The sequence below is a fragment of the Euleptes europaea genome, chromosome 8, assembly GCF_029931775.1.
Source record: "Euleptes europaea isolate rEulEur1 chromosome 8, rEulEur1.hap1, whole genome shotgun sequence".
In the NCBI taxonomy this organism is placed as follows: Eukaryota; Metazoa; Chordata; class Lepidosauria; order Squamata; family Sphaerodactylidae; genus Euleptes; species Euleptes europaea.
Window position 1 is genome coordinate 91521481 of NC_079319.1, and position 144179 is coordinate 91665659.

Consider the following 144179-nt stretch of genomic DNA (forward strand, 5'->3'; position numbering starts at 1 on the left):
CTTGGAGTTGATCGACACGGTCGGATAACTCTCGATTCTGGGCTCGTAACAGGTGAACATCCTCTCCTGGGCCGCCGGTACGATGAGGTTTACTTGTCCGGAAACTCGTGGCCCATTGAGAACTGTCCCCATATAGGTCCTCGTCTGCAGACTCTCCGGAGTCTTGGCGTCGGTCTGCAAGGCGGCGTGCGCGTTGGGTCGTGCGCGACGGGACAAACACCGGGGAAAAAGACAGACCTAACGGAGGGCCGCTCTTTACAGTGTCCTTAGGGCGACCGCCGGTCCGCGCACGATCCACAGCCAATTGTAACTCCTTATCCCTTGCGGCTTGGGCTTCGGCCGCCGCCTTAGCCGCTTCAGCAGCTTCTTTATCCTCGAGAACCTTTCGGGCTTCGAGTTTCAGAGCTTCAGTTGCGGTAACGTGCGGTAAAAGTTCTGTTTCCAGGAGTGAGAGTATGGGGTCAGGTTCCCCGCCCAGCAATGGTTGTATCCGAACCGTGATAGCGGGTGCGTCGGCCCCAAACGTCGAGGCCAAACGTTGGGCCAAGGTGGCTACCGTAGTATCCTTTGTACAATCCGCAAAGAGGAGGGCCGTATGGACAGCGACCCGCTTGGCTTCAGCTTGACAACTAGCTGCATTGGGTATCAGGGAAAGACCTGAGGCTCCTGCCATGGTACCTTTTCCCAGGTTAGTAGGGGCCGTGAATGGGAGAGACTCACGGGCAATAAGTTCGTCCAATAATCCGGTTAGTACCTGTAAGTCCTCAGTTGCCAGCCGGGCATCATCCAGCAACTGATCAAAATCCTGGAGATCTAAACGAGTATTAGTATCATCCGAGGTTAACATCCAGAGAACTTTCACTAGAGATTGCCACTATGTCTGTACCAGTCCCTCCAAGCGGCAAGCCTCTAGAGTAGTCCTAAAAAGTTCAGCGACTATGTCCTGTAGAAGGGTAGGATCCCCACATGAGGACTCCAGGGTTCCAGGAAGTAGTAGTCCCGGTTCACTCGGAGAGCGACCTCCTAGCTCCTATCCGAGTGGCAGGCGAACCCTCCAGGGCTCTAGCCTGACTAGGGGGTCGTTGAAGAAGAGTTGTAGAGATAGCTGTCATAATGTCAGCTCTTGACCCAATGAACCAGAAATCACCACAGAGACAGTCAGAATCCAAGCAGATGGCTTTTACTGGTCAAATAGGTAATACAGTGCATATAGGATAAGATGACAGCTATGAGGGTCTGGCTCGTTAGTTGGCAATATAAGGCTTGAAAAAGGCGGGTGATTATAGAACACACAAAGCATAAACAGAGCACACTTTCCCAGGAGTAGCGTTCCCAGGCTTTGGTATGTGAAGCTGTCCTTGAAGTCTGGACAGTTCAGCAAAGGAACAGAGGCAACAGAGAAACCGAGATAACAGCCTGACAAAACCTTCTAAATCCAATAAACGTGTATTCTTTAATTGTATCCAGTCCTTTAGCCATACCAAAGCCGATCCTTCCGCATATAATTTAAAATTAGGAAGAGCAAATCCTCCTCTTTCTTTAGAGTCAACCTAATATTTTTAAGCAATTCTAGATTTTTTCCCTTGCCAAACAAAGTTCAACAGGTCCTTCCTCCACACATCAAAATATTTTGTTTGTATAACTATTGGTAAATTCTGAAACAAAAACAACAGTCTTGGTAAAATATTCATTTGTATTACTGAAATACGACCCAAAAAGGAAATATTTTTATTGGACCACAATATCATGTCTTTTTTAACTAATTCCCATAGTTTAACATAGTTGTTAACTATTAAGTCTTTACTTTTGTTTGTAATCCAAATACCTAAATACTTTACTTTGTTTGTTTTCTCCCATCTTGAAGTATTTATGAAGTCTTTTTGTTCTTCTTTTGAGATATTCTTAAACAATATCTGAGTCTTATCTTGGTTAATCCTAAATCCCAAGACTTCACCATATTGCTTCAATACATCCAACAAATTATTTATAGATTGATTCGGGTCATTCAGAATGAGTAGTAAATCATCTGCAAAAGCTCTCATTTTAAATTCTTGTTTGTTTACTTAAAGCAGTGAATTACGTCTGTATCACGTATCTTACAACATAAAGTTTCCAAAGTCAAAAAAAAAAAAAGCAAAGGAGAAAGCGGACATCCTTGTCTAGTTCCTTTTTGTATTTCAGAATTATCTGATATGGATTCATTCACTAATATTTTAGTTTTTTGCATATTGTAAATAGCATCAATCCCCGTCCGAAATCTTACACCAAAATTCATTTTTCCAAAACTTTATTCATATATTCCCATTAAACCATGGGAACCATGAGAAGGTCAAAAGCCTTCTCAGCATCCAAAAAAATAAAAGCAGCTTTATGTTGATTATTTTGTTTATAATATTCCATTGCATCTAATAAAATCTTCAAGTTGTCTTTTATCCATCTTCCAGGGACAAAGCCCACTTGGTCTTCATGAATCAAGGTTGTGATAAATTGCTTTAGACTATTCAATAATATAGAAGCATATATTTTGTAATCCACGTTTAATAGAGATCTTCGTCTATAATTAGTTACTCTTTCCGGGTCTTTTCCAGCTTTATGGATTAACGATATAAAAGCATGGGACCACGTCTCAGGAGAAAGTCACGTATCTAATATCGTATTACATACCTTCAAAAATGGATTCTTCAAATCATCTTTAAACAACTTAAAAAACAAAGCTGTAATTCCATCTGGGCCAGGTGTTTTATCTATCTTCTGTTTAGATATTGCTTCTTCTATTTCTGTTGTTGTGATTGGAGCATCCATAGCTTTATGTTGTTCGGAGGATAACTTGTTGATGTTTACTGTTCTCAAATATTTATCCATTTTTTTTCAGAGATAAGGTCTTTTTGGTATAATCTGGTATAAAATGATACAAATTCTTTCTGAACATCTGTTGTAGTGTAAGCCGGTCCTTTTTCAGTCTGTATTTTACTGATTATCTTCTTCTGCATAGAGTCTCTCAATTGAGGGTGGCGCCGACGTAGCCGAATGGGCTCATACAATTCAAACGACCTGGCCATGGTTGATCAAAAATCTGGAACGAGCCGAAGTAGATACAAGGCTCAAGCTGACAAACACCGGTCCCCGGGGTGGGATTGCAAGGTGGGAGATCTGGTATATCTATCCACCAAGAACCTACGGTCCACCCGCCTGTGTGGAAAGCTCAGTGCCAAATATGTGGGACCCTTCCCCGTTTCCAGGATTATCAATGTTGTGACAGTGGAACTCTCCTTGCCCAAATCCCTAAGGAGAATTCACCCGGTATTTCACATCAGTCTCCTCAAACGGCATGTTTCCTCCCCTCAATGGCACCCTGAGCCACCTCCTGAAGTGCCTGAACTGGTGGTGGTGGGGAGTACATTTTGAAGTGTCAAAAATCTAAGACTCCCGCATTCACCATGGTGCCCTTCAATAGTTCATTGGAAACATTTCAGTCCTGCTCAAGACGAATGTGTGCATGCCCGCTATGTTTCTGCCCCCCAACTGGTTCGAGAAATCCACACTGCCTATCCACAGAAACCCACTTCTGGGGGGTGAAGGGGGCCTTGGAGGGGGCAGAATGTCAGGCACTAGCCTGAGACTGGTATGCTGCGGCTGAGCCAGATACCAGCCAAGGCCAACGTGTTATTTCTCTTCCTAAGTGTTTTGACTTTCTTCTGTGGGAAGAAAATCAAACCACAGTGCCCAACCAGGTGCCTATTATATTAGGTACTGTGGAACACAGGCAGGACAATGCTGCTGCAGTTGTCTTGTTTGGGGGCTTCCTAGAGGCACCTGGTTGGGCACTGTGTGAACAGACTGCTGGACTTAATGGACCTTGGTCTGATCCAGCAAGGCTTTTCTTATGTTCTTATTTTCTTGTAAGCCCCACTGACTTCAATGGACTTTGAGAGGCATCCAAAGCAATTTTCAAGTATACATCATAGACAGCATTTTTAATCATTTGTGCTGGAAGGATCTTTGGTTTATCCTTTTGGGTTCTGACTGGGAAGGCACAATCTTTTGACCAATCCAAAGGGAAAGTCGGTCACACCAAAACTTCCAACGATGAATCCAAAACCATCAGCCTTTGAATGCGAAGTTGGGTACTAACTGGCTCCAATCCATCTTCTTTCCATTATAAATTGAGCATATAATTGAAAGCAAGTGCTGCAGCTCTGTAATATTTAGATGCCCTTTGGAAAAGGAAGGGTGGGGAGAGAAGCTATCGATCGTTTTTTCCTGGTCAAAAAGCATGTAATAGGAGAGCTTTTAAGAAATGGCTCTATTTCTACCCAGTGTGAAGATCTTTCTAGTGGATACACTCACATTCCTTTTCTGAGAGTGCTTGCTCCGAACAAGATGCATAGCAGGTGCTGCAAATTGGACAGAGCCACCAGAAGTGCAGCCTGATTTGCTGAAAGGTTTGTGAACTCTGATAAACCTGGACTTACTGTGAGAGGAAAGCTGCAAACCAGGCGAGTTCTTGTAGCGCAGACTTTCATTAGACATGTTTCACATACCGCACAAATGGATTTGGGCTGCTGGCATTGAACCTCCATTTTTGCCTCTACGCACCCACCGATGGGTCTCCAAAGTGTGACAGCATTCAGCCGGTATCCTCTAATTTGAGGACAGAAGTCACTTACTTACAGAAAATATTCAGTATCAAATATTTGCTTGGGGAAGCTGGCATTGAGGAATAATGATGGCTTGGCTTTCGAGGAGAAAGAAACAAATAGGGTAAAATATAACCTTTTCACTTGGTAAACAGGGTGAAGTGACATCAGCGCATCAGGAAGACAAAAATATCCTGCAAGTCATCTGGAAGGTGCCCCCCAAAAGCGAAGTGAAAATGTGCTCAGAAGCTTGAGGGTGGGAAATAGACATAGAATAGAGAGAAACTGTAATGGGGTAATTGGGACCAGAGATGTTCAAAGCACCTACAGTTAAAATCACAATAGGGTCTATTTCCATATCCTTCCAGACTACAATCCCCTTTATGTGGTGGAGAAATAGCTGTTTTTGGTCCCCTCTACCAGACACGTAAGGTAATGTGGGATTTAAGCACTCAGTGCATAGGAATAGACATGCATAAGGTTCAACACCTTTGTCTTCTGTGTGTAAGCTTGATGTACATTCAGCTGACCACTGCTGGGAGAGGTGATTGAATGAGATAGAACCTAAATTGTGGAACTCCCTGCCCCAGGATGTGGTGATGGCTGCCAATTTGGAAGGCTTTAAGAAGTGAGTGGACATGTTCATGAACTAGGGTTGCCAGGTCCCTCTTCGCCACTGGTAGGTAGTTATTGGGGCGGTTTTGGGGGCAGAGCCTGATGAGGGTGGGGTTTGGGGAGGGGAGGGACTTCAATGCCACAGACTCCGATTGCCAAAGCGGCCCTTTCCTCCAGGTGAACTGATCTCAGTCACCTGGAGATCAGTTGTAATAGCAGGAGATCTCCAGCTAGTACCTGGTGGTTGGCAACCATTTAAATTGTGGAACTCTGCCCCAGGATGTGGTGATGGTTGCCAGCTTGGAAGGCTTTAAGAGGGGAGTGGACATGTTCATGAACAATAGGGCTATCTAGGCCTACTAGTCAAAATGAATACTAGTCATGATGCATACCTATTGTCTCTAGTATCAGAGGAGCGTGCCTATTCTATTAGGTGCTGTGGAACACAGGCAGGATGCTGCTGCAGTAGTCTTGTTTGTGGGCTTCCTAGAGGCACCTGGTTGGCCACTGTTTGAACAGACTGCTGTACTTGGTGGGCCTTTGTCTGATCCAGCATGGCTTTTCCTATGTTATTATGGTCTAGATCGAGCAGGGATCCTTTCATGTTAACAGTGAAAGGGAACTAGATTCCAAAAATGAGAAATAATGGAATAAGAACAGGACAAGAAGAAGAAGAAGAAGAAGAAGAAGAAGAAGAAGAAGAAGAAGAAGAAGAAGAAGAAGAGTTGTTTTTTATAACCCGCTTTTCTCTACCTTTAAGGTGCTTACAATCACCTTCCAGCGTGGTGTAGTGGTTAAGAGCAGTGGTTTCAGATGCTTCTCTATGGAGGAGAGAGAGGCAACTCCTTCGGGACCCCATAAAATTGGACCCCTTGACCCAATGTTCACCAAACTTCAGAGTTCCTGCAAGGAAAGTCCCTTGAAGCAACCCTTTAAATCTGGGAACTCTACCTCCAAAAAATGCCTCCCCCAGTGTTCATTAAAAAAAAATTCCCATCGGAAAAAGCCTGGGGAAAGCAGAAGCTGAAAAAAGTCAAATACCTATTTGGCTGATACAGCAATTGGCTATCTGGCTTCGGCTTTATTCCCAGTTTTAATATTTGGCTTTAATTAATCCTGAAAGAAGCCAAAAAGGCCTTTTTCGGGTTTATTTTCAGTTCAGGTTTATCGATTTGCACAACCTTAATCTTACATGGCTTTTGTCCATTCAGATCATATGATCCCCAGCATAGCCATTTTAGTGGTCCAAGGAGGATCCCTTACTCCTTTTTTACCAGTGGAAAAGCTGGTGGGATTCAACACAAGATTTACCATCTGGTGGCTTCCATATGATACGTGCAGCAATCAAATTTTGGGATATTCTAAAAGCTGACCTCAAGTAGCCATCAATCTGATACAGTAAAATTTAGTAAATTTGATGATAATTTATGTTCATTTGTTAAGGCGAACAAGATAGAAATGTTTCAAATGCACGTGACAAATTCAGTTCTGAAATTGAAACGCTGGATGTCAGGGTCCAATTATTATGTCCAATCTGACACCAGAATGTGAAAATTCATTTAGATTTTGAAATTTTGCACACACACACACACACAAAATCATTTTATGCCAGCAAGAGCCCAGCTGTTCCTTGCCAGTGGAGTTGTCACCCCCTAATTTCATCTAAGATAAAACTGCAGTCAAACATATGCTGGGGTAAAATCATCCACTTTTTAAGCAAAAAGGCATTTTGATATGAGCAGCAGAATGTCCCCGGGGGGTCCCCTCACATCACCATGAGCTGTCAACCTTCCTAAATTCATCACAATGAACATCAAGACAGAAAGACCCACTTTGGTGCTTAGGGACGAAAAAATGAAAGGTTAAAGCAATGTATTTTGCATTCCAAGACAGGGCATAAGCATAATTATACTAATCCTATTGTGCCCGACATTTATTTGTGTGGCCCCATTTGAAATCCACAATCAGTCATTTCAGTGTGCAAATAAATCATAAATACTATCCTGTCATAAAAACAAAACAAAAAACTGACAGGATCAGAGGCCTCTCAAACATGCAAAAAGGACTTGACCGTAAAATATTCTCCTACGGTATTCTGCAAACACCCTCAAATTTCCAGAGCATATGTGATTGAGTTAAAAATATTGGACAACATAAGAATATAAGATGGGTCCTGCAGGATCAGACCAGTGATCCATCTAGCCCAGTATCCTGTTTCACCCAGTGGCCAGCCAGTTACTCTGGGGGGCCAGCAACAAGGCATAGAGGCCAACATCTCCTCCTGATGTTGCCTCCTGGCACTGATATTCAGAGTTTAACTGCCTGTGAATGTGGGGCTTCCCTTTAATCACCATGGCAAGTAGCCCCTGATGGACCTGTCTTCAATGAATCTAATTCCTGGGGTTCCCAGCTTCAGGATGGGAAATTCTAGGGGTGGAGACTGAGGAGGGTGGGATTTGGGGAGGGAAGGGACTTCCATTAGGGTATAATGCCATAGAGTCCACCTTCCAAATAGGGTTGCCAGGTCCCTCTTCACCACCGACAGGAGGTTTTTGGAGTGGAGCCTTAGGAGGGTGGGGTTTGGGGAGAGAAGAGACTTCAATGCCATAGAGTCCAATTGCCAAAGCAGCCATTTTCTCCAGGTGAACTGATCTTTATCAGCTGGAGATCAGTTGTAATAGATGAGATCTCCAGCTAGTACCTAGAAGTTGGCAACCCTTCTTCTAAAGTGGCCTTTTTCTCCAGGTGAACTGATCTTTGTCACCTGGAGATAGGGTTGCCAACCTCCAGGTGGTGGCTTGAGATCTCCCGCTATTACAACTGTTCTCCAGGTGATAGAAATCAGTTCCCCTGGAGAAAATGGTCGCTTTGGCAATTGGACTCTATGGCATTGAAGTCCCTCCCCTCTGCAAACTCTGCTCTCCTCAAACTCCATCCCCAAAATCTCCAGGCATTTCCAAACCCAGAGCTGGCAGCCCTACCTGGAAATCAGTTGTAATAGCAAGAGATCTCCAGCCACCACCTGGAGGTTGGCAAACCTACTAATCCCCCTTTACAGCTTTCTATGCCTGTAGCTATCACTACGTCCTCTGGCAGTGAATTCCACATTTTATTCACTCATCGTGTAAATAAGTATTTTCTTTTGCTTGTCCTGAATCTCTTGCCCATCAGCTTCACTGGATTCCTTCAAGTTCTAGCATTTGGGGAGAAGGGGGGGGGAGTTCTCTCTTTCCATTCTCTCTCCTCAGTGCATAATTTTATAAACCATAAGTTCTAGCATTTTGGGAGAGGCAGAACATTTCGTATCAGTTTTGGATTAAGAGGACAACTCTGGATAAATCACTTGCTCACAGGTCTGCATTCTCCATCTCTACAAAGGTGTCTGCAAGCCTAGTTATGAGTACAATGGGTATTTAGAATGGAATTATTACAGTACAATTCTATGTGCCTAAAAAGATGTACCTCTTAAGGCTTCACTTTTAGTGTACATTTATCTATGTCCTTTGCTATTTGAATTTTACTAGCATAAAGTCTGGTAGCACTGGGTTGCGGGGAGGTTATATGGCAGAAACTATACTTCCCCCAAGAAGAAATGGCTGGAAAAAGCTTTCAGATTCATTAAGAAAGACCAGATGGCACGAAAGAAGTCTAACTTGGTTATCTGCTGCCAAAATCACATTATGAATGGGTTAAATGTTCAAGGCCTGTCATCATTTTCTGAAATACATGATATGGCAAGCAAAGTTTTTAAAAGGATTAAAAGATTTATTAAACTAAATGCTTTACTCCCTTTTTATAAGAATGTACATGTAGGCATGGCTTCACCCCATATATACCAGCTAAAATACTAAGCTCTTTAAGAGGAACATTCTTTTCATTTTAGGTTAAAAACTACCTGTGGATAATTCATATTTAAAGGAAATTGCCCAGGATGCTCTGAACCCCACACAGACTAATCTTTTCAGTGAATGACCTCTTATTTTCTAATTAGTCAAGGATTGTCTGTACTTTTCCTTCCAAAATGTATGCTAAATGTCTCATGTTTCTCTTTTTGAATACAAGAGTGCTACAAAACTCAGAACAATTCTTTCCACCACAGTGGTTTCTCTCTGTCATGGCACGAAATTATTGGGCAAAGGGGGGTGGGTGGGGAATGAGGAATGCTACATAGCAACCAGGAAAAAGATTCAGCCCCTCCTCCCTCCTGCTCTGACTATGCAATCCCAAAAACATGTTTCTGGGCATAAACCCCACTGAACACACCTGAGTAGACTTCTGAGCAGACCTGTTTAGGATTACTCTTGAAGTCACATCCTTCCACAATAGTTTGAACACATGAACACATGAAGCTGCCTGGTATTGAATCAGACCCTTGGTCCATCACAGTCAGTATTGTCTATGAGACCGGCAGCAGCTCTCCAGGGTCTCAGGCAGGGGTCTTTCACATCACCTACTTGCCTAGTCCCTTTAACTGGAGATGGCGGGGATTGCACCTGGGACCTTCTGCAGGCCAAACTGATGCTCTACCACTGAGCCACGGCTCCTCCCCTTAAAAAAACAAACAAACAAAAAAGAAGGTGTAGGTAGGGTTGCCAGCTCCAGGTTGGGAAATACCTGGAGATTTTGGGGGTGGAGCCTGAGGAAGGCAGGGTTTGAGGAGTGGAGAGACTTCAGTGGGTTATGATGCCATAGAGTCCACCTTCCAAAGCAGCCATTTTCTCCAGGTGAACTGAGCTCTGTCACCTGGAGATCTGTTGTAATAGTGGGAGATCTCCAGCTACCACCTTGAGGTTGGGAAACCTAGGTGTAGGGCAAGAATCCCCAACATGGAGCCTGTGGGTGCTGTGGTGTCTGCCAGCACCTTTCCTGGTGCCCACCAAGCATTTTTAGAAACTGGGTGGGGTCAGCTGGCTATTTTCCCAGCAGATTTTTTTTAATTTTGTCAGCCACTGCCACCATAGCACAAGGATCTTCATTGTGTGACTGAAGATCAGCTGTGTGTGTAAAAAAATGTTTTAATGTGTTCATTTAAAAAGGCATCCTGTTAATTAGAGCTTCTGTCTGAAATGGTGAAGAGTTACTATTCGAGTCAGAGCTTCCTTTGTGGCAGTACTCACCAGTACTGAGTAGCAGCACCTTTGTGTGTGTGTGTGTGTGGGGGGGGGCACTTTCCCAAGTCTTGAGGGTAGAATTGGTGGAAATCAATGCAACTTTATATATGAGTACCATACCCTTTTAAAACAAACAAAAAAACTACTGATTAGACTTATGCATAACCTCGCTCCCTGACGTTATGTTGTTAGCTCTGCCTCCTGTGGCAGCCATTTTGTGATTGAGCACCCCCCCCACCCGTGTCAGAATTCCAAAGGTGCCCACAGGTCAAAACATTTGGGGACCCCAGATGTAGGGCCTTAACACACACAATCAGCCAGTGTGTATTGGTCAGTGATGTAAGCTATGTTAGTGATGCTGATAACAATCACATGTACAAAAATAGAATAGTAGTACCTATAATCATAATATAATCATAAATAGCAGTTGATTTATACAGTCTATAAGTTTCTAATATAAATCCAATTTTATTAGTATACGTGGTTCAAAAATTAGCTTAAAAATTACTATTGATTGTCATAGTTTAATAATCTCCAGTGTGCTACACAGCTTGTGAATGTTTATACATAGAATTTCTTTAAGTCAATTATACAACTTTTTTGTTAGTTACTCAAAAAGATGTAAAATATGGAGTAAAGTCCAATATCATATAAGTTCAACAAGAAATGTTTTCTTTAACTGTGTAAGCTCTAGCCCTGCGCTCCATCCCTCAAACAGAATTCAGCAGACGGCAAATCCACGAAAGCAGCTTTATTGGGTAGAATCGACAAGTTACAGAAGCCATATTCAGAAGAATTCTAGTAAGGTTCAGAGGCAAGGTACACAGCATATATGGAAGAGCGAAAGTAGATAACGGGTTGCCTAGGCAACCCCCCTCCAAGACAGGAAGGAGTACTTGGCAATTCCCACACTACGGACTCCTTGAAGTCTAAACACAGGACATGGCCCGACCTTGGGCAGAATCACACAACAGCACCTGCAAGCAGCACAATTGCATACCATCCCCATGGCCTGCTCCTGACATTCTGCCCCCCTAAAGCCCCCCCTCACCCTCCCACTGTGGGTTTGTGAGGGTAGACAGCATGGAACTCTTGTACCAGGCGGGGGGCGGAGACATCACAGGTGCATACCCATTCATCCTGGGCGGGACTAAAATGTTTCCAGCGGATCAAGTACTGAAGGGCACCATAGCGTATACGAGAATCCAGTATTTTAGATACTTCAAAATGCTCCTCCCCCCCCCCACCATTTCAGGCACTTCGGGTTGTGGCTGGGAGGCACAGATCTCTTTAAAGAGCCCCTGCGTGCCTTCATGGAAGCCCCCCCCCGCGCGTGCTGAAAGGCACAGATCTGTTTAAAGGCCCCCCCGCGCGCCTTCAGGGAAGCCCCGTGAAGGCCCACGGGGGGGCTGAATTTTCCCCCGAACTCCGGATCTCGCGCCAAAGTTCGCGGATCCGAAGCGGGGGAGTTCGGACTTCGGCACGTCCCGAATTTAAATGGGCCGAATTTTGCCGAAGCCAAACTTTTCCGAAAAATTTTTCAACAGAGCTATTTCCCTGCTCCTACACACAAAGCCAGCTGGGTGACCTTGGGCGAGTCACACTCTCTCAGTCCCACCTACCTCACAGGGTGTCTGTGCAAATTGCACTGCTTCAGAAGTTGACTAATTTGATAGTTATTAAATATTTTGGCTTTCTTGTCTTTATGGGTTTATTTAAAAAGAAAATTTGGTGAGCTAAAGGAGATCAAGGAATACTGGCAGCTGAGGTACAATTTCAGAAACACTGTGGGACAACTTCGGACTCTTCCACCCGTAGGGTTGGATCCTGCTAGCTTTTTCACTCAGTCCTGCTCCACTCCTCTCCTTATAACAGTTCCCAATCCTACATGACTTTTGTCCATGCTGGGTCCATGACCACCAACATACCCTTTTTTAAATGATCAAAGGGAACCCCATGTTCCTTTTTCAGCAACTGAGAAAGTTGGCTGGATCCAACCCTTAATAAGCAGTAGTATTCAAGGAGCAGATCCCATGATTGCTGTGGAATAAAAAACAGTTCTTTTAATTTTACTTACTTACATACCGGTACTTTATTTATTTATTGCAGAGGAGCAAAATATCAGAATGATAATTTATTCCAAACATGACACTATGATCAAGGATTGGGGGAAAAAATCACAGGGTAAACACTAGAATATTAAAAACTCATTATCAAAATCACTGAGGAGTTTGATTTCTTGTTCCTCATAATCGATTATTTGACCTGATATTCTTTGGGAAAAGAAAGGAACTTGCTATTCATTACCAGCACAGCTTTCTGTTAGGGCCAGCTGATCATCAAGTGAAACGTGGGGTGGGGAAAGATTTAAATTATTCAAAATCCCCAATAAGCTGTCAGCTATAATTCACTTTAACGTCTTGGTCAGGAACTGGAAAGGAGATGGGAGGGGAAGGCATCCTCTTGCTGAATATTTTACATTACATCTGCATAGATATTGGTAAAATAAAATGAAATAAAGGTACAAAACCCCTTCATCTAGTGACAATAAAATATAGTGCCCTCATTTTTTTATGAACGTGACAGATTTTCCAAAACACTAGCTAGGATCTTATACAACCCAAAGAACAGCTCATTTGTCTTGGTGATTCAGTCTTAAGTACATACAGATCAGGGGGGGAAATATAGTTATTAAGTAATAAATATCCAGTGAAATTTCTCCAGTAGAATTACCAAGAAACAGCTAAGGCAGAGCTGCCAAATGACTGGGGAAAATACCCTGGCTTGCTCTTATGCCTTTACTATCTTAGCCCTCAATCCTTTGGCCTATGCTTTACATCAATAATTTTCGACCTTTAGCAATGTGGAGACTCCCATTAGATTTTCAAAACTTTGCTGACATTCCCTACACCCTCAGCTCTTCGCTCACTTGTAGGGTTGCTAACTCCAGGTTGGGAAATATCTAGAGATTTTGGATGTGGAACCTGAGGAGGGTGGTGTTTGAAGATGGGAGGGACTTCAATGCCATAGAGTCCAATTGCCAAAGTGGCCATTTTCTCCAGGGGAACTGATCTCTGTCACCAGGAGATGAATTTTAATAGCGGGCGATCTCCAGACACCCCCTGGAGGTTGGCAATCCTACTCACCTGCTATGCACTGGTCTGCCCCCTTTCCTTTCCTTTCCTTTCCTTTCCTTTCCTTTCCTTTCCTTTCCTTTCCTTTCCTTTCCTTTCTTTACAATTTCTCATTATAGGCTAATTGAACAGGGTTGGGAAGGGGATTGGAAAAAAACTGCTCATAGAAACCAAAAACAGACCAGCATGGTACAGTTCTTGAACCTGGGTATTCCTTTGAAAACCATGATTGGATGCTATTGGCATATATCCTACTAGGGCACTCAGCAAAATTTGAAATCTTGCTCCAACTCAAAGACCCTTCCTTTTATTTGCTTACTTCATTTATACCCCACCTTTCTCTCCAATGGGGGACTCAAAAGCAGTGTATAGTGTTCTTCTCTCCTCCATTTTATCCTCACAACAACCCTGTTAGGTAGGTCAAGCTGAAGAGTGTACAAGTGGTCCAAGGTCACCCAAAGAGCTTCCATGGCAGTGTGGGATTTGAATCTGGGCCTCTCAGATCCTAGTTCAATATTTTAACCACTACACTACTCTGGCAGAAGGGCCAGTTGAAGGAAGTCTTCTTAGGTGGGATGAAGGCCCTTGGACTTTTCTGTGCAGAGTGGTAGGATGCACGCCATTGTCTATGGATCCAGAGTAGCCCCTTTCTCTATGGGTCACTACACGAGACATCAGATACAAGTTGAGTTGGGATAAACTTTCTGCCCCCATTCTGCTCACCAGTCTGGCATGGCAGTAAGAGAGGGTTCAGCCTTCTCTCCCTTCTACTCTGAGCCCTTTGGGCCACTAAAAAGGCCTGGGGCGGGGTGGCATCCGAGTGTCCTATTGCCAGAAACCCCATGCCTGGGATGCTCGTAAAGACTGTGCTATGTATATACAGAGGTGCCTGCAAAGTCTCATCTTTCAGATTTTGGACAACAATTTTGTGCATGTAAAGTGCCATCAGGGAGGGAAGGCAGCTTGGTATAGCCCGATATCATCAGGGGTGTGTGGAATAATCAGCCAGTGTTGTGTAGTGGTTAAGAGTGGTGGTTTGGGGCGGTGGACTCTGATGTGGAGAACCAGGTTTGATTCCCCTCTCCTCCATGGCGAAAACAATAAGAAATACTTCCCATGATACTTCTCTTATGTGCTCAGGCACCACTTTCATTTGGTCTGTGTGTTTGTTGTATTGAATCTAGCAATGACCAGTGGTTAGAGCGTCCGATTAAGATCTTGGAGACTCAGGTTGGAATTCCCACTCTGCCATGGTAGGTTGCTGGGCAATCTTGGACCAGTCACTGTCTCTCAGCCTAGCCTACTTCATAAGGTACTTATTATGAGGATAAAATGGAAGAGGGAAGAACAACGTTGTAAGGCACTTTGAGTCCCCACAGGGAGAAAAGCAGTGATAAATATCTAAATAAATTAATAATAAAATAACTAAGCTGAATTTGGGACACAAAAAGGGAGAGAGAGAGAGGGTGTGCGTCTGTGTGTAAGAGAGAGATATTCAGAACTGGATGAAAAGAGCAAGAATCAAGTAGCACCTTAAAGACTAACAAAATTTCTGGTATGGTATGAGCTTTCATGAGTCACAGTTCAGTTCTTCAGATACCAGAACCAGATGATCCTCCCTCCTGGTAGCCTTTACATTATAGCACCATTGTAGAAGCCATAGGTTTTATCCTATGGCACTGCTGTAACATTTATGGCTGTTTCGGTTCAGTAGGAAACTCCCAAGAAAACATGTCTGTAGGCCTTTAAATGGTCGAGCCATGCCATGGAATGAGGGCATTGAAAAACAGAAGGCTGTGTGTAAAGGGCAGCTCTGTATAAATAGCCTGGTACAGTGAAATCCTGTAGCCTTGTAACTCATTTTCGCTTAATGAACGATGAGGATGCATTAAAAAAAAGCAGCACTCACATCATAGGGGAAGTCTAGAGTGAGTGACATGATTCCAGAAGATTAACTGTGTGTGTGGATCTTGATGAGATAGGAAGGGATTTGTGTCAAAGTCTAAGATAATGTTCTGTTTCAGTAGATGAGAAGGATCTTTCTCAAGAAACCATGGTTTTAGAGGTTGTTATCTATGGAAAGTCTAGACAGGTAGCACCTGTGCACCTTTTTTCTTTTTTGCTGTCAAGACACAAGGGATTTACGGTAACCCCATAGGGGTCCAAGGCAAAAGATGTCCAGAGGTGTTTTGCCATTGCCTGCCTCTGTGTCATGTCCCTGGTACTCCTTGGTGGTCTCCCATTCAAATACTAACCAGGGCTGACCTTGCTTAGCTTCCAGGATCTGATGAGATAAAGCTAGCCTGAGCTATCTAGGTCAGGGCCTGTACACATTTAGTATACTGAGACATCATTTTTGTTGTCTTCCAGTAAGGACATTGATGCTTAGTGCTAGCTGCTTTTATATGTCTAATATAAAAAAGAACCACCATGGTGTAGTGGTTAAGAGCGGTGGTTTGGAGTGGTAGTCTCTGATCTGGAGAACCGGGTTTGATTCCCCACTCCTCTACATGAGTGGTGGCCATCTTGGCCATCTTCTGGTCATTAGGGGTGTGGGGTGGGGAAGTAGTTGTGAATTTCCTGCATTGTGCAGGGGGTTGGACTAGATGACCCTGGTGGTCCCTTCCAACTCTATGATTCTATGATTCTATCTATTCTTCTGCTTCTGCTTCTTTGCTCGCTGCCTACAAAGAGAAAATTAATAGATGATGCACTGATAAACAGAAGAAACAATAACCTGCTTTAAAACAAATAGTATTCTACAGATTTTGGTAGATGTTCTGTTAAAAACAACCACATTTTTAAACACCCAGGAGCCTCTCGAAAACACATACTAATGAGAACTCCACACTGAGCAATGATATGGATCCCCCCTCTAAAATTTAAGAAAGAATAATTCCATGCATATTTGTATGTAATACTATGCTATATGGGTTCCCTAACAGTGAAACCCTTAATCACAGATGGTGGAAAATTTAATTTTAGAAGTGGTTTGATCCCTATCTGGATAACAGATCAGTCATCCAGGCTTAGAGAAATTGACCCTTTTTCCAAACCATATTTTAGTGCTTCTCTACCCCCAACACGTACACACAGCCCCTCTGTGCATTGACTGATTACACAGGGAGAGACAGTGGGAGAGACTGACCCCACCCCTCACCCCCATAGGGATGCCAGCCTCCAGGTGGAATCTGGGCATCCCCTAGGGTTGCCAGTTCCCCCTTTACCACTGGCAGGAGGATTTTGGGGTGAAGCCTGAGGGGGGCAGGGTTTAGGGAGGGGAGGGACTCCAATGCCATAGAGTCCAATTGACAAAACAGCCATTTCCTCCAGGTGAACTGATCTTTATCGGCAGAGAACAGTTCCCCTGGAGAAAATTGATGCTTTGGAGGGTAGACTCTGTGGCCTTGTGCCCCACTGAAGACCTTGTCCTCCCCAGACCCAATCCCAAAATTGGTTCCCAACCTAGATCTGGCAGCTCTACTCCTCACCCCACCAGCAGCCATGGGGAACCTGGCAACCCCACTGATTGCCTGCTGTCCCTCCCTGTGAATTCAGTAAACACACAGAGGGGTCATGTGTACAGCTCTACAATATCTTTTAATTCTCTAAAAACATCCAGTTGTTCCTAGCTTTCTAGATGTTTATGGCAGGGATTTGGGGAAGTTTCAAAAGGAAGCATCAAACTCAGGCAGTTTTGAACTGGGTAACGATCTGGAGGTATCTGATGTTGGCTAATCAGTACAAGTAATTTTGTAACTAATTTCTTGGGTGGGATGGTTACTGGTCACATACCTCCAGATTTTCCTCCTATTTCCAATGCAGACTTCCAGCTACTTGGATTTTATTTTCTCAAGATGACTAACCTTCTTTGGTTTCCTTGATTTCACTCAAAGAAGTTTTAATAAGCATAAGTTCATTGTTAGTTGTCTGATCGTTTTCTCAAAGTAAGACTTGCTTAATCAATTCACTGGGCTGTTCAAGTCTCCAAATCCAAAGTATAATGTCACTTCTAACAACTCTGACACATCCGTAATCCTTTAAAATGTCAAATGTCTCCTTGAAATACCTCAGGAATACTTCGAATATGGAATGGCTTTTACTTAAATGCTATACCTTAATGCCCTTTCAAGTTACATGACTGATTCATTTCCTTTTTTGTGTCAGAATGCAAATTTTTCATCTTAATTGCAATAATATTTTTTGTTCTGAGCAGCTTGGCTCACATCCTGAGAAGTTTCCTTACATTCTCACCTCTTCCTCAAAGAGGAAAGGGAGGATGGAGTTTATCCTCCATTTTTGGACTGGTGACTCATATGGTGACTCATTTTTTTGGAAAAAAAATGTTTAAGTTATATTGCAAGAATGGGAACATTCTGAATTTGGCAGAGATCCCCTAATTGCCGTGTTCAGTAAAGCAAACCATTCTCAACTTTGAAGATATTAGGATGAAACTAGCCATTAACCTAAAAGTGTGGTTACCACCCAAACCAGCAACTCCATGTCTTGCTTGCCTCTCCCCTCATATTCAGGGAGGGGCTGTGGCTCAGTGGTAGAGCATCTGCTTGGCAAGGCGAAGGTCCCAGGTTCAATCCCCAGCATCTCCAGTTGAAGAGACTAGGCAGGTAGGTGATGTGAAAGACCCCTGCCTGAGACCTTGGAGAACCACTGCCAGTCTGAGTAGACAATACTGACTTTGATGGACCAAGGATCTGATCACGTATAAGGCAGCTTCATATGTTCATCTAGTAGATGTCATAACACTCTCCATTTCTGGTGGGAAAGTAGGGAAATGTGGAATTTTATAATGTGCAAATGTGGGTTAGTTTTACTATATAGTACAGTATCTGGGGGGCATGAGGACACAGACTCAGTTACCATTTTTGCAGTAATAAATTTAAGGTAATGTATACCACTGGCCCATACAAGTGTCATAACAGTAGAATGAGTGATTCTAGTTTTTTTTTTCATGAAAGTGCAATATTTCATAAACTTTCTTGATGTAATAGCATTCATTCAATACAATACCCTTCTCTCTTGATAACATGGAAACACAAGTAAAATTAAAGAACTTGGACTACACAATAACAAGGAAACATCACTTCTGTCATTCAGATTATAGGGTTGCCAGCGAGGGGTGGGGAGGTAGGGTTGCCAGCTCCAGGCTGAGAAACTCCTGGATATGTGGGGATGGAGCCTGGGGAGGACAGAGACCTCAGTGGAGTACAGTGCCACAGAGTCCACCCTCCCAAACATCCATTTTCTCCAGAGAAATAGATCTCTGTAGTCTGGAGATGAGCTGTAATTCCAGGGGATCCCCAGTTCCCACTTGGAAGCTGGCATCCCTAGAGGATAATGATTATGATAGCATAATAGCCAACAAGACTATAACGTATCCCTAAACAGCTAAAAACTAGAAAAGGACAAAACAGTTAGACACTGTCAACTTGAAATAACTGGGGTCTTAACTAGGGTTGCCAGGCATGGCCTGGCAAGAAGCAGGGAACAGAGGTGGTGGGGACATGGGGTAGGACACCATTGGAGATGCTGTGCTGTCACTTTTGGGGAGAAGCCGGAAGTGATGCCATTCCTCTCTGCAAATCACCAGAAGTTATGCCATGCTGTTGGACTGATGGGTTTTTTTCCCTCCAGCCTCTGAGTGGTGACAGGAGACCAAAGTTGTGGGTGGGGCATTCCTACCCTACTGGGGACTTGGAAGCCCTAGCCATAACACTTTTTTTATTTAAAGAGTATAGTAAATAAATATCAGGCCCTGAGCTAGTGGGTCTAGCACCTTGTTAAATTAGAGGAGCTTTTAGGATCTGCATGAACACATGAACTCAATCAGACCACTGGTCTACCAAGATCAGTATTGTCTACTACAGATGCCAGGAACTTTTAATAGAGGTTTGATATATGGAAATAGGCTGTGCAGGTGAAGCCTTTCATGACATGACAAGGAGGTAAATATCATCCCATTAAGACTCTCTTAAAGGGACAGGGCATTTGTCTCCAAGCCAACTGACAATCCTACCATCAATTCAGGCTGCCCCCAGACCCCTCTTGCCTGCTTGCTCACTGTCCTCATTAGCCAGGGGGTGGCAGGCTGCCAGCTACATCAGTCTCATTCTTGTCCTTGTTTAACTCAGTGCTGCAAGCAATAGGGTTGCCATGTCCTCCCTGGCCATCAGAGGTGGGGGGTGGCGGTAAAGTTGCCACATCCAGGTTGGGAAACTCCAGGAGATTTGGGGATGGAGACTGGGGAGGAGAGGGACTTCAGTGGAGTACAATGCCATACAGATAGAGTGGCCAGGTCCCTCTTTACCACCAGTGGGATGTTTTGGGGCAAAGCTTGAGGAGGGTGGGGTTTGGGGAGGGGAGGGACTTCAATGCCATAGAGTCCAATTGCCAAAGCGGCCATTTTCTCCAGGTGAACTGATCTCTATTGGTTGGGGTTCCATTGTAATAGCAGGAGATATCCAGCTAGTACCTGGAGGTTGGCAACCCTACATACAGACCACCCTCCAAAGCATCCATTTTCTCTAGGAGAACTGATCTCTGTAGTCTGAAAATGAGCTGTAATTCCAGAGGACTCCCTAGATACCACCTGGAGGTTGGCATCCTTACATGTCAGTCTTCCATAGGAATTGTGCCCCATCTTTTCTACTTGAAACAAGGTTGTCAACTCTGTCTTAGGAAATTCCTAAAATATTTGGGTGTGGAGCCTGGGAAGGGCAGGCTTCAGGGAAGGAAGGGAGCTCAGCAGGGACGTGAAGCCACAGAGGCTGCCCTTCAAAGCTGCTCTTTCCTCTAGGGCAGCAGTTCCCAAACTGTACTCCACGGAGCACTTGGTGCTCTGCGAAACATCTCCTAGTGCTCCATGAAGAGATTGGAAAGAAAAATACTGCCGTCATTTGGTTTAGTATATAGGTGCTAGGTGAAAATTAGTGCTCCGGGACTAATTTCTCTCCTGCAATTTGCTCCATGACTCAAAATGTTTGAGAACTGCTGCTCTAGGGAAATAGATCTTTGTAGTCTGGACTCCAGACTCTGGAGATCAGTTGTTATTCTGGGAGAACTTCAGGCCCCACCTGGAAGGTGGCAACCCTAGAAGCCGGCAGCTGACCATGGGAAGCGGAAGGCTGGAAAAAGGGCTGAAACCCAAAGGAGCGATCAAGAGGAATGAGGGGGAAGAAGGTGAGTTCAAAAAGAGGACTTGCAGAGGGAAGGGGAAGTGCTGGAGAGAATGGGTGGAAAAGAAAGGGGTGTATATATATATCCACAAGCTACAAAAGAAAAGCTGAAATACACATGTTGATTTGAAAGAATCAGACAGATCTGTGGTTTTGGGTCTGTAGTCTCAGCTCAGGATTTCAGAGCAATGGAAGAGGTGAGTCTCATGGGAAACAAACAGCCACCGTTTCTTCTATTTACAGACAAGGGCCAAAGTTACTGGGGCATTTTGATGAGATGTTTATCCTAGTGGAGCTAATAAAATTTCCTTTTTGTGCCTTTCCTCTCCAGACTTTCTTATCTTCTTTTTTTTCTCTTTTCTTTTCTTGGCACCTGCTCCACTTCTCCCCTATTTCGCCACATTTAATTATCAGTAGGATTGATGGAGTTTTACAAATGGTATCTTTCTTGACAGTCTTCCATATCTTCTGGGGTCAGCCAGGTCACTCCTAATTCATTTCTAGCTTTAAAAAATGATTTACTTGTCTCCAGCTGAAAAGCTTTCTAGAAACCTAATCAAAAGGCCAAAGTCCCAGGAGCTTCAAATGAGGCTGTAACTTTAAAATCCCCAACTCCCTTTCCAATAGGCTAACTAAAGCAAACCACATAAATGCAGCATCACTATGTTTATGCCAACTCTCGTTGTGCTTGGTGACATCATATCTACTAAAGTGTTTATAGTACAGATGGATTGAAAACTCATGCAATTTCTAGTTTTAGGAGCATAGAAAATAGCAAGTTGTAAAATTAAATCTGAAGTGCTCTTTGAAACATAATATTTCTTCATATAATTTTTTCCCACTCGTTTGTGTGGATTCACAGCATAACTAGTGTGCATATGTCAACAGATGTCCATGAGTCCAAAAGTTGTTATCTGTGAATCAGCAAATAGCAACCAGCCTATTCAACTGCACAGTGGGTGGGTGTGGAAAGAAATAGAAGTCCCATTTAAATCAACAGGAAGGACACAATTAAAAGTTCAAGCTTAGGGGGACTTGGGATACGTATTGTATTTCTGTATTTGATGTACAATATGAGCCCATTCCTAAAGGGGGGAAAACTCCTCTGGAGCCGACGTAACCCCGCACAAGTGTAGGTGCCATGATGGAACCTATGACGACACAGGGGCCAACGTGCTGGCATCCGGGTGCCACCATCCCCAGCTGCCAGCACAGTCATGCCACCATGCTAATGTGGGAGGGGTGTTCCCTGGGCACTCCCAGGGGTGGAGCTGCCAGTGTGGCGTAGTGATTAAGAGCGATGGTTTGGAGCAGTGGAGTCTGATCTGGAGAACCAGGTTTGATACCCCACTCCTCCACATGAGTGGCACATGCTAATATGGTGAACTAGATTTGTTTCCCCACCCCTACACATAAAGCCAGCTGGGTGACCTTGGACTAGTCACACTCTCTGCCCCACCTACCTCCCAGAGTGTTTGTTGTGGAGAGGGGAAGGGACATTGATTGTAAGGCAGTTTGATTCTTCCTTAAGTGGTAGAGAAAGTCAGCATATAAAAACCAACTCTTCTTTTTTAAGCAGCTTCCACAGCCCTTTCACCCCAGGAATGCCCCCTTGAGCAGCAGCGGGGCTGTGCTTTAGAACATGCAAGCACATACCCTCAAAAATCCAGACTGCTGTTGGTGTGCAACAAAGCTGGAGAATATATCGGTTGTCCTATTCACACAATATGTCTGTCACACATATCAGGAGGATTTATGGTTGCCAACTCTTGGTTGGGAAATATCTGTAGAGTTGGTGGTGGAGTCCGGGGAAGGCAGGGTTTAGGGTCAGGAAAGACCACTTAGGGGTATAATGCTATAGAGTCTGTCCTCCAGAGCAGCCATTTTCCCCAGGGTAACTGTTTCTGTCATCTGGAGATCAATTGTAATTTTGGGCCCCCACCTACCATGTGTGGGTACTGCACCAAAAAAAAAATCAAACTTCTGAAAAGGGCTTCTCATGTGAAAATATTCTGGGTAGGGGTTGGTATCCAAATTCTGGTTCAAAACCTTAATAGTTCAGGAATACAGTTCTATAGGGCTGGATTAAACTTACCTTTCTGATACCTCATACATATCCCAAGGCAGTCCATTTGTACCACTAGTCATCAGAGCGGGAAAAGAAGCAACATAACCAAAAACTGGTGGGTGTGAATACAGAGTGATTCAAAGACGAAGAAATTGGGAAGAAAAAGCAACTGGGGAAAACCATTGGGGTAAGATTTCATACTCAAGATTTCTCAGGAAACAAAAAGCCCTTATGGCATAACCCACATGGGGACAGGGGAACCTAGAGGAGGGAAAGAAGAATTCCACTCATTCTGGTTTGATGAATAATGGAGATATTCATGGAGACCAAGCTCTATATGGAAAAGCTGAGGGGGTTGGGAATGTTTAGTCTGGAGAAGAGGAGGTCGAGGGAGGCCATGATTGCTCTCTTTAAGTATTTGAAGGGCTCTCACTTAGAGGAGGGCAGGGAGCTCTTCCTGTTAGCAGCAGAAGATAGGACTCGCAAAAATGGGTTTTAATTGTGGGAGGAAAGGTACCAGCTGGATATTAGGGGAACATGTTTTACAGTCAGAGTTGTTTGACAGTGGAATCAGCTCCCTAGGGAGGTGGTGAGCTCCCCCTCACTGGCAGTCTTTCTGCAGAGGCTGGACAAGCAGTTGTCAGGGATGCTGTAGGCTGATCCTGCATTAAGCGGGGAGGGGGGGTTTGGACTAAATGGCCTTTATGGCCCCTTCCAACTCTATGATTCTATGATTCTAGGGTCTTATGAAAGATGTCAATGGGGTTGCCTTACTAGAAACCTTCAGGTAAGCATAGATAAATGTTTACGAAAACAGCTTGTCTAAGATCACATAAACCAGACTGGAGGTGACCAGTAACTTTATTTAAATCTCCTTGTCATAGTCACAATCAAGGGCAGATATCTGGATGTTGTTTCCATTAAATATTCCTTGAGGATATATTTGTATGGCAAGTGTCATGCTTCATGGGTAGAGTTTACATTCTGTGGGGGGCATATTCCATGATTACTGTAACTATACGACTGGAAGTCTCAATCCACACAAGACATTCACAGCATAAAGATATCTCCGGAGACCCTTAGTGCTCACAGGGGAGAAAAACAATGACCCTAACTGCCACCATTTTGTAATTTTCAGTAAGAATCCAAAGGTGTAATTTTCAAGAAGAATCCAAAGGTGGTAGTTATTCAGTTGATACAGAATTTCTTTATCAGCTGAATACTGAATAACTACCACCCTCTGGATCCTTTCTGAGTGAGATACTAGATGTGTGGCATACAAGAACTGTTTTTAAGCAGTATACACTTCCAATTCTCAAGGCATTACTTACAGGAGCTTCTCACTTACCCATGAAATACAGACACCGCTGCTGCCAAATCTGAAATTACCTGCTTCCCCAATCTATCATTTCTACAATGTAGGCTTGGGGGCGGGGGGGGGGGATCAATGACTCCTGGTTTAACAAGAAAAGCAGAAATATTCACTAAGTCAAATTGCTAACAGAGATTACAATAGAAGAAGTGCATAAAAGAAAGGGGATGGTGATGGCAAGTGGCTGGGGAACACTGAGGTGATACCCAATTCACCTCCAATTAGGAGAACACTCCATATAAGAACACAATGAAGAAGGGTTGGTTTTTATACCCTGCTTTTCTCTACCGAAAGGAGTCTCAAAGCAGCTTACAATCACCTTCCCTTCCTCTCCCCGCAAAAAAAACCCACCTTGTGAGGTAGGTGGGGTTGAGAGAGTTTGGAGAGAACTGTGACTGGCCCAAGGCTACCCAGCAGGCTTCATGATGAGGGGCGGGGAATTGAACCCGGTTCCTTCAGATTAGAGTCCGCTGCTCTTAACCACTACACCATGCTGGGTTGCTTCCAATACTATATATGGAGGTCATTATGTTCTCTACAGGCATACTTCATTTTATTGTGCTTTGCTTTATTGCAGTTCACAGACATTGCATTTTCAAGCAAGTCTATTGTGCCGTTTTTCCAAAACCATGTGCTCACTTTGTGTCTCTGTGTCACATTTTGGTAATTCTCGTAATATTTCATGTTTTTCATTATTTAGACATAATTCTATTGCACACTTAATAGAATACAGTATGGTGTAAACATAACTTTTATATGCACTGGGAAACCAAATTTTGTGTGTGTGACTCGCTTTATTGCGATACTTGCTTTACTGTGGTGCTCGGGAACTGAACCCGCAATATCTCAGGGGTATGCTTGTATCCATAAAGTGGAGACCATATACATTGTTTATTTAAGCTTGTTGTTTGTTGCTCTTGGGCAAGTTTCTATATCAGTGGAGACAAAGTTTATGATTATAAAACAATCCAACAGAAGTTGAAGTGGCCAAACTGGAATTCCTCCTTGCATATTGAAGAAGTCAGTAGGTATTGAGAGCACTGCAATTTGTGAGTCTGAAATATAATATTCTTTTCTAATTAAGATATAATTCTGCTCTTTGTTTTTGATTCACCTTTAAGTGAACTATTCCTCTTAAGGATTCTTTTTAAACTTCTGGGGAATTAAACTTGATCACTTCCAAAGCAAAGGTCTCTGGGAAGACCAAAATAGTAATTTGTTCTTTGACATCTCAGGTGGAGGATATTAGCAAACAGAATGAAACAATTATTTCACCATCACAGAGCAATATTGATAGATAAGGCTAGTATTCTTACCTGCATTTTCCAAATTTAAAAAATCTGAGAAATCTAACTAAAAATCTATATATGAATGCCAACACTCAGCATATAATGAAACATGTAAACACTTCAGACATTCTGAGAAAGTGGTGAGACTGGAAGCGAGAGAGATTCTCCATGCAACTTGTGCAAAGGCAAGGTAGATGCATGAGCTGTTCTCATACTAGGAGAAAATATCTCTGTCCTGGTTGGATGAAACCCAGAGACATGGAAAGTAGAAGTGCTGCTCCTTTGGAACATGAACTGTTGTTCTTAGCAACTTTGAGTTGTGTTACTTTCAAACCATTTCTGCCAGCTCTTTGGACCCACTTAGAAATTGCTAAGAACAACAGTTTGGAATCAGTACTTTTGCACGATGGGGGTGGATTCAAGATTTCCAGTCTACAGACAGTGGAGCCTTTCTTCAATACTAGAAAGCCTTCTTTGTTGGAAGAGGTGTGCTCCTCAGGTGGGAGGCTCCTTGTATCAGCAGAAAGATCCTTATGTTGGAGGAAGTCTCCCACCATTAGTGGAATGGAAACTTGGGATCCAATCCAATTTATACACTTTTTATTCATAGCCTCTATAAGACATTAACGGGGCCTTCCAAGCAGAGTTTCACCTTTCTATGTCCACTGAAGTTTGGGAAGAATAAAAAAGGTGATTAACAGTTAATTGCACGGATCATTAAGTAGCTGCTTACTGAGGTGGCATACAAGCAGCTGAACTTCTACCCATCTGCAGTAGGGTTGCCAGGTCCCCCCTGGCCACTGGTAGGGGTAGGGTTGACAGATCCAGGTTGGGAAACTCCTGGAGGTTTGGGGGCAAAGTCTGGGGAGGACAGGAACCTCAGTGGGGTACCATGCCACAGAGTCCACCCTCCCAAGCATCCATTTTCTCTTGGGCAACTGATCTCTCTAGTTTGGAGATGAGCTGTAACTCCACCAGATCCCCAGATCCCATCTCGAGAGTGGCATCCCTAAACTGCAGCTATTCCCTTTACATCAAACTCTATTGCTGTTTGGCATGTGCACAATGCACTATTCTGACTAAGTAATGGTATTTTTTTATCATGTTAATTAGACACCAAAACAGGATACTGGAGAAAAAGAATGTCATCACCACAGACTAAGAACAACTATGAACTGGGGCCCTCATGAATAATTCAGCAAATATAGCTGCGGGGGAGGGGCGTATTCTGGGCTTCTGTTTTCAGAGACAACCCTTCCTGTGAACAATGGATTGTGATGCACCATTCAAAAACGTCATTTAATCATGATTTGCACACCCGCATCTCTGCGTAACACAGTTGAGTGATTTCCCATAACAAATGTTCTTCTGCAGAGGAAATTCAGTTATCAGCTTCAACAGAGACACCTGTAAGACATGTGCTTTGAAAGATACACACAGTTTGATATGAACTGTGTTGAACAACGGCTCTTCTCAGGAAACAAATAGGGTCGGCCTGGAATTCTAATTCTTATCCCTCAAATCTTTTATTTGAAGGTGCTAATAAATGTTGTGGTCCTCATGGACCATGCACCTATGTCTGCAAGCTCCTTATATCAGCTCACCTGTCTCAACTGCAATTGAGTCTTGGCTTCAATTCCTTTTCAAAAGCTTTCCCTAGAGGACTGGCACAGGAACCTGCACATCCCAAAAAGTCGCCAGCCAGACACCAACAGCTTGTCTTTCTGGTCTTTTTTCCCTGTGGTTCATCTCCCAGTGCTGACCAATGCATTGTTGCCCAGATATCTATGGATCCCAACCTCCAGGTGGTGGCTGGAGATCTCCTGAGACTGTGACTGATCTCCAGGTGACAGAGATCAGTTCACCTGGAGAAAATGACCGCTTTGGAAGGAGAACTCTATGGCATTATACCCCACTGAAGTCCCTCCCCAAACCCCATCCTCCTCAGGCTCCACTGTTACCCTGGGTAGACTGTCTCCACTTAAGTTGGGGGAATTAACTGGAGACAGAGCAAGAGGGGGTAATTAGGATACCTGTGTATACCAGGATTGTCCTGGGTGAGAACTGTTAAATGAGCAGGCGGTTGTTGTAATTGAAATGGGTTTTATTAAGGATAAAATAAAGGCAAATTGATTAATTATCAATGAGCAACATACACACATAAAAAACACAAGAGCAAGCTAGAGAAAAGGGAGGAGGTTGGATAGTGTTTAGGGAAGGGTGATAGTTACCAGTCTTGACGGATGTCCACAAAAGCAGCGCTGAGAAGGAAAATGGCCAACATTTCCAGAAGTAAGAAAAGACCCACACATAATTGGGAGTGAGTGCATGGGGAGGGAGAGAGGGGGAGGGAGAGGGAGAGAGGGGGAGGGAGAGGGAGAGAGGGGGAGGGAGAGGGAGAGGGGGGGAGGGAGAGGGAGAGGGGGGAGAGAGAGAGAGAGAGAGAGAGAGAGAGAGAGAGAGAGAGAGAGAGAGAGAGAGAGAGAGAGAGAGAGAGAGAGAGAGAGAGGTAGGTTGGTTGGTTCTGGACAAAGGGTAGGGGAGGCTTGATAGGTCATGAGGACCCAAGAGAATGTCTGGGTTATTCCCTTGAATACTGATTGGTTGGAGGGATGGGTGCAGATAGGGTGAGTTATGGTCTTCTCAGAGTGCTGATTAAATCACCTTAGGGTGACACAATGGGATTTAGCCAGCCCCATTGTTAAGCATACCTTCAGGATGGGGAAAAAGGTCAGTTGCCCAGGCTTTCTGCCCAGGCTTGAACATAACAAGATGGATCCCAAAAACTGAGGGGCATCCATTTTGTGGCAGCGTGCCCTACGCTGGTGCCAGTTTTGGAGACCCCCTGGCTTCCATGAGGCCCTTTAACAGGAGGAGGGGTCTGACTGCTCACACCACCCTGAAAATCTCCAGGTATTACCCAACCTGGAGGTGGCAGCCCTATAGATACCACACCAAAATGTGCATGATGGTATACTATGCCCAACCATTCCTACATACCACAGATTACCCACACTGAATCAGAAAGAAGTAGGACTGAGATCCAGGCTGAAGAAACTGCTCATCAGATGCCGCACAAACAACTATTTGTTTCAGATATTTATTCTCCCCAAATGGGTGCCCTAAGCAGCTGAAAACATTTTTCTCCTCTTTGTTTTCTCCTCACAACAACAACCCTGTGATGTTGGTTAGGTTGAGAGGCACTCTAACTACTACACCACACAGGCTATTCCATGTAAAGTGCCAGCATGTCCAGTTTCCACAAACTCTGTGGTTTTATCTAGAGTGTTGCCCCAACACTGCGACATCACTTCCAGGTTTGCACCAGAAGTGATACCACAACGTTAATCATGGCAACCCTACCTAGATACACAAGTGGCAGTTGTGACCGGCAGCACTCTTTACTCATTTACTTTGTTTTTGCGGGAACCATTCCTTTTAGAGCACAGCTGCCTATAGTGAGTCAGGCCACCAGTCTATCAAGGTCAGTATTGTGACTGGCCGTGACTGTCCATGTACTCAGATACTACTACTACCTAGTCCATTTAAATGGAGATGTGAGGGATTGAACCTGGGACCTTATGCATACAAAGAAGATGCTCTATTGCTGACCCATGGCCTCTCCCACAAGCAGGGAGACATCACCACACTGGTTCCATGCTTCTGTACCCTGCCATGCAGTAGAGATGACTCAGCGATTGTTGCTAGTGCAGAATTCTCCCAGTGAAACCATCAGCAACTAGGAGCAGGGTATTTTTTCTTCCCCAGAGCTACCCTGATTGTATTTTTTGTGGCCTTTGGCAGCCAAGATGAGTGATAGTCATACGACATAGCTTTTATTGGTAAACTGTGGACTTTTAAAATGGACTTTGTTGAACTGGAATTGCTACTATTTTCAGAAATATATTTTACATGCTTTTAAATATTGTTTTCGCTTGAGTTAGGAAAAGCAGTACACAATTTCTTTAATAAGATGATAGTGCCATAAACATCAGGAGGGAAGGCGGCAGGGTATAGCCCAATATCGTCAGAACTCAGACGCTAAGCAGGGTCAGTACTTGGATGGGAGACCACCAAGGAAGGTTCTGCAGAGGAAGGCAATGGCCAACCACTTCTGCTTCTCACTTGCCTGAAAAGCCTCTTGCTGGGGCCGGCATAAGTCAGCTGCGATTTGATGGCACTATATACACACACACACACACCATAAGCATCAGGAATTTATTTTTTAAAAAAATCTTGCACTTCATCTGAACCGCTCCGTACTTATTAAACATTAAAATTGTCACAGACCACAATACGTTATCAAGCAATTCAAATGAAAGCCATTTTTAAATCACCGTGGCAATTAGAGTATGGCAGAGTCCAGTATCACTGTCTGAAGTGGAGGGTCATTCAGTATTCCATTATGAGTCTCGGGTTTTGTGGTTTAATCATTCAATTGTTAAAGGGGGAGATGTATCAGTGAAATCTGACACCACGAGGTCATAGTCCTCTTCCTCAATTATTATTTTTTAATGAGGTATAAAGAATCCTGATCCTGATTGCACAGGAAGATATTATGTGCAGGGTTCACCCCCCTTCACAGAATTAATCAGCAGAATTTGTATTATTGCAATGATAAGACTACTGACGATGGACGATATGAACGTGGTCCTATTGCCGTGCTATTCTAATCACTTTTCTAATCCCACTATCTTCAGTGGATTTAAAAGGGGGTAACTCTGCGTAGGGTAGCACTGTTAATTGTTCTTGAGATGTACAATGAAAGATGTAGCAATATAAAGTGAACATTGAAAGAAATATAATCAAGGCAAGAAATCCTTATACATAAGGGTCATAGAGAGAGCCAGCGTGGTGTAGTGGATAAGGGTGGTGGATTCTGATCTGGAGAACGGGGTTTGATTTCCCAACTCATCCACATGAGCAGCAGACTCTAATCTGGTGAACTGGGTTGGTTTCCCCACTCCTCCACATGAAGCCTGCTGGGTGACTTGGGCTAGTCACAGTTCTTTCTGAACTCTCTCAGCCCCACTTACCTCACAAGGTGTCTGTTGTGGGGAGGGGAAGGGAAGGCAATTGTACGCCACTTTGAGATTCCTTAAAGGTAGAGAAAATTGGGGTATAAAAGCCAACTCCTCCTCCTCCTCCTCCTCTTCCTCTTCTTCTTCTTCTTCTTGAATGTGCATATGGAGATGTCCCAAATCTACCTCTGATAACCATAGCAAGGGGACAAGAAATACAAGAAAAATATACCTATTATGTCTTCCTTTCTGGCTTCCAAAAGCAGCCCTTTTCACTCCTGTTTGCAAGACTCACAGTGTGTGAGGGTCTCTGTCTTTGTGTCTCTGCTTTCCATCACCTGCGGTGTTATCAGTGAACTCGTAAAAGCAGTTCACACCTTCTGGTCTCAGGCGCCAGGCCTGATGGCCCATGTATCTTCCCCCCCGCTGTTCTTCCTGCCAGTACTCCCTCAGGCCGGTGCGGCCTTGGAAGTGTGATAGCCGCAACAGACTTCCTGGGATCCGTCTGATGTTTTGTATTATGCCAAGCTTGTAACTTCCCATAACAATAAGTGTGAACCCCAGTGCCCCAGTGCCCTGGAGTCAATATATTCTGTAAACCCGTATAGCCCCTCACTTGCAACTTTCTACCTGTGCCTGTCTCATCTCCTGAAGGCTTCAATAAATCTATTGTTTCTGTATCAACGTCTGAGCAACTGATTTGGAGAAGCAAACTCAGAGAGGGGGATCTCTCACATTAAGTTGCAAGTCCCTTGCCTCTCGGACTGCAGCTGTACCGCTTTGGACAGAATGTCAGCCGACGAGGACACCACCCCTAACCCCGATGCCCCCAAGGAACCGGACGAGCCGGAGAAGCCGGACCCGAAGGAGGAGGGAGCCAAGCCAAAGAAACCGAAGGATCGCGCCCCCGACCAAGATCGGGACGGACGTCCCCGGGGGCTTACTTATTGGCTGGACTCTCCCAAGGGCTGGTCGCTCTCGCGGACTGCGGCGAAGGATCGCCGGTTGGCCTTCCCCAGCACGGGACTCGAAGGGGACCCGGCCCGCAAAGAGGCCCTCATGGAGGAAGAACGAAAGCAGTGGCAGGAAGACCGCCGGGCTATGCAGGAGCAGATGGAGATCATGCAACGCGTAATGGGTGAGATGGCCACGACCCTAGATGCGCTGAAGTTGCAACCTCCAGCCGGTGCTCCCCCGGACGGGGCGCCGGTAGTTCCGCCCGCAACCCCTGCCCCCCCGGCCCGTCGGGACCTGAAAGTCACGTATGACGGGTCGGGAGACCAGTTGACCTTTTTTATGGTCCAAGTAGACATTTTTATGCGGGAACAAGGCCGAACCTTCGTTTCTGAGGAGTCCCGGGTGCAGTACGTGGCTTCCTTACTGCAAGGGGAGGCGGCTGCCTGGATGGTGTTGCAGTATGAACTCCGCTCGCCGGTGCTGCGAACCCTGGACGAGTTCATGGTAGCACTCCGAAACCGTTTTGAGGACCCGACTCTGGGTGAGCGGGCTAAAGCCTCCCTGATGCAACTGCGCCAAGGGACTAAGTCGGTGGCGCAGTATGCAAGTGAGTTCCAGTCACTGGCTAGCCGAATTCTGGACTGGAGTGAAGCTACCTTGGTACAATGTTTCAGGGAGGGTCTCGACCCAGACCTCCAACATTGGGCCTTCATGCAAGGGAACCCCCCGGATGTGGAAGGTTGGGTTCGCCATGCTGCTGACATCGAGAATCGCAAACAACTCCTGAACTTGTCCAAGCAACGGCTTGGGCGAGACCCCAGGCCCCGAGGTGACCGTGGCCGGGAACTCCGGCAAGGGGGTGGCGGGGGTCTCTCGGCCGCGGAACGCCGCAAGCGGTTCGAGGCCAGCGTCTGCCTGATCTGCGGGGGAAAGGGTCACTTTGCATCGCAATGCCCCTCTCGCTCAGGCCGTCCGACCCCCCCCCCCGCCAAACCCAGGCCGAGCCGACGAAACCGGCCGCCGACAGCCAGCCTCGCCGCAGAAGTGGACCACTGAGCCGGCGCTCCGGCGCACCCTCCGCTCTCCACGCGCGCCCCCAGGATGGGGCATCCGACTCTACGGTCCCATCGGGGTCCCGGATTACAAATACCGTCTTTGATTCGGACGGCTCCCCGGAAGCCACCACCCCGTCCCCCTCTTCCAGCGAGGAGGAAGAGTGGGAACAGCCGGCAAAAAACGCCGTCGGTCTGCTGTAGAGGGGGCTCCGCAGCAGACCGTCCCTATCGTTGTGCAAGGAGCTCCACCGATGGTAAGCGCCCAAGAGGACAATGTATTTGTGCGTGTTCATCTGTCCCTACCCAAAGGGGGTCCCCCGTTAGAGGTCCCCGCGTTGGTCGACTCGGGGTGTGCCCGCACCATGATAAATGAGGAAACTGCCAAGAAGTTGGGTGTCCGGCGCAAGCGGCTTCCGGGACCCCTCCGTTTTTCCCAAATGGACGGGAGTGACTTTAAACGGGGCCCTGTGACCCACAGAACTGCAGCCGTGATTATGTCCGTGGGGGAACATTGGGAACGGTTGTATTTCACCATCGCCCCTATTGTAACCCCTGTGGTGTTAGGGATGAACTGGTTAAGGGGACACAATCCCTCCATTGATTGGGTTAAACGGGTGCTTTCCTTCCCCGAAAACCCCTGTGGATTGCATGACAAGGAACGGGTACTCAGAACTCCAGCCGCCGCACTGGTAGGGTCCCCCGCCCCAGTCTCTCCTCAATTACCCTCTGAGTACTCGCAGTTTACTGATGTTTTCGATGTTAGAGAGTGCGACGAACTGCCTCCCCACAGAGAAACGGACTGTGCCATCGAGATTGTAGGGGAAGGCAAACTGTCTAAGGGAAAGGTTTACCCCATGAGCCCTAGTGAAAAGACTGTATTGCGAGACTATCTGGATGTCAATCTGGCGAGGGGTTTCATACGCCCCTCCAAGGCTCCTTATTCAGCCCCAGCTTTCTTTGTAAAGAAAAAGACGGGAGATTTAAGACTGTGTATTGACTTTCGCAGACTGAACGCAGTCACCCAGTCTAATGCTTACCCCCTCCCTCTTATTCCTGACCTTCTAGCACAATTAAAGGAGGGCCGAATCTTCACCAAACTGGACTTGGTAGAAGCCTACCACCGCATTCGCATCAAAGAAGGAGACGAACCCAAAACGGCCTTTTCCAGTTGTTTTGGGATGTTTGAGTACCTGGTCATGCCGTTCGGACTTTCGGGGGCTCCGAGTGTCTTTATGCAATTAATTAATGAAGTTTTGCATGATTTACTGTTTCGGGGGGTGGTGGTATTTCTCGATGACATTCTTATTTACTCTGAAACCATGGAAGAACACGTGCGCCTAGTGCGAGAAGTGCTCCAGCGGCTGCGGGAGCACAAACTGTATGCTAAGGTGTCCAAGTGTGAATTCCACCAACCTTCTATTACATTTCTGGGGTATGTGATTTCCCACCAAGGGTTGGAAATGGACCCCGCCAAGGTCCAGGCGGTGCGGGACTGGGAAACCCCCACTACCCGCCGCCAACTTCAACAGTTTTTGGGGTTTGCCAACTTTTACCGGAATTTCATTCCCAACTTTGCCCAAGTTGCGCTTCCCCTCACTGCCCTGTTGCGTACCAAGGACAGGGGGGCTAGCGCCGCACTCCCCTCAGCCCGTCTGCAATGGTCTCCCCAGTGCCAGCAAGCTTTTGAACGTTTAAAGCTACTTTTTTCATCCGAACCCGTTTTGGCTCACCCGGATTGCACCAAGCCCTTCGTGGTGCAGGTGGATGCCTCGGATGTAGCCATGGGCGGGGCCCTATTGCAGAGGGATGAGGGGGGACGGTTGAGGCCATGCGCCTACTTCTCCAAGAAGTTTTCCCAGTCCGAAATCAACTGGGCCATTTGGGAGAAGGAGGCAGCAGCGGTCAAACATGCCCTTACCATATGGAGACACTTCTTGGAGGGGGCCGAGCTGCCGTTCGAAGTGTGCACAGATCACAAGAATCTTGAGGCTCTCAAGGGAGCTAGAAAACTCAATGCCAAACAAATTCGGTGGGCCCAATTTTTTGCAAAATTCCGGTTCACCCTCAAACATGTCCCTGGCAAAGAAAATGCCCTAGCTGATGCTTTGTCACGACTTCCCCAGTATCGCAACGATTTCGATCGCCCCGTCGACTCCCTGTTCACTCCCGAACAGCGAGGGGAAGTCCCTGGCTTGGCCGTCACCACCCGATCCCAAGCCCGCCAACCGGAGACCCCCCCTACGCTCAAAGGTATCCCGGAAGCATTCCAACAGCGACTCCGAGACGCCTCCTTACAGGAGGAGGAGCACCATCTCCTCCCCACTGGCTTGGAACGAACCAACACTTGGTGGGTGCAAGGGGGGAAACTATATGTCCCATCTTCCCTTCGCAAAGAAGTATTGGGACTTGTACATGGGGCCAGGCTAGCGGGTCATTTTGGTTTCATAAAAACGCTTCACCTGGTTCGAAGGCAATTCTGGTGGCCCGGTATGAGATCTGATGTAGAGTTGTATGTGCGCAGCTGCCCCACCTGCGCCACAGCCAAGAAACGGATGGGAAAACCCCCGGGGCTTCTCAAACCGCTTGAGAACCCCTCCCGTCCCTGGGAAGTCATCGCCATGGATTTTATCACCGACCTACCTCCAAGTCGGGGGAAAACGGTTCTCTGGGTTATCACAGACCTCTTTTCCAAACAGGTTCATTTCGTTCCATGTGCAGGTCTTCCTTCAGCCCAGGGCTTAGCTAAACTGTTCATCACGCACGTCCTCAGGCTACACTCGATCCCGAGGAAGGTCCTCTCCGACCGGGGGGTCCAGTTTGTTGCCAAATTCTGGCGGGCTTTCCTAAAGTTAATGGGAGTGGAGGAACAGGGCCTTTCTTCCGCCTATCACCCCCAAACGGATGGTCAAACGGAACGAGTAAATGCGGTAGTAGAATGTTATTTGCGTTGCTATGTAAATTTCCACCAGGACGACTGGGTCGACCTGCTGCCATTTGCCGAATATGCGTACAACAATGCGCCTCATTCCTCTACCGGCTTTAGTCCCTTCCAAGTTATATACGGGACGGATTTTGGCCCTTTCGGTTCTGCCCCCGTCTCGCCAGAGCTCCAGTCTACCCCTGATCTTCAGGAGTGGATTCAGGTGGTTAAATCCACCTGGCCATGGTTGCTCAAAAATCTGGAAAGGGCAAAAAGCAAGTACAAGGAACAAGCAGACAAACACCGGTCTCCGGGGTGGGAACTCAAGGTGGGGGAGCAAGTCTATCTGTCCACCAAAAACCTCCGCTCTCTTCGCCCCTGCAAAAAACTGAGCGACCGTTATGTAGGACCTTTCCCCATTACCAGAGTAATCAACGAGGTTACCGTGGAACTGAGTCTCCCTAAGACTCTCAAGGGAGTTCATCCAGTCTTCCATATAAGCCTCCTCAAACCTTATGTAGCAGCTCCCCAGTTCCACCCCCCTCCCGCTCATGAGATTCCTACCGTAGTAGGAGGGGATACCCATTTGGAAATATCCAAGGTTTTAGATTCCAAATGGAAGAAAGGGAAACTGTTTTACTTTGTTCGCTGGAAAAACCTTGGCTCCGCTCATGACGAATGGGTGGCCGCACCCCACATGGCAGCTCCTCGCTTGGTCCGAGAATTCCACCTCGCTTATCCCGATAAGCCTCGTCCTCTCGGAGGGGGGCCTTAAGGGGGGCAGAATGTGAGGGTCTCTGTCTTTGTGTCTCTGCTTTCCATCACCTGCGGTGTTATCAGTGAACTCGTAAAAGCAGTTCACACCTTCTGGTCTCAGGCGCCAGGCCTGATGGCCCATGTATCTTCCCCCCCGCTGTTCTTCCTGCCAGTACTCCCTCAGGCCGGTGCGGCCTTGGAAGTGTGATAGCCGCAACAGACTTCCTGGGATCCGTCTGATGTTTTGTATTATGCCAAGCTTGTAACTTCCCATAACAATAAGTGTGAACCCCAGTGCCCCAGTGCCCTGGAGTCAATATATTCTGTAAACCCGTATAGCCCCTCACTTGCAACTTTCTACCTGTGCCTGTCTCATCTCCTGAAGGCTTCAATAAATCTATTGTTTCTGTATCAACGTCTGAGCAACTGATTTGGAGAAGCAAACTCAGAGAGGGGGATCTCTCACACAGTGCGAATCTAAGAAAACTTTCCTGGGAGTAAGGCCCACTGAGTAGGCTTGAACAGGATGCTGAGTAGGTTTTCTTAGGATTGCTCACAATTCCAGGTTACTGTAACCATGTAAAAGTGTACATAACATTGGACTGTATCTCATAATAGAGCCTTTGAAGCTATTTGAAGCTCACAGAAGGCACAATCCATATACAAGCTATATGGTTACCAAACATCTTGTATTATTGGGATTCAGCCCAAATAAATACATTACACACACACACACACACACACACACACACACACAAAGGTGACTTCAGTGGAGACACACAGTCTGCAAAGCTACAAATGGACATTAACTCTCAGGAAAATCAATAAACCTCTTTTCTCCATAGACACCACAAACTACACTGAGCTATATTTGAGTTCATTAAAAGCCCTGGTCTGCCAGGGAGGATATTCTCTAATAGATGATCTCATGTCCATTGTGTTTCACTTTAAAAGAGATTCAGTTCCCTACAGTTTATTTGATTCACCTCCAAGGTTTTCCTTGGTCCAGCCATTCTGGAGCATGTTTTTGCTTCAGTGGTCGCACTAACGCCATCTACCACAATGTTTGTACAGAGATCAAAATTGTAACGCCAACCACATGAAGAGGTCATGCCCCTCTTGGCAGGAAGTCTCCCACACAGTTAAGAGCCCAGCATCTCAAATTAGAGCTGATTTCTCCAAGTGACCAAAGTAATACAGGGTCATAAGTTCAGTGGATTTGATGAGCGACCTGTCCAGCAAATGAGCAGGGTACTGGGAAACCGGGAGAGTCTTATGCCCAGGACTAATAATAATAATTTTATTTATATCCCGCCCTCCCCCGGCAGCACCAGCCTCAGGGCGGCTAACAACATAATAATATACATACCGATACAATAAAATACAAAAAAATAAAAAATAAAAACATTACAATGCACTGACTCAGCACATCGATGCCACCAATATAAATCCCTAGAGGGAGAGCAGGTATTTTGGCATCCTTTATTCAAATTCCCAGTCTCACGGGAGGGAGAAGAATGGAACACAAGGGAGAGAGACTGCTTTGACTGTATTTTTCACAACAGGTGTTTAAAGCCCAACCACTTCTATTGGACTTTGCCAGCTATAATATCATTCCAGGCAAATGGGTACTGATTAGGGTTTGCTAAAAAGAAATTATCAGTAAATTTCAGGTTCGGGTTTACTGGATCCATTTTTTTTCCGGTAAACCAGAAATAAGCCGAATACCCATACGAGTAAATATGGATAATTGGCTTATTTCCGGCTTTACCGAAAAAAATCGGGACCACTGTTGTCTATGGAAAATTCTTTTTGAAGCACCTGGGGGGGCATTTTTGGAGGTAGAGTCCCCAAACTTAAATGTACTTATTTTTTTAGACTTGTCAGTAATGGCCGCCCTTCTGCTTCCTTCCTCGTGGTTGACTGCAAGGTTGAAGTTAATCATGGGAAATTGAGTTCTTAAGGGAGAGAGGAAGCAGTCATTACAAGTGTGGTCTCACCATAGATTTATACAATGTCAGTATGATAGCAGTTTATTCTCTATTCCTTGTCTAATTATGGCCAGCATGGAATTTGCCTTTTTCACAGCAGCTGCACACTGGGTTGACATCTTCATCGAGCTATCCGCTACCACCTCAAGATCCCTTTCTTGGTCTGTCACTGCCAGCTCAGATCCCTTCAGTGTATATGTGAATTTGGGATCTCCCCCAATACGCATCACTTTACATTTGCTCACATTGACTCTCATTTGCCATTTTAATGCCCATTCTTTCAGTTTGTAGAGATCCTTTTGGAGCTCTTCACAGCCCGATTTTGTTTTAACTGTGAGCTCTAGTCCCGTGATAATCCCATAAACAGACTCAGCAGGCAGGGAGTCCTACGAAAGCTGATTTATTAGGAAAATTCAACAGGTAACAGAAGCCAGGAAACAAGAGGATACTAGTGAGGTTCAATTGTACATTGCATGGCATATATAGATAATCAAAAGACAGATAGCTCAGGGTACCATGGCAACCCCCCTCCCTGGAGAGGGCTGGAGGTTCCCACCGAAGAAAGTCAAAAAACCTAGGAAGAGGAACAATACATTGGCCTTGGCTGGCGTCTGGCTCAACCACAGCATACCATTCTCCCCCCGAAGGCCCCCTTCACCCCCCAGAGGCGGGTTTCAGTGGATAAGTGGCGTGGAATTTTCAAACCAGTTGGGGGGCGGAAACATTGCGGGCATGCACCCATTCGTCTTGAGCAGGACTGAAATGTTTCCAATGAACTATTGAAGGGCATCACGGTGAATGCGGGAGTCTAAGATTTTTGACACTTCAAAATGCTCTTCCCCCCCCCACTACCACCATTTCAGGCACTTCAGGAGGTGGCTCGGGATGCCATTGAGGGGAGAAAACGTGCCATTTGAGGAGACTGATGTGGAATACCGGGTGAAATCTCCACAGGGATTTGGGCAAGGAGAGTTCCACTGTCACATTATTGATAATCCTGGAAATGGAAAAGGGTCCCACATATTTGGCACTGAGTTTTCCATATGGGCGGGTGGACTGTAGGTTTTTGGTGGATAGGTATACCAGATCTCCCACCTTGTAATCCCACCCCGGGGACCGGCGTTTGTCAGCCTGAGCCTTGTATTTACGTTTGGCTCGTTCCAGATTTTTAATCAATTATGGCCAGGTCGTTTGAAATGTAATGAGTCCATTTGGCTACACCGAGACACTGTCCTTCAGTGTTACTCCTCTGAAGATGCCTGCCACAGCTGCTGGGGAAACGTCAGGAAAGAAAATACCAAGACCACGGTCACACAGCCCAGATAACCTACAAGAACCATGTTGGATTTTGCTCAGCAGGGCTTGCAGTTCTATATGCTTGACAATTCTGTCTTTAATAATGCTTTCCATCAATTTACCTGGAACAGACATTAAGCCAACTGGCCTGTAATTTCCTGGGTCCCCCAAAACCCCTTTTTATAAATGGGTGTTACACTGGCCATTCTCCAGTCCTCTAGTACAGAGGCTAATCTAAGGAACATGTTACATATCTTTGTTAGGAGTTAATCAATTTCCCATTTGAGTTCTTGAAGTACTCTAGGATGAATACCACCTGGTCCCTGTGACTTGTTAGTCTGCAGTTTGTCTAGAAGTTCTAGGACTTCCTGCCTTATTACCAAAAATAAGAATAAGAGTTGAAAGTCTGAGCATAGCTGCAATTGCTTAGCTGCAACAGGCTGCATCTAGCATTCATGGCTCTGGCAGGGAATTATAAGATAAGGAGAACATCTGGGGTATCACAGAAATTGCTGAAAAATCACAACAATATCCAGTTGACCTTCTGAAGAAGTAAACGATAGTCACCTAATGATGTGTAAACTAGTAAAATGCACCTCCTTGAAGAAAGCTACCCACCTTCAAGGTTAATTACACAGGTGTAGTGAAAGTTTGCTCATGACCTGAGTTCAATCCGACGGAAGTCGATTTCAGGTAGACGGCTCAAGGTTGACTCAGCCTTCCATCCTTCTGAGGTCGGTAAAATGAGTACCCAGCTTGCTAGTGGTAGAGTGTAGATGACTGAGGAAGGCAATGGCAAACCATCCCATAAACACAGTCTGCCTAGTAAACATCGGGATGGGACGTCACCACATGGGTCAGTAATGACCTGGTGCTCACACTACCTTTACCTTTAGCGAGAGTTTATTTATATAATCAAGTAAGCTTTGCGCATGTTCAAGGACTTATGGTCAAGTGTGCCAGTCAGTAGGCTAGAAGCAGTGAATTTTCAAATATGTATAACGGAAGGAGGAAATGTGATGCCTTATGTTGTGTGCATCTTAGAATGACAGTGTGCTTGGCTTTTGGATGCTTGGGCACCTATTTGTGATCACAAATAAAATCTTTTCCTTTCACCCTCTTGGTGTGGTTATTGGCTCATGGGCACCAGGGCTGAATCCTGCAATTTTGCTTGCAGATGTGAAACTAACAAGAATGGTACTTATCTATCCACATTAGAGCTTTATGGATTTTCTGAATATTATACACTTGAAATATTGTCAAAGGCTTTCACGGTCAGAGTTCATCAGTTCTTGTAGGTTATCCGGGCTGTGTGACCGTGGTCTTGGTATTTTCTTTCCTGACGTTTCACCAGCAGCTGTGGCTGGCATCTTCAGAGGTATAACACTGAAGGACAGTGTCTCTCACTGTCAAAGTGTGTTGGAAGAGTAATATATATAGTCGGAAGGGGATTAGGTTTGAGCTGAGTCATTGTCCTGCAAAAGTATCAAAGGTAATGTGCTAATCATTGTCCCGTAAGTATCCAGATAATGTGCTAATGAGGGTGTGGTATGTTAATGTGGAACCATTGTATCCTGAAGTGATCTGTTAACATGTGGAATCCAAAGCTAATCTGCATGGCTATTGTGGACTGTAGTCTTTGTTAGTCTGGAGGTTTTCAGGATAGGAAGCCAAGCTTTATTCATTCTTAAACTCTCTTCTTTTCTGTTAAAGTTGTGCTGATGTTTATGAATGTCAATGGCTTCTCTGTGCAATCTGACAAAATAGTTGGTAGAATTGTTCAGTCTTTCAGTGTCTTAGAATAAGACCCTGTGTCCTTTTTGGGTCAGTCCATGTTCAGCAACTGTTGATTTCTCAGGTTGGCCAAGTCTGCAGTATCTTTCATGTTCTTTTATTCTTGTTTGTATGCTGCGTTGTGTGGTCGATGTAAACTTGTCCACAACTGCAAATTATACGATATACTCCTGCAGAGGTGAGGGGGTCTCTTTTGTGTTTTGCTGATCGTAGCATCTGTTGTATTTTCTTGGTGGGTTTAAACACTGTTTGTAGCTTATGTTTTTTCAAAAGTTTCTCCATCCTATCAGTGACTCCTTTAATAAATGGCAAGAATACCTTTCCTATGGGAGACTGTTTTTCCTGAGTTTTCTGAGTTTTGTTTGGTTTAATGGCCCTTCTGATTTCATTCTTGGAGTAGCCGTTTGCTAGCAGTGCGTGATTTAGATGATTAATTTCTTCCTTGAGAAACTGTGGTTCACAGATCCGTCTGGCACGGTCCATTAATGTTTTGATTATTCCTCTTTTCTGTCGGTGGTGGTAGTTGGAGTTTTTGTGTAAGCAGCAATCTGTGTGAGTTGGTTTCTGGTAGACCTTGTTTTATGGATGACAAGGGTATCAAGAAATGGGAGCTCCGAAGGGGCAGCTGTGGGCGTGGCTGGCCCCACCAGCAAGGGGGAAGGCACCAGAACTTACCCCCAGCAACAGACATGTCCCGACAAAGGAGCTGATGGGGGAAGATGCGCAACAGCTGGGGATGCCGCCCACACCACCAGCAGCAATGGCAGAGTACTGAGCTGGCTGTGGGGAAACATGCCAAAGAAGGAAGCAGGTGCAGCAGCCAGGTTGGTTGTGGCGGGGAAGGGCGAAGGTGGCCTGCAGCAACCAGGCACCACCAGTCAGCTGACGCCCAATGTCTGGGCCCCACTGGTGGGAACCAGGCCGCTGGAAACAGCAGGTGGGGCTGGTCTGTGAGAAGGGCAGCCCGGCCACCTGAAGGAGGCTCATGACCAGGTGGGGAAGGCAGGCGGAGCCAGAACATCCAGCCGAGCAAGGAGGTGGCCCAGGGTGAGGCGAACAGTGCAGGGGAAAATAACCTCAGGAAGGGAGGGGGTGGAAGGAGAAGGGTGGGGCTTGGAACAAGGAGGTGGGTCCTGCTCCAAAGATTAGGGCAAGAGCCAAAGCCGAGGAGGAGTTGGCCACCAGAGATACTTGAGGCAAGGTAGACTCTGTGGCAAGGGAAGAAGCCAAGGGCTACTGAGAAGGGCCCCTCCTTCTCCCATTGAAGGCTGGAGTGGCTCAAGCCCAGGAGACTCTATGAGGAATGCACTTGGGACAGGGAAACACTCTCACCTGGGATTGTTATGCTTAGGGCCAAGCACCGTGGACCCGTTGTCCACAGGGGGCGGCCTGGAGGAATGCTGCGTTGCCCAAGTGGGCTAAGAAGAACAATGCCATAAGTTTAGCTTAGAAAGAAGGTTTCTTCTCAAAACAACCATGCAAGGTAAATTAGGCTGTGACTGGCCCAAGGTAGGGATGCCAGCCTCCAGGTGGGACCAGGGGATGTTCTGGAATTACAGCTCATCTCCAGACTACAGAGATCACCTTTGGAGTATGGACTCTATGGCATTGTACCCCACTGAGGTCCCTGTCCTCCCCAGGTTCAATCCCCAAATTTCCAGGAGTTTCCCAACCTGGATCTGGCAACCCTAGCCCTAGGTCACCTAGTGAGCTTCCATGGTAGAGTGGGGATTAGAATCTTGGTCTCCCAGATCCTAGCCCGACAACTTAACCACCACACCACAGTAGCTGCATTTTTGCCTCCCTAATGATATCCTGCCTGGGGGCACAGAAACTGAAGCTGATGCCTATAGGTGTGGCACATGATCAGCATGGATATGTAATTCTGTTATTCTCCAAAGCTGTTTTATGTATCGCCATCAGCAGGCTGAATCTGAGCTTCTCGAGAATAATCGGCATTCATTGCTTTAGGGCATACAATCTACAAAATGGAGATAGAAAGGACTGCGCTCCACAATATCTGAGCGTCAAAAAAATTGTACACTAAGTGTTCTTCAAGTTTTAATTTGTCCCCTCAGTTCCAAAGGGAAGCGATCTCGATGTTCACAACCCATATTCAGCATCCACTCAAAGCAATTATTGCCAAGATACTTACAATTTTAACACTCATTTGTAGTAGTGTTTCTAATTATTCTATTTTGCTGGCTTCAGCTTCTTCAGAAAATCTGTCCCATCATCCTATTTACTAAATTCTTCATGCCCATAATGATTTCTTCCCCATTCTTATTCACTTTACAGTTGGGCTTAATCACACTGGGTTCTCTGGTGCTGTTTTAATGGTTGCATTATCCTGATCGGAAAGCCTTATTCTTCATGCATCATATCCTTGGTAACTCATTTCTTTCTTTCTTTTGCAGGAATTCACCATTTATATAATGGACTCAAAATCCATAGATGTCTGATAGGCTGAAGATGCAAAATTCCTTACTGTCTGAAAATATGCTGCACCAGCAAAATGAGATCTTCCCTCTTTTTGTACAGATGGCTACAAACTGCGATCCTATAGCAGCACTGCAGGCATGGGCAAAGGGTCAGGATTAGGGCACCACTACTCTATAAAGGCTTCAAACAAAACTTCACATTTGTTTTTCTTTATTTGAAACTTTAAACTAAAGCCTATTTTAGAAGGTATTGTCAATGGGGAAGCATCTTTATTCTCTAATGGAGGGGTCCCTAACGTGGTACCCATGGGCACCAAGGTACCCACTGACATCTTTTCTGGTGCCCGCCAAGTGTTTTTAGGAAGTGGGTGGGGCCAGGTAAGGCATTTGCCCAGCAAGGATTCTGATTCACTATAAGAGATTTGATTGGTTGTGCAGATTTTGTTTTTTTAAAAAAATGTTTTTTGGGCAGCAGCTGCCACCACAGCACAAGGATCTGCACTGTGTTCCTGAAGTTAAGCCATGGCAATCATTTTGTGGCTGGCTCAACCTCCTGCGGCAACCATTTTATTGCTGCACCTGCCATAAGTCGGCTGCAACTTGACGGCACTTTACACACACACACACACACCATGTCATGTCAAAATTCCAAATGTGCCTGCAGGCCCAAAAAGGTTGGAGACCCCTCCTCTAATGGCATGCCCATATGGCATAGTCCTGTCCTCTTGGTTTGCTGCTGTGAAAAAGAGGTCCTTCCAATCCCGACATCAATAAAGATCTCACTGGGAGTCCAATAAGATCATCAGGTTATTGCCCAGAGAAAATGCCTGTATCTATAATTTTTTCCATGAGGTTAGGATTCCACATCATTCTCCGCTCACTGGTTTCCCTATCACTGTTGCTGTTCCCCTCATGGCCACACCCATGCCCTTAGGCTACCCAAATCTTTCAATATGTTCTTTCCAATCTGAGTCATGATGGGGCTTCATATATAGAAGCCACGGTGATCTTAGAATCATAGAGTTGGAAGGGACCACCAGAGTCAGTGCCGGATTTACGTATAAGCTAAACAAACTATAGCTTAGGGCCCCACTCTTTTGGGGCCCCCAAAAAAATTTTAAGGAAAAAAAACCTGGATGTACATTTCCAAAATATAAGATAAAATACAAATAAAATAAAACCTACATACGGCAACAGTGTTTTGTGTTGTGTAGGCTCCTATGATGTAAGTAATGGCCCCCGCCTGTCAGGCCTGTATCTCAGTTGCTTTCGTTTCCTGGTGTTTTCCCACTGAACAGACCCAAGACCCCAAGGACTGTTTATGCATACCTAACTGCCCTTGAAGCTGTGTGAACCACAGCGCTGTTTGTGTTCTGTAATCTCTTGCATTTTTCTATGCTTTTATATTACCAAGTTCAAGCCAGCAAAAGCCATTGCTGTCACCTTTTCCTTATGCTCTGTTAACCTATTTTGACCAGTAAAAACCAGCTTCTTTGAACCTGACTGTCTCTGATGTGGTTTATGGTTCTAGTAGGCCAAGAGCTTACATTGTGACAGCAATCCCTTTTCTTCCTGTCAGGCAGGAGCCCCGGAGGGTTCGCCTGCCACTCGGATGGGAGCGCGGAAAGCGCTCTCAGAGTGATTCGTGGCTGGAGCCCCGTGTGGTTCGCCCCAGACCCGTCGGATTAGGTCCCCGGGTAGCGGGTTCCGTCTGAGAACCCTGGACGACGATCCCGACCTCGTACAGGATGTGGTAGCAGAGCTACGTAGGACTGGCACAGAAGTTAGTCGCCTACATGGATTAATACAGATTCAGTGGCGTTCTCTAACGGCAACCCCCTGGATGTCTGACGTTGAGGATGGCAACGCCCGTTTAGACCTCCCTGTCCTGGATCGGTTGGTGAAGGATGCTCAGTCGGCGGCTGAGGATTTACAACTGCTAACTGACTTGTTAGACGAACTTATTGCTCGTGGAACCTTTCCTGATCTGTCCGCAGGCCCAATCCGTCCTACTAACATGGCGACCCCGGTCGCACCAGCCCCCGAACTGTGTCTGGTTGAAGCGAGAGTGGTGGCCGCACGGGTGAATGCCCTTCTCCGGGGCCACACTGCGGCAACTATCTCGGTGGCGGAACTTACTAGACATCTCACCCCCGATTTCGGCTCCAATGCTGCGGCCTTGACGGTACTGATCCAGCCGATGCTGGACCTGAACGATGACCGTGTGGAGCTACTCTACACTTTGGAAAAGGAGGCACTTCCTCTCATTACCGCGAAACTGAACGCCCAACTGGCAGCCGAACTGGAGCTAGCTGAACGTAAAAAGGCGGAAGACCAAGCACGAGCAGCGGCTGAAGCTGCAGCAAGGGCCCGGGCAGAGCAGGAGGAGAGGGAACGCCTCGCCCGGGAACAGGCGCACTGCGGTACGCGCCCCCGACAGCCCAGGGGTTTTGACTTACCTCCTTCGTTTATCCCATCCTACGTTCCGTCATGTAGTGTTCAACGCACCCGCAGACTGATGGGAACTTTACCCGAGGACACTTCCGATGAAGAGGACTTATATACCGAGGAACCTCACTGGGCCAGCGGGTTGCGGTCCAGCCAATCCCGCCGGAGTGGCACGGACAACGAGATATTTTTGCTACGCAACCAGAATATGGACCTTTTGGAACAGGTAGCACGTTTGCAAGACCAACTGACTTTACTACTCCAAAACAACAACCGGTTACAGCAGGCTCCCATTGTGCCTGTTGCTCCCGCTCCCGGGATACTGCCGCAGCTATCGCAACAACCAGCTGCTCTGGTTGGAGGTGGGGGTCCAGCCGGAGGGGTTCCTGCCGCACCTGATGGAGGCGGGGGTCCAGCCGGAGGGGGTCCGGTCAAGCCTGTAATACCGGGCGGAGGTCCGGCGGCGCCTGGAGGGATTCCCGCTGCCCCGGGGGGAGGACCTATCGCTCCCCTGTTTCCAGGAGTCCCAGCACCTGGATACCCCCAAATGCATCCATGGAGACCGCCAAAACTGAACGTTACCGATGATGGCTCTGTGGAAACCTTACCCCGCTTTTTACATCATGTGGATAATTATATGTGGGAGCACAGGCAATTTTTCCCAACCGAAGAGCGCCGCGTTCGCTTCGTGGCCTCCTTGTTAACAGAAAGGTGGCCGACTGGATGATTCTCCAATTTGATACACGGTCTCGTTCCATTCGTTCCCTCAACAACTTCATGACCGCCTTACGACGATGCTTTGAAGATCCCTTCATGGGAGAGAGAGCCAAATCGGAAGTTTTACAACTCAAACAAGGCTCCTCTCCAGTTCAGGAATTCGCAGATGAATTCCAACGACTCGCTAGTAAAAATGTAGACTAGCCAGAAGCGACTCTTATCTATCACTTTCGAGAAGCCTTGCACCCCGATATTTTGAATTGGTCATATATGCGAGGTGACCCTGACACTCTGGAAGATTGGATCTTACTGGCTGAGGAAATTGAAAGCCGCCGACAGTTTGTCTCGCTCGTCCAGAATAGAGCGAAAGAAAAGGGGGGACAAAAACCGCCCACCAAACCTGCAGCTCCTACCCCGCGAAGACCGACCCAACCACCTTTGGATCGTGAGTCTCGTTTCCAAAGAGGAGCTTGTCTAATCTGCGGGGGAATGGGTCACTTTGCAGTGACTTGTCCTCAATGCCCGGAAACCACTCACCCCAGCATGCCACCCCGAGCTCGAGGGAGACCTCAATGCAGAGGCACTGCGACCACCCGCAGCGCAGCGCCGGGATGACCCACACCCTCTGCACTTCATGTTAGTCAATCAGCTAACCTCTCTGCACCAACCGACCCCGCAGGGTCTCGGATTACAAGTGCCCCATTGGGGGACAACTCTCCTTCTTCTGACGAGGACAATCAATGGACTTCTCCAGCTCTAAACCTGGAAACCCCTCTTGATCTGTCAAAAAACGGATTCTGTCTGTGGTGAGTGGAGCGTCTCCACAGACCCCTGCAGAATCTCCTGCTAAACCCAAAGCTCCCATCAAGGTGAGTGAAGTGGAAACCACTGTTTATGTAGACACAGTGTTACAATACTATAAAGGGGGTCCCCAACTGCCTGTCAAGGTACTTATAGACTCTGGCTGTGGCCGCACCTTAATTAGTACCACCACATTTGCAGCCCTCAAAGTCAAGTCCGAAGCTTTACCAGCTCCCGTCCAATTCGCCCAAATGGACAGGAGTCATTTTAAAGGGGGGCCAGTCGACTATCGCACACGAGGAGTAGCGGTGGGTATTGGTTCTCATTGGGAACAAATAGACTTTACCATAGCCCCCATCCGATTCGAAGTTGTCCTAGGAATTAATTGGCTTAAAGGCCATAGTCCCAATATAGACTGGGAAACTGACACTATTAGCTTTGCCAATTCCAAGTGCGACCAGCACCGATGGGAAGCCGTGGTGGTGCCTCCACCCGCTCCGGCATTAACCTCCGATGCCGCATCGCCAATGCCTTTGCCCGAAGCATACAACTCAGCCCCTGCGTTCTTTGTCCGGAAAAAGGAGGGTGACCTGCGTTTATGCATTGACTTCCGAAAGCTCAATGGACAGCTCTTTGGTCTTGGTCATGGTGGCTAATTTGGAATCTGATGGATTGATTGCTTCTGTTGACAGCAGAACCCTAACCCTAACCCTAATCTGGCTGGTTGATAGGGGATCAAATACTTATTTCACTCATTATAATGCACATCCATCTCTGACTTTTGTCTTCTGGGTTTCTGAGGGTTTTCCTGTTGTTATCCTGTCTCTCACAGCTACAATAAACCTACCTTTAAAATTATGGACTGGTCATTTCTTCGTCAGAGGGCAAACGGGCAAATTTAGCAGGGGATCAATACTTTCCCCCCCTCACTGTAGGCCAAGCTGTTGTACCTGTTATCTAATATTAAAGAGTGCTTGTAGACTGATGATCAGGCAGCATAGACTAAGGGTATGAGTCTTATGCCTACTGATTGATTTAACGTAATACAGAATTTATTTATTTTGATCCCATTATAAAATTACTTTAGAAAAATATTCATCTTTATTATGTAGTAGTAGGCTTATATTATTATTTACTAGTACAGTTCCCAATAACACCACTTGCTGCTATAATACTATATATAAATATTATAATTATATTAAATATTTTTCTTGTGTGTGTGTGTATAAAGGGCCGTCAAGTCACAGCCGACTTATGGCGACCCCTTTTGGGGTTTTCATGGCAAGAGACTAACAGAGGTGGTTTGCCAGTGCCTTCCTCTGCACAGCAACCCTGATATTCCTTGGTGGTCTCCCATCCAAATACTAACCAGGGCTGACCCTACTTAGCTTCTGAGATCTGATGAGATCAGGCTAGCCTGGGCCATCCAGGTCAGGGCAAATATTTTTCTTACAGTTTCTAAAATGTCAACCAGAAGTTACAAAAGTGGAGCTCAAAAGAGGAAGGAGAAGCAGAAAGCTGAAGAAGAGCTTAGCAAATTTGCAAAATTAGATAGCTTCTTTACAAAGACAGATAAGGGGCCTGATGAACCCAAAGCCTATACCACATTTTAAGTTAGAGCTTAATAATTATTTCACTATTAATATACTTCTTAATTGTATTTCAGTTCAACAATTATTTTGATAAAATACATATTTTGTTATGTGCAAATGGCTTTAGATACCTATTAGGTCCATAAATTACCATATAGCATATATTCAACACAAAAAACAGCGACAATTATTGTTGACAAAGGACAGCTGGACATATAAAGGGCCCCATTACCTTCAATAGCTTAGGGCCTCATCAAACCTAAATCCTGCCCTGACCAGTCTTCTAGTCCAGTGGTCGGCAAACTCCTTAGTCAACAGAGCCAAATATCAACAGTACAACGATTGAGATTTCTTTTGATAACCAAAACGCCTTTTAACAACCATTCATGCACGGGAGGTTTGCCTTGGATTTGCCACTCTCTAGATCACTGGTTCCCAACCGGGGGTCCGTGGACCCCCAGGGGTCTGTGAGAACTAAATTAAGGTCCGCGAAACAAAGTTATAAACCCATAATAAATTAATATTTTCAATTAAAAGTTCTCTATTATAAAATATATATATTCAAATATTATTCTAAGTTTAATGTTTAACTAACAGTTATGATTAAAGTTTATTTTCAAATTCTCAGAATTTTTATTTTGAACCTTGGGGTCCCTGCACCGAACAAAAAAATCCTAGTGGTCCCTGGTCAAAAAAAGGTTGGGAACCACTGCTCTAGATGCACATTTTCCCCATCTGCATTCTCAAAACTCTCCAGGGGGGCTTATTGTTGAGTTTTGAGAATCTGGATGGGGAAAATGTGCATCTGAGTGGCAAATCCAAGGCAAAACCTCCCATTCATAAATGGCCAATAACCCCCCACGCAGAGTTTTGGGAATCTGGATGGGGAAAATGTGCATCTGAGTGGCAAACCCAAGGCAAAACCTCCCATTCATAAATGGCCATGCACAAACAAGAAGGAGAAAAGCTATCGTCACCTGCACATGCACCCCCCCACCACACACACACACGGTGCCCCACAGCCACACCCTGCCAAAAGTTCTCAGACTCCATGAAGCCAGGCCAGCTGCGGCAAGGGAGACTCCAAAACGGGGAAGGCAGGGCAGAAGGCAGCACCCCCAGTCCACTCTTCCCCGTGTCCCCGCCCTGCCTCGCACCTACCTCGGCTGCAGCCGACTCCCTGCGGCTCCTTGTCCTCCAGCTCCAGAGGGCGTGCTTCCCCAGCCCTTCCTCCGGCCAGCCAGCCTGGCCTGCCCGGGCTGCGACCCCGCACCTCTGCCCAGCGGAGGGACGCAAGCCAGGGGGGAGCAGAGGTGAGGCGACAGCTGCCCACCCGCTCGCCGCCTCCACCTGCAGGGAGGAGCCGCAGCACGCCACCGCCTCCTCCTCCTCGAGAGCCGCACTCAATGGCCCAAAGAGCCTCATGCGGCTCACGAGCCATGGTTTGCCGACCACTGTTCTAGTCCAACCTCTTGCACAATGCAGGAAATTCACAACTACTCCCCCACATCCCAAGTGACCCCTACTCCATGCTCAAAAGATGGCAAAAAAACCAAACCCTCCAGGATCCCTGGCCAACTTGGCCTGGTGGAAAATTGCTTCCTGACCCTAAATTGGCAATCAGCATTACCCTGGGCATGTAAGGCCATGAGAACCAAACACTGATGCAACCCTTCCTGCCCTCCCTCTCTTGGTCTGCCTAAGTTCACAGAATCAGCATTGCTGTCAGATGGCCATCTAGCTTCTGCTTAAAAACCTCCAAGGAAGGAGAGCCCACCACCTCCCAAGAAAGCCTGTTCCACTGAGGAACCACTCTGTCAGAAAGTTCTTCTTAATGTTTAGCCAGACACTCTTTTGATTTAATTTCAACCCGTTGGTTTTGGTCTGATCTTCTGGGGCAACAGAAAACAACTCCCCACCATCCTCTATATGACAATCCTTAAGTACTTGAACATGGCTATCATATCCCCTCTCAGTCGTCTCCTCTCCAGGCTAAACATACCCAGCTCCTTCAACCATTACTCATAGGACTTGGTCTCCAGACCCCTCACCATCCATCTTGTCTGAACAAAAGCTGCCTCATACAGACTCAGACCATCGATCTCTCAAGCTGGCAGTGACTCTTCGGGGGCCTCAGGTGGAGATCTTTCACAGAACCTCTCTCTGATCTTTTTAACTAGAGATGCTGGGGACTGTACCTGGGACCTTCTGCTTGCAAGGCAGATGCTTTGCCACTGAGCTTCAGACCTCTCACCTTTTATTTTGTATTACTTCATATTTAACCTTGCTTCCCCCCCCCAATGGGGACCCAAAGCAGCTTACATCGTTCTCCGATCTGCTGTTTTATCTGCACAACCCTGTGAGGTAGGTCAGTCTGAGAGTGGGGGGGAGGGGCTGGTTGAAGGTCATCCAGAAAACTTCCATGGCAGAGCAGGGATTCGAACCTGGGTTTCTCTGATCCTAGTCTGACACTCTAACCACTACACCACACCGGGTCTCAAAACATCACAATAGGACTGACGTCTTTGCTCATAGCGTTGTCAACAGGATTCGATCTGTACCCTACAGAAAATGGGGGAGAGGAGTAATCAAAGACACTGGGGCAAGTCCAGACTGGGAGGCACAGCGGCGGCATCTTAATGCCTTGAAACATTAAAAAGATACCGGTACTGTTATTTCATAGTACAGCGTTGCAACAGAAGGAGGAGGAGGAGGAGGCTTTTATACCCCAATTTTCTCTACCTTTAAGGAGTCTCAAAGCGGCTTACAATAGCCTTCCCCTACTCTCCCCACAACAGACACCTTGTGAGGTAGGTGGGGATGAGTGAGTTTGGAGAGAAATGTGACTAGCCTAAGGTCTCTCAGCAGGATTCATGTGTAGGAGTGGGGAACTGAAACCGCTTCACCAGATTAAAGTCCATGCTTTTAACCACTTTACCACGCTGGTAGGAGTGGTCTCTTTATGGCCATAAGGAAGTTGTTAAGTCCGCGTGGGGAGGACACATGAGGTCAAGACGGAGTTCCAACAACAATGCGTTTATTGAAGAACAGAACAGAACTGGAGAACTCAGGGCAAACGGCCCTGCTTTTATGCTCCCTAGTCCGGCCCACGCCACTCCCCCCCTGATCCGTGATAGGGGGAAAACAACCCCGGGTTACCAATGGCACGTGCCGGCTTAGGGCCAATGGAGCGAGCCGGTTTGGACCAATGGTGCATGCAGGACTTAGGATCCTTCGTCCAGGACTCAAGCTCCTAAGTTTCCCCCTTCATATCGCCTAACTATTTACATACATTACAGAAGTGATAACAGGGAAGCTTCTGTTTTCTCCCTTTTCTGTTAGACTATCAGGACACCTAAGCATTGTTGCTCAGCGCAGGCTTGCTGCAGATGCTCAGTAATTTGAAAAATGGCAACAACTGCAGCCAGAAATTGGCATGAAGCAAGGCAGTGGCTAACCGGTCAGCTGCCTTTGTAACAGAAGCAGTGGCTCAGCTCAGCAAAATTTGAAATTTTCTTCCTGTTTGAGGAGCCTTCCTTCCACTTAAGTGACTCTTTCACTGACGGAAGAACCACTTCAGCTGGAAGAAGACTTCCAACTTGGTTAAGAAGGGTGGTTGGATATATGCCAGTGGGTTAGGGTTGTCAGCTCTGGGTTGAGAAATACCTGGAGATTTTCAGGGCGCAGCCATAGGAGGGTCAGGTTTGAAGAGGGGCGGGACTTCAATAGGATATAATGTCATAGAATCCACCTTCCATAACAGCCATGTTCTCCAGGTGAACTGATCTCTATTGGCTGGAGATCAGTTGTAATCCCAGGAGATCTCCAACTACTACCTGGAGGTTGGCAACCCTACAATGGGTTGAAGAAAGGAACAAGAACATTAGGTCTAAACAGGGTTGCCAGGCCTTGAGGCTCTGGCTGCAGGAAGCTTCAGTGGCAGGGATGGGTGGAAATGGCATCTCATAATGTCACAATATCATTTCCAGCTCAAAAACCAGAAACGACATCACAATGTGGTGGCAACACTCTAGGAATCCTGCTAATCTCTATGATTTTTACCACAGAGATGTGGGGATTCCTAGAGTGTCACCACAATGTGGTGATGTCACTTCTGGGTTTTTAGCCTGAAATGATGTTGTGGCATCATGCAACACTATTTCCTTCTCTGCATTCCCCTCCCCTGCTACTGATTTGAGCAGCAGTAGGAACCAGGGAAGATCAGTGAAAGCCCTCCTGCTGGAAGCAGGTAAGTGGCATTCCTAGGCCTAAATACATTTGGTATTGCTTCACATTGCCACCAACCAAGCAACTAATCTCCCTGAATTTCCCCTGTCGTTTAGCAAACCTTAATGTCCTGGAAATTGAAAGGACCCCACTATGCATGAACATATGAACATTTGAAGCTGCCATTTACTGGGACAGACTATTGGTCTATCAAGGTCAGTCTTGTGTTTTCTGACTCCAGGGTCTCAGGAAGAGGTCTTTTGCATCACATCTATCTAGGTGGGGATGCCAGGGATTAAGTGTGGGTTTTTTGCCATCAATTCACAGCTGATTTATGGCAACCCCGTAGAGTTTTCAAGGTGAGAGACCTTTGGAGGTGGTTTGCCATTGACTGCCTCCACGTCACAATCCTGGTATTCTTTGGAGATCTCCCATCCAAATACCAGCCAGTGTCCGGCTGAGAGTGTGTTGGCCCAAGATCACCCATCAAGCTTCTAAGGCACGAGTGGGGATTCGAACCTGGGTTTCCCAGGTCCCAGTCTGACACCATAACCACCACACCACACTGGCTCTCAGGGATCAAGCAGGAACCCGGTAAATACAAAGCAGATTCTCTACCACTAAGCTACAGCCCTTCCCTTAATGGTATGACTGCAGTAACAATGTTATGTCATTTCCAGGAATTCGCTCACATTAGAATGCTGGAGATCAGTTGATGTATCAGAATGCAGTGATACATCAAGGGGAATCTTCCCAAAATTTGCTCCCAGAGTTGGGCAGGCAAGGCAGACGTCGATTCTCAAACACTATAAAAATGATTCTGTAAACTATAAGTTTAACATTTCTGTTGTTCATGTGGATGCCTCTTTGAGCTCCAGTTTATCAAACACACCTAGTGTAAATTTCCTAAGAGCAATAAGCTTAACAGCATCTGTTCAGGAATGAAAAAAGCAAAGCAAAGCAAATGGAAATAATCGCTCACACTTTTCTTTCTTCACCTCACCCCAAAGACTTCCTTCATCTGTGTTTCTGGGTCTGGAAATGGAGAGTATTTTTAGAGGGATGTTGGAGGTGGCATAAATTCCTCTTAATAGCTTTCTGCAGTAAATGTTAAACTGAAGGTCACTGTTAGAATAGTTTTAGTGGAAGGACGCCATTCAATTTAAAAAAATTCACACAGCTCATCTGACAATTTGTGCATTAATTGTGTAACAGAACACTTCGAAAAGAAACTTCACGATACAGATTTGCCAACGTTGCTCAATATTATGACTGATATGCTTTTTTACCAGTTTTGAAAATTGCCTATTGCTCTATAAATGGATTTTGTTCATCTAAAGTATTCTACAGGTTTATATTTTATTACATTTTTTTCCAATAAAGAGCAAAGATAATTAAGGCTAGCAAGTCAGGCTCAATTATTCAATCAAAGCCAAGTTCCAGGTAAGAGCTCAGCAGCTCATAACTAGCTATTGTTTTTTTTTATTATTTAATTTTTTATTAAATAACTAGCTATTGTTAAGGATGCCAACGTCCAGGTACTAGCTGGAGATCTTCTGCTATTACAACTGATCTCCAGCCAATAGAGATCAGGTCACCTGTAGAAAATGGCCGCTTTAGCAATTGGACTCTATGGCATTGAAATCCCTTCCCTCCCCAAACTCCACCCTTCTCAAGCTCCACCCAAAAAACCTCCCACTGGTGGCAAAGAGGGACCTGGCAACCCTAGGTATTGTTGACAACTGTGCCTTGGGGAGGGAGCTCAGAGGTATGTGATGCCATAAAGTCCACCCTACGAAGCTGCGATTTCCTCCTGGGGAACTCATCTCTGTTGTTTGGAGATCAGCTGTAATTCTGTGAAAACTCAAGCCCCACCTGGAGGTTGGCAACCCTAAAGCTAAGTTACTATACCTGTGATAATTCAGCTGAGTGGTCATTAAAATCAATGAGAGGTTGGATGATTCATGGCAGCCGTTCCTCCACATTGTAGAAAGCTAAATTGCAGCTGTGTCGGCTCGATTCAGTCTGGGACTGTGGAGGGGAAGGTGTTGCTACCTGTAATGGTCCAGGAGGCAAGGGCACAAGTGTCAGACTCAGGCGTCCATCCCTAGCATCCCATAAACAGACATGCTCAGGCAGGTGATCCTAAGCAATGCTAATTTATTAGGAGCAAAAGACAGATTAAAAGAAGCTGACTGCCTCTCACGCAGGAGAGGTTGCTAGTGGGGTCTATGCAGGTATGTTACAGTATAAAAGCATTCTAGGCAAGAAAGTAAAACAAAGTGAAACCACAGTGCAGGAACTACGAGATAACGGTTCCCAGAGAATCGCAGACATAACATCTGTGATAAACAGTACACAGGATTTGCAGCATGAGAACAAAACCTTGACTAGCAGCCAGAATCTTGCCTTGACAGGAAGCCAGCCTGTGGCCTACAATTGCCAAACTCCTACTCCAAAGGTAGCAAAGACCTGACATTAAGGAAGGCCATATCCAAGCATTATCACAGTAACACACATTGCAAAATGCATCTTACTTAAACAATGCAAACCTCAGACATTGCTAAACACTCAGTTGTACATAAAAACATAAGAACGGCCATGCTGGATCAGACCAAGGTCCATCAAGTCCAGCAGCCTGTTCACACAGTGGCCCAACCAGGTGCCTCTAGGAAGCCCACAAACAAGACAATTGCAGCATTATCCTGCCTGTTTTCCAAAACACGTAATATAACAGGCACTCTCCTCTGATCCTGGAGAGAATAGGTATGCAACATGACTAGTATCCTGGTTTTGTACATTTTAACCTATTGCTATACTGTTTTAGATTGTAATGGCCTACAGCAGGGGTGGGGAACCTTTTTTCCCACCAAGGGCCATTTGGATATTTATATCATAATTTGCGGGCCATACAAAATTATCAACTTAAAAATTAGCCAACCAAGCCCCAAGCAGGCAGCTTCCCCAGCTGACCCCTCCCCCACACAAATACACAGGCAAACAGGCAGGCATCCGACCTGTGGCACACACACCCACCTGGTGGCACAGGATGGTCTGTTGCACCAGCCCGGCATACCCATCGAGCAGCATGCTGGAGTTGCTCCTGCTCTGTATGTTCAGGGCCGGATTCTACATCCTGCTGGGATGAAATGAGGACACACTGGCTAAGAACTCCCCCCCCATGCGCATTCTGGTCCTGCCCCCTTTAACCCCTCTATTGTCACCACTTCAACCCCCAGCCCTCTTGCAGTACACAGGGAATACGTTTCTCCATGGCCCTGGTGGAAAAGGGTTAACACAGTTTCTTGGGCAGTCCTAGCAGCTCCATAGCTAATGAATCTTCTGCAAGGGGGCAGGGAGGAAGGTTCCTTTTCTTTTGGAGAAAATGAGGCAAAATCCCATTCTTTTCATTAGAAAGGTTAGGAGCTGCTAAATATGATCTGACCATGGAATCCAATGCCACAAAGTTTCTGGAATTTCCTCAACTGATCTTTTTAAGCCACTTGGCTGGAGCTATCAAGGTTATGTTGCTGTGCAATTTATTTAGATCTGTTAAAAAATGCATGCGGCTAAATCATTAGGCAATTCATCAAGTGTCTGCTGTTGCAAGGAAAATGAGATGTGTTTTATAAATGTCAGTGCTCTGAGCAATGTTCCCAAGTGAGTCTATAGGGGCTACTTTGGGAATATAAATGTTTTCTCCCCACACTCATGCACACCCAGTTCACAGGTGCTCTGGTTCATTATTTGACCAATGCAGTGATGAACTGGGGGGGGGGGGTTGCGGGCAATGTTGTGATGTTGCCAGCTACACAGTGACATCACTTCCACTACAACCTGGAAGTGATGTCATCACATTACCAACATATCTCTTGCATTTGCCCCAAACTCTACAGCTGAACCACCATGTTTTGAGTGAATGCTAAAGCATCATTTCTGGCAAGAGCATTGCCATAAGTGACTAGGGCTGTTGGGAAAAAAAATTGGTATAGTTCGGCTTCGGCAAAATTCAGCCCATTTTTATTCGGGCCGTGCCGAAGTCCGAACTCCCCCGCTTTGGATCCCCGGAAATTCGGGGGGATCCGGAGTTCGGGGGAAAATTCGGCCCCTGCTCGCCTTCAGGGGGATTCTCTGGAGGCGCACGGGGGGCCCTTTAAACAAGCCCCTCAGCGCAGAGGGTTTCCAGATCCCCCCCAGCCCTGCCGGGAGTCCCGGCAGGGCTGGGGGGGGGGCTTTAAATAGATTTGTGCCTCATGGCCGGGAGACACAGATCAATTTAAAGGGCCCTCTGCGCGCCTCCAGGGAAGCTCCCTGGAGGCGCGCGGCAGGTCTTCAAACAGATCTGCGCATCCCGGATGGGAGGTGCAGATCTATTTGAACCCCCCCCCAGCCCTGCCGGGAGACCACTAGATCCTTGGCAACCCCCCCACCCCCTTCCCCAGAGTCCCGGCGGATGGGGCAGGGGGTCTGGAAACCCCTGTGCCCAGCCAACGCTGGCTGGGCAGAGGGGCTTGGCAACCCCTCCCCCTTCCCCAGAGTCCCGGCGGATGGGGCGGGGGGTCTGGAAACCCCTGTGCCCAGCCAACGCTGGCTGGGCAGAGGGGCTTGGCAAGCCCCCCACCCCCTTCCCCAGAGTCCCGGCGGACGGGGCGGGGGGTTTGGAAACCCCTGTGCCCAGCCAACGCTGGCTGGGCAGAGGGGCTTGGCAACCCCCCACCCCCTTCCCCAGAGTCCCTGCGGCCGGGGCGGGGGGTTTGGAAACCCCTGTGCCCAGCCAACGCTGGCTGGGAGAGGGGCTTGGCACCCCCCCATCCCCTTCCCCAGAGTCCCGGCGGACAGGGCGGGGTGTCTGGAAACCCCTGTTCCCAGCCAGCGTTGGCAGTGACTCTTGTGTTCTCATAATATGTCCAAAATACGATAGCCTCTCTTTAGTCATTTTAGCTTCAGGCTTGATTTGTTCTAAAATGCACTGATTTGTTTTTTGTTGTTGTCCCGGGTATTCTTAACACTCTCCTCCAACACTACATTTCAAAGGAATTTACTTTCTTTCTATCAGCTTTCTTCATTGTCCAGCTCTCACACCCATACATAGTAATAGGGAATATGATGGCATGAATTAACCTGATCTTGGTTGCCAGTGACTCATCCTTACACTTAAGAATCTTTTCTACCTCCTTAATGGCAGCCCTTCCCAGAATTTCCTTCTGATTTTTTAGCTGCAGTCTCCCTTTTGGTTGATGATGGAGCTGTTAGCCGAAATGCGCTTTGGATGGGGAATTATCTGCACATACGGTAACTGTAATATTTATATAGCGGGATGCAACCAATATATACCATAGTGTGGATCTGTGACCTTAGAATAATGACAGAGGCAGGGATTCTGAATTAAGAGAGTTTATGTAATTCAAGCATTCAGTGTGGCAACACAAACATACACAGAGAATCTAGGAATAAAAGGGAGGAGGAGAGAGACAATTGCCAATGTGGCAGGAATTCGTTGACGGGTTATACTGCACCTTTCCTGTAGAGGAGATGTCCTGGGTTCCATAGGCTAAGGTTCAAGGAGAGGGGCAAGGAATAGGGGTTCCTGTGAACTCGGCCAGCGAGGCTGGAGGGGGAACGTGACCAGGCTGCACAAAACCCAACTCACAGAGAGATGGCAAATATGCCAGGGAAAGACCTAAGGTAACCTTATGGCTGTGGGGACCCCAGATATACTGTTTGATTGGATTACCCCTCCGTGATTCCCGTGTGACAAAAGGTGACAAAAGACCCTAATGGTCGGCTGCCGGGGTGGGGTGAGGAGAATTTGGAAAGACTATTCTAATTCCAGTGATTTGTGCAACCGGGAGAAACCGGGAGTCTTGCTAATGGGCTTTAATGATTACACACAAAGGCACGATATTGCTGCGTCCGGGGCTCGTCAATCTGCATTGCCAGAGGAACGACTCGTCGCTCATAACAGGATTTCTTCTGATGGGTCATCAAGTCTGCTGATGAGGCTGGAGAGGGGGGTTGCGAAGGCTACGTGCTTGTCAGCTTTCTGCGAAATGGCTTCTGCTGGAACTGAGGAACATTCAGGAAATGGAGTCTCTCTGGTTCACTGGAGAGGTTGACCTGGCCTCCATTTTTCAGCCGCCGGCTCCACGGGATGCATAGGAGCGTTCGTGTCAGTTTCACTGGTGTGTGCGAGAGCCTACTCCGTAGCGTTTGGGGCTAGGCGGGCGGCGGAAACAGTGTGCGGACGTATGCCTGGGGTTGCCATAACCAGTCCGGGAGTGTGGGCACTCTGTTAGGCTACAGAGCCAAGGAATAGAAAGTCTTCAACAATTTCAGTTTCCTCATTATCAACCTTAAAGTTGTGTAATTCCCCTGTTGTCATTACTTTTGTCTTCCTGATGTTCCACTGCAGTCCTGCTTTGGCACTTTCTCTTTTAACTTTCAGCAGTAGTCGCTTCAAGTCTTCGCTATTTTCTGCCAGTAATGTAGTATCATAGGCATATCTAAAATTGTTAATGTTCCTCCCCCCCAATTTTCACTCTACCTTCCTCTAAATCTAATCCAGCTTTCCTAATGATATGTTCTGCATACAGATTGAAGCGGTAGGGAGATAAAATACATCCTTGTCTAACACCTTTGCCAATTGGAAACCATTCTGTTTCTCCATATTCTGTCCTAACCATGGCCTCTTGTCCAGAATACAGGTTGCACATCAAAACGATCAGATGTTGTGGCACACACATTTCCTTTAAAACCAGCCACAGCTTTTCATGATCCATACAGTCAAAAGCTTTGCTGTAATCTATGAAACACAAACTGATTTTCTTCTGAAATTCTCTCATATGCTCCACTAACCAATGCAAGTTTGCAAAATGATCTCTAGTGCCTCTTCCTCTTCTGAATCCAGCTGGAACATCAGGCATTTCTTGTTCCATATATGGTAACAGTCTTTGTTGTAGGATTTTGAGCATCACTTTACTTGCATGAGAAATTAATGCTATGGTTCGATAGTTGCTTCAATCTTTGGCATCTCCTTTCTTGGAAATTGGGATGTAAACTGATTGTTTCCGGTCTGTGGGCCATTGTTTTGTTTTCCATATTTTTTGGCTCATTCTTGTCAAGATTTTAATGGACTCCGTTTCTGTGGCTTGGAACAGCTCTATTGATATCCCATCTGCTCCTGATGCTTTGTTTCTCCCAATTGCTCTCAGTGCAGCTTTCACTTCACTTTCTAATACTGTAGGTTCTTCTTCAAAAGATTCTTCTTAGAAGGAATCTGTCATCCTTTCATCTCTTTTGTATAGCTCTTCAGTGTATTGTTCCCACCTTTTCTTTATTTTGTCCTGTTCAATTAATGTATTTCCATGTAGATCGTTCAGCATGCCTAACCGTGCTTTAAATTTCCCTTTGATTTCTTGGATCTTGTGGAACAGATCCCTTGTTCGTCCTGTTTTGTTGTTCTATTTCTTTACACCGGTTATTATAATAGTTCTCTTTGTCTCTACGTGCAAGTTGCTGGAATGCTGCATTTATACTTTTGATTCTGTTTCTGTCACCTTTTACTTTAGCTTCTCGTCTATCCTTAGCAATTTTAAGAGTTTCCTCAATCATCCATCGAGGCTTTTCATTTATTTTGGCTACAGGAATAGTCTTTGCACACTCTTCTTTGATAATAACTCTAGTTTCTACCCATAGTTCTTCTGGTTTACATTCATTTGAACTAAGTAATGCAAATCTGTTCTTTACATGATCTTCAAACTCTTCAGGAATGTTGCTTAGATTGTATTTTGGCGCTATGAATGCTCTTCTGAAGATTTTTCTTCAGCTTTATCTTCATTTTCGATATTAACAATTCATGATCTGTACCGCAGTCGGCTCCTGGTATTGTTTTGGCTGAGAGAATAGAGCTTCTCCATCTTCTGCTTCCAATTACGTAATCTATTTGATTTCTATACTGGCCATTTGGTGATGTCCATGCATACAATCATCTATTTGGTTGCCTGAAACATGTTTGCAATGAACAAATCATTGTCTTCACAGAATTCTATGAGTCATTCTGCTTCATTCCGTGCTCCCAGCCCAAATCTGCCAACATTTGATTCTGCTTGGTTTCCTACTTTTGCATTCCAGTCACCTAAGATTAACAGCACATCTTGTTTAAGTGTGTGATCAATTTCTTCCTGAACACTTGCATAAAAACTTTCAGCTTATTCCTCATCAGCATCTGTAGTTGGGGAATAAACTTGAATGCTGGTTATGTTGATAGGCTTTCCCTTATGTCTGATTGATAATATTCGGTCAGTCTTTGCATTATAGCTCCTGATTGTTTTTGCTACATCTTGCCTCACTATTAACGCAACTGTTTCTTCTATTCTTGTCATTCCCTGAGTATAACACTTCGTGATTTTCTGATTGAAAATGTCCTAATCCAGTCCACTTTAGTTCACTTACTCCCAAGATTGAAATGTTCAAACGTTCCATTTCTTGTTTTACAATTTCAAGCTTACCTTGATTCATGCTTCTCACATTCCATGTTCCTATTATATGTGACGAACAGTTTTGGACTTTCCTTTTGCATCCTTTTGTAAGCCCTTGCCCTAGTCAGAACCAATAACCACGACAGGAGACACACTGGTCCAAGGAAGATGGTTTACTGGCAGCATAGGTAAACAGAGCATACAGGACCTAAGACAGCAATGGAGGGCACTGGGGTACACTTGACTATATAAAAGCATAGAAAAAAGCATTCAGAAAAAAGCATTCAGCATTCAGCAGTCCAGGACAGTCTCAGGAGATTACTATTTCAAAACAGTCTAGAGATGCCTCCGTTCTCACGGAGTATTGTCTACTTCAAAGAGTTCAAGAATGCAAAACAATCCTTGGACAAGTTGGTGGAAAAGCAAAACTGAGACACAGGCCTGACATTCATGTCAACCACTGAATGTCCTTTCGGCTTTAGTCCAGTCACGTCATTAAGAACAGTGCTACTCATACTTGTCCTCCACTCTGCCCCAGTAGCTGATTGAGTGCCTTCCCACCTGGGGGTCTCATCTTCCAGCACTATATCTTTTTTTTCATTTTGGATTGTCTCATCATAGGGTTTTCAAGGTAAAGGTTGATCAAAAGTGGTTTACCAGTGCCTTCGTCTGCGCAGTACTAACCAGGGTTAGCTGTAGTGGCACTGCCGTTGTCTACAAAAGATCCTCTGCCAATGTCACCTTCCCAGGTGCTGCTGCTGCCCAGTAGCTAGCCTTCAAGGATTCCTCTGCCCTCATCACCATTGAAACTGCCTGTTCTCTTCTGCTGATGTGGCCATTGATCCCTGAAGTGGGTGGACACATCTTCGTCTGGTGTCTCAGCTGTGATCCTTCCGTCTTGAGTGACTCTGCTGGGAGTCTAGTCTCTTGTCAGAGTCTAGACCCCATATGGTATTGCTCCCAGCTTTGCTGACACACACAAACCCCCTCACCATGTTTAGGTGTGCATCCAAATATATACTGCCTATTTTAAAGGATAAGAGGAATATATTAAATATTTTGGCCATTGTACTTTAGTGTGGTCCTGCTTAAGACCTATTGGTCATTTGGGTGGAATCATGAAAGTAAGAAAATCAGCTATTGTAGATTCCTAGAGAGACTTCTAGTTGTTGCTAAAGTCCTGAGATTATAGACCTTGTGTTGGGTGACAGCATAAACACACCCCTCTCTCAGCGGCCCTGTCTGCACACAGAAAATAAGTACATCTGGGAGAAGATGTACCTCATGTACTAGCTGTCCCATTAACAAGAAAAGGTGTGTTACTATAGGATTCCCTAAGTATATACCTCAGAAGTACCATACACCATGTTTGACTAAAGATTTTGATTGGGCTAGATGCCACTGTTTACTACTGAGTTTCATACTAGATCATATGGTAGATCATATTAATCTGGTAAAACTACTCCCTGCTCCTTTTGGTTCTATCCTTGCCAATCATTAATGTAAATTAGACCACCCTCCTCTTCTACAGGCATACAATCCAAAGACAGTGAACGTCCACTCTGTACCACCCAGATTGTGATCATAACAGCATAATTAAAGGACATACATGGGTAATTAATCTTTATTAAGCGATCCTACATTTGCATTCACAGAGAAACACCGAGATGTCTCTATTTGCAAGGCACAGAAAAAAAGATACCAGAAAATACACAGTGCAATCCTATACAGCTTAAACCCATGAAAGTCAATGGGCTTGGCCTGGCATAACACTGCATAGGATTATGCTGGCAAAGCCTGATTTAGTAGTCTCTAGAGCACATCTTCTCTCCTGTTACCTGAAGATTGTGCTCTTCCTGGACAGATGAACTGGACTGCTAAACTCAAAGCCACATCTAGGCATTTTAACCACCACCCCCAGGCTAGAGGTCATCTTTCCCCTTGATATCTTTGCTGGGATCATTCTAGAAGCCACTGTCTGAGGTGGGTGGAATTAATGGAATGTTGAAGAGCAGACAGTTTCATGAGCGGAGTGGCCATTGCCTGTAGAGTTGCCAGGTCCCCCCTGGCCACTGGCCGGGGATGAGGGGGTAGATTTGCCAGCTCCAGGTTGGGAAACTCCTGGAGATTTGGGGGAGGAGCCTGGGGAGGAGAGGGACCACTGTGGGGTACAATGCCATAGAGTTCACTCTCCAGAGCATCCATTTTCTCCAGGGGAACCAATTGTCATCTGGTGAGGAGCTGTAATTCCAGGAGATATCCAGGTTCCACCTGGAGTTTAGAATCCCTAGTTGCCTACCCTATAATTCAGATCATGGAAGAACAACAACAGTGGAACAAAAGCTGGTAATTGTGCTGAAGAGTTCCTATATCTAGGGTTTTCAGGTCCCTCTTTGCCACCGGTGGGAGGCTTTTGGGATGGAGCCAGAGGAGGGCAGGGTCTGGGGAAGGAACTTCAATGCCATAGAGTCCAATTGCCAAAGCGGCCATTTTATCCGGGTGAATTGATCTCTATTACCTATACTGTAACTGACAAAAATAAAGATCCCATGTCCTCATCAAGATGAAAAGAGAACAATTCCTTCCTTAGTTTTATCAGATGAAGGAAATGTTGTATCTTCTATAAGTTCAGATTTAAATCTTATTCCATTATATATCCATGGGGCTTTTCAAAACTATCAATGTTCCCCTTCCTACTTCTACTGTTTCTGAAACCCAAAGAGGTCTCATTCTTTCCCATTTATCAGTGCCTCATTTCTAAGTGGTTGCCTGCAACAGATTTCCTATACACACAAGCCTCCTGCCAGCCTGCCTTCACTTTCCTTTAGTTACTCATTGTTCAATGCATTTAAATGTATTCTTCTGTGCCTTCTCTCATTAGGGTGGCTAGCTCCAGGTTGGGAAATACCAGGAGATTTTGGGGGTGGAGCCTGAGGAGGGTGGGGTCTGGGGAGGGGAGGGACTTCAGTGCCATAGAATCCACCTTCCAAAGGGGCCATTTTCTCCAGGTGAACCGATCTCTGAGAGCTAGAGATCAGTTGTAATAGCAGGATATTTCCAGTCACGACCTGGAGGTTGGCCACCCTATTACTCATGCATCTAGTTTCCTGCCTACCACTTGCCTGATTCTGAAATGGGGAGCTTCTCTCTTATTATTATTTACTGAGGTCATTCGCCACCTCTCTAGGAAGGGCACAAGATGGTTGGCAAAAGAATGTAACAGTAAGCATGCCCATTCCGGCAAAATAATTTTGAAACAATTTAACAGCGATCAATTATAAGCAACAGGACTACCTCTGCATATGTTGCAACCGACAAACAATAAAAACTAGGCCCATAGCACAATCTTAAACATTGTACTAGGCCATAAAAGCAGTGGCAAGCAGTCAAACAGACCAAGATAATACATCCGGAATGATGGCAGGGGGTAGGGTTACCAAACTCCAAGTGGTGGCTGGAGATCTCCCGCTATTACAACTGATCTCCAGGCAATAGAAGTGAGTTCCCCTGAAGAAAATGGCATTGAAGTCCGTCCCCTCTCCAAACCCTGCCCTCCTCAGGCTCCACCCCCAAAAACTCCAGGTAGTTCCTGATCTGGAGTTGGCAACCCTAGCCGGGGGGCAGGGTCTATTTTAATGTCCGGGTGAACAGATATGTTTTAGCCTGCAATTAAATGCTAGTAAATGAAGTACCAGCTGACCTTAAGGTGTGAGGGTGTTTCACAGATGCAAAAGTCCTTCTTTTCACTCCAATGTTGATTGTTTGTTGGTTTGTTTATTCTCTGTTTTCCCCCTCAATGGGACCCACAGTGGTATACCCCATCATTCTCCTCTCCTCCATCTTATCTTCACAACAACCCTTTAATGGTAGGTTAGGCTGAAGGTGTGTGACTGGCCCAGGGGTCCATGGCAGAGTGGGGATTCAAACCTGGGTCTCCCAGATTCTAGTACAACACTCTAACCACTATATGTTCACTTGAGTTGCTGCCCTTTTCTTTTTTGTCATAGCTGGCTCTCTGTTTAGGGTTGCCAACCTCCAGGTACTGGTACAATAAGTGAAAACACCTGTGCCAGAGTTAAATAATTTCAGGAAATTGGCAGCACGAGGGCTCAGTAATACAAACCAATGGGCAAAACGAAAGCATGTGATTTATACAGGCATTAACATCATGCCATACACATAAATAATACAAAAAATAATCAACGTCATAAACCAAATCAATGATCAAGCAAAACTATAATATGGAAATATCCACTTATAAGGGTGATTGCCTTTGAAACACGCTATCCAGTATGCAAAACTCAGTTCAAAAATATCCCGCCCGGGAGTATCAGGTGAAATCCCGCCCGAGAGTATCGGGTAAACGTAAAGTCCAAGATGGTAATCCAGTGGATCCAAGTGGGGTCTGAGGTAGAACAAAAAGGTGATGAGGAGAACGTGTGGCTAGTCTTGCATCCATGTTTCAGAGTGCTTCTTCAGCTCGAAAAACAATAATAAAGCAACTGCAGAAAATGAGCACCTATTGTGTAAAACGTTGCTAAGTTGTCAAAAAGGCCGTCGCACTGTGAAATTGACAAAAACATACATTGCATCCAGTAAAATATACAAAATATAATACATATCTAGACATTCATATAACATTATCAAGTTGGGCATTTGCTTACCTATAATTCATTCGTCTTGTACAAATTGTGTGTGCGCATAATATCTTCCTGAAAGTGGTAAGTTATTTGTGTTCAGTGATAGCTATATATTGTTATCTACCAATAAGAAAGAGGGGGCGTGGGATCAGCTCAGCTGTGCTAACAAGTCTAAAGCTTAAAGGGACAGGAACATCTGTCAAGCTGTATTGATGTTGCCAGGCCTTGGCTGCTAGCTGGAGTAAGGCTCTTGAAATGAGTAGACCAAGTCCTGGCTACATGACAAGGTTTTGGTTTCCCATGCCTGCAATCCCTGTGTACAGTCCCACTTATCCTATTTACCACAGATGTGCCAATGTTATGGCTTCCCTTCCTGGGAAGCACTTATCTCGGAATGGTTTCACTTTGTTTTACTTTCTCAGCCTAGAATGCTTTTAAACTGTAGCCTACATGCATAGAGTCATTAGCAGCCTTACCTGCGTGTAAGGCAGTCAACTTCTTCTAGCTGTCTTTTTGCTCCTAATAAAGTAGCATTGCTTAGGATCACCTGCCTGAGCTTGTGTGCTTATGGGATGCTAGGGATAGACGCCTGAGTTCGACAGATGTGAGAAAGAGGAAATTAAATGAAACAGGTAAGATCAAGTTCATTATTAAGTCCTTTAGGTATGAGGGTTTGAAAGGCATGGATCAGACAGGACTCTTGTTGTAGTAGAATTTTCTTGCTGTCTTGGATGTGAAAAGGTTTGGGTTTAAACTGCCTTAGGGCAAAGAATAAAATATCTGTGTCCGAATGATGAAAATTGATATAATGTCGCACAAGGGGCGCTTCTAAATTTCTAGCCCAGATGCGTGCCTGATGTTCACCAATTCTAAGGTGAACAGGGCGGGATTTACAGCCGATGTACATCAAACCGCACAGGCAGAGTACCGCGTAAACTGCCATGGAAGTTACTAAATTGTTGCAATGTATAAGAAATTTTTGAAGAGACAGATTGAACTTCTTTGATGGGAAGGCTGAAAGGTCACATGGAACAGTGTCCACATTTATGAAGGCCTTTGCTGACAGTGGAAATCTGTGGTGTAAATACATCAATTTTGATGAGAATATCTCTGATGGATTGAGTTTTTCTCATGCCTAAAATGGGCAAATCTTGGCATTCGGGGATGCTACCTAGAAGGTGCCAATGTCGTGACAGGATCCTCTTGATGTCATAGGATAAGTGGGAAAATTGAAAGGAGGCAATGGTTCTATTCGATATATGTGCTGGAGATGTACATTTGTTCAGCAAAGATGACCGTGTTCTAGAATGAGTTCTGTCAAGAGATTGTTTGACAATATGGGAGAGATAATCTCTCCTGTGAAAGTTGGAAGGCAGATCAGCAGCTGCATTCTCAAAGTCATGTTCAAAAGAAGAGTTCCGCTTGATGTAGAGAAATTGACTGAAGGGTAAGTTTGAACAGAGGTGTAGAGGGTGATGTGAAGAAAAATGTAAGTTGTTGCCGGCAATAGAGATCAGTTCCCCTGGAGAAAATGACTGCTTTGGCTATTGGACTCTGTGGCATTGAATCCATTGAAAATTGGGACACCAGTCAATTCTAGAATGTGGCATGTATTCTACTACTACGTTCTGCAAAGTCTGAAGCTTTTCTAAGGAGATTTCCTTTAACTCAAGTGGCTGTTCTGCTACTTACATCTGGAGGAAGCCTGGGAAAAGGCTTCAGACTTTGCTGAACAGCACGGTAGGATGCAGGCCATTGATTTTCAGTGCCAACGACCTCAGTGAGAAGAATGATCCTTGAATGCTGTGATAATAAAATGATGACTGAGCTTACACAGCACAGTGAGCAAGTCAGCCATTATGATGGCAGAGTAGTCAAGCAATCAATTGTCCAATAAGAGATGATATAAAAAAATGGACAGTGATGGAAAGTTTGATGCCAGTCAGAGTTCCCGGAAATAGGCCTCTCTTAGTTTAGATGTGGGCTAATGAAAAGAGCTGCCATGATAGTGTAAAATGTTCCTTATGGGAAGGCATAATTTTCTGTTGTTGATGTTATCTAATTAGTATTATGACCAGCACAGGCTATTCCAGCTGTTAGACAAGCAGATGCTTCTTCAAAAGCATGTCATGATTGGATGTACACTTTCACCTTTCTGCTTCCCTTTCCAAAGGAAAAGACAGAGCTGTGGGATGGATCCAGCAAAATAGCTCATAGAAAGAACTGGTGAAGTAGATCATTCCTCATCTTTACCTAGTAGCCTGCTTCTTGGCTGCAAGGGTTATGGGATCCTTAGGAATATGTATACCCAGTTTAACACCCCAATGGAGAGCCAGCGTGGTGTAGTGGTTATGAACAGTGGATTGGAGTGGTGCACTCTAATCTGGAGAACCTGGTTTGATTCCCCACAACTCCACATGAATGGCAGACACTAATCTGGTGAACTGGGCTGGTTTCCCCACTCCTACACACGAAGCCAGCCCTGACCTGGATGGCCCAGGCTAGCCTGACCTCATCAGATCTCAGAAGCTAGCAGGGTCAGCCCTGGTTAGTATTTGGATGGGAGACCACCAAGGAATACCAGGGTTGCTGTGCAGAGGAAGGCACTGGCAACCACCTCTGTTAGTCTCTTGCCATGAAAACCCCCCAAAAGGGGTCGCCATAAGTCAGCTGTGACTTGACGGCACTTTACACACACACACTGTCAGGCCTGCTCTCTGCAGAGACTGCCTGACTGAAAGTGTTTTGGTTTCACCAGGTGCGGCTCAAGGTTGGCCCTGTTAACTGCCAAATTCCTATTCTGACTCCCGTGGGAACTGGGAGGGGGGTTGCCATGGCTGCCAATGCTATCTTGATGTGACCAGTACTCTTTCATATAGGCCTTGTACCATGCCTCTAGTTCTCATTCGTGCCAACTTACCTATAGCTGCTGTAAACCTGTAGACTCTTTCCAATAAATCAACTCTATTTTGGACTTCTTGTCTGTGGATGTTGTTTATGGGATTGTCACAGGACAAGTGCTCTCTCTCTCTCTCTCTCTCTTACACACACACACACACACACACACACACACACACACGAAGCCAGCTGGGTGACCTTGGGCTAGTCACAGCTCTCTTAGAGCTCTGTCAGCCCCACCTACCTGCAACTGCTGCAGGGGAAAACAAGCCGAGTGGAGGGAACTTTAATTTAACATGTACTTTGGCCCTAACCCAAATGCCTGTGAGTCAGGCAGAGATTCCCCAGAAATACCACTTAACTGAACTCCAGGCTAGAGAGATCAGTTCAACTATTGCCTGAAGATGAGTTGTAATCTCAGGAGATATCCAGCCACCAACTGGAGGTTGCCAACCCTATTCAGTATGTCCATTTAGTTGTATGGAAAAGGAAGAAGGGGTATCATTCTCCTTCCCTCCTCCACACACCCTGCTTTTTTCATCGGTGCCTCCTTCCCCCAATATTTGCCCAATATAGGAAGGAGAAGAAGAAGGGTTGGTTTTTATGCCCTGGTGTTCTCTACCTTTAAGGAGTCTCAAAGTAGCTTACAATCACCTTCCTTTCCTCTACCCTCAACAGACACCTTGTGAGGTAGGTGGGGCTGAGAGAGTTCAGAGAGAACTGTGACTAGTCCAAGGTCACTCAGCAGGCTTCATGTGGAGGAGTGGGGTAACCAAGCCCAGTTCACAAGAGACCATTGCTCATGGGGAGGAGTGGGGAATCAAACCCAGTTCTCCAGATTAGAGTCTGTCGCTCTTAACCACTACACTAGGGCTGTCAATTCGGTTCGGTCTGAACTGAAAATCAACCGAATTTCCCCTGATTCGGTGCTTTTCTGTTTGGACGGATCCGAACTCAAAACTGGCGGGCAACCGGGGGGACCGAATTCAGCGAGTTCGGGAGTTCGCGAATAAATTCGGCCAATTCGGCCGTCAGTAAGCAGCATAACCGTCAGTAAGCAGCATTCTCCTCCCCCGGCCAATCGGTGGGCAAGCTGGGTCTTCTTCTGGCCAATCAGTCAGGATTGAGTACTGGAGGAATCAGCTGATGTGCGGCCCGGCCAGGGAGAGAGAGAGAGAGAGCGAAATCCTCGTGTGTGTGTGGGGGGGGTGCTTGTGCACATTTGCTCCTTTCTGTGGCTGCAGGGGGCGCATTTTTTGGGGTGCACACACAAAACTTTCACTGGAACTTCAGATGAAGCTTCTTAAGGTACCCCCCAAGTTTTGTAAACATTGGGTCAGGGGGTCCCGAGATATGGGCTCCCCCCTTTTTCTTTCCATGGCTGCAGGGGGCGCATTTTTGGGGGTACAAATCCCAAACTTTGAGCGGAGTTTCAGACCAGTGTTCTTAAGATACCCCCCAAGTTTTGTAAACATTGGGTCAGGGGGTCTCGAGATATGGGCTCTCCCCCTTTTCCCTCCCCCCTTTTCCATTTATGTGGCTGCAGGGGGCGCTTTTTTGGGGATATAGCCCCCAAACCTTTAGAATAGCTTCAGTGAATTATTCTTAAGATACTACCCAAGTTTTGTAAAGATGGGTTCAGTGGGGGCAGAAATATCGCCTCCCCCCCTTTTCTCTTTCCATGGCTGCAGGGGGAGCATTTTTGGGGGTGCAGACACAAAACTTTCACTGGAACTTTAGATTAAGCTTCTTAAGGAACCCCCCAAGTTTTGTGAACATTGGGTCAGGGGGTCCCGAGATATGGGCTTTCCCCTTTCCCCTATTGGGATGAATGGGGCAGCCGATCCGATCCTGTGTGCATCTCTCCAGAGCAAAACGTTCCGTGCCTAATTGGAATCATCTTGGATTACAGCCCGTCCTGATGGAACAGAAGACAGCCACAGTAAGACCCCTTTGGGGGCTTTAATCTATAATTTTTCTCCTGTGTGTGTGTGGGGGGGAAAGCAGAGTCTGTGTGTGTGTGGGGAGGGAGCAGTTTCTGTGGGTGGGGGGGAAGCCAAAGGGAGCTTTCGTCAGTTCTGCCTGGGGTGTGTGTTCCCCCTCAAGTCTCTCGCTCCCTGGTTTGAGGGGGGAGGTTTCAGTTGTGTGTTGCAAAGGTGTTGTTTAACAAGGTTGTGTTTGCAGTTGTTTTGCTAATTTCTCCGCTGTTGTCGGGCTGGGAGCTTTGTGCGTGGGCGGCAAGCTCTGCTGAGAGATGCACAACATTAAGGGTGGGGGGACCCCTTTCAGGGCCCATATCTCAGCCCCCCCTGACCCAATCTTTACAAAACTTGGGGAGTCTTTCAATAAACGTCCTTTGAAGCTCTGCCAAAAGTTTGGGACCTCTAAGCCCAAAAATGCCCCCCCCGAGCCGCGGAAAGGCGCGGTTGTGTTTTTAATGGCTTTATTCGGCCAAATTTGTTTCCGAACTTTGAATTCCCGCCGAACTGAACGGATCCGAAGTGGGGGAGTTCGGACTTCGGCACGTACCGAACCGAATCCGAACTGTACCGAATTTTTTTTTTTTGACAGCCCTATACTGCACCACACTGGCAGGGGAGAAGAAAATTAGCTTTCACCCGCTGACATTCTGTTCAGGACCAGTGCTGGATTTCTTCCATGTCCTTGGTCAAATCACTCAAATGGGATACATTTTCATCTCCCCAAACAAAATGACATCAAATCACATCAAGTGTTTTAAAATGCTGAGTTTTTCCCAGAAAAGAAACCGTATACATTCAAAAGGTTATTTAATGATGATTATGTATTATAACCTAGTGCTATTTTTTCCTTTTATTTTAAAGCACTTTAGCAAATTGTGCGTGTTTCTTTTAAAGGGAGCAAAGAGAACATTAAAAAAAGACAGATTACCTTTTAGTATTTCCATGTGAATCATTGATTGCTTCGTTACCTAAAAATAGAGCCATGATTATTATGCATAATAAATGCAGTCGCTGGCTGTGCACAGACAGGATAATTCCGTTCTGACAAGAGAAAATAAAATACTTTAGAGTATTTACATGTTCCTTTGCTTTCATAAATACTTTTTAAAGCATTACCAGAGGCTACGGGGGGCTTATTAATCTCCTGGAAGAGATGAGAGAAACTCCAAGAGCATCTTTGAGTACAAAAATTATACCCAGCATTCCAAAGACAGCAACTAGCAAAACAAATGGAGTGTATCACAGACGCAGGGAGAGCTGAGGCAATCAGGGACGTTTGAGTTGATTAGAGGGAACGGTTTCAGGTTTGAAATCATCTGTAGGTATTTCTTTCCAAAAGGTGGTTTCAATTGCTGAGGAACTTCAGGGCAACAGAAACGATATCACATGAGCAGTTCTAACAACAATATGAATTAGTATTGGTGCCTGTGCCAATAAGAATCAAGGTTAGGTTTACCAATCTCTATATGTGAACTGGAAAATATAGAGATAATGACTGGACCTTTCACATATCTGAAGGCTGAGATATAGGGTGCTTTCACACATTCTGAATAGTGCACTTTCAATCCACTTTTAATGCACTTGGCAGTTGGATTTCACTGTGTGCAATGGCAAAATCCACTTGCAAACAATAGTTACAGTGAATTGAAAATGAATTGAAAGTGCATTATTCAGGATGTGTGAAAGTGCCCATAGATTCTATGGAGAACCAGTATGGTGTAGTGGTTAGAGTGTTCAACTATCTTTGAACCCTCACTCTGTCATGGAAGCTTGCCAGGCTACTTTGGGCCAGTCATACACTCTCAGCTGAATGTATCTTCAAAGGGTTGTTATAAGGATATGATGAAGGAGAGGAGAACGATATAAGCCACTTTGACTTCCCAATGGAGGGAAAGCCAGGATATAAGTGAAGTAAATGAACTAATTAAACAAATGGCACTGCATCTCTACTGAGGTTCCATTTGTCTCCAAATTCTGCCGGAGCCAGCCAAAGTTATGACCAAGGCAGCTCTTGTGAAGGAGTTTGTTCATCCATGCAGGTGGGCAGTCTTCTTCACAACAAAGCTGTTGAAGCTTGTGCTTTTTAGTTGGAGGGTATATCCCTCCGGATGGGACTGGGTGACCTTTCTGCCTCCAAACTATCCTGATCCAAATCACTCCACTGAATGGTGATGGATAGTTTGGTCAGACCAAGTTGGCTCTGATTACACAACCCCCTACCTCAAAAGACTGGGGCCCTAACAAAACCAGTCAAAGATAGAAAAATGGGAGAAAGTACAGAGCTGTGCATCTGAGTAAAGGCAAATAGCCAAAACCTGGGAATGGCCTATTCATTTTTGGGAATGGCCTATTCAGCTTCGGGCATTCCCAAGTTTTGGTATTCAGTTGACACAAAACCCGAATATTGCTGAAACAGCTAATTTTGGGTTTATTTTCAGTTCTGGTATATTGATATGCACAACCCTAATCTGCACAGTTCTCAAAAGAAAGGGGGCAAAAACACTGGATATTGCCAGCTCTTCTTAGTGGTAGAGCCTCTGCTTGGTATGCAGAAGGTCCAAGGTTCAATCCTTGGCACATCCAGTTAAAGGGACTAGGCAAGTAGGTGATGCGAAAGACCTCTACCAGAGACCCTGTGTTCATTCTCTTTAGATTCCTGTCTTCTGTTAACCACCATACCACTTGAGTAGCACAACCCAATGGCAAAAGCAGCAGGCTCTGGTATGGAGCAGAATGTGGAGCAACAGGAAATAATCATATAATAAGGGGAAGGGCTGTGGCTCAGTGGTAGAGCATCTGCTTGGCGTGCAGAAAGTCCCAGGAAGAAGAAGAGTTGGTTTTTATATGCTGACTTTCTCTACCACTTAAGGAATAATCAAACCACCTTCCCCTCCCCACAACAAACACCTTGTGAGGTAGGTGGGGCTGAGAGAGCTCTAAGAGAGCTGTGACTAGCCCAAGGTCACCCTGCTGGCTTCATGTGGAGGAGTGGGGAATCAAACCCAGTTTTCCAGATTAGAGTCTGTTGCTCCAAACCACCACTCTTAACCTCTACACCATGCTGGCTCTCAATCCCCAGCATCTCCAGTTAAAGGTACCAGGCAAGTAGGTGATGTGAAAGACTTCTACTTGAGACCCTGGAGAGCCACTGCCAATTTTAGCAGACAATACTGACTCTGATGGAACAAGGGTCTGATTCACTATAAGGCAGCTTCATGTATTAATGTATTTAATCAGTAGTTAGAACAGGAGAAAGAAGACAGAGGTGTCTTAGGGCAAACATGAACACCACCACTATTACCACGAGGTAGGGACTAAGGGAGAGCCAGCATGGTATAATGGTTTAGGTGTTGGACCAGGACCTGGGAAACCCAGATTCAAATCCAGATCCCCACTCGTGCCATGGAAGCTTGCTGGTGACCTTCGGCCAGTCACATACTCTCAGCCCTGACCCTGGCTAATACTTGGATGGGAGGCTTCCAAGGAATACCAGGGTCATGAGGCAGGCAATGGCCAACTACCTCTGTTAGTCTCTTGCTTTGAAAACCCTATGGGGTTGCCGTAAGGGGTTGTTTTGCTGTCAGCTGTGACTTGAAAGCAAAACAAAAGGGTCTAAGGGAGGCAAAATGTAGGCGCCTTGAGTAACTGTGGGGTCATGTAGCTTGGCAAGTGATATGATCTGTTTTCATATGATTTGTGAGTTGGATCTGGGTGGTTGCCAAGCCAGAAAGGTTCATTTTACTTTCTTAACCAAAGTTTAGTTTTCCATCTTAAGATGCTACCGGTAAGTGTTAGCTGCAGTTATTTTCTGAAGTCGGCTACCAGAGACTTAACGGCCTGTACCTGTGGTTTGTTAGGCCAACAAGATAGTTACTCAAGGGCATTTACCTTTAGTTTAATTGGGGAATATAGTGCATCTGTGAGAAATTGGGAGGGGGGGTGAGATCACTCTCTGGTGTGTGCAGAATACTGGTTAGAACTAGTTAGATCCAATTAGAAGGTTCTCCCGGGCTAGTGCCCTGATTGGCCCAGAGGGATCATCTGACCCCAGCATAGAGATCCATAATTGCAGTTAGGCAATATGGTTATTATCTTCCTTTTCTCCTCTATTCTGATTTTCTACAACAGCTTGCTACCTTTACGCCTTATTTTGCTTGGAACACTGTTACTCTGCAACTTTGCTACCCAAGATTTATGCCCAGCCGCAAGGCTGTGACCAGAACCAGCTCAGAGCAGTAAGTAAGATCATCTTCAAAGTGTCAGCTAGTGAGCGTTCTGACTAGATAGATTATTTTCTTATTTTATTTTCAATGTGCCATATCTGTAACTTGTATTTTTATTTGAATTTTGAATTTTCTTTTAAATAAAGCCTTTTTCAGCTTTCCTTTAAAGCTGTGGTATTTTATTGAGTAGACTGACCTACGCTTGGTTTTCGTTACAACAAGCTCTGGGGTTCTTGGAGAGGATCTCAGGCTTGACAGGGGTATGAAGGAAATCCTAAGAGAATATTTGTTTTGGGGTCTCTGGTGGTTCTTGGTAGTCCTGTATGTATCGGCAGAGCCAAGCAGCAGGAAAAAAGGAAATGGCCAACACCCACCCGTTTGCTTCCCCCCTAAAAATCTTATTTCCCCCTCTCCAAAAAGAAGAGTTGGTTTTTATACCCTAATTTTCTCTAACTTAACGGAGTCTCAAACCGGCTTATAATCACCTTCCCTTCCTCTCCCCAGAGCAGACACCTTGTGAGGTAGGTGGGGTTGGGGTCCTTAGGGAACTGTGACCGGCTAAAGGTCACCCAGCAGGTTGCAAGTGGAGGAGTGGGGAATCAAACACAGTTCACCAGATTAGAGTCCACCGCTCATGTGGAGGAGTGAGTGGGGAATCAAACCCGGTTGTCCAGATTAGAGTCCACCACACTTAACCAATACACTACAAGTAGAATCTTAGCTTTCTACTCTAAATCCAAATGGTTGAGTGGGATAGTGTGAACAGCTCCTGTTCCAAAGGCCTTCTGCCATGGGGTTCTTTGAATGAAGGGAGATAAGGGGAGGGTGTAAGGTTGTGTATATCGATAAACCTGAACTGAAAATAAACCTGAAATTAGCCATTTTGGCAATATTCGGGTTTCAGTTTTACCTAATACCAAAACCTGTGAATAAAGCTGAAGTTGAATAAGTATACAGCTTTTTTTTTTTTTTTTTTTTTTGGCTTCAGCTTTCCGCAGGCTTTTCCCGATGGGCATTTTTAAATGAGCTCTGGGGGAGGTGGTTTTGGAGGTAGAGTTCCCAAATTTTCAGGGTAGCTTCAAGGGACTCTCCTTGCATGAACCCCAGAGATGGTAAATATTGGGTCAGGGGGTCCAGCTTTATGGCATCTGGAAGGGGTTGCCCCCTCCTCCATAGAGAAGCATTGTAAACTTTCCCAGGGGTCTACCCTTTCCAGACCCCATAAAATTGGACCCTCTGACCCAAACTTTAGCAAACTTTTTTCATGCAAGGAGTATCCCTTGAAGCTATGCTATGAATTTGTTGACTCTACCTCAAAAAATACCCCCGCCTGGGAGAATTTTAATATTACTTTTCATAGTCTGTAATGGCTGCCTGCTAGAAAACTCAGTTTCCCATGAATTCTTACTTACTTTTGTGAAAAGTAATTAATTTTAAATTTACAAAGTTTGGGGCAGGGGGTCCAATTTTATGGGGTCCCAAAGAGGTAGTCCCCATTCCCCATAGAAAAACATTGTAAAGTTTACCATGCATGGAGAGGGGAGGGTGACCCCTTCCCAATCCTATAAAATTGGACCCTAACCCAATCTTCACCAAACTTAGGGGTTCATGCAAGGAGAGTCCCTTGAAGCTACCATGAAAATTTGAGGACCCTGCCTCCAAAAATGTCCCCATAAGAGCTTTGAAAAAAATCCCCATAGACTATAATGGACCCAAATTTTTTGGTAAACCCAGAAATAAGCTGAATATCAATATTTACTGGTATGTGTATTTGGCTTATTCTGGGTTTACTGGAAAAAAATGGGCCCAATAAGCCAGAACCCAAAATTTGCCGATATTTTTTTTTTGGCACATTACTAGGAGGGTGTTAAATGGAGGACTTTAAAAAATGAATATTGAAAAAGTTTGTTCACTTTTCCCTACGAAGACAGCTGGATTTAGATACTGCACGAAACAGGAAACATTCAATGGGATGGTGCAGCTTTGGGAGAATTCACTGCAACAGCTTAATTCTCTCTGTGCTTTTGGCAGGTTTTATTCATTTCCTGTCTTTTTCCCCCCAACCACTTGCTGCCATGATTACACAAAGTTATTATGTGTCCATAATGCAAACAAGGGGAATCATCATTTACTTCCCACTTTAAAAAAAAAAAACTCTATACATTGAGTGGTAATTTTATTTCCTTGCAACATTAAAATCTATGCTGACAACAAAGGAACTCTTCTTAACTGGAGGAAAGGGGGGGAGCTCATTAAAGCTGGGGCTGAAGAAAGAATCAGTTCCACAATTTCCGTTGCATTTTCTGTAAATGCAGCACACTGTGGGCTTTCCTATGATGTTGCTCAAAGTTAAAGCTATGGCTTCAATTCTAGAAAACCGAACAGGGTTTCTCAAAGTTACTAAAACCAGGGCAATTCATTTTTTGGATAGGACTAGATAAACTGTTGACTACCAAATCAAGTCAAGTTTATTGTATAAGATCATAAGCCATTACAATCTAAAACAATATATCAACAAGTTAAAATATACAAAACCAGAATCATTGAAGGAATATAAAAATTAAATACACCCACTTGGCTCTGTCCAGCATTGCCACCTTTCGTGATTTGCTTTGCCCTAATTTTCTTGGCCACCAGGCCATACAGTGCCATTTTGGGGGAAATTGAAGGGTCCGTATCTGATAATAAATAGATTAATCTTTCAACATCAGATAATAATTGTAACGCTGAAAGAATATTTGCCAAAAACGTGTTCTGGGGCTCAGTGTATAAAGGACAGGCCAGGACATAATGTGGGAGATCTTCTACAGAGCCACCACATAAACAAATGCGTTGAGCCAGCCTGCAAGGAGCTCCATGGGCAGAGTTTGGAAATGCAGTGATGTAAGGGCTGCTCTGAGGCTATATGTTGTAATATCTGCCAAGTAAGAGGCTCTAGAATAATAGGACTAGATAGGATTCTACTTCGCATTTGCTCAGTTGTTAGGGTTGCCAGCTCCGGGTTGGGAAATACCTGGAGATTTTGGGGGTGGAGCTTGAGGAGTGTGGGGTTTGGGAAGGGGAGGGACTTCAGTGGGGTATAATGCCATAGATTCCAACTTCCAAACTGGCCATTTTCTCCAAGTGAACTGATCTCTGTTGCTTGGAGATTAGATGCAATTGTGGGAGATCTCCAGCCATCACCTGGAGGTTGGCAACCCTATCAGTTGTTGAGTGCTTACTCTGTAGTCTTCCAATGGTCACCTGCCCTGCAAATGTCTGTGCACTTTGTGGGTTGAATCCAATCAGTTTTTCTACTGGTGAAAAAGGGAGTAAGAATCCCTCTCTGCCACTGTCATGGGACAGTGTCTGTTGAAGGGTTGCCAACTTCTAGGTGATCAGTTCACCTGGAGAAAATGGGTGCTTTGGAAGATGGACTCTATGGCATTATACCCCGTTGAAGTCCTGCCCCTCTCCAAACACCACCTTTGTCAGGCTCCACCTCCAAAATCTCCAGTTATATCTTGGTCATCTGGTGATCAGCCAGGTAATAGTGGATCTCCAGCCACAACCTGGAGACTAAATTAGGTAATGCAAACAACTCTACTGTAAGAAGTATAGGCACAAATAAGACAAATAATTTATCCTGTTTCATTTGAATATACCTTTAAGAGCCGTGCTCTGCTCTGCAGCTGTTTCTATTTGAGCTAGATAGTTTCACAGTCATTCCAATGCATGATTGATCAAGATAGCAGCCCGTTAGGGAGCTCCATATTAATCCTAGGAATAGAAATATTTAGCCTTTGTGGTAAGTTATATATTTATACATGTTTATGCTAGAATTGTTGTAGTTTATTATAGAGGTTGCTTTGTATTATTGTATATATTTTGCTATCAGGCTGATGAAGCTACTTTTGTAGCGAAAACACTGGAAAACGTCCAGAGCCGCGTTACCATCTGCATCTCCGTTGCCTGAAGACGAACTGAAACTGACTAGACAGTCACTCAACGTATCTTATGAACTTTCATAACTATTTATCAGCACCGTGCTGGTTCCATATCCTGGTTCTAATAGTTCTAGCCGTGCTTCTGATGTACATTAAATTGCATTTGCATAAAATGCAATACACAACCTGTTTTGAGGAACAATTGGAAAACTGTCGCAGTGTAAACTTAAAACCCGTGCGGGTAGATAAAAGCTCTTTAATTGGGAGACATAAATTGCAGACAGAGCACGAGCCACATCGGTGGTGACCCGAGGCAGGCGGCAAGGAAGAAGAACTAGAGGATGGTTCTTGGATTATCAGCATGCAACTGACCAATTAGATAGAGCCCTTATGGCCAAGGGATTTCCTCCCCATGTTTTGCATACTACCAAGCTTTGAGCCAACTCCAAACCAAGAGAATCGTTACTTGGGAGTAATAGTAATAATATGAACTCCTCAAGAAATTTAAATTGGTCTTTGCAATTCAGTTCTAAGTCTCATCTTATAAACAATATAATAAAAAAACATTGGCACTTATTAGCTTCCATACCTGGCTGTGAATTTCCTCCTCTTTGCGGTTTAAGCCAGCCCCGATCCATCAGGGATGCTTTAACTCATACTGATTCCTTTTCTATTCACCCTACGCAAGAACCTTCCTCTAGTTCTTCTTCTAACCTGGAGATAAAGCTGAAGCCAAATAGGTGACTCCCAAAAAAGCCAAACAATTATTCTGCTTTTTTGGGTTTGGCTATTTGCCGTTGCTCAGAGGCATGGCTCTATGCTTTCCCCCACTTTTCTATCTTTTTTTTACTGGTTTTGTTAGGGCCCCATAGTTGCGTTAGGGCCCTTTTGAGATGGGGGTTGTGTAATCAGAGCCAGCTTGGTCTGACCAACCTCTCAGTGGGTTGATCTGGATCAAGCATAATGGTTTTTTAAAAGACGGGGCTCACCAAGTCCCGTCTGGAGGGATATATCCTCCAACTACAAAGAACCGGCTTCAACAGCTGCTGACCACCATGCTTCCAAAGGAGACTAACCCACGCAGATGAGCAATCTCCTTAAGATACCCTCCATGGTTGAGATTTCGGCTGGCTTCGATATTAACCCCCCAAAATCCTGCTCTGAAACTGAAAGTCACCTTGAGTAGACGCTTCGTTTGCCTGCACTGTGACCATCTCTTGAAATCAGATATTTGATGACCATAATAAATTAATGTTCACAGGATGTCATTTGCAACCAAAAGGAATGTTTCCTGTGCCTTATTTCTCTTGCATTTAAGCCTTTTTCCTCTGTTTGGAAGCTAATTTGCATGAACATCATGCTATGCGCCCCAGAAATGAAGGCAGCCCCCAGACTTTGAGGTGCCACCAGCCTGGCATTCAGCACTTTCCAGAAGCCCTTGGCAATTTTTATTATTTTCCATAATATTTCAATCCATCATCCAACAATTAAAAAGTGTTCTTTAACATTTAAAAAACCAAAAACAAATAATATTGTTGATAATACATTATACTTTAAATTAATTAACTTTTTGACCTCCCCTTCACGCCTTCCATCTAAAAATAAAATGTATACTCTTTTGCATGACAATACTAATCCCAATATTATATTATCTAATAAAATATTATCATTTCGTAAATACATATAGGCTATACTTATTTTTCATTAAAACATACATTCCATTATTTAAAAAAAATCACCTACATATGATAATAAACAGATTATAAAAAAGGATTAGATCAATGAATAACCTTTAAACATTCCCATTTGAAATTCATTTTCACAATAAGTTCTCCATGCCTCCCATTCTCCCAAAAACTGTGCATTGTCTTTTTGATTTATCAACGCTGTGAGTTTTGCCATTTCCATCAGTTCCAGCATCTTTTGTATCCATTCTTTTTTTCCCGGGTATTTCCACCATCTTCCATTTAGCTGCATATATCAATCTTGCTGCAGTGGTGGCATAAATCAAAAATGTTCTTTGAGTAAAAATAGTGTCCGGCACCATACTTAATAGCATCATCTCAGGTGTATTCGGCCCATTTTGCTGTAAAATCAACCTTATTTCTTTGTATATCACGTTCCAAATTTTTTTGGCTTTTTCACAAGTCCACCACATATGATGTAATGAGTCTATTTCCTTATTACATTTCCAACATTTTGGTGACATTGATTTATAAGTCACTGCAAGTTTTTTCGGTGTTAAATACCATCGATACATTATTTTATAAATATTTTCTCTTAATGATTGAGAGAGAATGGATTTCATATCTTGTGACCAAAGTCTTTCCCATTTGTGTAACATTATATCATGTCCTAACATCTGTGCCCAGCTAATCATAGTAGGTTTTATTCGATCTTGCCCACAATAAAATTCTAACAATAGCTTATACTTTTTAGATATTAGATGGTCATTTGTATCCAATATTAGTTTTTGAAAAGTTGATTTGTTTTTGGAAAATCCTGTTTTCAAGTCTTGAATGAAGACAGAATTTATTTGATGATACTGAAACCAGGTTAAGGAATCCTTAACTTCTTCATAGTCTTTTAATGAGCATTTTGTACCTTCCCACTTTAAAAGATCTTGATAAGTAATAAATTGGGCTGGTCTTAATGGGCGTAATGTTAACATTTCCTGCGATGAAAACCATAATGGAGTCTTCAATTCCAATAAGTGTTTGTATGTGGTCCATATTCTATATAAAGATGATTTAACCCTGTGTTGCTGAAATGATGCATGAGTCTTAATTTTATCATACCACAAATATCCATGCCAACCACATCTATTATCAAAACCCTCCAAGTCCAGTAAACGCGTGTTAGTCACTTCCATCCAGTCCTTTCAGCCATACTAAAGCAGCCGCTTCAGCTCAACGCTGAACTTCTGAACCTGAAAACCTATGGACAGCTCTGCTAGCAAATGCCTGAAGAATGGGGGCAACCCCTTTGCGGGTCTATATATTTGGACCCCCTGTCCCAAAGTTCACCCAACTTTGGTGTCCATCTATGGAGTGTCCCTTGCAGCCACACTGCAAATTTGGGAACTCTACCTCCAAAAATTCACCCCCAGGAGCTTCGGCGGAAAAAGGAAGTGGACGAGACAATGGAATTGAAGGAAGGAAGGATCATGTGGGGGGGGGATTTCAGGCCAAGCCTCAGTACTTGGAGATGTTGTATGCTGGTTGCAGGAATGGAAAAGACAGGTGATGGGGATTTGTAGTGTTGCCTGGTCCCACTTCGCCACAGGCGGGAGGTTTTTGGGGTGGAGCCTGAGAAGGGCAGGGTTTGGGGAGGGGAGGGACTTCAATGTCATAGAGTGCAATGGTCAAAGTGGCCATTTTCTTGAGATGAAGCGATCTCTATCAGTGGGAGATCAGTTGTAATAGCAGGAGATCTCCAGCTAGTAACTGGAGGTTGGCAATCCTAGGGATTTGGCATGGTCAACTTGATCAGAGGTCCTCAACCTTTTTCAGCCTGTGGGCACCTTTGGAATTCTGACACAGTGTGGCAAGCACAGTCACAAAATGGCTGCCACAAGGGGGCAGAGCCAGCCATAATAGGGCTGCTGCAGCTTACCTTCAGTCACATGGTGAAGATCCTTGTGCTGTGGTGGCAGCTGCTGCCAAACCAACATTTATAAAAATCTGCACAACCAATCAAATCTCTGATGGCCCCTTTGAAACCATGCAGGGCAAAAGCCCAGCCTTGCCCCTCCCAGTTTCTAAAACATGGTGGGTGCCAGAAAAAGGTGTTGACAGACACTATGGCGCCCACGGCACTATGTTGGGGACCCCTGTTCTATACCCTTAACTAAGGTGGTAAGAAGGGCACCAGAAGACTACTTAGTCTGCACTACTGCTCCTGAAAGCATAACTACTACGTTACATTTTTTTTAATACTCCACTCCACTAATATCTTTGAGTACCATTATATGCCATAAAACATCATCATTTGAGGCACATATATTTTCCATTTCAGCATTTTGGGCAAAACGTCCCAGCACATCTCAAATATTCAAATACACAAGGTATTTCCCATTTCAGCTAGGAGCATGACTGATCCATCCTAGCATGCAAAATAGTTCATTTATGCCAGTTGGGTTAGATGTGTATTTCAGAGTCCACCTCAATGTATTGCCACTCTCTTTTATATCCATCAATCGGAGGCAGACACTTCAGAATGGAAATAAAACATCCACACCAGGATCCTACCTTTTTCTTCCCTACTGTGGAGCTGATAATTGAAGCCAGAAAAGAGCGTGCTATATTCTCTGTGTACATGCATGTAAAACAATTTTTATCAGACCCCCTCATTTAATTGCTGATCAGCACATAGCCATACTTTCGACAGAATAGTGGATAAAGCACCACAGTTATTCCCTCTGTGTGCATTTTCTTCCATCTGGTGCATTATTTTCCAAGTCTGCTTCATTTGGTTTTCAAATGTTAACTAACAGCTGGTCTAAAAGGTTTTCCTATTTGTTATTGTGCATGCCCATAGTTCATATCATTTTAAATATTCTCTGTAACATTTAGCTTGTGGACCTTTTCCTTTCCACCAACCTCATGGTGCTTTTGGGGAAAATTCCAGCATGCTTTCCCTAATCTTTATTTTCTTTCCACTATATGTAAAGGGTGCCCTGACCTGGATGCCCAGGCTAGCCTAATCTTGTCAGATCTCAGAAGCTAAGCAGGGTTGACCTTGGTTAGTATTTGGATGGGAGACTAGGGCTGTCAATTCGGTTCGGTCCGAACTGAAAATCAACCGAATTTCCCCTGATTCGGCGCTTTTCTGTTCGGACGGATCTGAACTCAAAACTGGCGGGCAACCGGGGGGGCCGAATTCAGCGAGTTCGGGAGTTCGCGAATAAATCCGGCAAATTTGGCCGTCAGTAAGCAGCATAACAGTCAGTAAGCAGCATTCTCCTCCCCCGGCCAATCGGTGGGCAAGCTGGGTCTTCTTCTGGCCAATCAGTCAGGATTGAGTACTGGAGGAATCAGCTGATGTGCGGCCCGGCCAGGGAGAGAGAGAGAGAGAGCGAAATCCTCGTGTGTGTGTGTGGGGTGCTTGTGCACATTCGCTCCTTTCTGTGGCTGCAGGGGGTGCATTTTTTGGGGTGCAGACACAAAACTTTCACTGGAACTTCAGATGAAGCTTCTTAAGGTACCCCCCAAGTTTTGTAAACATTGGGTCAGGGGGTCCCGAGATATGGGCTCCCCCCTTTTTTCCATGGCTGCAGGGGGCACATTTTTGGGGGTACAAATCCCAAACTTTGAGTGGAGTTTCAGACCAGTGTTCTTAAGATACCCCCCAAGTTTTGTAAACATTGGGTCAGGGGGTCTCAAGATATGGGCTCTCCCCCTTTTCCCTCCCCCCTTTTCCATTTATGTGGCTGCAGGGGGTGCTTTTTTGGGGATATAGCCCCCAAACTTTTAGCATAGCTTCAGTGAATTATTCTTAAGATACTACCCAAGTTTTGTAAAGATAGGTTCAGTGGGGGCAGAAATATCGCCTCCCCCCTTTTCTCTTTCCATGGCTGCAGGGGGCGCATTTTTGTGGGTGCAGACACAAAACTTTCACTGGAACTTCAGATGAAGCTTCTTAAGGAACCCCCCAAGTTTTGTGAACATTGGGTCAGGGGGTCCCGAGATATGGGCTTTCCCCTTTCCCCTTTCCCCTATTGGGATGAATGGGGCAGCCGATCCGATCCTGTGTGCATCTCCTCTCCAGAGCAAAACGTTCCGTGCCTAATTGGAATCATCTTGGATTACAGCCCCTCTTGACGGAACAGAAGACAGCCACAGTAAGACCCCTTTGGGGGCTTTAATCTATAATTTTTCTCCTGTGTATGTGTGTGTGTGTGTGTGTGGGAAAGCAGAGTCTGTGTGTGTGTGGGGAGGGAGCAGTTTCTGTGGGTGGGGGGGAAGCCAAAGGGGGCTTTTGTCGGTTCTGCCTGGGGTGTGTGTTCCCCCTCGAGTCTCTCGCTCCCTGGTTTGAGGGGGGAGGTTTCAGTTGTGTGTTGCAAAGGTGTTGTTTAACAAGGTTGTGTTTGCAGTTGTTTTGCTAATTTCTCCGCTGTTGTCGGGCTGGGAGCTTTGTGCGTGGGCGGCAAGCTCTGCTGAGAGATGCACAACATTAAGGGTGGGGGGGACCCCTTTCAGGGCCCATATCTCAGCCCCCCCTGACCCAATCTTTACAAAACTTGGGGAGTCTTTCAATAAACGTCCTTTGAAGCTCTGCCAAAAGTTTGGGACCTCTAAGCCCAAAAATGCCCCCCCCAGAGCCACGGAAAGGCGCGGTTGTGTTTTTAATGGCTTTATTCGGCCAAATTTGTTTCCGAACTTTGAATTCCCGCCGAATTGAACGGATCCGAAGTGGGGGAGTTCGGACTTCAGCACGTACCGAACCCACAAGGGCCAAATTCGGCCGAATCCGAACTGTACCGAATTGGCCGAATTTATTCGCGAACTCCCGAACTCGCTGAATTCGGCCCCCCCGGTTGCCCGCCAGATTTGAGTTCGGATCCGTCCGAACTGAAAATCACCGAATCAGGGGAAATTCGGTTGATTTTCAGTTCGGACCGAACCGAATTGACAGCCCTACCGAAACCACAAGGGCCAAATTCGGCCGAATCCGAACTGTACCGAATTTTTTTTTTTGACAGCCCTATGGGAGACCACCAAGGAAAACCAGGGTCGCTATGCAGAGGAAGGCAATTGGAAACCACCTCTGTTTGCTATTGTCTCTTGCCTTGAAAACCCTACTGGGTTTCCATAAGTCAGCAGCAACTTGATAGCCCTTTACACACACATATGTGAAGGGTGCAATATATTGAGGATTAATGTTACACAAACTCCATTAGTTTAAGCTAATATCTGCCTCCTGTGCAAAAATTAAAGTGTGCGGTCAAGTTGCAACTGACTCATGATGACCCCATGAGGTTTTTCATGGGGTTTTCAAGGCAAGAGATGAGCACAGATGGTTTGCCATTGCTGTCCTCTGCATAGCAACTCCCAGTCTTCCTTGGTGGTCTCCCATCCAAGTACTGTTCATGGCCAACCGTACTTAGCTTCTAAGCTCTGAGGTGACAGAGCTAGTTTGGCCTCAAATGAAGTGCAGTGACTGTGCTGGTGACATGGTGGTGGTGGGGGGGTGACACCTAACTCATGGGTAGCTGGCAGCAGTGGTCTTCAACCTGTCAACACCTTCAATCCCCAGTCAGTCACATGGGTAGGGTTGCCAGAACCCTCTTTGCCACTGGTGGGAGGTTTTGGAGGTGGAGCCCAAGGAGGGCAGGGTTTGGGGAGGAGGAGGGAATTCAATGCCATAGAGTCCAATTGCCAAAGTGGCCATTTTCTCCAGATGAATTGATCTCTATTGAGATCTCTATCGAGATCAGTTGTAATAGCAGGAGATACCTGGAGGTTGGCAACCCTACACATGAGACCCAACTATGCTGCTAAGATGTGGTAGAAAGTCATATAATGTCACAGTCACATGACAGGAACAGGAGGGGGTTCTACACTGCCAGCACACACGGAGAAACTTGTGGGGACAGGGTTGTTCAGCTCATTCAGCTAGTTCTCCTGGTCCTTCAAGCTTGGGGAAGCAATTTGTGCAACCATAGTTAGCATGGGTGATTGTTGGTAATTTATCCTACCTGGTCTTCCAGGTGCCTGGTCACAGTCACACAGTACTTCCCAGAACTGTGGCTATCTCTCTTGCCTTCTTTGCTGGAGGAGGGTCCATGGAATAGGCAGTGCTGATAGTTGGTGATGTGAAAGACCTTGACCCAAAACCCTGGAGAGATGCTACATTCTCTGAGTAGAGAATGTTGACCTTCATAAAGAAGAAGAGTTGGTTTTTATATGCAATTTTCTCTACCACTTAAGGAAGAATCAAAACGGCTTATGATCACCTTCCCTCCCCCTCCCCACAACACACACCTTTTGAGGTAGGTGGGGCTGAGAGCGTTCTAAGAGAGCTGGCTAGCTCAAGGTCACCCAGCTGGTTTCATGGTGGAGGAGTGGGGAAACCAACCTGGTTCACCAGATTAACTTCTGCCGCTCATGTAGAGGTGTGGGGAATCAAACCCAGTTCTCCAGATTAGAGTCCACTGCTCCAAACCACCGTTCTTTCCCACTGCACCATATTGGCTCTCCAATGGTCTGATTTAGTATAAAGCATCATCATGTGTTCAAAGAGCTAAGAAAGGGAAATGTGGTAGTCTTACAGTGCTGTTTCCAGAGGATCAAAGGTTCATTTTGACAGGTGATGGGATAGAAAGCAGGTAGATAAGAAGGGTAGTCCATGTAAGACTAACAGACAATTTCTTTCTATAAGTCAAATATAGTCAAATATATGAAACTAACCTGTCTTTCTATCACATCTCTATAGTTCTTTATCCTCAGGTGTAATATGCATCTATGTTATGCCTGGTATGATCAACCTGAGTAAGAGTACCTGCACATCTTCATTCCTTAAGATCTAATTGCTAGCCGCTTAAATAGTCCTGATACTTACTTTTTAAGTGAGTAAAGTAGTTGAGTCCTGCTTAGTAGGTGACTTTAGCATAACACAGTGCAAAATTAGAAGAGGACATCTCAGTCAGCTGCTGTCCAGCAGTCTTCCATTCTAGTCTTTTTCATCATCCATAAATTAAACATTATGTAATGGTATATATTTTACTCTATTAGCATCTCTTGACACTGCCTCTTTTATGAACTGTGGTAAGCCTGTAATGCAGAGACAATCAAACCTAACCTCTGAAGCTGAAGAGCTAATATTACCAACATTATTTTGATGAAGCTATAACTCTTCATAGCCAAGGATCTAAGCCAGGTGTCAATACTAATGTTCTTAAAACAAAAGCCAGTATTAATAGTGTCCAGAACAACCATTAACCTCACTTTCAAATATTATACAAGATTAACTGGACTTCTCTTACTCCAATGGCCTAAGTCACAGTGAAGACCTCTTTGGAAGGTCTGGTTGTGATTGTGTTATCGCATTCTCGCAGGAGACACATTAGAAGCTGATTTAAAACTTTAACTTGAAATTCATCTAATAGGATTGCCTTGTCCCCCTTTGCTACCAGTGGGAGGTTTTTGGGGTGGAGCCTGAGGAGTGCAGGGTTTAGGAAGGGGATGGGCTTCAATGCCATAGAGTCCAATTGTCAAAGTGGCTATTTTCTCCAGGTGAACTGATCTCTATCAACTGGAGATCAGTTGTAATAGCAGGAGATCTCTGGCTAGTACCTGGAGGTTGGCAACCCTAATCTAAAGTTGTGATACAAATAAAGCTGGCTGATTTCCTTCCTTCCTTCCTTCCTTCCTTCCTTCCTTCCTTCCTTCCTTCCTTCCTTCCTTCCTTCCTTCCTTCCTTCCCATCTCTGTCTCTGTCACTATGAGGCAGGAAATTCTTGAGATGCCTGTAAAAAGTAAAAAGATAGCATGTGGTACTAATTGTCTACTTGCTTTGGCTTTACAGTAATTTAGGGAGCTCTCAGGGTAGTCTATCATGGCATGTGTGTGTGTGTGTGTGTGTTTGTTTGTTTGTTTGCTTGCTTGTTTTATACAGCACCTTTATCTCCAATGGAGACCCAAAGCAGCTTAAATCACTCTCTTCTCCATTTTATCCTCAAAACAACCCCGCAAGGTAGGTTAGGCTGAGAGTGTGTGACTGGCCCAAGGTTACCCAGCAAATTTCCTTGGCAGAGTGGGGATTTGAACCTGCTCTCACAAGTCCTAATCTAACAATCTAACTACTGCACCATGCTGGCTGTCCGCACCACCCTGGCTGCCTTCCATTCTGCCACTGGAATTCTATTTCATTCTGTTGCATGCGTAAACCAGACAGACTGCTGTCCTAAGTACATTTGCAAGCAGGAAGTTTATGGTTGCCAAGAGCTGGAACTAAGGTAAACAGTGCCATCAAATTGCAAGCAACTCATGGTGACCCCAGGACATTCCATCTCATGGGGTTTTCAAGGCAATAAATGGGCAGAGGTGGTTTGCCATTGCCTTCTTCTACATAGCAGCCCTAGTCTTCCTTGGTGGTCTCCCATCCAAGTACTTAGCTCAAGTACTGCTTAGCTCATGAGCTCTGATAAAATCAAGCTGGTCTTGGGTATTAGGGCTGATACAAGAAGGGGTGCTAGTGGGACAAAAATCCAAGGGCCTGGTCACCTGGGGGTCCATAGAGATGGAGAAGGCCAGTGGTTTGGTATCATGTGAAGTTTTGATTGGGTCTAGCTGGTGTGATGGAAAGCTTAAAGGGAATAAATGTCTAGGGGGTTGTGGTGGTTCTTGGCAGCCATTTAACATTTTAGAGAAAATACTTAGGATAGTGCTGGAGATGTATCACATTAACAGCCAAGAGGGCTAATATTGTTCTCTTCCCAGTGGTGCTGTTCAAAAAACCATGCTCTGGTATCAAATGTGAGAGGATAGCTGCACTAAGAATGTTCTATCCATTGCCTGTTCAGAGAAAATTATCACAGTTGCTTAAATTTGGCCTTGGACATCTGCTCAGGGGTGCTCATATGCCATCCGAATAAATTCCGAGTAGCCTAAAGGTTTCATTTCAGGTGGTGTTCCTAATCTATGTTCTGTTTATAGTGCAGAACAAATCTTGTCAACATGCTAAAGTGAGCTCTGGATATTTTTCATTACTCAGAAGTAGCTCTCATTAAAGAAAAGGTTGGCGACCGCTAGTACAGATGGCTCCATTCCAGTTGGAAGGGAACGAATGAAAGAATCACAGACATACATCATGGGTGTTTGATATTTTATTTTTTAAATTTTTTAAGCATAACTGCACAGTGGCAATCTGGGCAGCTCAGAATTTCTGTGATCCTCTTGTACCAAAGCCATGCCATAAAGACATTATCAGTTGCCCCCTCGAACTTCCTTAGAAATGCTAGCCGGAGAATCAGCAGGGAGAGAGGCAAACTGCTGGATTAGTGTAGGTGTGTCATATTCCACCTGATGTATTATGCTCCTTAAAGGTTCAATTATATCTGTGTACTTGCCTTTTGGATTGTGTGTCTCTGAAAAGATCATGTCTCAAGCAACCTTGCAATGGACATTATACCAGAGTTATTAAAATAAAAAATATGAATTTTTGATGATGTAGCAACACATGTTTAAGACATGTAATTAAGGAACAAATGGTATTTCATGAATTAATAAAAATAATGATTGCCATTTGGATCTCATCTTTCCTGCAAGGAGTTCAGGATGAAATTAATACAGGTTTTCCTGCTAGGCTTTTATCCTCACTGAGTAAGTCCCACTAGATACTTTTGGGCACATGCTTAGACTCATGTTCAGCGTGGTGTAGTGGTTAAAAGCAGCAGACTCTAATCTGGTGAACCAGGTTTGAGTCCCCACTCTTCCACATGAAGCCTGCTGGGTGACCTTGGGCTACTCAGTTCTTGCTGAACTCTCTTAGCCCCACCTACCTCACAAGGGGTCTGTTGTGAGGAGAGGAAGGGAAGGAGATTGTAAGCCACTTTGAGACTTCTTCTTCATGGCTGGGCTGAACTGGAATGGACTCAATTTTCCTGAGTCTAAGGCTTCACTCCCATGCTCATTTGCCTGAGATTAAATTTCATTTCACTCAGTAGGACTTACTTCTAAGGAAACATGGATACAGCTGAGTTCTAAGTCTACAGACATATGCATATGACTTGTTTGTGGGGTGCACAGCATGATGTCCATGCAAATTAGCTTCCAAACTGAGGGAAAAGGCTTAAATGCAAGAAAAATGAGGCATGGAAAACATTTATTTTGGTGGCAAATGACATCCTGTGAACAGTCCTTTATTACAGTCATCAAAGATCTGATTTCAAGACATGGTCATGGTGTGGGGAAACAAAGCCTCTACTTGAGGCGACCTTCAGTTTGTCAGCAGGTTTTTTTTTGGGGGGGGGGACATCAGAGCCAGCTGAAGTCTCAACCATGGGGGCTGTTCTGAAGGAGACTGCTTATCTTCACAGGTGAGGAAGTCTCCTTCAGAAACCTGGTGGTGTGAGCAGCTGTTGAAGCCGGTTCTTTTTAGTTGGAAGGTATATCCCTTTAGACGGGACTTGGTGAGCCCCATCTTTTAAAAAACCCTTATGCTTGATCCAGTTTAATCCACTGAAAGGTGATGGTTGGTTCGACCAAGTTGGCTCTGATTACATGACCCCTACCTCAAAAGGCCCCCAACTATGGGGCCCTAATAAAACCAGTAAAAAAACCCCAAAAAGATAGCAAAATGGGAGAAAGCACAGAGTAGTGCATCTGAGCAGCGGCGAATAGCTGAACGTGAAAAAGCTGAATAATTTTCAGGAATCCCTATTCTGCTTTGGGCAGATTCCCAGGTTTTAGTATTTGGTCAACCTGAAACCCAAATATTGCTGAAATAGCTAATTTCGGGTTTATTTTTGGTTCGGGTATATCAATACGTACAACCCTACAACAAACAGCAGAGAACTCACAAGTCCAAAGAAAGGAACAGAAAACAAGGAGCGGAAGGAAAGGGAGTGCATTTTTAACATCTGGACATGGTGATATGATAATTTCTGTGCCAAGCACCATAAAGAGCTTATGCTGTAGATATGTTAACGCACTACTGTACTGGTGCCTGCAAGCTACTTTTTAGACAGCATGCTCGATGGAGCACAAGTTTCAATGCCTCGACAGTTATGCAATAAGCATGAGTTTTCTGGATTGTTCCAAACAAAGCATAATGCTGAACGCTGTTTCTGTTGGCACTGAACACTGAAATAATGTTCAGTACCCTGTGCAAATGGGCAAAATCAAACCATTCCATTTAAGCCTAAGCGGCCAAACTTTATGTACTCAACTATATTATTTTACTATCTTGAGATTACTAAATGGGAGAAGAAAGTAAAGGGGAAAAGAACCTCTCATATAGTGCTGAACATGTCAGAAGGATAACTTTTAATAATATAATAAGAATGGAAAGGATTTTTTTTTAGATCTCATGTAGCTATCACTCTAGATAGTTGACATATTTTGAGATTCCAGGGAAAACAACAACAACAGAAGGCTGGCAAGATTATCAAAAGCCGATACACTGTTCAGATGGAATATGTGTATGATGGTGAAGGAAAGTGCCATCAAGTCACAGCTGACTTATGGCGACTACCTACAGCACGTGTAATATTTAAATATTTGCAATCTAGAAAGGAGCAAAAGAGAATGGAAAAGGAAGGGGGGAGAAAGAAAAGGAGGAAAAAATGAGAAGGAAGAAGACAAAGCAAAAGCAGAAAAAAAGGGGATAATACTATGTCTAACAAGATTTTAAGTAAGATACAAAATAAGTAAAAGTCTCAGTGTAAATAGTATGGAGTGGCACATCTCTTGCAGTTGCCAAAGACATCTTGGCTGTGCTAAAAATGTGAGCTACTCCCATTAATTCAGTACCTAGTTAAATATCCAGTGATTTTGTGTCAATTTTAATTGCAATTTCAATTCGCTATTTTAAAATATGTATTCAATATTTACTTTCTCCTAAAGTGCTGAATGTTCCCTCTTCTCATGTATTTCAATTATTGTTACATTGTTTTGTCTAAAAATCTATGTGCTATGTAGACCTCCTTGAATAAATAAAAATAATAAATGACTTATGGTGAACCCATGGGGTTTGCAAGGCTAGCAATGAACAGAGGTGTTTGTTATTGCCTGCCTAGGCATAGCACCCTTGGACTTTCTTGGTGGTCTTTAGGGCTGCCAGGTCCCTCTTCACCACCAGCTGGAGGTTTTGGGGGCAGAGCCTGAGAAGGGTGGGGTTTGTGGAGGGGAGGGATTTCAATGCCATAGAGTCCAATCGCCAAAGCAGCCGTTTTTCCATGCGAACTGATCTCTATTGGCTGGAGATCAGTTGAAACAGCAGGAGATCTCTAGCTAGTACCTGGAGGTTGGAAACCATAGTGGTCTTCCATCCAAGTACTAACCAGGACTGGCCTTGTTTAGCTTCCCAGAGCTGACAAGATCAGGACATTCAGTTCAGTGTAACATGTATGTAGACACTCTAAAGAAAAACTTGAAAGATTTTGAACGTTTCCTATTTCCTCACTCTAATATAGACATATTGAATATAATTTAGAAAATGTAGTTGTTTATGCCATATATTACCTTGCTTTTCTCCCTGGTAGTGAGTCAAAGCAACTTACAAAAGTAGCCAATTTAAATAAACAATTTAAGCAAATAAATAAATCACACACACACACACACACACACACACACACAAAAACCTGGCAAACAAACACAATTAGTCCAGCTTCTGAATCCAGTCACCAACTCATTCAATGGCTACAGGGCAGGGTTGCCAACCTCCAGGTACTAGCAGGAGATCTCCTACTATTACAACTGATCTCCAGCCGATATTGGACTCCATGGCATTGAAGTCCCTCCCCTTCCCAAACTCCACCCTCCTCAGGCTCTGCCTCACAAACCTCCCACCAGTGGTGAAGAAGGACCTCGCAACCCTACTACGGGGTACAAGCCATGGGATAAGAGCCACATCTAGTCTTTATACCTTCAGAGAAAGGAGACAAAGGCTGATACATGGCTGGCAAGAGGTTTCCTAACAATTCCCATTTTTTTAGCCTCCAAGTTTTTAAAATGCTCTAGTGGCAGCATCGCATCACTATCTTGGGTGTTATCTGACTTTATCATAATTTATTCATTTTTTTCTGCCCTTTATGCTTGTGGACCAAGAGGTCATGAGCAAAACTCATTCAATAAAGCTCAGTAACACAGAGATAATCAAACATACAGAAATACAAAATATACCGTTAGAGGGAAGTATCATTAAAATCCATAGATAAAATTTTTGCCACGGCGAGGGTTACTTTTGGATCAGTATCAGCCAATAACTTTGCTATTATCTCTTGCTTTAGAGTAGGTCCCCACTTCTGAATGTGTACTGTAATCCATTTATCTCTGGCGAGATCATACTTTTTTACAATTGATACAAAAATGCCAAACAGTATCCAAATTACCTGATTTACAATCGTAAAATCATTCAGTAAAAGGGATCCCTAAAAATCTGCCTGCTAACTCCCCCAATGGTAGTACATTTAATCTAGCCTCGATGAAAAGTATTGTATATTTACCATACAGGAGCTTCTAGAAAATGTAGAACATTTGGACATGGAAGTAGGGCTGTGCAAAAAATAATAATAATAATAATCCGGTAAATTTCGGATTTGAGTTTATTGCACCCGATTTTTTCAGGAAACGTGAAAAAGCCAAATTCCCATACCGGTAAATATGGGAATTCGGCTTTTTTCGGGTTTCCTGAAAAAAATTGTGTCCAATAAAGCCTATGGGGCTTTCCATGGCTCCTGGGGGGGGGGGGTTGCAGGTAGAGCCCCCAAATTTGCAGCGTGGCTGCAAGAACCCCCAAGTTTGGTGAAGATTGGATCAGGGGGTCTGATTTTATGGGGTCTGGAAGGGGTCACCTCCATCTGATTCTCCTCCATAGAAAAGTTAAGCAATAGTGAAGTGGATGACTGGCTGTAGTCAGTTTCTCTGTTATGAACGCTGCTCATATTTTTCAATGGAGGAGCCGGAAAACCCACTGCTTTAAACAATGGGCCATTTAAAGCAATTGCTTTTAATTGCCCACTGCTTTAAGACTTCTGCAGCTCAATAAAGTAAGATTCAGCACAGGTACTGACAAGCGAGCAAGCTCATGTGCATTCAATGAAACTGCAAAGCAAATTATAAACATTGAGACATGCCTTTCTGCTTTCGGTTAAAGTCTACTTTTGGTCCCAATCTTAAAACATTAACCACAGCTCAGGCAAAGCTGTTCCAAAGTCCCCACAAGGATGGCTTTGAAGGCCCCAGGGACCTGTGGGTAAACCCAGGGAAGCTCCTGGGTCTTGGGAATAACAGAGCATATCTGACCAAGCACCCTTGGGAAGATCTGCTGCCCAAGCTGAGCTACAGTTTAGGAAGCAGCTCATGATATAATCTCTGTGAGTCTTCAGTAATCCCTCTACCTCGAGCCGTAAAAGCATTTCATTTGAATATAACAGGGAGACTTTAGAGAAGGAAAATTATTGCCATCATTGTAAGGTAAACTGGAATCAAGGAGATAGACGCTAAGGGGAGAGTCTACAGAGAGGATACAAAACTGCCTCTATCTAAGCATAATCAGTTTTATTGAACGTCTGGGTGACATTTGAGCAGCTCTGACTGAGGTAGTGTTGCCAGGTCCCTCTTTGCCACTGGTGGGAGGTCTTTGGGGTGGAGCCTGAGGAGGGCAGGGTTTGAAGAGGGGGGGTTCAATCCCATAGAATAATAATCGCCAAAGCAGCCATTTTCTCCAGGTGAACTGCTCTCTATTGGCTGGAGATCAGTTGTAATAGCAGGAGATCTCCAGCTAGTACCTGGAGGTTGGCGACCCTAGTCTGAGGTATAATGATTGTCCAGAAGTTGCACAGTGCAATTGAAACCAATATGGCAGAAGGCTAAGATGTGGTGATCTGATGACCCCCAGAGAAAATTCTTGAGAGGCCTTTCATCGTATACCTCTGCTTCTGCCAATAGACTTAGGGGGGCAATAGACTCTCTCCATGCCCTTTTGGTAAATATCCTTACATCCTTCTGCATTTTTTTGTGCCATCAAGTCACAGCTGACTAATGGCAACACCTGGTGGGGTTTTCAAGGCAAGAGATGTTTGGAGGTAGTTTGCCATTGCCTGCATCCATGTCATGACCCCAGTGTTCCTTGGAGGTTGTCCATCTAAGCACTAACCAGGGATGACCATGCTTAGCTGCTGAGATCTGAGGAGATCAGGCTAGCCTGGGGCTTTAGCATAGGGGTGTTAAAATTCACATCAGGGTGTGTATGGAAAGTTTGCTAAAGCCACCCTTCTGAGGTCAATAGAAAAGAGCAAGAGTCCAGTGGCACCATAAAGACTAACAAAATTTCTGGCAGGGTATGAGTTTTCAGGAGCCACAGCTCACTTCTTCAGATACAGCTAGAATGTGAGTCCATCTATCAAGTAGAGAAGAGTGAATCAGACACACAATGGCAATGTAAATGTCAAAAGCAAGTAAATGACATTAGCAGGCATGGTTGGATTAGGTGTGATATGCAGAGGGATAGTAGGCATGGAGAAATTAGCATTGGTAATGAGACAGGAATCCCAGATCTCTATTCAATCCAGGAGAATGCATAGTCTTGAGTTACAGCAGTCTCTCTTTCTAATCTCCCGTTGAAATCCCTTTGTAAGAGAACTGCTGCTCTTAAATCAGCAACTGACTGTCCTGAAAGGTTAAAATGTCCCCCACTGGTTTCTAAATGTTGTGGTTTCTGATGTCAGAATTACATCCAATTAATCTTTGTCGCAGGGACTGGTCTCTTTGTCCAATGTAGAGGGTGGAAGGGCATTGCTGGCATGTGATAGCTTAAATCACATTAGAAGATGAAGAGTATGAACCTGAGATAGTATGGCTGATGTTGCTGGGCGCAGTGATGGTGTTGCTAGGCTCCATATGAGAGCAAAGTTGTTGCAGACCTTGCTACCAGAATCCATGCTACTGTTAAGTAGTTTATCATTATGGGTGAGAAGCTGTTTTAGGTTAGTGAGCTGTCTGTAATCAAGAAAGGGTTGGTTCCTCAGTGTGTTAGCAAGGGATGTGTCATAATCCAGCATTGGTTGTAGGACGTTAATAATACGTTGGACTGGCTTGAGTGGTGAGCTGTACGTGACTACTGGAGGTGTTCTATTGTCATTTTTCTTGGGCTTGTCTTGTAGCAAGCTGTGCCTGTGTATCATTCTGGCCTTTCCAATCATCTTTCTTACCATATCAGCAGGATATTGTAGTTACAAAAATGCTTGCTGTAGGTCTTTAAAGTGAGTATCTCTGTCTGAGGGGTTGGAGCAGAGGCGACTATAGCATAGGGCTTGGCTATAGATAATGGACTGTTTGATATGGTTGGGATGGTAGCTGGGAGCATACAGATATGTTTGTCAATCTGTTGGTTTCCGGTATGATGTGGTGCTTGTGTGTCCCTCGTGTATATGTACGATGGTGTCCAGGAAGTTTATTTATTGTTCAGAGTAATTCATTGTTAGATTGATGGTGGGGTGGAAGTTGTTGAAAACCTGGTGAAATCTTTTGAGGGCTTCTTTGCCTTGAGTCCAGACAAAGAAAACGTCATAAATGAATCTCAAGTAAAGGAGAGGTCCGTACCAGTTAAAGTCGCGTGCTCATCTCGGCTGTAGTACAAAACCACACCATAAGAATCTACCCTTGATCTTAACCTTGGCCGTGTCCGCACTTACCATTTGCAGCTCCGATTTCTGCGGGGTTTCCTTGCATGTTCCCACTTCATCTCACCCAAAGGATTCCAAGGATGTCTCCAGAATGCAGTTTCTCCACGGTAAGAGGATCCGCTGATACGGCGAGTTAAAAAAATAAAACGTCCTCCACACTCAGTGCCTTAAAGTGGGAACATGCAATGCATCCTCAATCCACTTCCTGCTGCCAGCCCACTTCCTGCTGCCAGCCAACCCCTGCACTCCCCCCGCCTCCCTTACTAACGCTGGACCAATCGCCGTCCTTGCTTGGAGCGCCGACTGGGCATGCGTGGAAGCGTGCCGGTCTGGGGATTTTCAAGTGCAGCGGGGAAAGGAGGCGCGGTGGGAACAGGAATTTAAAGGTGGTTTGGATTCTTGTGTACTGGATGCGTGTAATTTGTGAGGTAAGTTGCTAGTGCATTCACAGGCCTTGTCTCACCTCCTACCTGCCTGTCCGTTGGCTCTTTATCCTGTTTCCCATCTGCTTTCTTTCCCTTTTCTAATTCTAATGCTCTAAATGTAGCCCATTGATTTACGCAGTTTTGAAAGACTTATAAATGCCATCCTCTCCGATACGTTTTATACACTATGAAACTTAATCATACAGAACCAGCATGACAATTTTAATACTTCAATTCACCCATAGAACAGAGAGCCACACACACAAAGATGTGCCATTCAGACTCATTAAATCCATCAAGTTTGAAAGTCCTGTTAAATATTTATTTCAGTTTTCCTTTCCATTTTTATTGGACTGTTCCCCCCTCACTCTACAACATGCTGGGATGATGGAAAAGTAACTCTTTTCTATAGCAAGCTCCTAGTGTTTTTACGTTTGCTGAAGCATCTGGTGCTAACACTGCATAAAAGTGAAGTTATTTTGTGTTTCGGCTCCAAAAAACACTGTTTTGATTACCATTTATATAGCAACCTTAGTGCATAAAGTGCTTTAAAATTCTTAGCTCATTCTTCCTCACAAACCATTCTTCAAAGAAGGTCATTACTATTTTACAGCTGGAGAAATGAGATGTGGAGTGGCCCTATAGGCTGAGTTAGGATATGAGTTGAGGGTATCCTAAAGCCATTCTGACACAGTATCCACTGTTGCTGTCTTGTAAGAATTTACCTCAGAAGTATTTCTCACTTTATAGGCCCAGGTTCTTTCTGCTACAATTGTGGGTGTGCAAACTGCTGTCAAGTCGTACCAGACTTATGGTGACCCCAGCAAGAGGCTTTCAAGGCAACCGAGAAGCAGAGGTGGTTTGCCATTGCTGTCCTCTGCAGACTCTTCATTGGTGGGCACCATTCAAGGACCGACCCTGATTCGCTTCTGAGATCTGAGGAGATCAAGCTACATAATGCTGCCTTCCCTCCCTTTGCTACAATTAGATCATTGTTAAGTGGAAGGAATAGGATAAGGTGCATGAAAAGGAGAAAGGGAGGGTACAAATTAAAAGCTGCCTTCTTCCTCATGAGGCGAAGTTGTACCACTATCCAAAATTACTGGGGGAAAATCATATTCATATGAGATCATTACAGGTCAGATGTTTGTATCAAGGAAGCTCTAAAAAAAAGTAAAAAGGTTTCTTTTAAAAAGTGGAAGATCTGCCCCAATGAATTGAACAAAAGGGACCACAGGCTCTGGCAACAGAAACATTACGTCAATAACTAGGCATGCAAAAAGAGAATTTGAGGAGCAGGTTGCTAAAAGCATCAAGAAAAACAATAAACATTTTGTTAAATGTATCTGGAGCAGGAAACCAGCCTGTGGAAAGTGTGGTGTTGGATTCTGAGGGCTTCGTTATGCCCAAATCCTTATTAATTTAGTAGAGTGCACAAAGGCTATTGTGCACAGAGAAGCCCATTCAAACCTCTGTGTGTGCCAGGAACAAAATTGCTTGGAGCCTTTTGTCTATTCAACTAATATACTTCATATATTGTAGGAAATCCATTTCTAGATAGGATAGAGTAAAATATAGTTCCCTATCTACTCTAACTACCCTAACTACCCTATCTACTCTGGATGCACACCTTAACGTGGTGAGGGGGTTTGTGAGTGTCAGGGAAACTGAGAGCAATACCGTAAGGGGTCTAGACTCTATCAAGAGACTAAACTCCTAGCAGAGTCACTCAAGACAGAATGGTCACAGCTGAGACACCAGACAAAGATGCATCCACCCCCTTAAGGGATCAATGGCCACATCCGCAGAAGAGAACAGGCAGTTCCAATGGGGATGGGGGCAGAGGAATCCCTGAAGGTTAGCTACTGGGCAGCAGCAGTAGTGGAAGGTGACACTGGCGGAAGATCTTTCGTAGACAACGGCAGTGCCACTACGGCTAACTCTGGTTAGCACTGCGCAGAAGAAGGCACTGGTAAACCACTTCTGACCAACCTTTACCTTGAAAACCCTATGATGAGACAAAATGAAAAAAGATATAGTGCTGGAAGATGGGACCCCCAGGTCGGATGGCACTCAATCTGCTACTGGGGTAGAGCAGAGGACAAGTACGAGTAGCGCTGTTCTTAATGATGCGATTGGACTAAAGCCGAAAGGACGTTCAGTGGTTGACATGAATAGATGCAAAAGGAAAGTCCGAAGCTGTTCGACGCATATAATAGGAACATGGAATGTGAGAAGCATGAATCAGGGTAAGCTTGAAATTGTTAAACAAGAAATGGAACGCATGGACATTTCAGTCCTGGGAGTAAGTGAATTAAAGTGGACTGGATTAGGACATTTTCAATCAGAAAATTACAAAGTGTTTTATTCAGGGAATGTCAGAAAGAGAAGAAACGGAGTTGCTTTAATAGTGAGGCAAGATGTAGCAAAGGCAGTCAGGAGCTATAATGCAAAGTCTGACCGAATAATATCAATCAGACTTCAGGGAAAGCCTATCAACATAAGCATCCTTCAAGTTTATGCCCCAACTACAGATGCTGATGAGGAAGAAATTGAAAGTTTCTATGCCAGTGTTCAGGAAGAAATTGATCACACACCTAAACAAGATATGCTGATAATCATAGGTGATTGGAACGCAAAAGTAGGAAACAAAGCAGAATCAAATGTTGTTGGCAGATTTGGGCTAGGAGCACGGAATGAAGCAGGAGAACGCCTCGTAGAATTCTGTGAAGACAACAATCTGTTCATTGCAAACACATGTTTCAGGCAACCAAATAGACGATTGTATACATGGACATCACCAGACGGCCAGTATAGAAATCAAATAGATTATATAATTGGAAGCAGAAGATGGAGAAGCTCTATTCTCTCGGCCAAAACAAGACCAGGAGCCGACTGCGGTACAGATCATGAATTGGTAATATCGAAAATCAAGATAAAGCTTAAGAAAAACACCAAAACATTCATAGCACCAAAATACAATCTAAGCAATATTCCGGAAGAGTTTAAAGACCATGTAAGGAACAGATTTGCATTACTAAGTTCAAGTGAATGTAAACCTGAAGAACTATGGGTGGAAACTAGAGATATTATCAAGGAAGAATGTGCAAAGACTATTCCTGTAGCCAAAAGAAAAGAAAAACCTCAATGGATGTCTGAGGAAACTCTTAAAATTGCCAGAGATAGACGAGAAGCAAAAGGTGACAGAAATAGAATCAAAAGTCTAAGTGCAACGTTCCAGCGACTAGCACGTAGAGACAAAGAGACCTATTATAATAACCAGTGTAAAGAAATAGAAGAGAACAACAAAAAAGGAAGAACAAGAGATCTGTTCCACAAGATCCAAGAAATCAAAGGGAAATTTAAAGCAAGGTTAGGCATGCTGAAAGATCAGCATGGAAATACATTAACTGAACAGGACAAAATAAAGAAAAGGTGGGAACAATACACTGAAGAACTATACAGAAGAGATGAAAGGATAAGAAGATGAAGAAGATAAGATGAAGAAGAACCTACAGTTTTAGAAAGTGAAGTGAAAGCTGCATTGAGAGCAATCGGGAGAAACAAATCACCAGGAGCAGATGGGATACCAAAAGAGCTATTCCAAGCCACAGAAACGGAGGCCATCACAATCTTGACAAGAATATGCCAACAGATATGGAAAACAAAACAATGGCCCACAGACTGGAAACGATCCATTTACATTCCAATTCCCAAGAAAGGAGACATCAAAGATTGCAACAACTATCGGACCATTGCATTAATTTCTCATGCAAGTAAAGTGATGCTCAAAATCTTACAGCAAAGGCTGTTACCATATATGGAACGAGAAATGCCTGATGTTCAAGCTGGTTTCAGAAAAGGAAGAGGCACTAGAGATCATATTGCAAATATACGCTGGTTACTGGAGCGTACGAGAGAATTTCAGAAGAAAATCAGCTTGTGTTTCATAGATTACAGCAAAGCTTTTGACTGGGTGGATCATGAAAAGTTATGGCTGGTTTTAAAGGAAATGGGTGTGCCACTACATCTGATTGTTTTGATGCGCAACCTGTACTCTGGACAAGAGGCCACAGTTAGAACAGAATATGGAGAAACGGAATGGTTTCCAATTGGCAAAGGTGTCAGACAAGGATGTATTTTATCTCCCTATCTCTTCAATCTATATGCAGAACATATAATTAGGAAAGCAGGATTAGATTTAGATGAAGGTGGAGTGAAAATTGGAGGGAGGAACATTAATAATTTGAGATATGCTGATGATACTACATTATTGCAGAAAATAGTGAAGATTTGAAACAACTACTGCTGAAAGTTAAAAGAGAAAGTGCCAAAGCAGGACTGCAGCTGAACATCAAGAAAACAAAAGTAATGACTACAGGAGAATTACAGAACTTTAAGGTTGACAATGAGGAAATTGAAATTGTTCAAGACTTTCTATTCCTTGGCTCCACCATCAACCAAAAGGGAGACTGCAGCCAAGAAATTAGAAGGAGATTGAGACTGGGAAGGGCAGCCATGAAGGAGCTAGAAAAGATTTTGAAGTGTAAGGATGTGACTCTGGCCACCAAGACTAGATTAATTCATGCCATCATATTCCCTATTACTATGTATGGGTGTGAAAGCTGGACAATGAAGAAAGCTGATAGGAAGAAAATAGATTCCTTTGAAATGTGGTGTTGGAGGAAAGTGTTGCGGATTCCGTGGACTGCCAAAAAAACAAATCAGTGGGTTATAGATCAAATCAAGCCTGAACTGACCCTAGAAGCTAAAATGACTAAACTGAGGCTGTCGTATTTTGGTCACGTCATGAGACGACAAGAATCACTGGAAAAGACCGTCATGATAGGAAAAGTTGAGGGCAGCAGGAAAAGAGGAAGACCCAACAAGAGATGGATTGACTCAATAAAGGAAGCCACAGCCTTCAATTTGCAAGATCTGAGCAAGGCTGTCAGAGATAGGACATTTTGGAGGACTTTCATTCATAGGGTCGCCATGAGTCGGAAACGACTTGACGGCACTTAACACACACATCTACTCTAACTAACTAGGACAGAGGGAGACCCAGGACTTGTGTCCTTCCCTCATGGTGGCAAGAGGTGAGGAGGTGAGGAAGAAGAAGGAAGGAAGGAAGTTTCCCTAGTTCTGCAGTAAGAGACAGCATAAAGTCCTTAACTTCTAACATGTGGTGCCTGTACCCATGCCACAGCCACTATTTTCAGGAAGGGAGTCTGAAGAACAGAGTCAAATGGAGGTGATAAGAAATGTAGACCTGTTGGGGAAATTAAACACTGGTAAGTCTCCAGGTCCTGGTGGCATGCCCTCTGGAGTTCTTAGAGGACACAAATGTTTATCTACTAACTTATGTAACTTGGGTTGGTGATGCCTGTCTCAGGCAAATTAGTAGAAACTGTAATCAAAGAGAGAATTATTAGGCAGATAGAGGAACAAAGCCTGCTGAGGGAAAATCAGCATAGCTTCTGCAAAAGGAAGTCCTGCCTCACCAACCTTTTGGAGTTCCTTGAGAAAGTGAACAAGCATGTAGGAAATGGTGACCCAGTAGACATATTATATACTTGGACTTTCAAAAGGCGTTTGACAAGGTACCTTGCCAAAGATTCCTGAGTAAATGTAGCAGTCATGGGATAAGAGAACGGGTTCTCTTATGGATTGAAAATTGGTTAGATGACAGGAAGAAAGAGTAGGAATGAATGGACAATGGAGGAAAGTAAGCAATAGGGTATTGGGGATGGTACTGTTTAATTTGTTCATAAATGATCTGGAACTAGGGGTGAGTAATGTAGTGGCCAAGTTTGCAGATGGCACAAAATTATTTAGAATGTTGAAAACCCAGGATGACTAGGAAGAGCTCCAGGAGCTTTCTGCACAAATTGAGAGATAATATGGCCCATGGAGTTCAGTGTTGGTAAGTGTAAGGTGATGCACATTGGAACAAAAAAGATCAGCTTCAGTATAGGCTAACGGTGTCTAAACTTGCTGAGACTGAAAGGGGAAAAATCTCGAGGTCGTAGTAGATAGCTCAATGAAAGTGTCAACCCAGTGTGCTGCAGCAGTGAAAAAAGCTACATGTTGGGGGTTATTAGGAAAGGGATGGAAAATAAAATGGCCAATATTATAATGCCCTTCTATATAGATCTATGGTGCGGCCTCGAGCTTTTTTGCTAGGGGTTTCTGCAAGGGTCATTCGCTGTGTGCCTTTTTGTACTGTAGTTGTTTTGTCTTTGAATAATTTTAAAGCATTCCAAATAAAACAAACATAGACGAATAATTAAAGCACAAAGGGGAGATGTGTGTCTGAACCCCCACCCCCCTGGAAAAATATGGTGGACAGTCGCTAAAACAGTGACCAGCCAAACTCTCAGCTGTGTGTCTGTTGTGCGTTTATAGATCTCACACTCACATTTTGTGCTTCCCTTACAGACATACAGCTGCACATGCACTGAACACGTATAGAGGGGAGCTCCTCTTCTGGTGACTGTATTCAGTTGACTGCATGTTCAGTTGTATGTCTGCAGTACCAATACTTCTGCATGCTGAAGGGGCCTCTGTGTGATCAGGACCCCACTTTTGTGATGTTCCTGATTGCAGGTTCCTGTGCAGGTTCCACTTTGTATGCTCAAGGAGGCTGACTGCACATGCTCAATTGAATGCTTGGATTTCAAGGACAGGACAGCAGGTGCAATCCGACTTCCATCAATGTGAGTTCAAAAATGCAGGCTCCTGGAAATACTGGTACATGTGGCAAAACATCTGTTCTTATGAAGTGTGAAGCAACCATGAACTGAAGTTGTACCTTAGAAAGGTTAGGGAATTTAGGAAACTCAAATGTGAGATAGTTATGTAACTTATCACTAACTTTAGACACTGTACCAGAAGACCGAAGACTAGAAAATGTCGCACGGATTTTTAAAAAGGGTTCCAGAGGGGAAGCAGGAAACTGCAGGCCAGTCAGTCTAACATCTGTCCCAGGCAAATTAGTAGAAACTGTAATCAAAGATAGAATAATAAGGCACAGCGAGGAACAAAGCCTGCTGAAGGAAAATCAGCATGGTTTCTGCAAAGGGAAATCCTGCCTTACCAACCTTTTGGAGTTTTTTGAGAAAGCGTACAAGCATGCAGATAACAGTGATCCAGTAGACATTATAATATTGAACTTTCAAAAGGCTTTCGACAAGGTACCTCACCAAAGACTCCTGAGCAAACATAGCAGTCATGGGATAAGAGGATGGGTTAAATTGGTTAAATGACAGGAAGAAAGAGTAGGATTAAATGTACAGTTCTCACAGTGGAGGGAAGTAAGCAATGGGGTCCCACAAGGATCATTATTGGGGCCAGTTCTATGTAATTTGTTCATAAATGATCTGGAACTAGTGGTTTGTAGTGAAGTGGCCAGGTTTGCCGATGACACAAAATTTTTCAGGATGGCGAAAGCCCAGAATGATTACGAAGAACTCCTGGAGAAACAACCATTAATTACAGTTGTACCTTAGAAAAGTTAGAGGCAATCTAAGGACCATGTTACCAGTTACACAGCACATGAACACATGAAGCTGCCTTATACTGAATCAGACCCTTGGTCCATCAAAGTCAGTATTGTCTACTCAGACCGGCAGCGGCTCTCCAGGGTCTCAGGCAGAGGTCTTTCACATCACCTACTTGCCTAGTCCCTTTAACTGGAGATGCCAGGGATTGAACCTGGGACCTTCAACATGCTAAGGAGATGCTCTATCACTGAGCCATGGCCCCTCTCCAGCAGCCAGCTCAGGAAATCTGCCACCAACTCTGTCTCAGAATGAGATGCTGGCAGTCACATCCTTGTTACATGCATACCTTAAAACATACATTAAAATGTAATTGAGAAAGACCTGAAAAATGTGTACATTCATTTAAACCTCCTGTCTAAGAATAGGCTTTTAAACCTATTCCTCTGTTGCAGTTTCTTTTGCTTCCCACATAAGAAAATCTGCAATGGTCCCCCAGCCACTAGCTAGGGAAATGCAAGATGTCTTGCAGGAAGGCTCACAAAGCTTTGGCTGGTTCTGAGAAAGTCTGGGCAATTTGAGTCAAGTTTGCAAATCTAACCCATGCTCTAGACCCCTTAAGGACTGCTTCAATATCATTCAGGGGGGGTTAAATCAAATTGACAGTGTTGCCCTAAGGAGGGTTACACCTTGAATTCACTGCAAGGTGTTTCACTTCTAGATGTATTTTTGACTGCATCCTCAAAGCGCCAAGTGACCTGACTTCAATCGCCTTTTACATTTATCAAGCCATGTTTTAACCTAGATGTCATTAATAAACAAAATGAGAATCAAGGAGGAACTGAAGCTTTCATCTCAGGTAGAGCTGCCTCTTCAGAATGGTTCATTTCCCATACTGTGAATGTGGCTTCCCACTTCCCCTCCCCCATAGCTTTCTCTCTCAGCTCCTGTTGAATAAAGCCAGCCAGAAGGAGGAGAAGCTTTGATGGCCTCCCCTTGAATGGATTCCTCCTTTGAAATGCAAATTTAAAAGCAAACTAAGTAACCAGCACATGTGTGAGTGTCTGTGCATAAGCTAAGTAGGCATTCATGATCAGCAAAGCCAGTCAAGATTTGACTTCTCCAGCAAATTATACCTCAGTCAGTCTGGTCCCAAGCAGGTTTGTTCAGAAGAAAGTCCCACTGTACTCAGCAGGGCTTATTCCCACCCAGGTAAGTGTACATAGGATTGCAATGAATATAATCCAAAGATAAAAGGACTTTTAATAACAAAACTGGATACATTCAGAGTGATGGGTTGCCGGGCCTCAAAGGGCTGACTGATCCAGCATGGTGGCTCTTCTTTGCAAAGATTACTGAGGAAGATCAGTCAATGTCAGAGAATTCCTCGATTAGCTGATCTACTTTTTACATTTAGGAGGCTTGCTGAGGGTACCTTGCCTGTCCTCCCCAATGCTGGATGCAACCCTGAGAGATAAACATTCAGCCATCACTGGCATCTTAGCCACAACAAATCTGATGTCATTCAAGAACGGGACAAATTGACCCAGCTCATCTGCTATTCCTCCTTGCCAACAGTTTTAGGAGGGTAGCTGTGTTCGTCTGTGGTAGAAGAGCTTGATTTGAGTTCAGTAGGACCTTAGAGATGAACAAGATTTCTAGCATATAAGCTTTTGAGAGTCAAAGCTCCCTTAATAAGATATCTGATGAAAGGAGCTCTGACTTATATCCTGAAAACCTTCTTGTTCTCTAAGGTGCTACTGGACTCAAATTTAGCTCTTTTGTGTGTGTTAAGTTCCGTCAAGTCACTACCAGCTCATGGCGACCCTATGAATAAATGTCCTCTAACATGTCCTATTGTTAACAGCCTTGCTCAGGCATTGCAAATGGAAGGACATGGCTTCCTTGATTGAGTCAATCCATCTCATCTTGGGTCTTCCTCTTTTCCTGCTGCCTTCAACTTTGCCTGGCATTGTCTTTCCAGTGACTCTTGTCTTCTCCTAATATGACCAAAGTATGATAGCCTCCATTTAGTCATTTTAGCTTCTAGGGACAGTTCCATTTGCAACACAGATAATCAGGAACACTCAAGCAATTTAATAGGGGGCACTTCATTTATTGCTCTTTTCATTGGAGATACTGTCTGCCACGGTACCTAGGTAGCCATACAACAGGTAAAGATGCAGAGTGCTGTCTTACCTTTGTGTTATTAAGCAGCATATGCTAATCAAGGGTTCTTCCCTCCCTCCCTCAAAAGAGGTGACAACCCTTCGAATCAAAGCACAAAGCAATGTTTTAGGATTTATATTGTAATCTGGTTCCCATGGTGCCATTTCTAATTTAATTTTGGAGATAGGCAGGGAACAAAAATGATGGGGCACCTGAACCCAATATCTCTCATCAGTGAGAGAATAATAATAAGTTACCTTTCTTGATCTCCAATCATTTTAGCTGCATAATTTGATTTTTCAGGTTTCTGATATTTTTCAGCTCCTTTATTCCCTATGTAGAATATTTTGGGGAGGCTGGGAAGGTGTTTTTAAAGGTACAGACACCAATATTGCAGGGGAGCTGCTTGTGCCTGTCCTTTACATAACCTCCAAACGTCATGTCAATTGGATGAAGGGATCCAGTTCTATAGGTCCCTGAATAAGGTGCCCCCAGCCATCCTTCATTGTTTCCTATGGAATAAAAAAGCCTTGTGAAAAATCTCTCCCATAGGAAGGCTATTGCAAGCTATTGCTAAACCCAAATTATGTAAAATCCAATAATCTGAAACTATGTAAAACCCAAGAATCCACACAACCCCCTGCACCCCCACGAATCCAACACAAACCAACTCCAGAAAAGAACAAACTTTTAAAAAATAACAACTACACTTGAAACTGACAGGACTTTGGGGAACCAATTTTTCAGTATCCCAAAAAATCCAGGATATATTTGGGAGACCGGATTATATCTGAAAAATAGCAATAAGGTATTTTTTGAGTATATATTCAGCTCAGTTATATCCGAGCACACATCCATAATGTTTATCATCTTGTTGCTCCTTATGACAACTTTGAAAAACGGAACATTACCTATATGATATATGGGCCAGGCTTCCTATCATTTCCCCATATTAGCTATATTTTATGAGAAATCTTGAGTGTGTTAGCACTACATTTCGCGCTAGGCGCGTATGTTCTACCCTTGCACTGGGGATTCCCCCTCCTGAGTTCGTGCCCTCTTATGTGAGCTTGCTGACAATCCCAAGCCATAGACGTGCCTTTATGCTTGCCAGATTAAATGCTTACCCAACTGCAGAGATGTCAGGTCGTTTTGCGAAAACTCCATACTCAGATCGAGTTTGTGAATGTAAATCTGGAGATATTGGGACTTTATACCATCTCTTATTGTTTTGTCAGCACTGGTCAGCTCCTCGGTTGCGTTGGATCACCCCAATATTGTCTAAATACAAACTTCCCTTGGAGTCCTGGGTGATATCCCACATAATGGGAGATATTCATCCTGATATCACTAGTTCTGTTGCAAGATTTTTGGCGGAGGTGATGTCGCTCAAACGTCAAAACAAAACAAGCACGTAAACTACGAGTTGAATGTTGAAACAGATTTTGTGATTTCAATGAGACTGGTTCAGGGGGAATATATTGTTATGTATTAGTGATGCTATGTTTAGTAATTGTTTCTACTGTGTTTTAACCTTAAGTATAAGTTGGGTGTTGTAAATTGATTATGTGTTGTTGTATTATGTATTATTGTTATGGTTAAGCTCAAGACCTTTGGTCAAAGGAGCTAGTAAATAAATGGAAATATTAGCTATATTTTAAGGATGGCATTATTGAAAAGTGTAGGCAAGTGGAATCTAAGGGCTATGATGTGCCCCAAGAAAACTGGGAACAGGAAAACAAGTTACTAGTGGCAGTTTTTAGAGATGAAAATTTTCAGTTAAAGCTGTTCCACAAGAATGTGTACAAAAACCATTGGTCCATTATAGAGCTGTTGAAAAAAAAATTTGGTAAAGTTCGGCTTCGGCAAAATTCAGCCCTTTTTAATTCGGGACATGCCGAAGTCTGAACTCCCCCGCTTCGGATCCATGAAATTCGGCGCGAGATCCGGAGTTCGGGAGAAAATTCAGCCGGGTCTTTGAAGTTGTGGGCGCCGCCTGGGCAGGCGGCACCCACCACTTCAAACCGAGAGTCGGAAAGGGGACGGGGGTCTTTAAAGAGCCCCCCGGGGGCCTTCACAGGGCTTCCATGAAGGCGCGTGGGGGGCTCTTTAAACAGATCTGCGCCTTCCAGCTGGAAGCGCCCCCTGCCTGGCTTCAGGGAAGCCCTGTGAAGGCGCGGGGGGGGAACAAATCTGTGTGCCCCCCGCCCGGCTTCAGCGAAAGTGGGCGGTGGGTCTTTAAAGGCGATCACCCTGAATTTGCTGAATTTGGGGCATCGTTTTCCCGCCTTTTTTCAGTTCGGTTCCATCCGAACTGAAAACCCCTGAATTGCGGAAAATTCGGCTGTTTTTTCAGTTCAGACGAACCGAATCGACAGCCCTAGTCCATTATAGCGACACAATGCTATGTACACAGAAGCTGCTTTGTAGGGTAGTTTCCTTTAACACCATTTGTTCCGAGCAGGGTGGTATAGTTTATCTGTTTAAGCAGAAAGATACTCGGAGTGTCTTACTGGATATGCAATGGGAATGGTGTTCAAAGTTCCCCATGGTTTTTATAAACTTAATTTTTAGTCATGCAGGGCCCATGGTTCTTATGAGAATTGTGGCCCACAAGGAAAGTGTTTAAAACCTTCCTTCTTGTCCATTTTCCTGACCTGAAATAAATCAAAGAAGCTGCTGTTTGCCCTATTGGGCTAATCCTATGGGCAACTAGCCTCATCTCTCTATAGCATTTGCCTTATGAGGATAATACCAACGACCTACCTTGCAGGGCTGTAATTAGAAGGTTATTATGGTATTTTAAAAGTTAGGGCTTTCCCCCCACCTGCTTGAAACCAAACCATACTAATGTCAAGAAAATTTGAATTAAAAATATTCAGTTCAAGTAAGGAGGAAACTTTGACTTAGGGATGTAAAGGAAATCCTCACATTCACCAGTCAGCTTGAATCAGGCTATTTTCAGTGGGTATTTTTGTCTTGGGAGATGAAACAGCAACCATGAAACCCATTGAACCCCTAACAGAAGCATATTTCTATCATCAGCTTTATCATTCATCTGTCTCGTTCTTATGTTTTTGACATTTCTTTAGCGTATTTGCTTCTTCTTTGTGACTAGGGTTGTGCATATTAATAAACCCGAACTGAAAATAAACCCGAAATTAGCCATTTCGGCAATATTCAAGTTTCGGTTTTACCAAATAACAAAACCTAGGAATTAAGCCAAATCTAGATAGTCAATAGCCGAATCAGCTATAGGTATTCGCCTTTTGTTGGCTATGGCTTTCTCCAGGCTTTTCCCAATGGGAATTTGTTTGATGAGCTCTGGGGGAGGCATTTTTGAAAGTAGAGTTCCCAAATTTTCAGGGTAGCTTCAAGGGACTCTCCTTGCATGAACCCCAAGGTTTGGTGAAGATTGGGTCAGGGGATCCAATTTTATGGGGTCCCGAATGGGTCAGCCCCCCTCCTCCATAGAGAAGCATGGTAAACTTTACAGTGGTTCTCTATGGAGGGGGTGACCACTTCAGGACCCCATAAAATTGGATCCCTTGTCCCAAACTTTATTAAACTTTGGGGTTCATGCATGGAGAGTCTCTTGCAGCTGCACTATGAATCTGGTGACTCTACCTCCGAAAATACCCCCTCTGGAAAATTTTAAAAGTACTTACTTTTCATACCCTGTAATGGCCGCCTGCTTTCTAACCCAAGAACATGGGAAAACTCAGTTTCCCATGAATGCTTGCAATGGGCCCTTGCATGTGAGGTGGGTCCAAGAGAGAACTGGGGATTGGGGTAAAAGGCGACACATAGTGGGATGGTATGGAGGTCTGAGTAGGTCCTGGTGCATTGTGCATAAAAGGAATAGAGTCACATGGCCACGGAGGATCATGGGAGGGAGCACTGCCAATTATGGCAGAAGCCCCTGGACTGAGGCCGCTGCTAGCTGTGACAGGATCATCTGAGTCTCATGTATTATACTATTCTGAGAATTGTGCAATAAATCTCCCTGGGAAGGAGAGAAGAGGGGGGCAGATACTTAATCAGAGAGGAACTTGGGGAGCCAGTATGGTGTAGTGGTTAAAGTGTCAGACTAGGGTCAGGGAGACCCAGGTTCAGATCCCCACTCTGCCATGGGGAGAGGCAACCTTGGGCCAGTCATACTCTAACTTGCTGCACAGGGTTATTTTGAGGATAAAATGGAGAAGGGGAGAATGTTGTAAGCCACTTTGGGTCCCCACTGTGGTATAAATGAAATGCATAAATTAAAAAAAAAAAAAAACGAACCAAGATGTAGAAGAGACAAAGCAAGACTAAATTATTCCATGACAGCAATACAGTGGCAATTTGCTTGTGGCAACCAACAAAAATCATAACTTTTGCACTGTCCTGGTGTTCAGTTGTATTACATTAAGCTAATACCCAATTGAACTTGAAGACGGGGTGGGCATGTTCATGGAGGAGAGGGCTATTCATGGCTACTAGTCAAAGTGGATACTAGTCATGATGCATACCTATTTTCTCCAGGATCAGAGGAGCATGACTGTTATATTAGATGCCATGGAACACAGGCAGGGCAATGCTGCTGCAGTTGTCGTGCTTGCGGGCTTCCTAGAGGCACCTGGTTGGCCACTGTGTGAACAGACTGCTGGACTTGATGGACCTTGATCTGATCCAGCAGGGCTTTTCTTATGTTCTTAAGATTTCCACTGGAGATACTAAAAATTCTTTCTTCTAATTTGCCCACAGGGAGAGAAACCAAAACAACAATGATTATCCCATTCATACCTCTGAGAAGCAAAAAAGGATTTTAATAACTGTTACATAAAGGAACTCATTTTAACTGATTTAAACGTTTTTTAAAACTAGTCAGCTTTAAAATGGATGTTAAAAACAAGCATACAACGAATGAACATAAGCATAAAAGAATCAACTGAATTGTGTGTTGTTGTTGTTTTGGAAAAAACTCGGGGAGTGACAAAGTTGGGCTCCTCCAAAATTAAAGACCCCCCCCCCAAATAATGCAACATCCCTATGTTTGTCTGGAAACATTTTGGAGTGCTCAGAACAAAAGCTATCATTTAAGCGAGCCAAGTTCTATCCTTGTCTGTCTCTCTAATGCCAACAATTTTCTCCTAATGTGCTGGAAGGTAAAATTTAGCCTTCTAACTGAGTTCATATCTTGACCTTAATAAAAGCTTAATAGAAAAAGAGAATGATTTATAAAACAAAAAAATAGACCAGCTGGAACCGAGAATGGGGTAAAAAGCATTTCTGTTCGAGATCAAGAGAATCAGTTCCAAGTGCGGAAGCAGGTGGCCCAGGCAGCCACAGAAGTAGATGCAACCATCTCTGCTTCAGCCTCTGGTTACCAAAATGGAAGAAGCTTCTGCTCTTGTATTCTGAGTGCAGTGATCCTAAATTGGTTTTCTCACCTTCTGGCCCTCCAAAGGAGCAGCTGCATGGCAAGAGCTATTGTGAAATATAATATCATCTCCTCTCCTTAAGTCAAAGGCGCAAATGTTTTACTCAATCAGAAGCTGACAGGAAAATTGGCGGTCTGGATGTTTTCCGAGGTTAAAAAAACAAACAAACAAATGAGCACAAATGCTGCAGTGTTGCCACTGTTTTATTTGTAATGGAAACACAGAGGTGAATAAAACACTGGCTAGAAATGAAAAGGCCTGTATAGCTAAAAACCCTAGACTCCACCCTTTGGGGCGGGGGTACTGCTACATGCCTCCTGCTTCCACCCTTTCTCTCTGCCCCTCAACAGAACCTCTAGGTATGTGACAAATAATTTGATTTATTGTTAAAAAAAAAGCCTTTTGGCTAAGATCAAGTGTAGTGACTAGTATCCATTTTTACTAGTAGCCATGAATATATCAACTCTTCTCCTAAAGCCTTCCAAGTTGGCCGCCATCACCAGATCCTAGGGCAGGGAGTTCAACAATTTAACTAGGCATTGTGTGAAAAAAAATACTTCCTTTTATCAGGTTTGAATCTGTCATCCTCCAGTTTCAGCAGATGACCCTGTGTTCTAGTATTATGAGAGTAATATTCCATCTCCATTATGTACCAGTTTCTAAGAGCCTGCCTAGACATTATTGTCTGTTAGAGCTCAATATTCCCACAATGCCTTTTTTAAAAATATGTGTATGCCCCGACATACACAACATACACACAGAGAGAGAACTGTCCTACTTGTATAAATAGGAGCTACCATGCATATATGCAAGTATTTTATTTTTTTAAAGTTTTATCCTGCTTTGGTAAACATTGTAAGTGATTTACAAATCAATACAAAAACACACATTTGAACAGACTAAAGGCACATTAAAACCAAATATAGTTCAACAGAGGAAACACATATGACTTTAAATATCCTTCCTGCCAACCAAGACCCAGTTCCAAGGCTTTATTCACAGATATGCTGGCTAAACCAACGCTTTGGTGTTTGTTATCACACGTTAAAATGTGGTTCTTATGCAAATAAAGGTTTATGTATGTATGGCTAAACCAATGGAAACAAAACCACTTCTCATAATTTGCCAAAATGGATCATAGTGGATTCCATTCCTGAGGAGATCTTTCTATAGGGTGAGAGTAGGGTTGCCAGGTCCCTCTTCACCATCAGCGAGAGGTTTTTGGGGTGGAGCCTTAGGAAGGCGGGGTTTGGAGAGGGGAGGGACTGAGTCCAATTGCCAAAGCGGACATTTTCTCCAGGGGAACTGATCTCTATTGGCTGGAGATCAGTTGTAATAGCAGGGGATCTCCAGCTAGTATCTGGAGGTTGGCAACCCTAGGTGAGAGCCATCACTGAAAATGCTGAAGAACTTACAATGACCCAACCTCTAATAAGGTATGACTTGTAAAAAACAGTAGCTAGTGAGGGGGTTTGCCCCTGTTCAAAACCATTAGCAGTTGCAGGAGGGGAAGCTCAACACAAGTGGGATGGCTTGAACTTGAGTACTAATTGAGTACAGTATCTTCCCTGAGGATCCCAGTCCCCTATGAACTGTAACACCTTTCTGAGCTCTAAGGCACAATTCCTGCTTTAAAGCTGCATCTGCACATTAGAAGAAAAAGAAGAGTTGGTTTTTATACCCTGCTTTTCTCTACCTTTAAGGAGTCTCAAAGCAGCTTAGAATCACTTTCCCTTCCCCTCCCCACAACAGACACCTTGTGAGGTAGGTGAGGCTGAGAGAGCTCTAAGAGAACTGTGACTAGCCCAACATCACCCAGAAGCAGAGTTGCCAGCAGTAGGGTAGCCCTCTTCGCCACTGGCAGGAAGTATTTGGGGGAGGAGCCTGAGGAGGATGGGGTTTGGGGAGGGGAGGGACTTCGATGCCATAGAGTCCAATTGCCAAAGCAGCCATTTTCTCCAGGTGAGCTTATCTCTTTCGCCTGGAGATCAGCTGTAATAGCAGGAGATCTCCAGCTACTACCTGGAGGTTTTGGCATTTCAAAATAAAAGCACCAGCAAAATTACACACATAGGTAACAATAATGCAATTGCTTTTAAAAAATATATTCATTCAACTGTGGTTCTAATTGATACAAACAAATTGAGCAAACAACTCAGTAGTAGTTTACAAATGGTCCAGTAATGACCCCAGTACAGAAACGCAAGGCGTTAAGAAAGAAAGAAATTAATTAATGGCAGGCAAATTGCTCAGTACTTGAGAGTTCATACACATAAAGTGCAAATGCAATAAATTAGGCAGCGGAGACCGGACGTGTAGCAATGGAGATCCGGTAAAAAAGACGTCTTACTTTGCCGTCCATGCATACAAGGAAGGCATACTCCTTCCCAGCGTGAATGCGTTGAAGGACTTATAAAGCTTGAAAAAGTATCGCATGAAATGGAATTTTACCGGATCTCCATTGCTACACGTCCGGTCTCCGCTGCCTAATTTATTGCATTTGCACTTTATGTGTATGAACTCTCAAGTACTGAGCAATTTGCCTGCCATTAATTAATTTATTTATTTCTTAACGCCTTGCGTTTCTGTACTGGGGTTATTACTGGACCATTTGTAAACTACTACTGAGTTGTTTGCTCAATTTGTTTGTATCAATTAGAACCACAGTTGAATGAATATATTTTTTAAAAGCAATTGCATTATTGTTACCTATGTGTGTAATTTTGCTGGTGCTTTTATTTTGAATTGCCAAAACTTTCCAGTAGCACTAATAGCCTGCTTTTGACTACTACCTGGAGGTTGGCAACCCTACCCAGCAGGCTTTATGTGGAGGAGTGGGAAGTCAAACCCAGTTCACCAGATTAGAGTCTGCCACTCTTAACCACTACACCACACTGGATGTTGCATTTTCTTGTTGTACTATATTGTACAATCATTTGTAACTGGACTGGAGTATCCACACAAGAAAATCCAGTTGCAAACAACTGCTAAAGGTAAAGGTCCCCTGTGCAAGCACCAGGTCATTCCTGACCTATGGGGTGATGTCACATCCCGACATTTACTAGGCAGACTTTGTTTACGGGGTGGTTTGTCAGTGCCTTCCCCAGTCATCTTCCCTTTACCCCCAGCAAGCTGGGTACTCATTTGACCGACCTCGGAAGGATGGAAGGCTGAGTCAACCTTGAGCCGGCTACCTGAAACCAACTTCCGTCGGGATCAAACTCAGGTCGTGAGCAGAGCTTGGACTGTAGTATTGCAGCTTACCACTCTGTGCCACGGGGCTCCTAAACAATTGCTATTGCTACACAATAGTGCAATAGCCAATAATGTATGAATGCAGCCTAAGATACAGAAATTAACTGATGTGTTTTGCATTATGTTAATATGATAGATGCAAGATACTATGAGTTGGATCCAGCTAGCTTTCCTGCTGATGAAAAAAGGAGGAAGGGTTTTCCTTTTACCACCAAAAAAAAGCTATGTCGAGGATCATTGGATCTGCATGGGCAGAAGAAGTATGATACAGGGGCTGTAGTACAGAGGATAAATAGGTGAAATTGAGTGAAAAAGCTGGCTGGATCCAATCCATTATCCTTAATTCCATATGTGGTGTCTCCTATCAAATTCTGTGTATAGATGCTGTTTGTCCGGAGTCATCGTGGGATACTGCTCTGCTCTAGAACAAATTGCGGGGGGGGGGGGGTATATTGGATGGCCATAAGCCAAACAATACATAAAATGAAACCTAGCAGAATAGTAAGTTCTTGGTAGTATGGGTCAGTACCGTGTTTCCCCAAAAATAAGACATACCCGTAAAATAAGCCGTAGCAGGATTTCCAAGCATTTGCACAATATAAGCCATACCCAGAAAATAAGATATAGTGATAGGCGTGACTAGAGAGAGACTAAACTCCCCTGAGCCCCGCCCTCCATGGGCCGTTGGGCTCAGTCTTCCCCTGTTCCTGCGCTCGGGCCCCGACCTCCCAGGGGGCGATCACTCCCATTCCCTGTCTTCTCCCCACTCCCCTCTCCCATCGACGGCTCCCCCTGCGATCTGCCGCCACTCGCGGTGGACTCCCGCTCCCCCGCTGGAACGCGGGGCCGAGCTTTGGCCTCTGTCGGGTCCCCCGGGTTGTCCCCCCACCCCCAGGACCCGTGCCATCTGCCTTGGGCCGGGCCACTTCCCCCCAAGGTGCAAGGTCGGCGCTCGGCCTCCCCCCATTTCCTCCTCCAGCTCTGCATCCACCCATGCCGCCGGCAGGCTCGGCCGCTTTCGCCTCCTCTTCCCCCCGGCCTGGTAAGTGGGGTTGCCTCCCCAAGGTGCAAGGTCGGCGCTCGGCCTCCCCCCGTTTCCCCCTCTGGCTCTGCATCCGGCGGGCTCGGCCGCCCTTGCCTCCTCGGCCACCCTTGCGTCCCCAGCCTGGTAAGTGGGGTTGCCTCCCCAGGCATTGGGGTTCTCCCGGAGGGTCCCCCAGTGTGGCGGTGGGGGCAAGGCGCAGTCCCGAGGGTCCGCCCCAAGTCGTGGACTCGGGACACTTGTGGTAATAAAAAATAAGACATCCCCCGAAAATAAGGCATAGTGTGTCTTGTTGAGGAAAAATAAATATAAGACAGTGTCTTATTTTCGGGGAAACACGGTAGTAAAGGCTGATGGATCTGTGATGCTGGAAAGCTTGAAAGACAGCTCCAATGAGTGGAGCCTCCCCCACAACTCAACATTGTCAAATTGTAACCTAAAGTACCCCTGGAAATAATATATTAAGTTGTTAATGGTCATTGAGCTCCCATAGTTCTGGTGCTCAAGAAGGGTCAGTACAGTTGCTGCCGAACCAGATGTGAAGAATGAAGGCAAAATTTGCAATACAAACCTTTGGTTTTTTTTGGTGTCCAAACAGACCCAGGCTGTATCCACACACCATTGCACATTTGTAACTAGATTTCCCCTATGGGGATAAATCAGTCCAGGTGCAATTGAGTGCTACAGTGTAACAATAATGCAATATACAGCAATGTGTCAAAGTTTCTAGCGGGGCAGATAAATGCAAACAATATGCTGCCAGAGCAGGGATTGAGAATACTGAGCCTGTTTCTACACATTATGATTTCCATACCAACCAGCTTCTTTCAACACTAAACAGCACACACAGTGGTAGGGATAGGTTTCTGCAACATTCTTCCCTGACTGTTTTTCCTGGCATAGCTGCTGTTCCACTGCTAACTAGGTCAGTATTGTCTACTCTAGTAGGCAGTGGTGTCAGCGGTTGTTAGTTTAGTTGCCACCCCTCACAAGTGAACACAGCAGAGTCAAGCACAGTTTAAATTAGTGCTATTTATTTTGTACAGTGCTTCAAAGTGCTTTGCCAGTATACTCCTTCTTACAACCCACACGTATATACAGGTATCTGTCAGGTTCTCCAGCCAACCTGGGCAATTCCCAAAAAGCCACTTGCTCAGACAGTCAACTCAGAAGCAGGTAAACTTTATTGTAGAAGCAACAGGCAAAGCTAAGGCAACTGGCAGATTCAAAGCTGCTAATGAGGAGCCAGGCTACGAGGCATATCTTATAAGCATGATTACATCACAGGTGCAGTTTAAACGGCCTGGGAAATGACTAGATAATGGTGCTTGGCGGTGAGAGGGAAGACGGAGCCTAAACACGGTGCTGCTCGTTAGCCACTCAAGGCCAAGGCAAGGGAGGGGGAACGGAACAGGGAGTGTGGGAAGAACAGAGCAAATATACATCAAAGCATAATGCAAACCCTGGCCGAACTCATGTCAGGAGCCTGACCGCTTGTACGGGCCTGCCCAAGCATGGCTAGGCAAGGACTCAGAAGACAACCATAAGGCAACCTCTGACCTGACAACCTCAGACACTCTGACAGTATCATACACTTATATACAGTTCTGGCTCAGTCTACCAGCCAATCAAATGATAGATGCCCAGTTTCCAAGTCAAACTTGCTTGGTCCAGTTTTCTTGCATAGTCATCTTTAGTCATGTGATCCCAGATGTCACCTAGCTGTCACCTAGATCACTACAATCTGCTTACTGTCTGTAGTCTTAAATGCCAACACTCCTCCTAGACTAAGATAGTAAGCCCTAAAGATTGTCTGAACTTTAGAAACTTTTCTGCAGGTAAACGTTTAATAACACATCAGCAATATTGTCACAAGATGCACAATGTTTTAATTCCATAAACCCATTGATCTCAGCTTCCCTGACGTTCTGGTACCTGATGTTTATATGCTTGCTCCTTGTTCTTATACCTTGATCACCTGCTAACTGCTGTGCCACAGTACTATCACAAGGTATCTTTATCATACAGTAGGGTATGTTATTTATGGATTTTGTCCAAATCCTGTTTGATACATAACAAGCAGCTTTCATGGCTTCTGCCCAGTATGTTATTGGTAACCCTGCATCCTGCAACATGGAGTGCATCATGGTTGGTAGCACACCACCACGTCTCTCAGCCACTCCATTCTCCTGTGGCACAGAGACATTAGCTATTCTGTGTTGCACACCTTGCAGTTTCAACCATTTGGCAAACTTATTAGACATAAATTCACCACCCATGTCAGACTGTACTGCACACAGCTCATGACCTAGCTGCTTCTGTACACGTCTGGCCCAATACTTAAACGTTTCAAATACATCAGATTTGTTCTTCCTTGCATACACCCATGTAAACCTGGAGTGGTCATCTGTTATGATTAACGCAAATCTGTTATTAGAATGACTCTTTGCATATGGCCCAACCACATCTGTATTCACTACCTTTAGTGGTTTTTCAGACCTTCTGTCACTCTGCTTTGACACAGGGTAGGCTTTTGATTTAGTACTCTTGCAGACCTCACAGTCTAAAAAGCTTTCACACTCCTCTACCTTCTCCTTACCTAGCAAAGCCAGTGTCTTATTTATGGTGTCAAAACTTGCATGCCCCAACCTTCTATGCATCAAATGCACGCAGTTATCATGTGGACTTTGGTTTAAACTGTCTTAGCCCCCACTGGCACATTTTCGATTACATAGACGTTGTTGTAAAACTTCCCCTTCAGAAGCACCTCATCACCTTTAGCTATATGGCACGCCTTGCCAGCAAAAGTAATAGTAAACCCTACTTTGTCTAGGGCAAAAACACTTAATAGGTTATTTTCTAATGCCGGCACACACAATACATCTTTAAAGACATGTTTTAATGCATGAAATAACACACTCCCTTCGCAAACCACCTGTGAGTTGTGGCCGTCTGCCAAACTCACATGCTGCAAACTGGATTCATGTGCATTCTGCAATAGTTCCTCATTGTTACAAAAATTCTGGGAAGCCCCAGAGTCCAGGATCCAAATTCCTTTTGAATCGTTTGTGTCCGTGACAACAAGTGATGCCTTCTGACTTCTGGCAGGACCCTTAGATGAAAGTTCACCTCTGCCTTTCTTCCTGAAGTCAGGACAACCCCATTTCAAGTGATTTATAGATCCACAGATAAAGCATTTGCGAACCCTGAGAGCCACATGCTGTAACTCTCCTCTCAGCTTTCTTGCTGCGTCACGCTCTCACCTGGTGAAGCAATTCAGTTTTTCCTCACCTCCCTCCAACCTGGAATGCTGCCCAGTGTGCGACGAGGTCACTCTTCTTTCCTGCTCCAGCAACCGACCAGTGACATATCCCAAGGTCAGCTTACTAGTTTCCACTGCCTCCAAAGCCATAATGAGCATATTAAACTGTTCTGTGAGCGAGCTTAGAATAATGTAAACCTTATCTTCTTCTGGGAGAATCTTCCCTCTCTGCTCCAACAGTTGAAAACGTTCTGTTAAGTTATTTAAGTGTTCTTGAACAGACTCTCCGGGCTTCATTACAGTTCTGTATAACTGTCTAGTTATTGCGATCAAAGAGCCAGCTGTCTCTTGCACATAAACCTCCCTCAAACAGTCCCAGGCTTCTTTCACTTTCACCTTACCGGAGACATGAATGAGTTGGTCATCAGCGACGATCAGCACGATGATAGCCAGAGCCTTCTGGTCTTTTGCATCGTCTTGCGCTGTTGACGGGTCTGTGGGTTCGAAGACATATTGCCACAATGCCTCTCTCTTGAGATAATGCTCCATCTGCAGAGCCCAGACATTGCAATTTGAAGAGGTGAGCTTATCCACCAGCAATGCTGCCACAGCCTGAGCCATTCCGTCTCCAGCTCCCAGCTGCTCGACCTCAATGCCGCTCTCCTCCTCCTCCTCCGACACACTGCTCTCACCGGACAGGCTTATCTCATCCTCTGCTCTGTCAGACTCCATGGAAGACCTTCACATCAGCCCTCGTTCCACGGATCAGCCCTGTTCAGAACCTCCAGGGTGCAGCGCAGCGGAAGCATGCTGGGCCCATAACCCTGTCAGCGGTTGATAGTTTAGTTGCCACCCCTCACAAGTGAACACAGCAGAGTCAAGCACAGTTTAAATTAGTGCTATTTATTTTGTACAGTGCTTCAAAGTGCTTCGCCAGTATACTCCTTCTTACAACCCACATGTATATACAGGTATCATACACGTATATACAGTTCTGGCTCAGTCTACCAGCCAATCAACTGATAGCTGCCCAGTTTCCAAGTCAAACTTGCTTAGTCCAATTTTCTTGCATAGTCATCTTTAGTCATGTGATCCCAGCTGTCACCTAGCTGTCACCTAGATCACTACAATCTGCTTACTGTCCGTAGTCTTAAATGCCAACATGTGGCTCTCCAGGTTCTCAGGCAGAGGTCTTTCACAGCACCTACTATCTGATCCTTTTAGCTGGGGATGCTGGGGATTGAATCTAGGAACTTTTTCATACAAAGCAAAAGTTCTCCCACTGAGCCACAGTTCCTCCTTCAACTCATCACCTCCACACTGCATATCCTCCCTTCATCTGTCCAGAACTTCAGCAAGTTTCTTTGATTGGGTTGGATACTTGAAAGTCACCTTGCTTTAAATGGCACCAAAGGCAGAAGAATCCAGTGATGGGATTCATGCTGCACTCTGGACTATATACTGAGTCAGGTCATTGGTCCATCCAGTATGAGCCACTCTGGCTGTGACTATCTCTTCAAGTCTATCTCTTCTACAGGCATGGATTTTTCTCTAGCTGTGGTATTTTTTTCAGAGCCCCAATGTTGTATAATTACTAGAGTGTTACTCTAGGAACTGGAAGGGTGCTGTGTGTGTTAAGTGCCATCAAGTTGTTTCCAACTCATGGTGACCCTATGAATCAATGTCCTCCAAAACGTCCCATCTTTAACAGCCTTGCTCAGGTCTTGCAAACTGAGGGCAGAGGCTTCCTTTATAGAGTCAATCCATCTCATGTCAGGTCTTCCTCTTTTTCTGCTGCCTTCGACTTTTTCTAGCATTATTGTCTGTTCCAGTGACTCTTGTCTTCTAATGTGACTAAAGTACGATAGCCTCACTTTACTCATTTTAGCTTCTAGGGTCACTTTACTCATTTTAGCTTCTAGGGTCAGTTCAGGCCTGATTTGATCTATAACCCACTGATTTGACTTTTTTGGAAGTCCACGGTATCCATAACATTCTCCTCCAACACCACACTTCAAAGGAATCTACTTTCTTCCTATCAACTTTCTTCAGTATTCAGCTTTCATACTCATACATAGCAATAGGGAATATGATGGCATGGATTAACTTGATCTTGGTTGCCAGTAACACATCCTTACACTTAAGAATCTTTTCTAGCTCCTTCATGGCTGCCCTTCCCAGTCTCAATCTCCTTCTGATTTCTTAGTTGCAGTTTCCCTTTGGGTTGGTGATGGAACCAAGGGATAGAAAGTCCTTAACAATTTAAATTTCCTCATAATTCTCCTTAAAGTTGAGTAATTCTCCTGCAGTCATTACTTTTGTCTTATTGATGTTCAGGATCTGGGAGACTTGGGTTTAAATCCCCAGTCTGCCATGAAGTTTGCTGGGTAACCTGGGGGCATTCACTCTCAGGGGAACTGATCTCTGTAGCTGTCAGGCTGCTATCTCGGTTTCGTTATTGCCTCTGTCTCTGCGCTGTACTGTCTGGCCCTCAAGGTCGCATACCTAGGCCTGGGAACTCAGCTCCTGGGAAACTGTATTCAGCCTATGCTTGTAATCTCCCGCCTTTTCTGCTTTATATTATCTCCCAGCTAGTGAGTCTCTCATAGCTGTCATTTTATTCGTTTGCACTGTATGCCTATTTGACCAGTAAAAGCCATCTGCTTGGACTCTATATGACTTTGTGGTGATTTCTGGTTCTGTGGGCCAAGGGCTGACATTATGACAGCTATCTCTTCACCATTCTACTAGCCAGGCTGGAGCCCAGGAGGGTTCGCCTGCCACTTGGATGGGAGCTGTGCAGCTCTCCAGGTGATCTACTACCCTGGAGCCCTTCTCTGAGGATCCTACTCTGTTACAAGACTTAATCGCTGAACTTTTCCGGACTACCCTGGAGGTTTGCCGCTTGCGGAGACTGGTTCAGACACAGTGGCAGTCTCTAAAGGGGGTTCTCTGGATGTTAACTTCGGAAGCTACTGATACTCGTTTAGACCTTCAGGATTTTGATCAATTACTGGATGATGCCCGGTTGGCATCCGAGGATTTACAAGTACTGACTGAACTTTTGGACAATCTCATCTCTCGGGAGTCTCTCCCATCCAGGACGTTGACGCGCTCTGTTACCCGGGAAAGTGCTACGATGGCAGGAGCCGCGCCGGAAGTTTTTTCCCTGGTACCTAATGCAGCCGATTGTCAGGCTGAGGCCAAGCGGATTGCCGTTCACACAGCTCTCCTCCTTGTGGACTGTACAAAGGACACCCCGGTGGCCACCTTGGCCCAACTTTTGGCCTCAACATTCGAGGCCGATGCGCCCGCAATTGCAGTTCGGCTACAGCCAGTACTGGGCGGGGCCCCCGATCCCATACTTGCACTTCTGGAAACGGAGCTGTTACCGCGTGTTACTGCAGCTATAGCCCAAAGACTTGAGAACGCCAAGGTTCTTGCGGATAAGGAAGCTGCTGAAGCAGCTAAGGAGGCCGAGGCTCAAGCTGCCAGGGCTAAGGAGCGGGCACCAATGGACACCCGTCCCAAAGACAGAACAGGGGGCCCGTTAGGTCTCTCTTTCTCCCCAATTTTTGCTCCGTCGCGCACAACCCAACGAGCACGCCGCCTTGCTGGCCGACGTCAGGATCCAGAGGAGTCTGAGGAAGAGAACCTTTATGAAGACACCTCTCAATGGGCCACGAGTTTTCGGACAAGTAAACCTCAGCGCACTGGCGGCCCAGGTGAGGACGTTTACCTCTTACATGCCCGGAATCGGGAACTCTCCGACCGTGTCGATCAGCTCCAAGAACTAATGGAGCATATGCTTCAGGACAATAGACAGTTACAACAAGCTCTCTTAGCCCAGGCACAGCCCGCTCAACCCCCTGGTCCGGGGGTTCCCGGCCAGCCACCCGCTAACGTGCCTGTTCTGCCTCCGCCTCCCGGAGCTCCCGTTGTACCGCCACCCGGACCGCCTGTTCAACCGGTTCAGCCTGTACCCGGACCTTGGAAGCAACTCAAATTGAGAACTACTTACGATGGGTCCCTCGAGACTCTACCTTGTTTTTTACATCAAGTGGACAGCTATATGCGGGAACAGGGACAATTGTTCCCCACAGAGGATAGCAGGGTGCGCTATGTGGCTTCCCTTCTAACGGGTAAAGCAGCGGAATGGATGGTCCTCCAGTTCGACACCCGTTCCCGCTCTATCCGTACCCTCAACAACTTTATGACTGCATTGCGGAGGAGGTTTGAAGACCCCTTCCTGGGGGAACGGGCCAAATCAGAACTGTTACAACTCAGGCAAGGCTCCACTCCGGTTCGAGAGTTTGCCGATGAATTTCAGAGACTGGCGAGTAAAATTGTGGGATGGCCCGAGGCCACCCTAATTCATCATTTCAGGGAATCCCTACACCCTGATATTCTGAACTGGTCTTACATGCGAGGGGATCCTGATACTCTTGAGGGATGGATCCTGTTAGCCGAGGAAGTGGAAAGCCGCCGACGCTATGTTTCCCATGTCCGCCAAAAGCACAGGGAAAAAGGCACCCAAAAGCCTCAGCCCAAGGCGCCACCGCCCACTCCACGGAATCCCGCACGCCCGCCCCAGGAACGGGAAGACCGGTTTCAGAGGGGGGCCTGTCTTATTTGCGGAGGAATGGGTCACTTTGCAGCTGTCTGCCCGTACCGCCCGGAAGCATCTCGCCCCAGCACGACAACCCGAGCCAGAGGTCGTCCACCACGCAGAGGCACCGCGGCCACCCGCAGCGCAGCGCCGGGAAGACCCACACCCTCTGCACTTCACGTTGGAGACCCGACCTCCCTGCCTACTACTGATGACCCTGCCGGGTCTCGGATTACAAGTGCCCCATTGGGGGACAACTCTCCATCCTCGGATGAAGGAGACCCATGGAATTCTCCAGCCTTAAACCTAGAATCTCCCCTCGACTTGTCAAAAAACGGCTTCGGTCTGTGGTGAATGGAGCGTCTCCACAGACCTCTGCAGATTCCCCTGCTAAACCGAATGCTCCCACTAAAATCAAGGAAGTGGACACCACTGTCTACGTGGACGCAGTTCTACAACACCATAAAGGTGGCCCCCAATTGCCCGTCAAAGCACTCATTGACTCCGGTTGCTGTCGCACTCTCATAAGCGAGACCACTTTTGCTGCTCTCAAAGCCGAATCTGAGGCTTTGCCAAACCCTGTCCAATTTGCCCAAATGGACGGGAGCGATTTCCAGGGGGGTCCAGTTGATCACCGAACCGTAGGGGTAGCGATGGGAATTGGTTCCCACTGGGAACAAATAGACTTCACTATAGCCCCTATCCGATTTGAAGTGGTCTTGGGAATTAACTGGATTAAAGGACATAGTCCCAGTATTGATTGGGAAACAAACACTATCTCCTTCGCTAGTCCCACCTGCGACCAGCATCGGCAGAACTTTGCTCTGCTATATCCGCCCGTTCCAGCATTAACCTCTACTGCCCCAGCACCACCGGTTCTACCTGCTGTATACCGGGACTTTGAAGATGTCTTCGACCTGAGGGAATGTGATGCCTTACCCCCCCACCGGGCCTCAGACTGTGCGATTGAAGTGGTAAAGGACTGCACATTAACCAAGAGTAAGATTTACCCTATGAGCGCTTCCGAGCGCACTGTCCTCCGGGACTTTTTGGACAAAAACCTCGCCAGAGGGTTCATTCGCCCTTCGAATGCCCCAAACTCGGCCCCCGCGTTTTTCGTCCGGAAAAAAGAGGGCGACCTTCGCCTGTGCATTGACTTCAGAAAGCTCAATGCGGTTACCCAGACCAACGCCTATCCTATCCCATTAATATCGGATATTTTGGGACAATTACAGGAAGGCCGTGTGTTCTCTAAGTTAGACTTGGTGGAAGCCTACTACCGAGTCCGTATCCGCGAAGGGGATGAGCACCTCACTGCCTTCTCTAGCTGTTTCGGAATGTATGAATTCCTTGTGATGCCGTTCGGATTAAAAGGGGCCCCGGGGGTCTTCATGCAACTCATCAATGAAATCCTACATGACCTTCTATATCGAGGGGTGGTGGTCTATTTAGATGACATTCTCATTTATTCGAAAACTATGAACGAGCATGTGGCTCTGGTCCGGGAAGTTCTGCAACGCCTGCGTGACCATCAACTTTTCGCAAAACTAGCTAAGTGCGAATTTCATCAAAGCAAACTCACGTTTTTGGGATACATCATCTCCCACCAAGGTCTTCGCATGGACCCCGCCAAAGTCCAAGCCGTCCTCGATTGGACTCCCCCCACCAACCGTAAGCAAGTACAACAATTTCTGGGATTTGCAAACTTCTATCGGGGATTCATCCCTAACTTCGCCCAGGTGGCTCTACCCATTACGGACCTACTGAAAACTAAGGGAAAAGTAAGCTCGGCTGCCTTGCCCTCCGCAAAAATCCTATGGACTGAGCAATGCCAAGCCGCTTTTCTGGCCCTCAAACGCCTCTTCACTTCGGAGCCGGTGCTACGGCACCCAGACCCAAATCAAATGTTCATTGTGCAAGTCGATGCTTCCGATGTAGCCATGGGAGGGGCTCTCCTCCAGCAAGGACCGGATGGTCTTCTTCACCCTTGCGCTTACTTTTCAAAAAAATTTGCGCACGCTCAATTAAACTGGCCCATCTGGGAGAAAGAGGCCTCAGCAGTTCATCATGCACTGACTCTATGGCGGCAATTCTTGGAAGGGTCTAAAGTCCCCTTTGAGGTTTGGACCGATCACAAAAATCTAGCTGCCCTCACGGGGTCCCATAAGCTGTCGGCGAAACAACAACGGTGGGCGGAGTTCTTTGCTCAGTTCCATTTCACCCTGAAGCACATCCCTGGGAAGCAGAACGTTCTCGCGGATGCCCTCTCCCGTTTACCACAATATCCGGTAAAACTCAAGAGACCCACCAACTCTCTGTTCACCCCTATGCAACGTGGGGCCCTACCTGTGCTGGCTGTGCAAACTCGATCCCAGCATCAGCACGCCTTACCCAACTTACAAGCCCCGCCAGCCCAACCGGCTGCCCAGCCGCCACCGCAACAGACCGGCGTTCCCGCCCTTCCTACCCCTCCGGCCGCCCAGCCGCCTGCAGTCTGCGCGCCGCCGCACGTAAGCACTAGCCCCATAACTGTTTCTAAGATCACCATGACCGACGGGGGGGCCCCCTCCAAAATCCCCATCTCCGAGTCCTTTTTAAATGTCCTTCGGGACCAGTGCCTTTTAGAACGCTCCGCTCATACCCTACCTCCTGGTGTTTTGGAACAGGGAGGGTCCTGGTACAAGGACTCGAAATTGTATGTACCCAAAGCTCTCCGGAAGGACGTTTTACATTTAGCTCATGGAGCCAAAACAGCTGGGCACTTTGGGTTTCTGAAAACCCTTCACTTATTGCGCAGACAGTTCTGGTGGGGGGGAATGCGTTCCGACATTGACTCCTTCATCCGCAGCTGTCCCGTTTGTGCCGCTGCAAAATGATCGCAGGGCAAACCCCCGGGACTGCTACAACCTCTTGAAACGCCCAGCAAACCTTGGGAAGTGATTGCTATGGACTTTATGACTGATCTCCCTCTCAGTGGGGGTAAAACTGTGTTGTGGGTTGTTACTGATTTGTTTTCTAAACAAATACATTTGATTCCATGCGCAGGGATCCCCTCTGCTCAGAAACTGGCCCGCCTCTTCGTGACGCATATCTTTCGTTTACATTCGTTTCCGCGTAAGATAATTTGTGACCGCGGAAGTGGTTTCGTTTCTAAGTTTTGGAAAGCTTTCCTCAAGTTGGTGGGAGTGGAACAAGGGTTGTCTAGTGCATACCATCCTCAAACTGATGGTCAAACTGAACGTGTCAATGCTGTACTTGAATGTTATTTACGCTGTTATGTTAACTACCACCAGGATGACTGGGTGGAACTGTTACCTTTAGCAGAATATGCCTACAATAATGCCATGCATCAATCCACAGGTTTTAGCCCATTTTTTGCTGTGTATGGACAAGATTTCAGTCCTATTGCTCCTACAGATGATGTAGAGGGGGAGGGGAACCCCGACATTGCCTCCTGGGCACACGCCCTCCGTACCACTTGGCCCTGGCTCGTTAGCAACCTCGACCAGGCCAAGCGTAAATACAAAGCGCAAGCTGACAAACATCGCTCCCCCGGGGGTGATCTGCAAGTGGGTGCTTTGGTTTACCTTTCCACCAAAAATCTCCGTTCCACCCATCCGTGCCATAAGCTCAGTGCTAAATTCATTGGCCCTTTCCCCATCACCCGGGTCATAAACCCTGTCACGGTGGAACTGGCTCTCCCCAAATCCTTGAGGCGTGTGCATCCTGTTTTCCACATTAGCCTCCTCAAACCCCATGTTGCTTCTCCACAGTGGCATCCGGATCCACCTCCTGCGCAACCCATCATGGTGGGGGGGGAGGAACACTTCGAAGTCTCCAAGATCCTTGACTCCCGTGTTCACCATGGCAACCTGCAGTATTTAGTCCGTTGGAAACATTTCCCCCCTGCCTATGACGAATGGGTGCGCGCACGGGATGTCTCCGCCCCCGACCTCGTCAACGCCTTTCACATTGCTTACCCGGATAAGCCAGCCCCCTTGCGAACTGGGAGGGGGCCTTGAGGGGAGCAGGATGTCAGGCTGCTATCTCGGTTTCGTTATTGCCTCTGTCTCTGCGCTGTACTGTCTGGCCCTCAAGGTCGCATACCTAGGCCTGGGAACTCAGCTCCTGGGAAACTGTATTCAGCCTATGCTTGTAATCTCCCGCCTTTTCTGCTTTATATTATCTCCCAGCTAGTGAGTCTCTCATAGCTGTCATTTTATTCGTTTGCACTGTATGCCTATTTGACCAGTAAAAGCCATCTGCTTGGACTCTATATGACTTTGTGGTGATTTCTGGTTCTGTGGGCCAAGGGCTGACAGTAGCCTGGAGATCAGTTATAACTCCAGGAGATCTCTCTGTCACATGCACAACTTCTTACACAACCTGATCAAAAACCGCTGCATTTGGATTAGAGGTTGAGTCCCTGCTGTTAGAAGTATCCCAATCACCATGCTTGATTAGGGTAGCCAGCTCTGGGTTGGGAATTACCTGGAGATTTGGGGGGTGGAGCCTGAGGAAGGCAGGTTTTGGGGAGGGACTTCAATGCCATAGAGTCCAATGGCCAAAACAGCCATTTTCTCCAGGGGAACTGATCTCTATCACCTGGAGATCAGTTGTAATAGCGGGAGATCTCCAGCCATTAACTGGAGGTTTGGAAATTAGCACAGAAATAACTGTACAAAGTGAACACACATGTAACTTGTTTAAACATATATTCAACCAAAGTGCAGTGATACATATAAGACACACATACAACTATGTACACAGATATACAATGTTTTTTTCTGATGCAGTCTTTGTGCAAAAAATATTTCTATTGTAGCAGTAGTTGTAGAAAAATTATTTAAAAGGTCCACAAGGTACTTTTTAATATTCCAGAAGTTCAGCCCCCGCAAGCCGGAGGAGGAGGAGGAGGAGGCACCTGCACCCGCTGAGGCCTCAGCTCCAGCCTGCTCTGCAGCTGCCGCTCGCCTCGCCTGCTTCCTCCGGTGCCGGGCATGAATAGCTGAAAAGGGGAACGAGGAAGGGGGGAGGCCATGTTCTGCGTGGCGGGGGCTGAACTTCTGGCATCGGCCACTTGCTCGAGAGACGTCCTGCCATTATGAATGAAGTCACAATAGTGAAGGAAGTCTGGCTCCTCAAACGAGGAATGAATTGGGGCTGAAGAAATTTTCTTGAAACGGCCGTCCCCCAGCCATTGCCTGTCTCCAAAGAATGGAATATTAAAAAGTACCTTGTGTACCTTTTAAAGAATTTTTCTACAACTACTGCTACAATAGAAATATTTTTGCACAAAGACTGCATCAGAAAAAACGTATATCTGTGTACATAGTTGTATGTGTGTCTTGTATTTTGCACTTTGGTTGAATATATGTTTAAACACGTTACATGTGTGTTCGCTTTGTACAGTTATTTCTGTGCTAATTTCCAAACCGTGTGGTAACAGCACAGGAGTGCTCTTTTTTGTGGTTTGAGTAACTGGAGGTTGGCAACCCTATGCTTGATAGCACCCACAAAGGCATGCACCAGATTACTGAGGGGGGGTGTCATCTACTCAGACAATAAAACGGCACACACGTCTTATGCACTGCATTCCATTGCTTCTCCTTCTGCTGCTAGCCAAACCTCCCTGTACTGAAAGTGTAAAGCGATGATTTGTGGACTTGGAATCAGCAGTGTGCACCCTCCGTGCACTTATTTGCTGCTACAGCAAAGTCTCAGGATTGGGCCATTAAAGTCTTTAAAGAGTGCTTTTATACGGCTGCTGTCAAGCCAAGTTTAGATTGCTTTAAAATGGATTATTTTAGTGGCATCGCTCGACAGTCCAAAGAACTTACTAAAACAGAGTTATCAAACCTTTCGGAGATGTTGTGGGGGCTTTGTACCAAGGGCAGCGAACATCAGATGGCTGCAAGAGGGAGAAAATGAGCTGCAACAAATTGGTGAGAGATCATTTTCGCTTAAAGGGCTGGGGAAGAGGAAGGGGAGGAGTGCCGACTGCAGCTACTGTGGGGGGGGGGGAGTCTCGCACCATGCCGATGAAGTCTGATTTGGGATGAGGAGTTTAAGAAATACAGAAAATGCCCCACTCTGCCATGAAGGTTGCTGGGCGACCTTGAGCCAGCCACTCTCTTTCTTGACCTCATAGGGTCATTGTGAGGGTAAAAAGGAGGAAGGGGGCAATATAAACTGCCCTGAGCTCTTTGGCAGGAAGGCAGGATAAAGGTGGGTGTACTGAATAAATAGGGTTGCCAACCTTTAGGTGGCACCTGGAGATCTCCCTCTATTACAACTGATCTTCAGACAGCCAAGATCAGTCCCCCTGGAGAAGATTGCTGCCTTGAGTGGTGGACTCTATGGCATTATACCCTGCTGAGGTCCCTCTCCTCCCCAAACCCTGCCCTCCGAAGGCTCCACCCCCGAATCCTCCAGGTATTTCCCAACCCAGAGCTGGCAACCCTACTAAATAAATGCTGTCTAAACAATCACCATCTTAAGAATTAAGGGACTGAACCATTTTAAGGGACTGAACCCTGCACCTTCTCATGAACAGCAGATTCTTTACCAAGGAGCAGCATACATAAAAAGCATGTCACATATTTGCCAACCATGTAATCTGAATGCCAGATTCATACATTTAAATCTCCTGGATCAAAGTAGGAGATGAGTCAGCCTGGGCTTCTCCTACCTTCCTGGATATGTCACTCACCCCATTTCACTCACCTAATTGGCTGCAGAAATAGAATCTTACTTGCCATAGTAGCAGCTGTCATGAGTCACAGCCCACTTCTTCAGATAAAGCTAGAATGTGAGTCTTTCTGTCCTTAAGCAGAGAAGAGCGAATTTACACTCATAGAATCCTAGAATCCTAGAGTTGGTAGGGACCACCAGGGTCATCTATACCAACCCTTTGCCCAATGCAGGAAATTAACAACTACCTCCCCCCCACATCCCCAGTGACCCCAACCCTCCCCCCACCATGCAGGATCCCACAATCAAAGAACTCCTGACAGATGGCCATCCAGCCTCTGCTTAAAGACCTTCAAAGAGGGGGACTCCACCACCCTCTGAGGCAGCGCCAATGGCAATAGAAGTTAAACGGCAATATCAGGTAAATGGCAATAGCAGGTGTGATTAAATTAGGTGTGACATGGAGAAATCAGCATTAGCAATGAGATAGGAATCCCTATTGAATCCAGGAGAATGCATTGTCTTGAGCTTCATCATTCGTTGTAATTCAGCACCCTCTGATTTCCCACTTTTCCACATGAAGCCGGCTGGGTGACCTTGGGCTAGTCACAGTTCTCTCCAAACTCTCTCAGCCCCACCTAGCTCACAAGGTGTCTGCTGTGGAGAGGGGAAGGGAAGGTGATTGTAAGCTGTTTTAAGACTCCTTAAAGATAGAGAAAAGAGGAATATCAAAACAAAGTATTTGTAATTCTGATAGATCTCCAGTTGTAATTCTGGTAGATCTCCAGTTGAAACCCAGTTGTAATTCTGGATGATCTCCACACCCCACCTGGAGGCTGGCAATCCCAAGTAGGCAAGGGTTGGCTAACAGGACCAAGAAAGGATCGGATGGCAGAATCCATAGCTCCACTGGGAGATTTTCCAGTCTATGAAACTGGAGGATTTCAGTAAATGGAAAGCAGGACAATTTTTGCAGATTTCCTTCTCCTTTAGACCTTCAACCCTCCTTGTGATGCTCTTGGGGGTCTCCTGTCCCTTGGAGCAGAATTTGTGGCTCCAGTTGGGAGGGAGGTCTGCTCCAGCTTGAATGCCAAAGTGGTGAAAGAGCAGCCACATGTGCAAGCTACCATTGGATGTTGTAGTGAAGCCATCCAGTTGAGAACATGCATGGAGGGGCTGTAGCTCAGTTTGTAGAGCATCTGCTTGGCATGCAGAAGGTCCCAGGTTCAATCCCCGCCATCTCCAGTTAAAGGGACTAGGCAAGAAGGTAATGTGAAAGACCTCTGCCTGTGACCCTGGAGAGCTGCTGCCAGTCTTTGACAATAGTGACCTTGATGGACCATGGGTCTGATTCAGTATAAGGCAGCTTCATGTGTTCATGTGTAGAAATGCATGAACGCTTCCAGCTCTGGGTGGGAGGCACCTCCGCTCCAGAAGTTACAAGAGATGGGTGTGTGAGCGACATTTCTTATGTGGCTAATCCATCTTTGGCTTTTAGAGCTTAATAACCTACAGCGTCGCTCACATCAAATCAAAGAAGCGCTTCTCTACCCTGTCAATTATATTCGTTTTCCCTTCACAGTGCAACTGTCAAGTTAAAAGAGTTTCCTTTATAGTCTTGGTTTGTGCATTGCAGATGTGCGTCCCCCCCAAATATAAGACGTTTAAATTGAACTACCCTCTGAAATATAAGCAAATGTCATAGCACCTTAGGACAAAGGATTTAGAGTTCATTTTATTAAGATGCTTCTGTCTGTTTTATGGATAGCAACAGCTATAAAATGTGATGAAATACAGAGAAGTTGGAAAATAAATTTTGCCTCAAACAGTTTATTTTCATGCATTTTATGTATGAGATCTCCTCTTTTGTTTCTTTTCTCTGTATATATTTTCTTGTATAGATTTAGTAGCGTGCATATTTAAATTCAGGCTTGAGAATTCGGCATAATATTTCTTAAAGAACCCAGTTCACCTGTCATTTTATATTCCTGCTCGGCCTAAAATTAGCACCTTTTTGATAAAAAGTTATTGCCACTGGAGCAATAACTGCAATGCACATGAAAGACTTGGAAAGGCGCATCAAAGTAAAGTTTTTTGGGGGACCATAATTGGAAATTTAAAACAATCAAATGAACACTGGCAGAATTCTGCCCTAACTAGTATCATTTAAAAACAAACAAACAAACAAACAAACAAACAAAAACACCAAACTAACTCACCTCTATGTAGGAATGAGAAAATATCCATTAAGTTTTAAAAGCAATCTAGGGGGGAAACTACAGCTAAATGTTCTTTAAGTTGTGCCTTTCTCATTACCTTTTAAAATGTATTTACTACATATTTATCTCATCCTTTCTCCAAGGACGAAGAAGAGCTGGTTTTTATATGTCGACTTTCTCTACCACTTAAGGGAGAATCAAACTGGCTTACAATCACCTTCCCCTCCCCTCCCCACAACAGACACCCTGTGAGGCAGGTGGGGCTGAGAGAGTATGACTAGCCCAAGGTCATCCAGCTGGCTTCATGTATAGGAGTGGGGAACCATACCCAATTCTCCAGATTAATCTACACCGCACATGTGGAGGAGTGGAGAATCAAACCCAGTTCTCCAGATCAGACTCCACTGCTGCAAACCACCACTCTTAACCACTACACCATGCTGGCTTTTAGTAGTGTCCTCACAATAGACTCCAGGGACCCATTGGGTTCTGGCCAGTAGGAGGGGGTGGACAGCTCTGCAGACCACTGCAATCATTCTACTAAGCACTTTATGGATAAAATCTCTCAGATCCATTCTGAGTTGGACTCTACATTATCAGCAACAGGATCAGATGGTCCCAGGGTGGCAGCGGTGGCCAGGAGTACCTTTCGACAGCTTAAGCTTGTGAGCCTGCTGCAGCCCTTCCTGGACAGAGAAGATATTGCCACTATGGTACATGAGTTGGTAACATCTACATTAGATTACTGCAGTGCACTCTGCGTGGGGCTGCCCTTGAAGACTTCAGAAGCTACAGTTGGTACAGAATGCTGTGGCCAGTGTGTTGAGTGGACTGGGTCTTAGGAATCACATAACTCCAGTTCCACCTACACTGGCTTCTAGTTTGCTTCTGGGCTCAATTCAAGGTGCTAGTAGTGACCTTTAGAGTCCTGAATGACCAGGGACCAACATACCTTAAGGGACCACCTTCTCCCATATGTACCTACCCACCCACTCCAGTCATCCTCAGAAGCCTTGTTTTGGTTGCCCCAGCCATCTGAAGCTAGATGGGTGGTAACCCAAGAAACAGACTTCTCCATCTTGGCACCAAAAGATTTGAACTCCCTCCCCAATAGGGTTGCCAGGTTGTCCCCTCCCCCTCGGCTCCAGCTGGTGGCTTTTTGGGCAGAGCTGAGGCAGGGATCACTTGCGCATGGCCATACCGACATGATGTGATCGTGTCAGTATGGCCATGCGCAAGTGATCCCTGCCTCAGCTCTGCCCAAAAAGCCACCAGCTTTTGCAACCGGCCGCATTGCAGTGCCATATTGCAACCGGCAAAAGGCCTGTCACAATGTGGTGATTCCTCTTGTAAACCGGAAGTGATGTGATTGCTTCACACATACTCCCTGCTTCCAAGCTGAGCACTGGATTGGCAGGCAAGTTGTCTGTCTCCCTCTATCAGCCCAATAACTGTTATTGGCTCTCCTTCTAGTGTTGTTTGTTTGTTTGTGTGTGTGTTTAATTGAATTTATATTTTAACTGTTTTTTAAATTGTTTAAATGTTTTAATGTTTGCCACCCTATGGACCCTGATTGAGTGGAAAGGTGGCATAAAATGTTTTAAATAAATAATAAAATAAATAAACCTATGAGATGGCTAAGGTTGACAGAGAGTGGCTGGCTCATGTTCATCAGCAAGCCCCAGGACAGAACAAAGATTGGACCCTGGCAGTGAAATCCAAAACAGAGTTACACCCTCCTCAGCCCACTGACTTCAACAGAGTAATAGTGCAATCCTCAAGGGGGGATCAAATCGGTTTAAGAGCAAGCGTCAACTCTGCACCAGAGTTAGTGCCACTTGTGGCAGGAAAATGGGCACTAATGCCAGCGCAGGGCAACTTATGCCAATGTTGGGGAGCTGCACAGCAGCACAAGGCAGGGGTACCGGTGGAGCCTCACCAGCAGCATTTCTTCTGTACAGAGGCTCACGCCGGTGCTGAAGGGACAGTTCCCCGGGGCAGGGCTAACTCCCTGAGCTCTTTTGCCCTGAGCTCTTTTGCCCTTTTGCTGGGGCAAACTTGTGCCAGCAAAAAGGATGGCGTAGCCTTATGAAACGTTATGGAGCAGTTTCACGGGGCTTGGGGGGCTTGTCTTTTTAAAAAAATGCAGCCATGCTTCTGCAAGCTGCTCAGGAGGTGGCGTGGCTGCACCATTCCCAGGTGCCCCTCAACTACCCCCCTTCAGGACTGCTCTGTTAGAAAGGTATAACTCTGCCTAGGATGGCACCATGGGTCTCCCAGTTTCTAATCCAAGGCTGAAAGCGCTACACCATGCAGGCTCTTCAGGGTTTTCCTGTTTCCATTTGCTGAGTCCAACACCATTTGACTCTACTAATCTAACAAGCAGTAGCTGCAGTCCACAGCACATGGAACATTCTTCTGCCATTGAACAGAGCAGTTCCTACTGAGATGACATTCCACATGCTTATCCAAGGCCCTGTGTATACATCCGAGTCACTGGTTCTATGCAGACATCATGCCTAACCATGGTTGGTCTTTCTTAACCATGGTAAAGCATTATGTCGGAATAACCACCATTAAGGATTAGCCACAAACTAGATGTGAATTCATGGTCTGAAGTGAGTTTACAAACCATGGTTTGTGTGAATTATCATTGAACATTATAAATGCACTGAGTAAATCATAGTTAGGATGTTTTCAGGCTCTCCAGCATTTTAGCTTGCAAGGATTCCATGGCATCTCCCTTTATATACCATCCAAGGGTAGTAGTTATCTCAACATGGTTCATTGGGTTTCCCTGTTAATTTGGTATCTTAATCAGGGTAAAGGAGAATCCATGCTCAGCACCAACCCAAGTGTTATGCCTGCATTGATCCACTGGACTGGGTTGATTATACTTTCTATGAAACCCTTGATGGAATGCTCTCCAAGTCTCAATCTTGTCACAGCAGATTAATATTTACAGAACTTTACAGCTGCCCAAACTAGCCTGATTTCACCAGATCTTGTAAGCTAAGCTGTTGGCCCCTATCTGTCCCAGGAACCTGGTATGCCATGAGGGCATATGGAACCAAAGCTGCCAGGAGAAGCAGGGTACTATTAGGCCAAGGTGAACCAAAGATTCCAGGGATCTGGACTCTATCATGGTTACCTGTGCAAACTTTGGGCACTTTCAGGCAGAGATGGGCTGTTTGCATTCCTCTGATCTTGAGGTGGAAAAGCTGGAAACAATAGGGAGTAACTGAGCCTCCCTCTCATCCTTAATTAAGCACTCCAAGCAGACGCCTGGAACTGATAGCCAGTACCTTAATCCCATTTGCAATCAGCAATCAGGCATGAAAACATGCAGTTTAAATCTGCAGGAAGATACGCTGGACATAAATTGATGTAATATCAAATCGACCACTAGAGGGAACAAAATACATGTGGAACAACCTACCCCCCACCCAAGCAACAGGAACTTACAAGTGAGGAAAATGAGAATGCAGAAAAGCACTTTGTTCAGTACATTTTCCCCACACTTCCTTTAAGAAGCTCAGGGTGGTGTCCATTTTTCTGTGCGCCTCCATTTTATCCTCAGAACATCCAGTGAGTTAGGTTAAGCTGAGAGAGAGTGATTGGCCTAAGGTTGCTCAGTGAGACTCCATGGCAGAGTGAGAATTTGTACCTGGGTCTCCCAGATCCTAGGATAATGTCAGAAATGGCCGCTGACTTTCCTTTGCCTATGCCAAAATTTCCATACATAAAAGTGTGAGTTCCCCCCCCTAAAACGTTCTGCAACTGCTGTCCAACTGGCAGAAGAAGGATATTTTAGCATATTTTTCCCATTATGCTGTTTGAACAATTACTTCTGAAATAGCTGAAATTCCTTTCTTCCCAACATTTCCACAGTAGAATTTATTTACAGATTGCACATAGAACTTAATTTGTTCCTTATAAGGAAATGTTTCTTCTTTGTTTCTTATACATGAATTGGGAGAGTGTCGTTGGCTAAATCCATTCTCTGGCCATTGTAGAACAGGGGTCCTCAACCCTTTTAAGCCCATGGGCACCTTTGGAATTTTGGCACAGGTGGAGACAGCCAGAAAATGGCTACCACAAGAGGTGGAGCCAACCATGAAATATCAGGGAGTGAGGTCATGTATAATAGCAACTCTTCAGCATATCAGGCAGATGCTTAGTTTAACAGGATACCTTTTAAAGTGAACATACTGTTTAAAAAGATTTCCCTGCATATATCTTCATTACATGCAGTGAAAGAGCCTTATGCTCTAGTGGTAGCTGTCACCAACACAACTGTTTAAAAATTTGCCCAGCCAATCAAAAGCACATCTGGGTAAAAGCAACACCCACTTTCTAACGTCAGTTTATGTGAGTTTCCTGATTACTACTGCTACTAGGACAATATTCATGAGCTAGAAGATCTTGGGTTACCAGTATACCTTCCAGGTGTAAATCTCAGCTGCAGAAATAACCCTTAATTGCTGGCAATCAACTGGGGAATTTCAGCTTTAATTCCAAACTGGTAATCATAACTAAATAATACTCCTCACTGTTGCATTATAAAGGGGCTAAACATGCATATTGTGAAATGGTGTTATCTCATGATAGATAAATGCTGCTTATAAAATAATTCTTCTGCTATTCTCTTTCTATTTTTTTTCTTTCTATTCATATATGTGCATCCATCCATATGCATGCATACTTTTAAAATCAACTACAAAACTAAGCCTATAGAACTTTTGCTGTCTCTGGAGATTGTGAACATTCATGTCCCAGTTCAAATAAAGGTTACTTCTTTGGTATGGCATTTTTTCTAATGTAGCAATAGCTATGATGTCCCTAATCACTTCTTGCTGAGTTTGCAAGCTAATGGAGAGTTCAAGCTCTTTTCAACTGTGAATGACCTTTGTTTGCTTAAAGTTATTTTCATCTTGGACAGATAATTGAAACAGTTACAGAAAAGTTTTGTTAATTTTGCTTTGAATATAGGTTAAGAGTTGAGATTGTCCTTATGTTGCTATATCACATAGCAGGAGCCCCATTGCACAGAGTAGAAAGCTCAGTACGGCAGTCAAAGTTCTGCTTATGACCTGAGTTCGATCTCGACAGAAGTCAGGTTCAGGTAGCCAGCTCCAGGTTGACTCAGCCTTTCATCCTTTCGAGGTCACTAAAATGAGTACCCAGCTTGCTGGGGCTAAAGCATAGATGACTGGGGAAGGCAACGGCAAACCACCCCATAAACATAGTCTGCCTAGTAAACGTTGTGATGCGACATCACCCTAAGGGTCAATATTGACCTGGTGCTTTACCTTTACCAAGAGTTTAGATTGGCCTTCTTATCTTGCTATGTCAGATGTTACACAGATGCACATGCTGATTGGCTTATTTGCACTTATGTTGATTATCTCGTATTTAGTTATGAACCAATCAGTTATCTCAATAATAACCACATGATTACGACAGAACAGATTTAGAGAAAGATAAGATTTGATATTTTTCTGTAAATATGCACTCTCGTGACAAGCAGATCAGATTTCTCTGGATGGAAGTCTCAGAAAACGACTAGGTGAGATAACGTGGGTTTTTTGATAATCCCTAAAAGAAGTGAGACAACAAGCTGAAACTGATTTGCTTTTAAAGCTACTACTTGCTATAATATGATCAAGCGGTGCTAGGAACTTTGATAATTTTAGCATTATTCTTCACAGTAATTGTAGAGTTAACTTTTTCATGCCTGTATTTTTTCTGTCTTGCTTAACAAAAAGAATATTTTCTTATCTCACCAAAAAAGAAACATCTCGACAGGTGTTCTGACTGGTTTGCTGGTAAATAGTTCAAAGAACCAAATTCAAACCCCTTACTCTTTTGTATTATCAGAATTAAGGGTTTGATAGATAAATCCTGGAGTACTCTGCTGTTTAATCATTTTCCGTAGCCAAAGTCTTTCAGGTCTTTAGTGCAGGTCCTCTAATTGGATGTGGGAGAGAATCTCTCATCACACTATCAGCCAGGCCTCCATTCCTTCTGTCCACTTCCTTTGGAGGAATGAGCCTAGAACATGTTCTATGTTATCAACTGCCAAGATCCGGTAGACCAACAGAAGTTTAGCCTCGGTGTGTCAACATCTTTACCGTCATCCAGCCCCTGAGTCCACTTTCAGCTTCTTCTTCCATTCCTCTCTGGAGTAAGCACGCTGAAAACAGCAATACAAACAGGGTTTGTCAGGAGAAATTATCTGAATTGACCTCCTTTTGCCCACACTATAAGTAAGTCCTTGCTCAAATGCTTCCGGTTGAAGTTCATCTCAAGACAAGCAAATTGGCCCAGTATTCCCACTGAGCTGCCTCCCTTTCCCTATTCAATGCCCTCAAATCTTCAGGAATTTTCCAACCCGGAGTTGGTAGCCATAGCGTAGGTTCGTCTTAGGTCAAAGTGGGAAAGACCCTGCTAATATTTGTAATTCCAGAGAAGCTGAATTTCCCAAGAACATTATACGAGGGGCATTGTTAAAATTAATAATGAAGACCACTCCCAGACATGAAGAAATGACTAAATCAAGCACCCACTGACTGATGTGGCTTCTCTTATGACTCTACCAGTGTCATTCCTTTGAAAAATGCTTTGGAAAACTGCATTTCACACCCAAATTGACCAGTTTACAGAGAATGCTTGAAAACAAACTTTCCCTTGATGTGGCGGCAATGGATGAAATAAGTGTATACATTTAGCAGGGAGAACCTACATTTAATGAGTCAGCTGTTTACACGAAGTGTACTCCGACGATCGTTTCTATTTCTTCATCAGTTCCATTTAGTTACTTGCATTATCCCGTTGGGAATAGTCAAATTGTTAAAACTGTCTGTACGACTGTGTATCCTGAGAATGTTGTATCCTGTATTGGAACCTTAATAATATTGTACACAGTTGGTCTTCTAATTCCTGTGAGAGACCGGATTGAATTTTGATACTTGTATGTGCATATATAGAAACTTCAACTAAATGAAGAAATAGAAACGATCGTCTTCCTAGCAACTTCCACATGAAAAATACCCTTCTACCTACTTGGAAACTATTTTGTACTTTGATGGACTATGAAAGAACTTCTTGTATATAGTTTTGTATTTGTGATAGTTATTTGTTAAATTGTGCACCCTATACACTTTGTTACACTACTGTGTTGTTGGTCCATTATTATCAGCCTATCCTGCATTTCCTTCCTTACCTTTGGTAATAGTGCAATGGTGTTTATTTTGGTTGCTCAACCTTCAGGTAGTAGCTGGAGATCTCCCACTATTACAACTGATCTCCAGCCGATAGAGATCAGTTCACCTGGAGAAAATGGCTGCTTTGGCAATTGGAGGACAACAGGGTTTGGAGAGGGGAGGGACTTCAATGTCATAGAGTCCAATTGCCAAAGCGGCCATTTTCTCCAGGAGAACTGATCTCTGCCGCCTGGAGATCAATTGTATTAGCAGGAGATCTCCAGCCATCACCTGGAGGTTGGCAGCCCCAAGCATCAGATCAGATACATGAGCTACATTTAAAACTGGCCACTTGCAGAGTAATATTTTGTAGTACAACAATATATGACAACAAGAACCTATTAATAGAACTGCAGCATATAAATAAATAAATGTGGTTAATGATTTGGACAAATTGCATTTTTTCCCCTGTTGCATTTGCTCCCAAGTAGATCTCATAATGGCATTTCATAAGAAATTTATGCAAAATGTCTTGTGCAACGCTTCACCAATTGTTCTTCATCTGCTCGGCACATCTTCTTAATATTCCTTTGGATGCCTATAATTCAATGTGTTTAGATTATTAGTTGCAAGGCTTGTCATTCCTCCCTCCCCCTGATACCTAGGAGTTTAATTGACTCCAATGGAAGCAGACTTACTCCCTGAATGATTTAATGGTATGCCGCACTGTACAAAGCCTTATCTCCAGTATCTAATAATGCTGGTAGAGAGAGTAATTGAAACTACAAGAGTTCTCTCTGCCAGCATGTGATAAGAGAGTTCCAGACACAGGACTTCTCACTTGGATCAACTAGATCTTCTGGCCAGTACCTACAGTGTCAGTGCCTTTGGCCCCCAGTGTGATGTACTTTGGTGCTGGGTGTGTGTACTCATTTCATATATTAGTATATTAGTCTTTTTATTATCTTGTATCTAGGGTTGCAGGGTGTGGAATGATATAGTATATCCCAAACTCATCAGATCTCAAAAGCTAAGCTGGGCTTAGTACTTGTACTTAGTACTTGGTTGGGAAACCACCAAGGAAGACTTCAGAGGAAGGCAATGGCAAATCACCTCTGCTTAATCACTTCTTGAAAACCCTATGGGGTCACCATAAGTCATCTGAAACTTGACAACACTTTACACACACACATCTAAGGTTGGGGGACGGGGGGTACAACGTCATGGGAGAATTAAAAAGAAGAAGAAATACAGCCTCGTGTACTTACCAGAAGTTCTTACTGGAAGTGAGTGGGGAGCTGTAGGAATTGGTGGAAACTCTATGATTTTAAAAAATTCTCCCACCAGGGGTGGGGGATCCTTCACTCCCACCAGGGGCTTCATAGCCCTAGGGACGATTGTATATATAATTAATGGATAAACAATAAGTAGGGTTGCCAGACCACAGATAGCAACTCCGAGAAACAGTTGGGGGGGGGGCTTGCCTCATGAACCTGGGAGGTTATGATTTTTACAGATAAAGAAAGAAATGTAAAGGGGATCATGTGTCAACATGTAAAGGAAATTCAGATTCCAGTAAAAGTAAGTTGAAAGTAGGCCAGTGAGATATGGAATAAAGCAAAATATTAAGCTGGGGAGGGACTGTGGCTCAGTCGTAGAGCATCTGTTTGGCCTGCAGAAGGTCCCAGGTTTAATCCCCACCATCTCCAGTTAAAGGGACTAGGCAAGTAGGTGATGTGAAAGACCTCTACCTGAGACCCAGGAGAGCCACTGCTGGTCTGAGTAGACAAAACTGACTTTGGTGGACCAAGGGTCGGATTCACTATAAGGCAGCTTCATATGTTCATGTGTTCAAGCTGAGGAGATAGTTGAAGGCCCAATGAGAGGAGCAAGAACAGGTGAAGGTACAAAGGATGAAGTGGTTCTCTGAACTGTACATTCATAAGTGGCCTGTTGTACAACAAGGAAGTTAACAGGAAGGACAAGTTGCTAAGGGGTCTGGAAGAGTCTGAACAAACTGAAAGATGGAGAGGTGAAGTGAGGAGGAGAGTCAGTAAAGCGTCTTGGTGTCAGGGTAGGGTAGGAACAGTGAATCTAGGAGCAGAGTTTCAGCTGAATTCCCAGAAGGTTCAAATGCATCCAACACTGGAACTAGGGTTGTGGGTGGTGGCATGGGGGGGCACGGGTGTCTCATGCACCAAAAAATCACTTCCGGGGGGCAGCATGGAGCTTTAGGATCACTGGAGAGTTTCTGGCAATTCCTAGAGAAATGGAATTACTTCCAGATTTTCCCTAGAATGATATAACTGTACATGTGACACCACCATTTAAAAAAAAAATTCCCTGCCACCACTGAAAAGGCAGCAGACAACAGTCAACAAGGGTTGCCAGTAGGAAGTTGGCTGCCACTGCAGGAGACCTGGCAACCCTAACTGTAGTAGTCCT